Source organism: Teleopsis dalmanni, chromosome 1, assembly GCF_002237135.1.
Source record: "Teleopsis dalmanni isolate 2A chromosome 1, ASM223713v2, whole genome shotgun sequence".
Lineage (NCBI taxonomy): Eukaryota > Metazoa > Arthropoda > Insecta > Diptera > Diopsidae > Teleopsis > Teleopsis dalmanni.
The window spans coordinates 2,152,520-2,266,307 of NC_051846.1; the positions used below are offsets into that span (position 1 = coordinate 2,152,520).

The 113,788-nt window shown below is 30.3% G+C and overlaps 7 protein-coding genes and 1 long non-coding RNA gene across 13 annotated transcripts; 3 read left to right on the forward strand and 5 right to left on the reverse strand.

Annotated features, from left to right (window-relative positions):
- Window positions 1-506: 506 nt before the first annotated feature.
- LOC119668391 lies at window positions 507-1,436 on the reverse strand. Its single transcript, XM_038077878.1, has 3 exons — window positions 1,061-1,436; window positions 846-983; window positions 507-779 (listed from the first exon to the last, which is right to left on the reverse strand). The coding sequence occupies exons 1-3, from the start codon at window positions 1,238-1,240 to the stop codon at window positions 696-698; spliced, it is 402 nt and encodes a 133-aa protein (XP_037933806.1). The 5' UTR covers window positions 1,241-1,436; the 3' UTR covers window positions 507-695.
- LOC119668390 (histidine triad nucleotide-binding protein 3-like) lies at window positions 1,431-2,675 on the reverse strand. Its single transcript, XM_038077877.1, has 3 exons — window positions 2,346-2,675; window positions 2,085-2,278; window positions 1,431-1,552 (listed from the first exon to the last, which is right to left on the reverse strand). The coding sequence occupies exons 1-3, from the start codon at window positions 2,626-2,628 to the stop codon at window positions 1,514-1,516; spliced, it is 516 nt and encodes a 171-aa protein (XP_037933805.1). The 5' UTR covers window positions 2,629-2,675; the 3' UTR covers window positions 1,431-1,513.
- A 1,199-nt stretch (window positions 2,676-3,874) lies between these two features.
- On the forward strand, window positions 3,875-8,732 carry LOC119682874 (vacuolar protein sorting-associated protein 8 homolog). Its single transcript, XM_038096407.1, has 5 exons — window positions 3,875-4,291; window positions 4,355-4,591; window positions 4,658-5,722; window positions 5,783-6,634; window positions 6,704-8,732. Exons 1-5 carry the CDS (start codon window positions 4,190-4,192, stop codon window positions 8,204-8,206), a joined length of 3,759 nt encoding a protein of 1,252 aa, XP_037952335.1. The 5' UTR covers window positions 3,875-4,189; the 3' UTR covers window positions 8,207-8,732.
- Window positions 8,733-8,838: 106 nt separating this feature from the next.
- On the reverse strand, window positions 8,839-12,438 carry LOC119672196 (regulator of MON1-CCZ1 complex). Its single transcript, XM_038083190.1, has 7 exons — window positions 12,292-12,438; window positions 11,647-12,121; window positions 11,202-11,591; window positions 9,873-10,131; window positions 9,403-9,802; window positions 9,133-9,337; window positions 8,839-9,068 (listed from the first exon to the last, which is right to left on the reverse strand). The coding sequence occupies exons 1-7, from the start codon at window positions 12,391-12,393 to the stop codon at window positions 8,992-8,994; spliced, it is 1,908 nt and encodes a 635-aa protein (XP_037939118.1). The 5' UTR covers window positions 12,394-12,438; the 3' UTR covers window positions 8,839-8,991.
- Window positions 12,439-13,813: 1,375 nt separating this feature from the next.
- On the forward strand, window positions 13,814-15,707 carry LOC119672817 (zinc finger protein 26). Its single transcript, XM_038083959.1, has 2 exons — window positions 13,814-14,470; window positions 14,528-15,707. The coding sequence occupies exons 1-2, from the start codon at window positions 13,838-13,840 to the stop codon at window positions 15,584-15,586; spliced, it is 1,692 nt and encodes a 563-aa protein (XP_037939887.1). The 5' UTR covers window positions 13,814-13,837; the 3' UTR covers window positions 15,587-15,707.
- A 3,108-nt stretch (window positions 15,708-18,815) lies between these two features.
- LOC119668966 lies at window positions 18,816-89,773 on the reverse strand. 2 transcript variants are annotated; one of them, XM_038078669.1, is made up of 5 exons: window positions 89,089-89,773; window positions 39,152-39,254; window positions 31,080-31,102; window positions 19,426-19,760; window positions 18,816-19,317 (listed from the first exon to the last, which is right to left on the reverse strand). In XM_038078669.1, exons 1-5 carry the CDS (start codon window positions 89,630-89,632, stop codon window positions 19,030-19,032), a joined length of 1,293 nt encoding a protein of 430 aa, XP_037934597.1. In that variant the 5' UTR covers window positions 89,633-89,773; the 3' UTR covers window positions 18,816-19,029. The 2 variants fall into 2 exon arrangements, with proteins under 2 accessions (XP_037934597.1, XP_037934596.1); XM_038078668.1 differs by having other exon boundaries at window positions 18,817-19,320.
- On the reverse strand, window positions 34,526-35,754 carry LOC119668967 (putative nuclease HARBI1). 2 transcript variants are annotated; one of them, XM_038078671.1, is made up of 3 exons: window positions 35,621-35,754; window positions 35,140-35,548; window positions 34,526-35,081 (listed from the first exon to the last, which is right to left on the reverse strand). In XM_038078671.1, exons 1-3 carry the CDS (start codon window positions 35,731-35,733, stop codon window positions 34,578-34,580), a joined length of 1,026 nt encoding a protein of 341 aa, XP_037934599.1. In that variant the 5' UTR covers window positions 35,734-35,754; the 3' UTR covers window positions 34,526-34,577. The 2 variants fall into 2 exon arrangements, with proteins under 2 accessions (XP_037934599.1, XP_037934598.1); XM_038078670.1 differs by having other exon boundaries at window positions 34,527-35,081; window positions 35,140-35,566.
- On the forward strand, window positions 73,864-75,541 carry LOC119668968. Of its 4 annotated transcripts, XR_005251548.1 has the most exons (7): window positions 73,864-74,065; window positions 74,136-74,170; window positions 74,246-74,477; window positions 74,534-74,681; window positions 74,741-74,814; window positions 74,874-74,933; window positions 75,347-75,541. It is a non-coding gene; the product is annotated as an uncharacterized LOC119668968 (long non-coding RNA). The 4 variants fall into 4 exon arrangements; XR_005251546.1 differs by having other exon boundaries at window positions 74,534-74,814; XR_005251547.1 differs by lacking the exon at window positions 74,874-74,933.
- Window positions 89,774-113,788: the final 24,015 nt, after the last annotated feature.

Genomic DNA, 113,788 nt, shown 5'->3' on the forward strand with positions numbered 1-113,788 from the left:
ATATAATAGTATTATAAAAAAATAATTACATTAATAGTTATAAAATAATTAATAAACAATTAATAATTATAATAATAATTAATAATTATAGAAAAAAATAAAAATTAACTATAAAAAATAATTATATTGATAATTATAAAAAAATAATAATAATTATAAAAAAATAATAATAATTATAAAAAAAAAATAATTCTGTCAGTAAAGTAAATGAAAGTATAATTTAAGCGTATAAGTATTAAAAACAGATTTTTTTGCAAATAATAAACGAAAATATAATTTAATAAAATCACAGGTACTTAATTAATTTTTACAAAATGTAAAAAATTCATAAATAAATTATAAATACTAGAAAATAATAATATTTGATTAAAACTAAATAAATAATAAATGGCACACTTTTTTGAGAAATTTTATATTAAAAACATCAAGCCTTTTAGACATTTTTAAGAAAATTTATAAAATAATTATGGCAACACATTTTTTTTACGAAATTTAATTAAATTTAAAAATAATAATTATTTTACTCATAAGTAATATTGTTTAACTATGCACTTGTGTTGCCATTATTAATGAAAAGTTAAATTCCTCCATTTAATTTAAATCCAACCAAATTTTCTAAACAGTTGCATAGTTCTCCATTGTAACTCATATAGTATCTCCATACCATCTATTTTACGAAGTAAACTCATTTTATGCTACCTGCGGTTTGTATTCCCAGTACGTTGGATTACACAACCCTTAAATGAATTCAAGCGCACATCAATTTCGCCTTCTTCCAACTATAAAAAAAATTATATAGAAAACATAAATAATTAAATTAATTTACATTAATTATTGTGCATTACTTCATCAAAAGCATATATGTCCTGATAGCACGAGTATGAAACACAACGACGTACACAGGCTATCTTATCAACTCCCTCTAGATTTTCGCATGTAATATGTTGCTCACATTTAACTTCTAAATCGTGATATATAATTTCCTTATAAAAATATAAAAATTTAAATTCACATATAAATATTTTAATATATCTTATGAAAAATCAATAATTTTGTTTACGTTTTTACTTGTCTCCTTGTAAGCATATTCCGGAAAGTGAAAAGTTGCCGCTTTTGGCAGCGGTTTCCCGTTTACGTCCAATTCTACATTTATTCCAGCATTTATTAATCTAATTTGTATAATTAAAAAATAAATAAAATTTCTGCTAATGACTTCCGAAAGTGATTGTTTGCGCGACATGCTTTGAGCAGTAATAAGTGAAAGTCTTTAGGGGTGGGTGGTGGTGAACCAACTGATGTCAAAGTAACAAAAAAAACATCTGTGCAAATGGTTGACGTTTATAACATAGTACATAAAACAAATGCTGATTGTTTTAAAAGTTCTAGTCAATTTATTTAAAATAAAGCTTCTTTATATGTATTACATATATGTATATCTCGTTGAATTTTCTAATTACACATAATTAAATATCCCTGAACCTTAAATTTAAATGAAAAATAATTGGAAGTGGTTTTAAGCTTTTTCATTAATAGCACGAATTTGTTCTTCTACCTGAAAGAAAGAAAAATTTATATAGATTAAGAATTTAAATAAATAAATATAAAGTATTAATTTAATAACAATTTTCAAAATATCCATATTTTTATGTACATATATATATATTTACTTATCGCATATACAAGTATATAAAAAAAATATATCAAAAATAGTAATTTCAATTGAATTGAGCACAGTAACTTTTAACTTTAATTACATTTAATTAATCATTTAATATTAGACACTTCTGTTTAGAAAAGTTTGTTTCAATTGCGAACCAATGGACTATGAAGCAAAACCTTAGTAGCAGTCCAGTAAATTTTAATAAGATATACTATTTTAATTCAATTTATTAATTACTGGAAAATTTTGATATATATCTGGCGAAGAGTAGAATATTCAGTTTAACTGCTATCAAACCAAACAAAGTACATCTTATCGCACTTCAAATAAAAGGCATTAGTTACATAATAATATACAAAATCAACAGTAATAATAATAAAACAATTGTCACAAGATGAACTTAAATATATTTATTTGCACTTACAGTTTTAAACCAAAATGTTCCTGATTTGAAAACCAAACGATTGATAAAACTCATTGTTGACTTGGGTGCTATGCCGTGCATATGCAAGTGTTTAACACTGATAGCTGGTGGCTGATGAAAACCGAATATGGCATCATTGTTGTCAATACCACGGCTAGTGTAATATTGCTTTAGGCCAGTTTCCATTCTTCGAACTAAAGGTCATACATAACATAATAATTAATTTGTTTACGTGTACAAATCTTATGTTCATTAACTTACTCATATCTATGTCATTTTTAGTTAATACCTTAACACTTTCTATATGTCGTTTGGTTACAGCTAGGAAGTGGTATTTTGAAGTAGGTCTTATATCCTCAAATATAACAAATTCTGATGTTTCCTTAACTATGTTTGTTTCGGGTTTCTTTCCCGCAATAATATCACAGAATATACAACTTTCAGTCATTTCGACTTTGTCGTTACAATCCCAGAAGGGTAACGTAGAAAATATAATTACAACCAGCGCTATGACAGTTAATAATAGATACTGTATTGTACTCATTTGACAGTGATTAGATTGTTAAATATAAAAAAATCTTTATTTGAAATGTTTTGAATGGAATGTTGACAGAGTTATTTATCAATTATATAGATGTAACAGTTTTCAGTATGAAGATGTTAGTGAGTGTGATGAAGATGTTTATGAAATATTGTAATACGGGGATGATTTTGCGGAATCATTTCATTATGTAAATAATTGCGAAATAATTGCAAAAACTAGGGGAACTTTTTCACCCAAGATTCAATTTTTGAATCTTATGATAGCCTCTATCATATCTATCAGGCCGTTTGCGAGTTCGAAAAAATTGATGGTTAATTGAGGGAAATAGTAAATTATGTCGGTGTGGCAGCGAGTGTTGGTATTTGCTAGAATTTCGAATAGGGTAAAGCAGAAAAAAATTAGGTAAATTAGTTGCAACCATTGTGAAAATTTCATAAGATGCTTAATAAATAAATCTGAAAACTTTTAACAGAAAAATAATAAATAAGTGCAATAAATAAATTAATAAATATTTACATAAGTACAGTTCAAAAAATCCCTAGAAAATTTCTATTTACTTTACATCACCTTACACGAACTTTCACACTGCCTAAGTAATCACGTTTTATATTAATAAAACTCAAGAAAAAATATACATATAACGCTCATGATTATATCTAGATATTTTGACTGAGTAATAACGTAATACCATATTTCACTATTAAAGACAATTTACCATTAATAACAGTTACAGTTTTTTCTGCATATTCACATATGCTCCAAATTTATCTTTTGCATAATTTGCATTTGAAATGTCCCTTAATTTCAGCCTTCATTTCAACGAAGTTAAGGGTATTTCGTTTGAAATTTGTATGGAAAAAACAAGTTAATTTCGCTGAAACGAAGATGAAATTAAGATTTTTTCGAAATTAATGTGTGTCTGAATATAATATAAATGAACTGAGCTCATTTATATAAAATCACTTTGTATCGTAAATTATTCTCATTAGTGGTTATAATGAGCAAAACCGCTTAAATGAGACAGAGTGAATGTGCTATAATTCAATTCATGTGATTTTAAAAGACATAAAGGAGATATTAAGGAGACATATTATAGTTTACGCTGTAGTTTGAACGTAATATTAGGAAAAAGTACACATCTACTAATCTATAGTAATGCTTTGGAAAAAAAGCGATGTTTTACTTTAAAAGCGATGTTTATAAATTTGTTTATATTTTACATATACTAAATTAAGACATTAAAATAAAATTCCATGTAGTTTATATTTATTATGTTTATTAATAAATACGTATGTTGCGCGTATAAAACGTTGCACAAATTGCAAATGTAGACTTTTATTTGTTTTGGTTTAACAGCTGTTTGTGTTCGACACAAAAGTTTTTTGGAGTCATTGATAAATAGGGTATAAGCAGAGTAGAGTGAATTAAGAGGGTGGGCGTGCAAATTTAATTGATAAGCAAAAAAAGTTTTTTTATAAAAGCAAAAACATATTAAGACCAGCAGAAAATTAAAGCTAATGTCAGCTTGAAGACTTAATTTGCTTTATTAAACGAAGTAAAAATGAATGAATTGAAAGCACCGTCGTTGCAATCATTGCTGGAGTCCGACCATGGATCCGCAGATAGTTTGTTGGCAGAATCATTGCAATTGGACATAGAAGATGTAAACAAACATATTTATCTAAATTTTACATTCAATATTTAATAGAGTTAATAAATTAAATAGCTGGATGAGGTCGAGTTTTCAATACCGCCAACGGGGGCGTTATCGACTTTAGATTCTATATTGAGTGAATTTGAAGCAGACTCAGATATTGCATCACAACTAAGTTTACCAATACCCACTCCAACACCTTCGATAGCGGAAGATGGTTGCGTACGTGGAGATGGCTCTGGTGGTATCGGTTCTATTATGCGCTATGCCATGATGCAAGGCGTATCAGCACAAATTTCTTCTGCTGCTGTATGTTTATAAATATCTCTAATGCAAATTTTTTAATTTTGTGTAATAATTTTGTTATTATTATAGGATCGTGTTAGTGCGGGTTTAGCATCATCATGTGCTGTATCTGCGCTTATTGCTGTCGGTACTTCACATGGACACATACTTACATTTGATGTCACGCAAACATTGCGTTGGGCGCATCAAGATAAAAATGGACAAGGTGCTGTTGGTGCACTTGCATTTAATCCAGATTGTACAAGACTACTTGCTGGCTATGCGCGCGGGCTTGTGGTAATGTTTGATACACAATCCGGTGATGCTTTGCGAAACGTTTACGATGCTATAACGCCCAACACAGGAGTATTACATGTGAAATGGACATCTCGATCTGCACTTGCCGTGTGCGCTGATTCAGGTGGTTCAGTATGGTCATTGAGTTTCACACGTAAGCTCGGCATACGTGGTTGCTCTTCTCGTTGTTTATTTAGTGGTGCACGTGGCGAAGTTTGTGCAGTGGAACCTTTGATAATAAATGCTAGTAGTCATCATGACTTAGATCAGTACTGTATAGTGGCCTTAGCAACCCTTTCCAAATATTTTATAGTTACAATACGTCCACGGCTAAAAGTCATTAAGTATCATGCACTGCAGGGGCCAGCAGATTGTTTACCACTACTAGCGTGGCAAATGGTATTAATACAAGCAGCAGACACAACACGTACAGTGGATCCGGTAATTGTTGTCGGTCGAGGCAATCAATTATTCTTTCATCAACTATTCATGACAAATGGACGAATAACACTTTTATATTTAAGACATGTACAAATGCAAGCGAATCTTTTATCAGCACATTGGTTGGGCCCAAAATGTGTTGGTTGCATAGATACGTCTGAGATATTGCATTTAATCGATGTACGTTCAAGTAGAGAACTGGAGTGTATTGATATGGCCAATGCTGGACTGGTCTATGGTTCGGCACAATTCAAAGGCTTAGCGACGGGTGGTAATGTGTCGCCAGCTTTAGCTTTAGCGGGCACACATGCATGCTACAATTCGATTTCAGCACGAGGCACACAATTGTATATATTAGGTTCACGTTCATTACATTTAATTGGTGTGCGCACTTGGACGGAACGCATAAATTATCTAGTAAATTAATTTTTGTTTTGATTGAAGTAATTTCTAGATAAGTAATATTTTTTATTTCAGGTGAAAAATCAGCGCTGGCAGGAAGCTTGTGATCTCGCTTTGGATGGCTATCGAGCGGCAGCAGATCGTCCTAAACGCAAAGCACAAGCAAAGGAACGTATAATTGCGCTATTTCAAGAGTACATAGCGACATCAGCAAGAGCGCCTGATTATTGTTTGGGTGCAATTGTAAAATGTCTTATAACGATTGGCCAAATGGATTTGTTGTGTTCAGAGCTATGGGAGCGACTTGAAAACACGAGTCTGTTCTTGCAACACATAACGGAGCATATTGAGCAGGAACACATACGCAGCATAAGTCCAGTAATTTCGCAGGCTTTAGTTGATTACTGGCAACAGTTGTCACCGGCTAAATTGGAAGAAATCATTTTAAAATTGGATTGGATGTGCTTAGATTTGAATCAAGTGCTGAAGGCTGTAAAAAGGCATAAGTTGTACCGCGCACAGATCTATCTGAACACGAAGGCTTTGAATGATTACACGATTTCGTTAACCGAGCTTATACCGCTTATTGATGCAGAACAACCTGATTTGGGTAATTGTCTGTTAGTCTATATATCAAGTTGTTTAGCGGGCAGAGGCTATCCAAGCGGCGAAATTGACATAGAATCGGTACAAAATGTTAAGCATGACGTGTTACGCTGCCTGACCTCATTGCACTCTGCGAATAGTGAACAGGAAGAGCTGCCATACCCATATCTGCGTGCTTTGCTTAAATTTGATACACGTGAAACACTAAACGTAATTTCATTGGCATTTCAAGAGAAGGAGTTCAGTGGAGAATTGGGCTTTTCACAGCGCAAACGTATTATAAATATTTTATTGGAAATCATGACGCCAGAAAACGCGACTGTAAGTAAATTTAGTTATTTGAATAATTATTGTTATTTAATGACTTAAAATAATGTTGTATGTTTATAGTGGGCTGAAATCGGTTGCCTGTTGAATTTTATTGCTCAACAGATATCACAACAATGTTTGCCATGTGATACACAACTGCTGCAAAAAGTACTGAATTACCTCGCGGAAGATGAAATAGCTAATGAGAGCGCAAGACAGCACTCTGAGCGTGAAACTGCTTGGCATGAACTACTTGTGAATAATTGTTTAGAGAATATAAGCAATGATGAGGAGCAATTGGTTTTAGCTAATAAAGCGCGCTGCTACTATGTGGAAGAGTACCTGCTAGAGAAACTACGACGTTTTGACACCATACTGGAATGCTATCTGAATAACAGTTTGCGGCATGAAACTATGTTTGTCTATATGGAACGTCATGTAAAAACGCCAGAACGTAAGATTTATACTCAATTCAAGACGCATTTGAAGAGTTTGCTTAACATTAACGCCAAAGAAGTAGCACGTATTGTGCATTTCCACTTTATGGATGAGCTGAGTGACCTTTTAAGTGTAGCAAGTGATGATGAAAAATCACTATTTATATTTTTAGAAAATTTACATAGAAGACGAGCAAATATTTCACAAGAGCAATGTGAACAACTTTTAGAATTATTATGTAAAAATAAGCCAGACCAAGTTACTGAATTTCTGGAAACTACGGAAAATTACAGCACGGAAACTGCACTCAATATTGTAAATAGATATGAACTCAAAATGGCAGCACTCTACCTTTACGAAAAACAACAGAACTATCAACAAGCTTTCGATATTTCCATGGAATTATTCGCTTGTGCCAATAGTGCAGATGTCGAGGCAAGAGCGCAGGATGTGTGCAGTTTATGTGAAAGAGCGTCAGCACATTTAGGTTTGAAAGAACGCGAAAAGTATTGGTTCACATTGATACAAGTAGTACTACCGCGTGAAGATCTCAAATCTATAACAAAATCGATGCTTCATCAAGCATCACAATTTGTAGATTTAACGAATTTAGTGCAATTGGTCATGAACACACATAATGTATCCGGAAACTTTGGCGATATTAAGATATTACTAATGAGTATGCTTATGAATTCTCGTTTGGAAACTGAAGCGCTGGGAAATGCGCTCAAAGTGATTGGTCACGATTTACATACAAAATTCGCAAAACGACGTAAGGAGGCATGTCGTGGCCTTTGGGTCACAATGATGCGTTGCGTATTTTGCAATCAGCGTTTGTATAATCAAACTAATATTCTAATATTGGGTGCTTGTGGTCATGCGATGCACGAACAATGTGCAGACGACTTTGAACAAAAGATTTTGTCGAATAAAAATGAATTAAACAACGTGTCAAACGATGATGTTGACGATGATCCGTATAAATGCCCTCGCTGTCAAATTACAATAAAACCAAATGTGCTATGCAATCCCGTAACGTTATCCAAACCAAGTCAAAATATGTCAAATGTAAAAAATAATGAAGATATGATGCGAAAGAATGAAATAGGTGTTTTGAAACTCAAAGCGCCACCCAAAAAATTTTGAGGCACGTCCAATTGAACCGTTTTACAGCCAGTTTTATAGTTTACTTGAAGAATACACTGCTAAATGTTCCACACCATAGGAAATATATTTTTTCGGTTAAAGTAAAATATATAACGTGCGAAGGAACTTAACTTTTATAAACTATTTCATGATTAATATAACAATAGTCAGTTAACCAGCTAAGAGTTAGATCAATACCACATTCACACTGTTATTATCAGCATTAAAAACAAAAAATAAAATAATTTTATATAATTTTCTACACGATGCAAAATACAATTTTGCGGTACTACTTCAAATGGTGCGAAAAACGTAACATAAAAGTTCTTAAAATCTTTAATTACAATAGCTAGCAAATATATATTTATTACTATTTCATTAGCATGTAAATATTTGATATTTCTATTTCAAATTAACTGCAACAAGCAAGCACTAATTAAAAAGCTGCAGTCTACCACCTGTCAATTTCTGTTTTAAGCAACAATTCCAATTTTTCTATTATATTTTATTTTTTATATTAAATACAGTATCCATTAGTAGATTTATATCTTTATAAAAAATTTATTAGTAACTTAATAAATAAGCTTATTAAAAGTATATATATTATTTATATTAATTTAATAGAGTTTCATAGATCGTATCTGTTAAACTTATAGTTTGTGATCAAATAATTTATGTCTAATATTTTTTCTGAGAATTATGTATGTATATATATACAAATAAAATTATATATAATAAAACATTAACTTTAATTTAACCAATTCGAAGCTATCAAACTATAACTACTACGTATTCCTGTTTTCCGCAGTCTCAGAAACAAATTGTTCGTTATAATACTGCACAAATTCTGAACACTGCTCAGCTATGGAGAGAGAGCACAAAAAAAATTATACAAATATTATTATATAATAAATATAATTATTTACTTGGTAAGAAGTCGGGACTTCCACGCACTTGCGTATTTCGTTTTTGAAAGTACTGAAAGATGCTGTAGAAGACAGTAGGTTGTTTGGTTTTTTGCGCGGCTTCCAAATATTTTCGCGCTGAGATAGTAGTTCCAGGATTAGCTTGTTTCGCTATTCTAAGCGCATCAAGCACTTTACCTTCTCCAAGTAGCACTTCTATTATAATCTAATGTATAAGATATTTTTATAGCAACAATATGAGCATTAATAAATAACTAATCAGGTACAAACCTCAGTAGCTTTAATTTTCGACAGCATATCCAAGGCAACTTGAAATATTGCATTGTCCACATTGGAATGAGAAAGTAGAAAACAGCCGATTTCCTTTGATTCCTGCAGCAACGAATAGCTGACGAGACGTCGCAGTGTATCAAAGTCTTGCTTGCGTATCAATTCCATTATAATCATTTTACTGATATCTTCCTGTGCAGCGATGTTATGTGCAATCAATGATTGCAAGTAAATCATGAGTATAGTTTCGGTTTGTGGACGTTCTGCGATTGGTTGGAATACATTTGTATACATATCAATTTGTTCGATTAAAACTTTTGGTGGTGCAGGTGGTTTTGGTATTGCTTTAATATTTGATGGTTGAGCAGTTTGGCTTTGTAGTTCCAAATGAACCCACTGACTGTGAAATAAAAGTGTGTGAATTAAATGGTTAGGTGTATGTAATTGCATTTCTTGTAGTATTAACTTACGCATAGACTTTGTTTATTTTGTTGAAAATAGTTTCAAGCACTGGTAGTAAAGTGCCACTATACTCTTCGTCGACAAGTTCTTTAATAACTTTAAGTAAAATTTGTTTACCATTACTGCGCTGTAGTAAGAACTCTGTCAACCTGATGCGATCGGTTATCAAGATACAAAGTGGATCCAGGCAGAGATTCAAAAACCACATACAACCCAGTTCAGCGTCAATCACAATATTCGGTTGAAAAAGCACCCAATTTATGGAATCTGTAACGACACACATTATAAGTAATATATGGCAGTGTAATAATTCAGTTCCGATGTAGTTAGTATGTATTTTGTTAGAACTATTCTATCCCTAATTAAAGCCAACAATTTATCGCTTAGTTGAACTTAAGTTATGTTAGGTTGAAGTGGCGATCTTGTTCCCAAAGTTCATTTGATACAAATAATGGCTCGTTGTGATACCATAGATTAACGTTAATTAAAGGACGACAGTGCTCAGCGTACGAACAATGCTGAAAGGTACGACTCTCCCATTGGAACCCAATGGGAACTCGTCAACCACGACAAACAAGTCCCGTTCACGACCCTCTAAAGGAACTTTACTTTAATTACGTGTAATTATACGCAGACCAGACCAGAACGACCGCAGTGTTAGCGTACGAACAACGCTGGAAGGTACGACTCTCCCATTAGGTTCCAATGGCAACTCGGATTTTACAAACAGATGCCAGCGGGTTACAACAACAGCAAAAACTCTCCCATTCAAGTGAAATTGAAACAACCTAACACGTCTCTAATATTGCAGTATGACAGCTCTGTTAGATTGGTTAGAAATGATGGACACTGACACATGAGATGAAGTACAGTTTCTTCCTTATCCATATATCCACAATACCGACAAAAGTTATTATAGGATAGATTCAATCTCATACGTAGTACTAAGCAGGAAACGTATTAATCGAAGCAGCTGCATAGTTCGTTTCTTCTCTAGTGTAGACTAGGTCGATCTTGAGATTGAATAGGAGGGTTCATCTGTCCAAGTTCTTTTAACTAAACTCAGGTATTTTTAGTGCAACTTAAGTAGTATATAAAGTTACAGATCTTTTATGTTTATGTCTCTATCTGACTTTAAAAATTTGAAGACATGTTTATTCTATCTTCTAGCTAAAATATGACATTAAGTCAGAAAGTATATATACAGAGAAAAGATAGCGAAAACGAGAGTTTTAGATTGATAATACGCAATATGATGGTAGAACTCTTACTTAATACATAATTTAATGTAAAAATTACTATATGATAATATTATTATATTAAAATAACCAACTCACATAATTCACACTGCAAAATTTTTCCTTCTAATGAGAGACTAGGAAGTTTGAGACCAAATGGATGTATCGATCTAGCAGGCGTAATAGGTGTATGGTAAGTAATTTCATTTATGACATTTCCACTTAAAGCGATATCAAACAGTAATGATGTTGCGGAAGCCTGATGATGCACTACAATTAAATTGTCGACAGTATTTATAGCAAAACATCCAATGCAACCCAAACGTAATATGTGACATTTTCTTGGTGCTAATCCAGGTCCATTTAGTAAATATACTTCCACTTCCATCATGCTCGTACTACTAGCATTTAATATCAAGACAGCTAGCATGCCATACACTTGGGCAAGTGTCACTTGACTTACTTCCACTTCTCGGTTAACGTTTCCAACTGCAGTATACAATCAATTATTTATTTAATATTACATACCTAACAGTACACTTACGGTCTAATTTTGGTAATTTAGTTATTGTTTTCTTTTTCAACAATACTGGCATTAATGTGTTATTTTCAGCGGAGCAAATTAACGCTATATTTGCTTCTGAACACCAAGCAAACCATTTGATTGACATACTTAATGCTTTTACAGAACGCATTTGCCGCTTTTCCACTACAATATTAAAGATCTCAATGCCTCCATTAGATATAATCACGATGTCACGGTTATGAACCCAAACAAAACCAAAAATAATTGATTTAGTTTGATGCACTATGACTTCTTGTAACATTGGTTGTCCGGCTTGAAAACATATAAATTCCACAGCATTTTCAAGTCTTTGTACTGCAAGCACTTCGTTGTCTGGTGAAAATTTTATGAAACGTATGGTACCACGATCAGTCATACAAAACGATATAACAGCATCTTCGGTTGGGCCTTTGACTACAACACCAGTAGCTCCTCCACTACGCACAGCGAAAATCTATGTGGAATATATGTTTTAATATTAACAATAAAGATTATATGTACATATAATGATTTATACTGATACGATATCTTTAGCATCTATGTACTGATACGACTTTGCACTTTAATCCTTTCAAGAACATATATTGCTTTAAGTGGCAATTTATCAATAAAAGCTACCGTTACCTGTTTATTAGAATCATCAAAAAAAACATTAGTTAATTGATTTACGGAATCGAAACGTATTGGATTTTTGGATAACTCAATATAATGAAGAGAATTATCCATTATTAAATGAAAATAATTTGTTATTATTTGATTTGCTAATATTGTTTTGGTTGAAAACAGCTGATTCAGCTGTCACAATGTAATGTCAGTGTTAGGGTTGCCATTTTATAAAAACAGAGTTGCTCGTGCACGATAGAGTTGAAGAAGTAGTTAAAGTCTTTGAAATGTAACATTACTTATTTATATATTATTTTATGCATAATATATAAAATAATATAATAAATAACATATAGTTATTTATTTATACACATCATGTTTGTATTAGAAATTCATATGTTCAAATCCTGTGCCATAATTATGTCGTTTATATCCGAAATCATATAACATAAATATTGTTAGCTATTATGGTAAATATCAATGGCAAATCATGAATAGCGGGGCATGACCAATTTCCGCAAAACAAAGACTTTGGCGTTGGTTAGACATAAATATGGTTCGTAAAAGTTTCGTAAGAGAATAGGAATTAATGAAATACGATTGCCAGTATATGTGATAAGGGTTTGCGTAGGTAATTGATAAGCTATATAATATACCTACAGTTTATAAAAATTTCACGCATTCTAACTGCCAGTATCTTATCACCCAAATTTGTAAAAGTAGAAAAATATTAAACAATAGGAAATTATGTTGTTCATGAGAACAAAAAATTTGAAAATAAAATAAAAATGCAAGGTATACATTCATTTCAATGTAATGAAGTTTAGGAACTATTTTAAAAGAAATGTTTAATATTATTCTTTTTAATTTACATTATAACAAGCAAGTCCATGGAAACTTAAGCCAAATGAAGAATGTCATGAATAAGATTATGACACTCGGTAAAGTAACTGGGAGTTAGGGATAATAAAAAATCATTTAATTGAATGTTATTAGAGGTTTTATAGATATCGGAGTTGGAAAAATGTCCCCCTTCAGGTCTGCGCTTTAGTAACTTTGATTTACATAATCTAAGGCTTTATTAGCTTAACGCTAGTACGAATACCATTGCTACAGGAAATGATCATAAAACTCAATAAAAAATGTTCTAAAAAAAAGAGAAAACTGTATTAGCACTTTTATTTTTATTTTTTTCGCAAAATGGTTGTTAGTAGTAGACATTACTGTAAAAGTGAAAGTATTGTTTAATAAGAATACTTACAAAAACTATCAATAATTATATTTAAAGTATTTATTACAGAATTTTATATAAATAATTTATTATACATAATGGTCAATACATTAAATATTATGTTTCATATATTCTCTGAAGTTTTGGTAAACAGTCAACGTTCTGAATCCACTTAAACACATAAAAAATATCTGCAGCAATATTTTTAGCCTCTACTGTGCGAAGCTGTGTTTCATAGTCAATTTTGTTTCTTCAATAATGTAAACAAATTTTTGCTTCTTATTGAAAATAATAATTAATAATTAGTAAATTCTGATTTAATTTCTTAAATAAAATATGCGGGAACACGACACAAACAAGCATTGTCGTGCGTGCCTGCAAAATTTAATGGATGACACATGTGTATACAATTTGTTGGAGACACCGAATCTTCTCAAGCATTACATCGTCTGCACGTCATTAACCGTAGAAAAAGAGGATGAATACCCGAAAGTGATTTGCTCTGACTGCTATACAAAAATCACTGAGTTTTATGAATTTAAAACGATGTGTGTGGGTTCCTTGCACAACTTTAAGGATATTGTAGCCAAAAGCATATTTGATGATGAGACACCAGTGCTTGAAACTGAAGTGCAAACTAAATTAGAAATTACAGTTCAAGAACCAGACTGTGCGCGTTTGCTATTAGAAAGTCAGAATAAAGAGGATAGTCTTTGTAAAAAATCTAAGCAAACGAAGAGAAAAAAGGAGCGCCAAACCAAATTAAAACGAAACCAAAATGTTGCTGCAGCAGCTCAAAGTGGCAACGTAACTGTGGAGAAACAACTGTCATCAAAGCCAATTGAGTGTAATACCACAATAATTAGCGACAATGAATGTAATGCAGAGTTCCTTGATGAGAGTGATGTGGACATTGACTTGAGCGTTGTGCAAGAAGCTGCTGGTGAAACGCAAAGCAATGAAAGTTGTGTAAGTAATTTTTTCATACTATCGCATAAGGTAATAAATTTGTCTTCCTCTTTTTAGTGTAGCCCTACTGATGAAAAATGCGGCATTAAACGTACAAAAACTGCAGCTAGCAAGCAGTGTAAGTCGCAGATATTCCAGTGTGACATTTGTCCTACACGTTTCTTCGTCGAACATCGTTTGGTTGCGCATAAACGTAGTCATGATGGCTTAGTTCCTTATCCTTGTCCTCGTGAAGGTTGTGATAAATCATTCAATCGTTGGTACTGCCTATCGGAGCACCTAAAAGAGCATGAAGGCATAAATCGTTGGTTTACTTGCGAAGTGGAGGGATGCAGTAAAGTTTACAAACACAAACCCACTTTAGCTATGCACATGCGAAGACACCATCAACGTGGCCCTGAGCTGAAGTCTCACGTTTGCGAAATATGTGGTAAAGTTTTTAAAGCGTCTGCCATACTAAACGACCATCGTTACACACACATCGACAAATCACAGTTGCCTTACGCATGTGAACAACCCAATTGTTTACGTCGCTTTTCCAACAAAGAGAAACTGAAAGTGCACCTTATGCGACATGCTGGAATCAAAAACTTTGTTTGCTCCTTCTGTGGCATGCGGAAAACAACGCGCAATGAACTGAAAATACATATCAATTATCATACGCTGGAACGTACTTGGCCGTGTCGCTTCTGTACGCATGTGTGCAACAGTGCTGGCAACTTGAAGATGCACATACGTACGGTACACGAACGTGCTAAGGATTATGCTTGCCGTTATTGCGAACGCACTTTCGCCAAACCTGATACGCGTAAATATCATGAAATGACGCATACCGGCGAAAAGCCAAATGAGTGTGAGCAATGCGGACGACGCTTCACTCAGCCAGCTGCATTGCGTACGCATCGGAAGATACATCAAAAGCAACAAAAGCAATTCACTGAAGAATTAAGCGCCACTGTTGATGCAATCAGCATTCCACCTGTGATAACACACGACCAAAGTCTTAGTGACATATTGACAACAGAACAAGAAGTGCTAATGGCACAAGCACTGCCGGTGCAAGTTTGTGGAAGCAGAAATGATGGGGCTTTAGAAGACCTTTTTACGGGTAGTTAGATATAGTGATAAGTTAGTTTATAAGTTATAATCTATTTAGTATTTAGTTATGTTAAAAAATTGTGTTAGAATAATAAGTTTTTGAAATACTATATAAAGATCGTTGTGGTATATTTATAGTAGTTAAATAACAACATTAGTAAAACTGGTTTACAAATCATAAATTTGTTTTTATATTCATTTATCACTGCTTCACTGCTTAATCTTTGTTTCATTTATGCAGCGAGTATTACGAAATAGTTAAAACGTGAATCTTCAGTCCAAGCAACGTAACGAAAAATATAACAGTATGCTTTTTAGAATTATGTTCATCGAAAGCACTCTTAAGGGTTACCTTTGAGTACTGGTGCAATATACAGAAGGCCATCCCTTGCGATCCAAGGGGTCACCTCCGTGGAGGAGGGTCTAACCATGTTTACCGACGGTTTAAAAACTAGGAGTGGCGTAGGAAGTGCAGTATTCTCAGAATGGTTGAATATATCCTCTTACTACAGGCTTCCAGAACACTGCAGTGTTTATCAGAAAGAAATCATTGCTAGAAGGGAAGCTATAGCTTGTTTAGAAGTAGATGATATACTTGATAGGAATATATACCTACTACCGGATGTTTAAGCTGCTTTAAAGTTCTTGAGTTCACTTCACTTTACATCTAGGACAGTCTTTGATTGCTATACATCTTTAAATAATATGTCGACGTTCCGAAGGAACACTTAAGAGCTATTCTTGAGTACTACTATAATATTCTGAAGGTAAGTCGTCAGTCAAAGAAATAGAACCAATTGCATATTGATGCTATATTATGTATTTAAAAATTAGCTCCACCAAAAAAAACACCTTTAAGGGCTTTTCTTGACTACTGGTATAATATACAGAAGATGATTCTTCTTTAATCAATAATTATAAAAATTATAAAAAATAATTATAAAAAAATAATTATAAAAAAATAATTATAAAAAAATAATATAAAACAATAATAATTATGAAATTTATATAAATTATTATTTAAGGGGATAAAATTCTGGTTAAGAGTTATTTTTACGGATATTAAATAATTTGTTGAATTAATATATAATTATTACATTTTGTTATTTATTATAAATAAATTAATAATGTTGTAATAATTATAAAGTTTATATAAATTATTATTTAAGGGGATAAAATTGTGGTTAAGAGTTACTTTTACGGATAATAAATAATTTATTGAATTAATATATAATTATCAAATTTTGTTATTCATTATAAATAAATTAATAATTTTGTAATAATTATAAAATTTTTATATATTATTATTTAAGGGGATAAAATTTTGGTTAAGAGTTACTTTTACGGATAATAAATAATTTTTTGAATTAATATATAATTAATAAATTTTGTTATATATTATAAATAAGTTAATAATTTTCTAATGATTATAAGGTTTATATAAATAATTAATTAAGGGTTAAGAATTTTTTTTACGGATTATAAATACTTTATTGAAATATTATATAAATATTATAATAAATAATTATAAATAATATTTATTTTAAAATAAATATTATATATTTATTTATTTATTACGTGTTTTATAATTGTTTTCTACCGAAAGGACTTTTAATGGCTTTGCTTGTCTATGGATATAAAACTCAAGAGGTGATTCCTCAGTTAAAGAAGAAAAAAATGTATGATATGATATATCTGTCTGGAAACTTTTTCGGATAAAAAGTCGGTTTACACAAAACTTTTTTCTTTGTGGATTATTGTGGGTTTCTTTATTATATTTAATATTTATTTTTTAATAGTTTTAATAATGTTTTTAAAATTTTTTTTTGACTTTCTTCAAAATTTAAAAATTATTTTTAAAGAAGTTACTAATATTAAAACAAATTTTTTTTTAATTTTTGATAAATAATATAATTTTATTTATTTTCTTTAAGACTACATTTTGCTGATCAAATAAAAAAAAAACAAATGCAATAAAAAAATTAGACAAATTAAAATGTACATAATTAGTAGTTTATATATACAAATAAAATTAAATTAATGAATAAATACACGCAATATAATTTTGTTAATTAAATGAGCTTATAAGACAATAAAAAAAAACGGATTTAAGTTTTTATTGATAGAAAACCTTAGTTAAAAATACTTTTGCAGATATTAAAGTTATTAATTAATTATAAAATCACATTAATTAAAAATAATTAATAAAAAAAATTTACATAAACATTATTTATTGTGTATAATTTATTGTTTGAATGCTTAAGGGCGTACTTGCTTGTATATTTATCGTATGTATGTAATTTATCTACTGTTTTGCTGATTTCAATTAATTTTATATAATCTTTTATTTTTGCAGATATATCTTATGTTCATAATTATTTAAAAAATTTGAAAAAAAAAATAAAATAAAATATCTTAACAAAGTATCTTTGCATAATTTCTATTTTAAAGTGATATTTCGTGAGTGGTTGATTGGCTGTGTACTTTAATTTAATTTATTAATTTTTTATTTATTTAACGTATCTTCATTGTTGCAGTGTATATAATAAGTAAATAATATTGTATATAAAGTATAATCAGTTAAATAGATAATATCATATTTGTATACATATACATATATAATAATTTATACGTCAGTGTAAATAATATTTTATTTTAAATGCACTATACATAAATACTCAATGTAATTTCAATGTATACATATATCGTTAAGAAGAAAGGCTGCTTTAAATTAGGGGATTCCTCTTTTTATATGTACATACGAAAATCGAGGAAGGACAATGACACATACACATATAATCTTTGTTCTTGTAAATAAATGTTTAATTGTATCATTTGTAAATTATATAAATAAATATATATTAGATATATATATGTATATATTAGAATTGTTTCTGTTTTTTTTTAAATATTACTACATTTACACGCACGCACACATACGTTCATTGTACACATGTATGTGTGTATTGTATATTTTATATATATTTAGGCTAAATATCACCAACGATTTGATCGTTTCTTAACAATCTTAACAATCTTAAGAGTTAATTAAGTTTTTATATATATATTATTATATATGCTCTTTTAAATATATTTTAAAATTATTTTATATCATTTTTTAAAAATCATATTTCTATGTTTTACATATAAATCATTTTAACTGCATTTTATTTTTGCTTCATTAAATAAATTTTAGCATTGCTTATATACTTAATTTCTATTACAGATAAACTATATTCTCCAATAGATACAACTAAGTTAAAAATATAATTTTTTTTTAATTTACATCAAAGCCTACAATAAATTTAAGCTCGTTCAATTCGTTCGATTCACATTTGAAACTTGATTTTTTGTTTTGTTTTTTTTTTTTAATTAATAATTAAATTAATTACAGCACTTAATTAAATTCACAATTAAATTAAATTAATTTTTTAAAATTTCATAAATTTACATCTTTGCATTTAAACGTAATCTGAGGGAACAGTTGTCGTGCTTGTCTCATTTATGGCTGCCAGTCGTGGCATACGTCGTTGAGTAGCTAACGCCGTCTCACTAGAACCTGTATCCCTACCTCCGCTGTCCCAGTTGGGTAACGGCTGTGACATGACAGTGAGACCCACAATTTCATAGGCGCGCTCATTGCCACCGCCGCCTGGCATAGCGGTCACTGAAAGATCCGAATAGTAGGCACTGCTCGGAGCCGATGAGACCACCATGGGAATGTCTTGTTCATGTTGCTGATAATGATACTTCTGTGAGAAAACCAACAAAACAGAAATTTCATCAAGGTGATGTTATAAAAAGCAATAAAAAAATAAATAATAAAAATAAATAAATATTTTTTTTTATATACTCACATCTTCACATTGGCTGTATGCCGTATTTTGATATGAAGGATTTGCGGAGCGCACCGATTCTCGATCCAATTCAGCATATAACGCTTCGCTAACACCAACGGGACTATAAGCGTCATCCATATGTGTGTAATGATTTTCCGCTGGTGATGATGATGGTGGTCCAATTTGATCTGGGCCCACAGAAGAACGTCGACTACCACCCAACCAAGTCCAAACACCCGAGTTACTTGTCGGACGACGTATACTATCCGAAGGATGCTTTACTGAAAGCGTTGAACGTCCGTTTTGACTGCCGTTGCGATTGTTGCGACACCACCAAGGCTGTGGACGACCACCTGTGAAGAAATTTATATATATTATTAAAAAAATATAAATTTAATATAATGATTTGTTTCTATATAATTATTATTTTTTGTTTTAATGATTGCGCGAATTTAAATAAAATAATTGAATTATAAAACCGATTCGTGACTTCAAATTGCATGAACTCAATTTTTTTCTATTGAAAAATCTTTAAATCGCATGTGTGACAAAGTCAACGGTCAATTCCAAAAATGGTAGATTTATGAATGGAATACTAAATTTGAAGGCAAACAATTACTGGGCACCTAACGACAGTGGATACCGAATCATATGAGTAATAAAAATACTTTTGATTTATTTAAGAACATTTTTTAAAGCCATAAACTTGCTTAAAGTGAATGTGTTTAAAATTATTGCAAACAAAAAAAAAAAAAAAAAAATCAAATAGAATTACATATAAATTAAACAACATTTATAATAAATAACTAATAATAAAATACAGGGTTGTTCATATTGTCGATAATTTTCTCAACTGTCTCAAATTGTTTTTTATAACATTTTCTTTGGAGGTGTGAAGTACCACACCATATAAATATTCCCCACAACACACCTTACGGTATTGGATCCGTTTTAAGCAATATTCGATGACTTACTGGTACGCAGCTGGCAAATAGGTAGGTAGGCGAAGAAGAAGCATAGTTAAATCCTTATCAATTAACTTAGAGAATCCTTACGATTCCATATGTCTCGTAATTTTGAGTAGAAAGTTAGACGTTTTATAGTCAATCTTATAGTTAAAGTTTGGTCGGGAACACAGATAAATGTAATTTTGATATAACTAACATCATTGATTAAATTGAAGACAAGGTGAAAAATATTAGTTTTGGATAATCTTGGAGAATGACAACAACAAGTGTTCTGGATTCTACTCTTCGAGCGCCGGTAAGCACTATTTATAAGAGTGTCGATAGAGTAGGTACAGCACCGTTATTATTTTATTATATTATATTATATATTATTTTATATTCTTTTAATTTGTTATTGTATAACTAGCAATAGTTTGGCTATAACTAAATGTTGCTGGTTGTTCTCAATGCGTAGAGAGAATAAGGATAAGAATAAAAAAGCATAAGAATAAGCAGAAACATGGTCATTTCCATAATTCCACAAAAAGGGTCTAGTTGTGACAAAGGGTATGATATTGGTAGTTGAAAGATATCATTTAAATGAGATATCATAGGTCCGGGAACTTTTCGCAAAACAAAGTCAAAGCTGGACATTTTGTGTGGCTTGTGCCACTGTTTATTTTAGTTGTTAGTTTGGATGATTTTAATATGTTCAGCAGTTGTTAAACGATTTATATTGTAAAATGGTAAATCCTAAACTTAATAAATTATGACTGAAGTGATACTTCTATTTGACATACAAATGTCACTGGAACAGGTCAATAAAATCAGGACTACAAAATCGTAAACGTTTATAGAATAATAAAGGGTTGGCCATATGAGGTGAAGACTTTTTGAAGAGTATATCGCGCAAGCTCGAATATATGGCCTTAGCTGGAATGACTTTATGTGCTCGATTTTTGAAATTTGCGATCATTGTTGCCTTTCTGGCGGCCTTCATCTTTGACTGTCAGCAGTCACATAGGGAAATGTCTGGAGGTGTCAAATCGAGGGAATGCAGAGGCCAATCAAAACCATAATTTTTTGATATCAAGCAACCTGGGAACAATAGTTTCAATAAATCGATTATGATACGAGCTGTATGAAGTGAAGATTTTAAATTATTATTGAAACTAGAAGTACTGCATACGATTTTTATAAACAATTGTCATCAAAAACTCGGCTTTCATAGCCCGATAACGTACCTAACTGACGGTTGTTACTTTGCTACTAACATTTTCGAAAAAGTATTGGTCTGACGATCATTTCAGCACGAAATCCGCACGAAACTGTAATTTTCAGATTGTAAAGAGGAGATTTTGTAACAATAATTAGTTTGAGGGCTTTCTTTTAACCAACAAATTTATTTGTATATGATTCTGCTTAACAAAAAATATGTCTGATCACTTATAATGATTGTTTGCCAAAAATTCTAGGCCTAGGCCCTTATCGCGTTCGACTAGTGTGTACTGTTTAATAGCAAAATGTTTCCTAAGGTTGATATTTCACACACGTACTGTCATTAGTAATTCTGAGTGTCTTTGTCAAAGTTACAGAATTGTCACATGGTATCACCTAATATAGCTTACCCTGTATGAAAAAAAGTTTCAATTTAAACTTTTTTTATATCACGCTACAAAAAAGTGTGTAGCATGCGATAAAATAATAATTTCAATAGTTAATTACTATGATATGTGAGCCTTTAACCTTTTTGGTAAAACATATATTAACCTTTAGTTTTACGCATTTAAAAGTTTATAGTTTAAATGTTATATACGCAAAACGATTTGTTAATTTAATGATAAACTCATATGTGAACGTTGTCTCCAAAAGGTCACCAAAAACACCAGAAAGACCATTTTCACAGCATTTCGAACAAGTTTTCCGCTAATCACTGATATTAAAATATTAAAAAATTAAAAAATTAAATAAAAATGCCATACATTCGAGCAGCGTTGAGTTGCAAAACGACACGCCAAATGTGGAGGTTTTTTAATAATTTTTATTTTTTACTGCAATTTTTGAAAAAATTATTTATTTATTTGCCGCTGACATGCGCTTTCAGACGCTGCCAGTTGCGATTTTTGTTCCGAAGTATTTGTTTATTGCTTGTGATTGTGTTTTAAAAATTTTATATTTTACTAATTTTATGTCTTCGAATTGTTAATGCAAAAATTTAAATACAAATTTAAGAGTGCATTCGAGATTGGCCGTCACCGATAAGATGCTGTAAAATCTGTAAACGGAGTTGGCGGCAGCACGTGAAGTTGCAGTAGCCGCGACGGCACAACAGAAAATCGTTAAAATAACAATAAAAACTGATTAAATGTTCAGATAGATTTCTGAAGTGAATATAATATTTTTATTATTTAACGTTAATTTCAATTACAGCTCCATGGATTTAAATGCTGTGTATTTAAAAAATATTAAATAGAATTTTATGAACGAAGTCGGTTGAAGACAAGTCATTGAAGCAAAATAATTTATGACCGAAGCAAATTGATATATTGTATTTAATAGATACACAGATAATCGATATAAGGCAGTGAACTATAATGACATTAGGACGTTAACAGACTTAAAAAAAAAATAATAAATTAAATATATAATAAGTAAGGCAGAATAATAAGGAAGATCTCAACATCTGCCTAGTTTCTATTTACTGCTATAGTAAAAACCATGGTTAAAAATACGTCCAAAATAATATTTTATAATAAACCTCAGTTCTCAAACTAGTCCTTACTTCAAACCCCAAACTATCTTTCTGTACAAATATCGAACATTTTAATAACTATTAACCTTTTTTATGAGGCACAATATATTCTTCAGAGAGTCTTCAAGTTGGCATACGCTTTCTTGAAAACACATCTCTAGCATGTTTAATCTAATCTAAACAGCATTCTGCATAACAAAAGACGCGCTATTCTGAAATCTACAAGGTAGCCGTTAGCCTGAAACCTCAGCTAAGACATGGTGATTAATCGTGGACCAGGAGCTTAAAGACGCACAGTACTTCGGGAACTAAATCACGAGAGAAGCATGCAAAAGAGTAAGATTTAGAGGAAACGTGAGATTCAATGCTCCACTAGGACAAAAGGACAGCAGTAAGTATGTTTATCTATGTTGCATTTGTGCGAAATAACGAGAAGTCAAATATAAAAAACTTCAAATCGTATTCATCATAGCTGCGCCAAATCGTCTGAAGTGAACCTTGAAACTCCTAATGTGGACTCTGGCCTGACTGTTATCTGTCAGCTATTCTACCACAAGATTAATATATTTTTTACGAATAAAAAAAAACTTACAAAAAAGTTAAAAAAAAAGTTATTACGACAGACTTACCAACACCGCGTTATTAAATCTTAGAATGGTTACAGGCTTCCCGGGGAGGTATGCAGATCTGAGGTCAATTATTGCTTAGTCTGATGAAGTGATAAACAATAATCCAGTCGAGGCGTAAAGAGGGGTTATAAAAATACCTCGAGTTAAGAAAGAGTAAAAGTGCTCAAGTGCACTAGCTCAAATAGAAATAAATAATAGACGAATAAAGTACCAATAAGTATTAAACTAATGCAACCTAAGTACTGGTAGCAGTTAACTTACGAGGGCGGTTTAATAAGTCAGTGCAACAGTGCTGCCGTCAAATGTAATCAACCAGTGGGCAACTTTTTAATTTTGAGCAAGCCACGTCGTTCACTTGGTGTTTGATACCCGTTCAAAGCAGACAACCTCGAGAATTTTTACGAAAATGGAAAAAAAATGAATTTCATGTGCTGATTAAGCATTGTGGCCAAAAGCCACAAATCCTCTAAAGTGTCTATACGATTTCATCGGTAAATTTATTCCGTATGAGAAAAGAGAATACATAAAATAATATTCATTTTTTTTGGTCACTATTTGGTATTCACTAGAACGCATATATCCAGTTTCGAGTCTCCTTTCTTTTGAGAGTCTATGCAATTTTGGCGGTACATTCATTTTGTTAGAGAATCGAAGTGGAGTTAGAGTCGAAATGCAACTCAACTACTTTGTCACTGTCTGGTATTAGCGGAAGGCATATATCTCTTCTAGGATCTCACTTCCTTAAGTGTCGCTATAGGCTTTTGACGGTATATTTGATTCGTGTTAGAAAATAGTGTGGTGTTCGTTCCACACTATGGTATTCTTCTTCAAGTGTCTATATGATTTCGTAGGTAAATTAATTTGCTCCGAAGAAACGGAATAAAAGTGAAATATTACACATCTATTTTGTCCCTAACTGGTATTTGCTAATTATTGTATATTCAATTTGCTTTCTTTAAGTGTCTTTACAATTTTGATGATTAGAATGAAATGTTACTCATCTATGTATCTATGTGGTGGATGGCATCAAATACCATCCACCGTCACTATTTGGTATTGACCTGAAGGCATATATCTCTTTTAAAGGGTTAGTTATTTCAGTCTCTATACGACTTCGGTGGCATATTCTTTTGGCAGAAAAAAGGCGGTACTATTGAAATATCATTCAACTACTCCGCAACTAACTAGTAGACGCTTAAAGGCATACACCCTCTCTAGGGTTTAGCTTCTTTAAGTCTCTATACGATTTTGGTAGCATATTCATTTGTCAGAAAAAGGGAAGTAAGATTAAAATATCATTCAACTACTCCGTCACTAACTATTATTCGTTTAAAGGCATATACCCTTTCTAGGGTCTCCTTTCTATAAGTGTCTATATGATTTTGTCGGCATATTCATTAAAGGTATAGTTCACTTTATTATACTGACACGGTGCTTTGCTAGTTTAAAGTGGAGATATATTTGTCAACTGATATATAAAGCAGCTAGCGTATTCTAAAGTTATGGTATCAGAATAGGCTGACTTCATATAGCTCAAGTGAGCTAAATCTCTTCGCAGACGGTCTATTACTGTGTTTTTTATTAACTAGCTTGGCAAGAATTTATTTCTTCATAATATTAAATTTTAAAATTTTTTTATTTGGTGATTACCAATTTTATTGCTCGTACAAAGTGTTGGCGAACTTTACACTGTAAAAAATTAATTTGTTTGCTGTGTGTGTTACTCAGGTTAAAACCGTTGAAGACAAATTTTAAGTAATAAATCAAATTGTATACAAATTAAAATGTTTCGGTAGGAGCATTCATAGAATCTCGACCAGCAGTATTTTTTCAATTCTACGTTAAATTTCAAGAATTTGGGGAAAAGTAAAAGGGGCACATATGCCAAGCCGCTCCTACTGCAAAAATGCTTATAGCAAACATTTGAGGTAGAATGTGTCATTGTTTTTTAAGGAATTAAAAAGAAAAATCATAAAATTAAGAAAAAAAAAACGAGAAGTAGAAAAGTAACATAAAAAACTTCAAAATAATTTAAAGAAAAATAGCAGAAAATTGCAGAAATACTTTTCCACACATGAATTGCATTTAACAAGCAACAACAGTAACGGCAACTGCAACTGCAACTGCAATGAAAAGCTATATAACCAAAAAAATAAAAAAAAGAAAAATAAAATAAAAAATAACAAGTAGAAGAAAAATGCAAGTAAATATTGTAGGTAATTCAAATTATTATAGAAAGACAAGTGAGCAAGGAAACCAATTGCAATTCCTTGCCAAATTGCAGCAATGCAGCAAATGCAAGTCGCAGCTCCATAGAACAGCACCACACAGCACTACATAGCACCACACAGCACTATATAGCAGAGCATAGCAGCACACGGCACCGCATAGCAGAATATAGTAGAGCATAGCACAGCGTATAGCAAATGCAGTGGGTCGGTCGTCTACTGCTTATATGCAAAATGCAAGTGCATAAAGCATTTGCAACTGCACCGCATCTTCCATGGGCAATTTAATTAAATTGTTGCTGGCAATATTGCTGCTTATGGTCTCGTACAACAATTGTTGCTTGTTGCATTGTACAACAATTTTATGCGAATGCAAAAAATAAATTTATACTTAAATTTTTTTTTTCCTTTTCTCTTTCCTTACCCACTGTTTTGTCTTATTTTGTGCGAATTCGTATCTGAAATCGTTTGCCATGCAAATAAATGCATTCGCCAGCGCAATGCATTACGCGCTCCCCTATTTACGCCGTTGCAACATTAGCTGCAATTGCCAATTGTTGCAAGCAGGCACACATGGAGTGGTTGCAATTGCAGTTTAAAATCTTTTGTTTTTATTTTCTTTTCCTTCTCAGATATGTGTTATATATATTCTTTTTTTTTTTTTTTGGAAGTAAGGTAGTGCGGCGGCTATAGCGTTTATATTTTTCATACTCAACTGCTTGCTACCTTATGGCTTATTTGCTACTCGTACTTTCGTTGCTCTGGCAGAGCAGCAAATTATGTTGCTGTTGCTGTTGATGTTGTTGCTGCTGTTGTTGTTGGTTATGTTGGAGATGTTGCTCCTGAAAATAATTGCTAATATTTGTCGTTGTTGATGTCGTTTGCGTTACTGCATCTTTCCGGATTTTTGTGTTTATGCTTCATTTAACTTATGAGCTGATTTGTATGCGTTTGCTCATGTGTGCAACATTTCATTGCAGGCAAAAAATGTTCCTATGGTTTTACCTCTCGAAATTAGCAGCTCGTCTGGATTGCTGCTCCAAACCGCGTTGCATATCTTATGCCAGCGAGTGTAAAATTAGTATAAAAATAAAATCCTCTTTTTTTTTGCTTAAATGAATTATGCAGACGCGCATATAAAAAATTTGTCAAGCATTTATTTTAAAATTATAATTTTTTTTTATTTTTTTTTACTTTTGGAATTATTTTGATTTTGTGTAAATCTGTTCGTTCCCACCAGCGTCTGTACGCCCACACGCAAGACTTCGACTTCAACTTATTTTGCTTAGGTTTCCGCAGTAAATCGGCAAATTTTTAATTCCAATAAAAATCAAAAAAAAAATGGACAAAAATGTTAAACTCCAAATTATAAAATTTTATCGTTTAATTTAAATCAATTAATTTAAATGCAAATTAAATTTGCTTAGCGTATTGCTCTTGTCATTGTGTTTGTTGTTGTGACCGTGCTGCTAACACTTAGTATGTCGCGTCTACAGTAATTTGATAGTTGATAGTTTTATGACTTCGACTTAATCAGAATTTCTGACCTAATTTGTAGTTTTTAAGATTAAAAATAGAAAAATATCTTTTTTCATACAGCAACTAGTCTCAAGTTATAACTGGAGTAAGTTGCAGCTAAATGAGTTCAAAAGAGATAAAATTTTTTAAATATCTCTTAGGTACCAGCTGTGGAAAATACATGTAACTATCGTAAATATTTCAATCAGTCACACAGACATTGATTATGAATATGTAAAAGTTTTGTATGGAAATTTTATCTTCAAATTATTTTAAAATATTTGGTGCAGTTTACTAGCACTTTATGTTTTGAAATTACATATCATTTGATATTTTTATCATTTTTATTTCATATTTTCAGTCATTTCTATATCGTGCTTTTAAAGCCGTTAGTAACTAATGCTAGTAACTTTATTTACTGACAATTCATTTTTTCACTTGCATTTAATTCGTTTTTTTTATGTTTATGTCGTGTTTTTAGTGTAGCTAATTAGCACTTTCTTTTTTGTATCACATTCCATCGCATTTTTTTTCATATTAACATCAACTTTTCAGTGCAGTTAGCAGACACTTTATTTTTTTGAATGCATTGAATATTTTTTAACTTTAATTTACTGTTTTTAGCGCAGTTCAGCAGAGCAGTATCATTTAAAATTTATTATTATTTTGTATTTTTAGTGCAGTTAGCTAAGTTAGGTAAGGTTATACCGGCAATCACAATAGGGTAGGGCTATTGGAGTATTAGGGCTATTGGCCCATTAAGTTTCCATACATGGAGAAAACTTAGGGTGTGAAACCACCAAGAACCTAGAAGCTTAAAATGCTGTTGTATAGTAAGCTAAATTAGCAAATTATGCTTTTAAATTCACTTTATTGAATATTTTTCAATTTTTATTTTGTATTTTTAACTTACAATTTAGTTTCAACTTGCATTTACTTCGTTTTTTAATGACGTGTTTTTTAGTGCGGCTAACTAGCACTTTACATTTTTTTATTATATGCTATTGGATTATTTATAACATCTTTTCATATTTTTTTTCATAATTTGTATATCGTGTTTTATTTTTTAAAACTTTTTCTCCTATTTTTAGACTAATTAACTGGAAATTTTTTTAAATTGCATTTTATTTGATTTTTTACTTATATATATCACATACTTGTATTTTAGTCTAACTAATAAAAATTTTATTTCTTAATAAGCTTTCTGTTATTTTTTTTTCATTTTTTTCCGTGTTCTTAGTGCAACTAGCAAGCATTTAAATTGCATTCCATTGCAATCCTTTTTATTTTTATTACGTTTTCTTAGTGCATCTAACTACCACATAATTTTCTAAATCACATTTCAATGATTTTTTTTTCAGTTTTCATTTTAATTTTTTAAGTGCAGTTAGATAGCAATTTAAGCTTTATATTGTATTTCAGTGGTACATAAAAATATTTACTCATAAATATGTCCACTTTACGAAGACTCTCAATAACCATTTTAATTACTTTATTAAATGATGACTGCTATTTGCTTTAGTTAGGAAATACCTAAAAGAAAGCAAAAGGACAGCAGATATTTTGCTACATAGGTAGTACTTGGGTTTAACTTCTTAAATTTAAGCAAGATCTATATTATTGATGCAATTTATTATAAATTTGTTGTAGTGATATTGGGTAGAGCCAGTATCATCATCACCTTTTGCGGTAGTCTATGTTATATGTCTTTTGTTAACAATTAAAGAAATTATAGATTTTTACTATATATAAAAATATACTAAAATAGAAAGAAGTAGTGAAAGATAGTCAATATATGACCGAAATAGATAGAAGAGTAGAAAAAGTTGTTGCTAAAAAAAAGGAAAAAAAGTAAAGAAAATGATGGAGAATAATGGATGTAGATAAAAGCAAATCAAAAAGTAAAAAGTACCGAAAAAGAAAAAGAGAGATGTGAGTAAAATATATTATAGAAGAGTAAAAAGAAAAAGAAGTAGTGAAAGGATACAAAGAAAATAATAAAGAACTAAATAGAGCGTAGAAGAGAATATTAAAAGAATAAAAATTATAATATGAGGTAAATAAATTATTGAAGAGGTGGACAAAAGCACGTTTTACTTTTAGAGAAAAAATGAATAAAGCAAGAGAAGGAAGGATATCTACAAAATACAAAAATCATCGAAGCTAACATTGTATTTCACTTTATATATACTTTATGTTGGGGCTGATTCTATTTTTACGACCTTTTTATTAAGATTTTAAAAATCAATCCAATGTTGTGTTCGGTTTAAGACAGATAAAATCTTAAATGCATTGTTTATTTTAAATGGACTCATATCAAAAGTAAAAATGTCACACAGTTTTTTAGACAAAAGTGCATGGCATTAATATTGAATATCTAAAATACGATACAATAATAACCATGCAGCTCTAATCCTGAATTAAGAAAATTGATTTGAATAACAGAAGCAAAATCATACTTATACGTGTATATATGAGTAAACACAATTAAACTAAACTATATAGACATATGGGTTAGATTAGATTAATCTGGCTAACTGTAAGCCACGAGTAGATCGATTGGTTCCTGGCTATACCAAATAGACAGACTATTAATATTTTGAAGCAGTTATTCCTACGGATTTAATTAAAGACTGCTTACATCTTTATTCCTGACACATGGCCACCAACTATTATTTTAAAGATTTTTTAAAGCCTCTTTTTGTACTAGACTTTAGTGAGATTAAAACCTAAATTTTGGGTGCCGTAGTTCATATGTAGTGTGCCATATGAGCGCATATATTGAGATATAGGAAAGCAGAAAAAGTTGCTAAAAATATCTGTCTTTACTGAAATTCGTTACTAATTGGGTGTGTCCGAGAAATCAGAATAGTGCCAATTATATTACTCCTCGCTGCTTAATCTATACATTTAATAGATTGAATGTATAATGTATGTGTATAAACAATTATGTTAAATGTACATATATTTTTTCACACATGTACAAAAAAAAATAACAACAAATTTGCAGTAACAACGATGTTGTTTTGTTCATTTATAGCTGTTCATTTACATATATCTACGATAATTATTTAAGTTGATAGTGAGAAACAGTAAGCTATTAATTGCATCTGATTTATTTCAAATATTGTAAGCTTATTATTTATTATTTATAATGTAACCATTTGTGTGAAGTTATTTCAGTAAGTAATGACAATTATATTAATGTCTGATTTAATTAACTTATTAATTAATGTTAAGGATATTTAATTTAATGCTTTAAACCTTCAAAATACGAGTGGCCTATTTTGATTTGAATGAAGTTTTTAATAAACTATTAAAAATTAGTTAATAAAAATTTTAAAAAATTAAAATTCGACAATAAGTTCTTTTAACCTTAACTGCAAAATCACAATTAATAAAGACGATAATTATTACTTAAGATTGTAATATATTTTTTTGCAGTAGTAAAGAATTTTAATAAAGTTTACAATTTTATTAATTCAAGGTAACTTTATATTAATTCACTTTATAGTTATATATCATATTTGCTTTTTTTAATTTTTAATGGAACTTATTATGTTGAGATCATAAAAATTGTAATATATTATAAACTTACCATTGCCATTTGCTGATTTAATTCTGCAAAGATAAAATTTTTTTAAATTTATTAATGAAAAGAACATATTTTTGCATATTTCACAGATTAAAAACAAAAGACTTAAGCGACAAACTTTTCGGACTTGAGATTGGTTACGAACGTCAGTGTTGGAATCAATTTGCACGATAAAAAATAACAAATTACAGTAAAATTGTTGAGATATGTGGGTATGTATCTAGGTATATGGTTTTAAAAAAATAAAATATAATATTTGTGACATTTCATTATCGAAGCAATAAAATTGCATTTAACTCACTTGCAGTGTCAGTACAGCAAATTCTACAGCAAATAAAACGAAAACTGCAATTGCAACTGCAAACGAGAACAACGGCAGCAACAATTATTTTGTTTACAACATAATATTCCGATTAGATTAGAAAAAGTATTAGTGAGGCTTAGAAAAAAAATCGTATTATACAAATACTGTATTAATTCGTATAAAGGAGATAAATAAAAAGTCGGAAAAAAATCATATAAAAGATTAGCAGCAAGAACTGGATTAGAACCACTTTTTGCGGTGCACTTCGGAATGCATCCGCCAGTGAGCAGGAAAAATGTCGCAGCTGCTATTATGCCAATGGGTTGGGATGTGCGCTATTTATTGCTTCGATTGCTGAGATGTTGCAAAGTGGAATTGCATTAAATGCAATAGCTGGCAATTGTTATATCAATGGTAATAGCGATTGCCACAAAGCACCAATACCAGTGCTTCGCGCAACACGTACTCTTATGAGGCAGAACTCGCATTATTAGTGGAACCAATGTCAGTGGAATAGCGAAATACGTATAAAATGAAATGAAGTTCAATGAGATTCTTATCTTTTGGACAGGAAAGGCAACGTGAGTGATTTAATTATATTGAACAAGTGTACAAAAGAGGTAGTTTGTTCAAAGACATGTTTATGGTATCTGGTAAACCATAAAAGTGTCTATAACTGCAGCAATGTTGCTGCTTTCGAAAGGCTAACAATTGCTGAACTTTATGCTTTTCCTGTGTGAATATAAAAATCATAAAATGAAACTCTTTCGCAATGGGAATCACACACTTTTGGTATTTGGAACAATAAATCAGAATAAGTTCGTAGGTAGATATGTAGAACTAATTGTAAATAATATAAAGCTTTATTGTAATAATATTTAATTGAATTTTAAGTAATATAAGTTATTTTTATTTGGCAGTATAAATAAGTAAAATAAGTCAAGTAGTTTAATTTTCTGTTCATCCTTCAAACTATTAGATTTCAGTGTTATAAGAAAAAATAATATTTTCCAATAACAACTTTTGATTTTTAATTAATTATTAAATAATAAAAGTAAGAAGCTAATTCATAATAAAACTTAATTAAGTCAAGTACTTTTGTCTTCTGTTCATCCTTTAAACTATTAGGTTTCAGTATTATAAGAAACAATAATATTTTCCAATAACAATTTTTGATTTTTAATTAATTATTAAATAATAAAAGTAATAAGCTAATTGTTAATAAAACTTAATTAAGTCACGTACTTTTGTCTTCTGTTCATCCTTTAAACTATTAGGTTTCAGTGTTATAAGAAACAATAATATTTTCCAATAACAATTTTTGATTTTTAATTAATTATTAAATAATAAAAGTAATAAGCTAGTTCATAATAAAACTTAATTAAGTCAAGTACTTTTGTCTTCCTTTCATACTTCAAACTTATTAAGTTTTTAGATTGGAATTATATATATATAATTTATATATTAATAAAAATAAAATAAAATAAAATAAAATTTGAACTAGTTTCATAATAAATTATTTCTTAATTATTATTTTTATAAACGATCACTCAATATATATATCAATATACATATATATATATAATCAAGTTTCCAAAAACAAATTGCTTTGTAGCACATGAAATAATCTTGTGCTCTCTGATATTATCTAGTCCAAGTTTTTGTGTTCGAATTTTATATTGTCTTATAATCATTAACAAATTGTTTTTTAACGATTTTTCTTCGTACTTTACTTCTTTTGCAATAGGAAATATTTAGTAACAATTAGACACGCCTTTGCTATGTATTAGCTTTTTATTATCAACTTATTAAAAACCATAAAAATATCATGATTTTTTAGAGTAGCTCAAATTACCCTGCCAGTTCTGGCAAGAGTACTAAAATTAGTTAATAATGATTTTTAAATATTGTAAACATCTTAACATTACCAAAGAAAAAAAACTTTAAATTATCAAATTGAAATTTCATTCCAAATTACAGAAAAAAAAACCTTGGGTTAGTTAATAAAGACAACATAAATTAAGTTTTCAATTTTACATAAAAGACAACAAAACATAAAATTTTTATTAACTTCTTCGTTATTAAAAATAATTATCTTACTTATTTTTAATTAAAAAATTGTAAAATGTTTAATCAAAATATAAGGAAGCACAAGAATTATTTATGGTTTTTCTGTAGCTCCTATCATCAAATCAATTACTTGTCCTCCATAGAAAAACGTAAGAATAGTTAAAATATAGTTAAAACTACAAAAAACAGTCTAATATAGTATAAACTGATGCGAATAAATATGAACACTCTATATATTGAAGTTTTTATCATTAGGATCAAATAAGAGGTCTCTGCAAGTGCTTCTGGAACGTAGGATTAGTTTCAAATAGCACCTTAGAATAAAAACAAATAATAGCAAAAGGCCGGATACTGATAAGAATCTAGGAACTCAAAGCAAAAACATAGGACAACTTTATTTTATGAAAATAACTCGTTAATCTTAGTTGGTGAACAATAGGTTTAAGGCAGAAAATAAGAGAATGGACAACAAACGGGGTACTGAATCCTAGAGAGCAGAATTTTGCTAGTAATACTTCATATTAATTCACGACCCCGAAAAAATAGTCCGCCTTTGGATTGAAAAACAAAATGTCAGCTGTTAAGGTTATCCCAAATTCGGGAGAGGATAAAAACTACCCAACCCGTAGTCTCCACTTGCCTTAGATTAAGACCTGGATAGTGATGGAGAATATGATTAGAGATCTCACCCGTTTTGAAACAGAGACGACATTCTGTCTCTTCAGACAGTACCATCTAATTAAGATAATCTGGCATGCTCTAGAATTCGAATCCGCATAAAAAAATTCGATTTCAATTTAAATTCACATTTTGGTGCTCTGCTTTTTTCATTTCATTTGCGATTTCACAAATGAAATCGAATGAATTTGCTTGCTCTAGAAACCGAATCCGCATAAAAACATGTGATTAAAACCACATATCGAAATAGTTGTGAATTTAAAAGTAGTGAAAATAACATGTAAGTATAATTACATTTTTTTTGAATTAAATCAGTTTCAAGTTATGTAAATAAAGAAAATAATAATTTTGATAATTTTTTTTTTAATTTTAAGCTCCAATAAATAAAATAAAATATTTTAAGAATTTATTCATTTTTTTGTTTTAATAAAAATTTTCCTTAAATACTACTAACGCAAGCTATTAGCAATGTCATCTCTTATTGTATTTGCTTCTCTACTAGCCGATATTTCACTTAGTTCCTCTTCATCTTTATTAGCAAAGTGAACGTCTTCGACATCCTGTACCTTGTAGTATCTACAAATATTATGTAGCGCACAGCATACATTAATAATTTTGGAAACTTTTTCGGGCTGGTATTGAAGAAGTCGGGCTAGACACCTGAAGCGGCTTTTCAACACGCCAATTGCTCGTTCAATAACATTGCGTGCAGATGCGTGTTTCACGTTAAATTTATGCTCCTGCGTTCCAGGCTGCGGATCTCTGTATGGCGTTAGCAAAAATGGCTGAAGGGAGTAGCCAGCATCTCCTAAAAGCCAACTTCCACGTTCACCGCTCTCATAGCACTGGCAGAAGTAGTCGTGCGCCTTGCTTACGCACCATATTAGTGAATCGTGGCTAGAACCAGCGCGCCTAGCATTCACTGCTCTAATCGTCATTTTGTAGTCGCAAATCTGTACAAAAGAGTAGCATATTGAAAAGAAATTTCAAAAAGAACTTGAAAGTCCTTACTATCATGGCGTTAATGCTGAAATAGCCTTTCCTATTATAAAAAAGGTGGTGGTCACGATGAGGCTTTGTCATTCTTATATGTGTTCCGTCCACACAACCTACCACACCCGGAATCCCGAATTTTTGCATAAAGTGGCGCTTAGACGCACTCCGCTCAGCGTCCGACATTTCTAATTTTATCCATGATGGGCAGATGCGCCTTTCCAAAATTGCGATAACATTTGTCAAAATTTTTCCAACAGTGCTCCTACCCAACGCTATTTGCTTGTCGATGCCTACCGCTTTTTGAAAGCCCCCTTCCGCTAAAAAACGCAATGTGCAGGCCAACTGAATAGAACTTGGTATGGATGATAACTTAACGTGCGGTGTTACGACTTTTACCAGCATGCAAAAAGCATCTTTGTTCACCCTGTAATAATTTATAAAGCTAAAAGTATTCGTTATTTTTCGTTGTTTCATCCAGTATGAATTAGCCACTTACGTCGACTCATTCAAATCTAACGGATTGCTGCAATCTCTTAAAATCCGTCTTTTTATTTTTTCATTTGTGTGACTATTATTTTCAGCTGCCACCAATGCTAACATTCCGAACATTTTATAAAAACTGTTTTTTTTTTATTTTACTTATTAAAATTTAAAAATTTCACTTAAGAGCATTGAATATTTTACAAAACGTCAACAAATAGATGTTTAAATTCATTTTATTCATTTTGAGTTCATTTTGAAACCGCATGAAAATATTCGATTTCTGGAACACCCAAAACGGGTTCATTCCGTTTCAAATTGAATTTCGATTTGAAATGAAGTCGAAATTCAGAGCATGCCTGAATAATGCAAACCATGATGACCCGTAAAATTACCCACCGACAACCTCAGTACAGTATTACGTCCGTAGTTCAACGGACGCACCAGTTATTTAGACTGACAGATTACCTTGCGTGAATGGCAACTTCTTTCAGCTACAAATCATTTCCATATCAGAGGTCCTGCTGTGGGCCAACTAATACCACTATTACTAAAAAAGAATAATAAAGAACAGCGTGTTTCATCTAGTTCTTGTTCGAAGGAAGCTAGTACTGATTTATACATGTTTATTAAGCAGAAATTCTTGAAATTTTAACATCCATTAAGTTTCATTAAGTTTCAAAATACGGACGAAATGTTAAGATCACCATGGTAGCCAAGTTGCACTTAAAGGACTAATAAACTCAATTATATTATCAAAATTGGTCTATGCAAGCAAATGTGGGTTAAATTATAGCAGTAGACGCAATGACTTCATTTTCCAGTAACGAAATACTAGATGAACTCGCAAGGCCTTGTTTTAATACTGTATCTTGCGGATGGCAACTATTTCTGGGCCTGCTTAAAAATATTGTGAGACGATTGGATAGAATATAAAACATTTAATTGATGTTAAAATTAGATTTAAATCAGTGAAAATCTTATAGTTTTCGTTATGATTTTATGTACAGGAACTAATTTACTAATTTGCTGTAATTACTGCTCATACCACTTACGACAAACTGATCCTCTAATATCTTCTTTATTTTGAAAATATCATTGAAAATTTTCCACGGTTTTGTGCAGTTTTCTTAAGACTTATGTATAACGTGTTCGAGCCTGACGTTCATATACATTTTCTTCATTTCTTCAAAATCGATCGAAGATTTTTTTAAAAGTTCCGTAGTCGGGTTCAAAATATAATAGACGGTGTTTATAGATAGAGTACCAATACCTATTTATCGTTTTATTAGCCCTTTAGTGATTACTAGTTTCAGTTGGCTAAAGTTTTAAACAATGGGTTTTATTGCTCTCTAACTGCAGAAAAAAAGAAGGTGTATATAAAAGGAGTTGCAAAAATACATGACCTATTGTTATAAATTTTACTGCCAAAGTATTTCAAACTGTTTCAAATTATGTAGCTTAAGTCATTGCTAGTATGAAGTCAACTAAAGCAGAGTAAATTTAAAAAAATACAAGTGACATGTTGACGCTTAATAAAATCCAAATAGATAGTGAAATACAAAAGTAACAGATGAGACACTATTTTTGAATACCAGATTGACTCAAAAAACTATTGTTAGTATTAAGCTAAAGATCAAAAGGAAACATGATGAAATCAATTATCACTTCACGTCTCTTTGATCAGGTTTGTTGCTGGCACCACGAGTAATCGAAAATTATTCTTAGTTAATCTGTATGTTTCAACTGTATATTTAAGCAATATAACCATTCAAATTTTTTGCAGTTACAGGAAGAGAAAATGGATTATTTGTTATTTTACCCACAAACTTAATTTTTATTAAATAAACCTGAACTTATAAATTATAGATTGATCATTAGATATAATAATAAAGATCTGATCGTGCAGTGGTAGTTAATTATTATTGTTAGGGGAAGTGGCACTGCTACCATCGGGTCTATTGTGCCCTTTCTGGTCTTAGAGTAGGTCTTAAAGCCCTGTTGCGTCAATCAAAAGTAGTATAGAGCCTACCTACTTTACAGATTTTTATTGCCTCTTCCGTAAGAATATACATTCCTAGGAACCTATTTGGCATGTGCACTAGCGCAGGGCATTCTAACAGTGCAGTTATTTATGTTATTTCTTACAAAGTGTTTTGAAAGTCATTAAAACTTTAAATAAGTGAATTATACGTAATGTTGAAATTCCCCTCCTCCAAGCAAATCTCAACAACTTGTGGTGTCAACTTTCCGTCATTCAATCTACAAATTGCATAACTGAAAGTGATTGAAGCTCGCGTGTGCAGTTTAAACGCTGCATTTTGGTATGCAAATTCGAAGTGCGGTTATCTGTGTTAATTAAATTTATGCAAAAATTGTTAATAAATGACAAGTTTATTCATGCAAACATTTAACCATACAAGACAGGTTCACTGGCTCTTCAGGCACCCGTAGCTCGAACCACCCAACAAATTCAACCTGGTAATTAAAATCAATTTTAGTTAATAGCGCGCTTAAACTATTTAATTTTAATATTTATATCAAATATGTCGGCAAGTACGGCAAGAGTATTTAAAAAAGTATTAAAAAATAAATTACATTTTTTTTCTTACAAAATTTCACGCTTTTTCATGTAATTTACACGGCGCGATTCGTTAACGAAAAATCCCACGCTTTTGCTTCAAATTTTTAAAAATTTGCATGCGATTGCGAGTTTTTGCTCTGGTGTGGCGAATATACGTGAATTACGTAAAGTATCTTACGTTTCTGTTACTCGGGGTTTTTTCAGCCTTAAATGATTGATTAGAATAAATTTTATGTGTTGTAAATTTTTAACTTATGCTGTGGCTAATTTGTTACAAATAATTTCGTTTTCTCACGCTTCATTTCCTATCAACTAAAAACTGAAACAAAATTTTGATAATTTAATTAAAATGGAGTTTCTACTGCCTTTTTGAGATAGTATTTTAGGCCTAAACATAATACAATTAAATACTAATTAACATGCCGTAACAAAAGATATTATTTAACGGTGTTTTTGATAAGTTCCGCACACGTTTTCGTTTAGAGTTTTGGAGATTTTGATTGAGAGAATGGATTGTTCTCTGTTAAAAGTCAACCTCAATGTCAATCATTAGCACCTTTCAATTGCTTTGGAAAATAGCCAAAAATTGTAACAATAAAAAAATTTACGCTTTGTTAAATTAAAAACTCAGACGCCGCTGTAAATTGAAAATACCAACAACAATAAAAATTCGGAAAAAAATTGACCAAAAATTGCTGTAGGGTCTGAGCTGAACTCTTGAAATGCAGTCGTGCGTTTTAGTCATTAATTTTCATTCATTAGCTAAACATCAAAGCATTAAGTTTATTAAGCAAAATTATTAACAAAAAGCAAATTTAAGCTGCAAATACCGCAAGAAAACACTTTTCAAATTTTAAAGTTTGATCGCTGAAGTCTGTATTTTGGGTTTCTTTTTTAAATCATGACCCAATTTATTTAAATTTTTTTCTTCTTCAATTGTTTCGGGGTTATACATTTACTCACCTTCTACACCTTAGAACTATGACCATTATAATAGCACCTATAAGAGCTGATATGATTGAAACTATGATTAAAGTAAACGCCCAGCCAAGCTCACCAGCGGGATCTGTAAGCAAAAGTTGAAAATGTTGAAAAAGTGAGTAAAGGGTTAACAAATATTTAAATAATACTATAATATATATAAAGTTAAATAAATATTTAAATATTTTAAGTAAATATCGGGTGTTTTTTTAACTGCATGAGAACTATCGATATCGATAACTGTGGTTTGACAGTTGAGAATGTCAAACTGTCTTAACATTTCAGTTCAGTAAGGTTTGGCAATTCATCGTGTATCGTTTAACGCTAGAACAATGCTTTGAAATTATGGATATTTACTTTAAAAAAAAGTAAATCAGTTTGATAAGTTCACAGAGCATTACTTCTTGAGTGATGAAGGTCAATTCCGGTCAAATGGCCACGTCAATAAGTGAAATTGCCGTAAGTATATGGAACCGTTAACGAATCACCATTATATCCATTAAAATTGACTGTTTAGTTCGGCATCATCGGAGCTGCGAATAGCAGGCGCTATCCAGCCAAGCTGATTGCATTTTTGTTCCCAAAAATTTAGTTCCAACGAGACGGCGCGTTTAACAATCGATTTATTGCGAAATCAATTTGATAACAACTTTATTTCCAGTAGTGATCCTGTTAAACGGCCCTCTCGAAAGTGCGATTTAATACCTCTCTATTAATTTTTATGGGGCTATGTTAAGTCATTGGTTTATGCCAATAGCCGACAAACCAGCTACTCTTGATGCATTTGAAGCCAATGTTCATGCCAGCATTGAAGCTATACGGCCATATTTATTGCAAAAAATAGTCAAGGATCGAACTAATCGATTATCGGATACACAGATCGTCAAATAAATGAATTATCGAATAAGAAGATTATGGAATAAGTAGTTTATCGAATAAGAAGATTATCGAATATGTAGGTTATAGTATAAGAAGATTATTATATAAGTAGATTATCGAATAAGTACATTCAATTCAAGTATCGAATATGAAGGTTATAGTACAAGTAGATTATTGTATAAGTAGTTTATCGAATAAGTACATTCCATTCGAGTACTCCCATTATTTCAATCAGGTTAGTGAAAAAAATGATTTCTTTGATATTGAAAACTCATTGCATCTAGTTTTGAAAAGAGTTATATTTAGAGTTGTATTTATTTGTTTTAATTATTCTCTTAAAACTTTTGTTTAAAACGTTTTCTTATATACCTACTCGATATATATGTATATACCTTTAAGAAAAACACTCAAAATAGTAGAGATTTATCATAGCCAAGCTACAATTTATCCAGACAAAAAATTTTCTGGGTCAAGTTCGAAGTATCAAAACTCTTGGCAGTGCCACAGACCACAGGTCAGTCGGTATAAATATCCAAAAATTGGGTGTTTGTTTCAATCAGACAACAGGAGCTGCAAAAAGGAAGAGGAAAAGAAATAACTGAAGATTTTGATTGTAAGTGGCAAGATGAAGATATTTTACAATGGAAGTTTACGAACTAATAAATCTGGCGTATATTTCAAACATAGTTCTTCAATACAGAATTTACCTATAATAATGATTTATAATATATAATAATGATGAGTGGTATGAAAATGGTGAATAAGCGTTACTTGAATAGTAGAGAAAGCTCTGTTGCAACTAAAAGTAACAGAACTTATGAACATATTATTAACTTTAATTACTCAAAATGCATTCCATTTAACTTTCCATTTTATTTGAGATTGAAAATATCTGTTATATTTAAGTATAGTTGTGATTAGAGGAAGAATATTATTCATACAAGTCTTTGGATGTTTCAGACATAAAAGGAAAGTATTTAGTTTATAAACTCTATTTTCACAATTCAGTGAAAAACTCAAATGTTTCGCCTATTCCACTATAAAAATGAATAGATAAAAATTAATTGTTTATTTTATCGCTGAAAATATTTATAACGAAATATTTCAAACGTTAGCCTCGTGTAGTGAAATTCGTTAATCCCGGAAAATACCTATAAAGTCTCTTGCTATACCGAAACTCGAAAAGAGCTCGAAACGTGTACTACTATTTTACGTTGTTAAAATTTATGAGTGTCCTCTTATCACAAAGTGCCCATCTAAGTCACAAAAATGCCAAAAGGTTAAATGCGACCTCTGCAAAAATACACAAACTAAAACAACAAAAACAACAATAACAAGAACAGCAATAATAATAACAACAACAACAACCACAAAAAGAAGAAGGACAGCAACAAGAACTCATCAAAGCAATAAACATTTCAACTCGTTGAGCTGTTATCCTTTTTTTACACTCGTAAAGAAAAAAAGTGTTTAAGTCGGCAAAGTTGAAAAAGGTAATAAATACGATAGAGAGCAAGGCGAAAAGGTATACACTGCAAAAAAAAATAGAAAAAAAAGAAAATGCTACTAAAACATTGTAGGAATAACAGAATATAACGAAAGCCTGGCAGTAAAACGAATTTGACCTCGTTTTTTAGGACATTTTCATTAAAATTTAGTCGTTTTGCAGAAGACATTGAATTACTGAAATATTTATGCGCCATCGGTAAAGCGGCTGGTGGTGGTGGTGGAAGAGTAGGGGAGAGGTTACTATCTAGATAGTGCGATAATATTAATACGGATTCTGTATGTTGAGTTGGATTAAACGTTCTGTTCATTTTAATTGCCGTGAAAATGCAGAAGTTAAGCTTTAATGAGAAAAAAGGGGTAAATAATTTTGAATAATTAATAAAATAAATAGCATAAGAAAGGAGCGGAAAAAAAATCGTTCTCTATAATTTTAAGAAAACGTCTAAAGATTTCAGAGTAGTGACAGTGAAAAGGAAGTCCGATAGCATCTCAAACGGAAGTTGATGGCATTACCCGAAAAAGAGGCGCATAAGCTGCCATTTTAATAATTAAAGATACTCGTAGATGCCTCAAAGCTCGCACAGTCGGGGTTACTCATATGTATGCTCGGTTATGGGAAATGTGAGAGGTCACATTTTGCCATATCATCCACAAAATCTACATACCGACTAACTCTAAAACAATCAAGGAAAGGGCCACATTACATACCACGTACATTATCCATAATAAAGTGTTCAGTAATTAAATATTTTGAGCAGTCATTGAACAAATTAAATTGTCTACTTTACAATGAATTTGTGGAAAGTAAATTACAGCTTACGAGCCGAGCGGTACGGTAAGCGGTAGGCATAATTGTTGTAACGTACCATTTGAGTTGTTGTAAAATGTAATAAAATAATTATAATAAAAATTACATTGTTTTTTTTTTTTCTTCTACTTATGAATGGCAGGTCTCTGCTGTTTTATGTAGCGGCGGGCGAAACAATAACTTGACTAATGGTTTTTTAAATAGACAAACTCATAAATTATGCCTCGCAAAACAAAAACAAAAACAAAATATAAAAATATAAAATGTAATAATACTTAAAGGTGCCGCATGTTTCAAAAGTGTTTTAGACTTTTCATTCACATTTTGTATCTCACCTTTTTTTAATTTTTTTTGTTTTTTTTTTTATAATTCTTTTAGCATAATTTATTAAACCCTAAATTTTATTTATGTTGCCTTTTAGTTCATGGCAGCAACGGGTACCTCTTATTTTTTATGGTGCCATCATAAAACGGTCTCGGATAGATTTTAATAACAAAAGCTTGTTCACACATAAAAATGTCTATTTTTCACTTCGCTTCAGTTTATGACCCCCGTCTCCAGATTTATCTGCAATAATTTTGTGTTCAACATGACAATTTCTGTCTGCCGTTCATTCATATGAGCCCAGATTTTATTGTTATTTTTATTCGTTCTTATTGCGATTTAGATTGCGGTGCAACAAGTGCAAAATGAGCTTTAGATACTTAGGAATCTAGATATAAGTAATTTGTATCTTATATGTTTAGTTCAAACATATTTAGGTATATTAAAAAAGTGGATATTTGAACAATGAAAACTTTGCACAGCTTGGGCTCGCTTGGTTTAAAGACAAGGGTAGTCATTCCTTATACATTGTAAGCGCAAAAAAATATATTTTCCAGTATGGATATTCTATATTTTAGTATTTAATTTTAATAATATTTATTTTGACTTGTAAAAAATTTGCAGATACGAAAAGTTTAGTAATGACTTTTCGTATTACTTTAGTTATTTTCGTTTAGTTATGATTGCAGTCACAGTTATTAATTGTTGTTGTTTTTAATGTAAAATTATAACAGCTAACAATCCTTTTCATTTTAATGACTGTGACTGCAATCACAGTCCCTAAAAGGCCCCTAAAAGTTGCCCGCGTTTCTTACCACAGTTGAATGACAAGCTGATCTTGAAAATCGATTAAAATGTTAGTTTATTGAATATCAAATATATATATATTTGTTTTAGCTTATATATGTTGTTTAATAATATTTATTAAAAATCCCAGTTTATTTAAAAAATATTCTAAATTTATGCCTAAAATGGCAATTTGGATCAGTGTACATTAACAGGTTCAAAGCCTGGCATTAAGTCTGACATTTGTATAACTATATAACTTAAATAAAAAAAAAATGAATGTTTTTAAAAACTACTCGGCAATACTGATGACTACTCGGCAATACTCTATAAATTTGTATAATCAGAAAAAAAACTCAATTAATTAAAATAAAATAAAAAATGAAATTTTGTTGTTGTAATTCACTACTATTCAAAAACCCTTCCATTAGTAGTATAGTTTTCTTTTGTCATAATTGACTTTAAAAATAAAATTTGTTGTTTTGATTATTATTATATCTTTCATATATACTATTCTGAATGAAAGGTACTATAGTAACGTCAAGATTTATACGATGAAGAGTAAGGGTCGTAGATAACCCTATTATTATGACATATTAAACTAGAAAATAAAGTTATGACTTTAGAATTTAGAATATCGACCAAAAAACTTTTTCTATCTCTTCATTTAATTCATCCCGAAGATTTTTTGGTAATCCTTTTTGCGCATGTTGGTTTTAGGCCTCCAATCTTGTCTACCCGAGGTTCTCATTCAAGTGCAGTATATGAAAAAGCATTTATTGGTTTTAGTTGTGTGGGCCTTATATCAAAGTTCGTAACTCAAAAATTATTTCTGGAGAGCTTTTAAATAATTTTAATTAATTGATAAATCTAATTAAACACATGATTTGTCTGGCGTATAAGCAACGTCTTTATCTGGGGAATGATTACTGGATTACTCAAATAGGGTTTGGTGTACAAGACCTCATAAATAATGAATATAGATAAGTACCAATATGGTTCCTGGATCTATTTTGGTACTTCAGCTCATGAAGCCCCTTTTATAACTATCGATTGCACAACATATCCATATTTTCGCTTATCTTTTCAGTTGCTGTTCAGACTTATTTTAATTATTTTCGTTGTTTATAGTCTGTGGCTAACATATTTCAAGAATTCAACACTAATTTGTGAATGAATTTTAGGTATTAAGCCAATCGTTCACTCCCCAATCGCTTAGGTAATTTTCTCCATTCATTCATGAGGTGATTTTAGTGGGTTCAATTCTCATACTGTGGTTTTCGATGCCTTCCACCTACTAGAAAAATCAGTGTGTCTATGTCAGAGAAAGAAAGAATGCACCACAAAAATAGTATTATTAAGATATTAAATAAAAATAACATTCAATTTAAGTAAAGACTTAAAGCTTTATAAGGGTAAGAAATCATATAGCTACAACACAACATTTTGAAATTGTTGAAATTATTAGACCTAGTCTAGTAATAAAAATAATAGCTGATAGAACACCGTATACACTTAGACTGAGAATAGAAGAAAACACTGAGAGTAGAAGATTGGCGTTAGACAGAAAGCGATGGGCAGAAGTGTGTGGAAAAGTATTGCTTATATTAATACTCATCGATTTATACTGAGACTGAGCATAGAAAAGAACACTGAGATTAGATGATTTGGCGTTAGACAGAAAGCGATTGGTAGAAATGTTTGGAAATTCTGGTTTATTTTGTAGTGATGTAAAGAGAATAGGAGTAGGTGTTAATAATTTTATGGCTGAAGGTTCTTTCTTAAACATCAAACTTTATATCTCTTAATACTGAAAATATGCAGTTTTTTCTGATTTTTTTTTGAATTTCCTGAATCACGAAATCATATCGTAAACATATGGAGGAAAAATATCCTGTGGGTAGCCATACCATATTTTTGTATATACATTTTGATAATGCTATTTGTATCTACTTATGCATATATAAAATAGTAAAATATATCTATTCAATATCAAATTAAGTTTTGAAATCTACGACGAATCTTGTAAACATTCTCTTTGTAGTTCAAATAATTAATCTTTTTAAATTATATTACATTTCATTTCCTCTTCACTGTTAATTCGGAAATATCCTTTGACTACATTTGTAAAGTACTTAACTGTTGATATACCCATCAGCAATAAAAAAGAAAATCGCAAAGCATTTTCTGTTTGAATAAATTCTCATAAAAAAAAAAAGTGAAAAAACAAAGTCCAAAGTAACACTTGGAAAATTTATTGCTTTTTAATTAAATAAAAGATTACTGAAGTGTTAAGAGTATGAAAGAAAAAAAAGTATAAAATAAAATTAAATAAAATAAAAACCACCAATTTTATTATATGTGCGCCTTTTAAAATGCAGTAGAAAACATTTAAGTTAGAATAGCAGCAAATGGAAAAAAGAGGAGTAAAAACTGCAAAGCGAATATGTGCCAATGGAATGCAACACTGCCAATTCGTAATGAAAAGTGCCAGTTAAATTTCAATTTTATGCTCCAAATATTTCAATTTTTTTATTTCTTTTTAATACAAAAAGAATTTTAAACAGTTTTTAGTGCAGATAAAGTATTTATATAAACTCATACTAAATTATGTAAATGAAAAAGAAAAAAGATGAAAAAAAAGTACATAAAAAATACACTGCAAAAAGTGTTATAAAAGGAAATGTTCGTATATTGAAATATTGAAATTTAGCAACACTCACAATGGTCTATGCTCTGCTTTCAGTGCAGTTTGATTGGCAAGGACTTTTCATTCAGTCTTCTCTATTTTATGTTACGCACTTAACCTTCGAAGTGAAATGCTCGAATTCTATAGAGTTTGGCTTTTTGTTGGAACTCTCTGAACTATGCCACGTTACGAAAAAGTTACCTTCATGCTTTAACGCATTTTTTAATGTTAGCTCGTTATTTCTTAAAATTTTATGTTCCAGCAACTTTTTACTTTTTACTTTTTACTCTGCAAACTGGCATCTTGATTAGCTTTTCTTTTTTAATTAATAACACCTTGTCGAGCACTTACCTAGGCTGGGTTCGGTTCAGTACGTCGGTGTGCTTGCGATTTGCACTTCTCAGTCAGAGGAAAATTCCTCCCACCTACGCTCGTCTATCTGCGCGTTTAACTTTTAAGCTATAAAAATTATATTCATGACAGTCGGTCGCAATAAAATGTGGTTTGCTTGTTTCCTGCTCGTATAAACCAGAATTGCGTCGGTTCACCTAAATTTATATCAAACTATTATATCTTGCATTATCTGAGATGTAACCAAAAAGAATGCAAAGCTTCAATCAAATGAATGTAAATATTTTTACTTATGTGGTTTTATGCTTTCCTTTCTTTCCTCCTAAATTGTAAAATGCATTTGCTGTATGCTCTGTTCTCTGTTCTGTTCGCAATGTGCAGTGTGCACTACGATGATGCACTCAAGCGTGTGCATGCTGCATTACACCCACAAAAAATTATAGTAGTTTTTTTTATAAGAATAAAACATTTTTATATACTTTTAACTAAATTAAGTTACTTTATTTAGTACTATTCTAATACAATTTCAGACGGTAATTTTGGCTCCTTTCAAGTTAAAGGACATTCCATCCTTCAATCAGACAGTTCAGTTATAATATAAGTAAATAGAGTCACTCTCTGTTAAATCACTGAATTATATCAATTTCATGACAAAGTTGGTACAGCTCGTGGTTACAAAGAGCGAGCACTGCCGCCAAAACGTACTTATTATGAACAAAATATCAAAAAAGTAAAAATAGTTTTTAAAGAGACTATTGTAAGTCTGCAAGAGTTATTGAAGAGGAAACTAGAAAGCTAAAAACCAGAGTTTATTGAGTTTTAAATAAAGATTTGGTTGAATGAATGGTCTATGCGCCACACACTCATAAGAATGACGAAAAAGCTAGAGGGTTCAGTATTGTATAGATATGTTCAAATTCTTCTGAAGGAATATGCATACCAGGTATTGTAACTGTAGGTGTTTTAATAGTAGTTCCTATAAGACCTAAAAGAAGGAAAAAGAGAAAAATTATGTTTTCAGAACAGTAAAATCAAGACAATACTAATTTTTTTTATTTAATGAATTTAAAGTTCTCAGTAATGTTAACACAGAAGCATCGATGATAAACGCATAATTTCAATTGGTAGTTTTATACGTATAGAAATTGTGGGCACACAATTCGAGGAGTTTAACCGGAATTTCGAAAGACAGACCGTTTGGACTTGTTACACGATAATGCACAATCATCATCATGGTACGCATAATTTTTACACAAAGAAAGAAGTTATTATCATCCATTGTATTCATCCAATATGATCCCATGTTATTTTAGTCTTTTAGATAGTTTTTTTTGTTGCGCACAATAGTACACAATCGCATAAAGCTACTATGATACTGGCGTTACCTGTAGATATGATTGTGATCTATAATTTACACTATTTACTTGATTTACTTCGGTAAGATTCTGTGTATGCCTCAAACTGATTTGAAGAACAAAGAAAATATTGTCGATACCACCTCGGGTATGTAAAAGGTTTAATACTGAATGCAAATCGGGCCAACAAATTACACAATTACAAGAACAAAGCTGTAGTAATTCGATAATTCTTGACGAAAAAGTTATTATTGTTAATAATTTTTGTAAGGTGAGAATTTTTGCTAGTACTCAAACCAAAGTTGTCGATGGAAGAAAACCATAACATTACCCTTCGGTCATCAAAAAGGCTTAATAATACAGGCAAATCAAGCTTACGAATATATATAATTATTATCATACAAAGCTATTACAGTATGAGTAATGGACTAAAAAGCAATATTGTTAACGATTATTTGCCTTATTTACCTATTTTAGGTCGGTGAGGCTTCTGAATATTCCTCAAATCAACTTGGTTAAAATGTTTTATACAAAGGGAAATTCTATACGATGACTATATACAATGATCGCAAGAATTCGACAAAAGTTTTCAACACTGCGTTGAGGTGGAAGGAGACTAGCCTTACCGGATCTAGAGTATACAAGGATATATAACCTTATCAAAAGTATAGCTTCATAACATTTATTAATACATACTTATTACTGAAGATATCTCTTTAATATGTCGTACAAACAATTTCCTTTGAGTGTACACCTATATAAGCACACATGTGTACCGAGATTATTTATTGTGCTATTATGCGTCATAAATCCTTTTGCTTTTTCCTATGCACTTTATTTTTTTAAATTTCCAACGTTTGGCGCTAAAAATGTTCAAAAGTCTTAAATTTGCACTATTTTTATATAAGTGGAGTGCTTGGGGAAAGTAGCTAAAGTTAATCCGCATACTGATTTTAGGTATGCAGGAAGACATTTGCAGCGTCTTGTGTATGGGTTGCTTAAGTAGTTCTTCCATTCCAAGAGGTAATGTTGCGTCAATAGCGAAGTGTTAGTAATTCTTTTAAAAAAATTCTTTCCAAATAGCATGAAATGTTAAAGGTAAAGTACAACAACAAATTAGAAGTGGCTGGAGAAATGAGTTTGTGTAGGTATAAGAAGTGGAACTTAGTTTAAATTGAAATAAAAATAAAGTGACTTGACATTTTTAAGTTAAAATAATATTTATTTTTTAAGGGATTTATATTCACACTTCTAAAATTTACACTATATGTACCAAAATTTTAGAGTTCTGCTTAAAAAAATATATAAACATCTAGTTTCTAGTTATTTATAGGTTTCAAGCTATGAATAATGGTATCCCTATAATATATTATTATATTACATACATATAGGGCGTATTAGGATTGACCCTAAGTAATTCCATTTTTTCTCAACAGATCACTTAAGTGTACTTTTTTTGTTGTTTTAGTTGCTTTGTCTATATACAGAATATTTTCTGGTAGAATCTAGTAAGATCTGTGAAAGATTCTTTTCTTCAAAAACGAAAAAAGTGCTATGAGAACGAGTTTTTGTAGCTTTTAAATATCTACCGGATCTATTCGAAATAAAAGTTTAGCCAATATCTCAAAAATAACTTAACCAAATAGCTTTGGTGGTATACTAATTTTTAGTCCAAAACTCGATTACGCGTTGTAAAATGCAATTTTAATTTTTCTTGCAGTGTGTCATTGAAATGGTTCTTATTCTGTAATCAATTTCAAGCACTCTTATAGAATGGTATTTTCTGTAAACCCATAAATTAACTTTTCCTTCCCTTCAAAGCATAATTTTTTTGCAATTTTTTACAATACGTTGCCTCAACCAAAATTATAGAAGGTTTACAGAGGTACGGTCTTTCAGTCTCTGCTGTTCATAAGCCTATCTATCACTATTCTTATTATTGCAGATAGTATTACTAACTAGTACTTAGTCTTTTCTTGTGGACTTTTGGGAAAACCCAATTATGAAATATATTTATTCAAAAGCATTGCAGGTTCAAGTGGCGTTTAGTTTCTAGATGATTTATTTATGTTGTGAAATATTTAACTATAACGGTTAAGTGTTTTATAGTAATTTTTTTCTTGGCTCACTACAACACTTCCGACAATAATAATTTCAATATTATAACAATTTTCATAATAGTATAAAATTGAAATAAAAGTTCGAAAAACCTCTTCATTTACTTCAATGTACACTTATTTGTTTACTTTCCTCGTATCGAGAAAATATCTAATCACACAGCTTCGTTCAATGCTGTAATTCTAAGGTAACGCGCAATCCACGCCAAGATTTATGTTCTCTGATTACAGCAAATTTCGTTTGCTTTCCATGGAGCGTTGCTTTATTATGGAATAACCACATAGAGTAATGCATCATACACAACAATGACAGCATCAGTGTGTAACCCTGCCATTTTCCAAGCAAGTGAAGTGTAGTATTATCACATCATCATCATCATAATCAACATCATAGCCATCGTCATCCCCATTCTTATTCTCATCCACGGTTATGGCACAACCACAACCGCATCGTCATCTTTCTACAGAGGCGCAGCTTAACAATTGCAGTGTTGTCGTCGTCGTCGTAGTCGTCGTCGTCAACTCCGGCGTCGTCGTCAATTGCATTGCAAAATCATTTCCCAGTAATCCAACTTTGTATCTTTAAGCTTTCAAGATGTTGCAGTTGTTGTTCTAGCTGTTGTTGCTATTGTTGTTGTTGGAGTATTGTATAGCGTTGTTTTTGTTGGGTTTAAGTTACTTTTAGATTTGACATTTTTTTCCGTAGTTGCGATTTTCTTCGATAAATTCAACGGAATACATCAGAATCGCACAGCTGTCATGTTTGACTTTGTTACTTCTTGGCTGAATTGCATCTATGTTGGATTTTCTATAGTTGTTGTTGCTGCAGTTGTTGTTGTGGTTGTTGTAGTTGCTTGTTTGTTTGTTGTTTTGTTGTTGATTGTTTGTTGGTTGTCTTCTGTGTCTTAGGTTAGGAGGAATTGTTCTTTGTCATACGTTTTCTTTGTTATTTTCCTATGACAGCAGGAGCTCTAATACTGGCAACAACATTTCTCTTTAATTTTATTGTTGCAATTGTTGTTGCTTGTCAGTCCGCTAGTCTGCTATTCTGTTGGATTGTTGGTAAGTTGGTGTAATGCAAAATTAGCCCACGATTTTAAAGATCAGCAGCGCTAAGCGATAAAACTTTTTCTTATGCATTTTATGCATTCAAATTGCTGGCGGCGAACGTCATTCGCCTTTTGCCTGGAACTCGCGTCTTGGATTTTGCAGTTTTCATCTCGTTTGGCTGTCAGAAGATAAATGGCTTTGCTATCAGCAACTGGAGTAATAGTTCCTCAATGATGATTGATTAGCGGTAATTTTATTTGAGAGTTGCCAATGTTTCTATTTCACATTTTTATTAGTTAAATTTGTAAAAATTTTCGTTTTCTCATGGGCGGTCAGAGTTGGGAGGAATTCATAAAAAGCTACAAAGTGCCGTAAATAGATTTTTTTATATGAGATACAAGATACGATAATGTTAGGTTTTGCTCTTTTGCTTGTTTTCCTACACAATAAAGTTGTATAAAATTTTGTTTGAAAGTTTGGCAAGTTTAAGGAGTGTAAATCAAGATTGACTAGTGCCAACAACGTTCGGATTTTGTTAGCTTTTTTCTTTGCAAATATTTAATTTATATTATTTAAAAAAAAACTTATAAACGAGATAGAAAAATAAAAATTAATACATTTTATTATAGGTGAAATAGTTAACAGGTAATTTAATTTGATATTTGCAATATATTTTAGCTAACTGTAAATCATGGAGTTATCGAAATAATATCGCAAATATAATTTTTATGAAAAAATATATATGTTAAAAATAGTTTGCATTTTTGTTTTCAAATAGACGATTTCTTGAAAGAAACAAAAACAACTACATAAAATTTGTTTAAACTAAAAAAGGAAAATATAATAAAATTTATTTGAAGCACCAGAGTTACATTTATTCACTTCCCTGTTGGCTTATTTATTATTATGTTGAAGCTATTTGTGTCAGTGCACTTGACTACTTTTACTCTCTATTAACTGCGAGTATCTTCAAAACCCTTCTTTACGGCTTGACTGGATTATTATTTATCACTTCATCACACTAAGCAATAATTGACCTCAGATCTGCATACCTACCCGAGGAGATTGTAACCATTCTGAGATACGATAACGCGGTATTGGTAAGTAATAAGATTTGATTTCGAAGAAGAAATAGCTGCATTTCTAGGAAAGGATCTTACATCGGTGAATGTCATTCCGCGCTTTTGTTGCAACAGCTATAAATGGCAAAAGGAACATCAATTTGTAGTAGTATTACTTGATTACCTGCCATGAGGTCTTGAACCCACGGTGTTCTCATATAACGCGCATATAACGATAATGCGCCGACAAACACCGATGGTAAATCGAAATCTCGAGATTTCATTTAACCTCGATGAGAGGATTTCACTTTGACGAATATCATTCCACACTTTTGTAGTAACAGCGATAAATAGCGGCACATGAGTTCGTAATTGTTTTAATTGATTACTCGTCGTAAGGGCGTAACACCCCGGTGTTCTCAACAACGTATTAAGATAATCCAATGATAAATGTTTCAATGAAAAAAATTTAACGGGTATCAATTGCAGTTATATATTTCATGCCTTATTTTGCAGAAGCGGGGACTATATAGATCCGTACTGTTCTTTGGGTCACAGTTAAAAAAATTAATCTCACATTATGTGAAAAGAAAACTTCAGAATTTCATGTTCCTTGTGATTATGTTGAGAGAATTGGGTATTTTATAATCAGCTGAACGTATCAATAAACGCAAAAATTTGGTTGATATTTATTCAGGGCAGTTGTGAAGTGAGTTGGAGAATTGCTGGTGGCCTATTAGAAAAAGGGAGACGGAGAGAATCGTCAGCAACGAAAGCTAGCGATTGTTACTTAATCGTAGGTTGGAAATTCATATCAGTGCTATATTGTTCCTTATTTTAAAGGGCACAAGAGTTTGGTACCAAGAAAAGGAAATAGAAGAAGAGATGTGTATGTAGCTTTTAACTAAACTACAACTGTTCGTTTGGGATTGGATTCAATACTTATTCTGTAACTATTCTAAGCATACAATTTATTAAAAATATTTTTTAAAAGTATATCGTGCACTCTTCAGTGAAAATATTGCTGAGGCTATTGGTTTAGGAACAATCTAAGCTTCAGAAAAATTTAAACGTAAATTGTTCTCTTTGTTCTTCACTGTATGGAATACTTTCAAAATGATCGAAGAATGTAAATATTTTAGCAAAAATGGAATTTGTCATGAAAGTGTTCAACAAATTCCGCAAAACACTTTCAAATATTTTTATTGGCTGTTAGAGCAATTTAAGAAAAATACGTGTTGTATGCAGCGCTGTCATTAACTTTGATAATTTACTAAAAGCTCACACAAATGCCAACTAAATTCATTGAATTGCCAATTACTTTGAAATAAAAATAAACTCAATTCTTTTTAGAAATAAATAAACTTTAACAATTTCAAACAAAACGCAAGTCTAAGAAACAAGATTTGTGCTATTTCAAAAGATATTGCATTGTTTCTGAGTTCTTTGGAGTCCTTGAGGTGTTCGGTATTCATTGGCTTGTTAAGATTTTTGCAAAGAGTTTGTCACCTCAGCATCGTAAATTAGCTTAATCAGCTGCAAATTATGGTTCGAGATAAAAGCAATGCAGCTAAATGAGGCATATCTCAGCCACAGCCACCTGCCCGCCACTCAATGAGAAAAAAATGTTGCTAATGTTGGACGTGTCGCAAGTCTCTGTGTTCGGAGTGTAAAACAAAATATTTTTGCATGTAACATTTGCTTTATCGAAACGAAAAATCTCTGCGAAATGAAAAGTGCAACTTTTAGTTTTGTGACAATTTTTATCTTAAATCTTTGGTTGCAACAGACTGTTTTTTTTTTTTTTGTTTTGAATAAAATATTTGTGCAACTTTATTAAATTTAATGTTGCCAAAATTGTTATAGAATTGAATAGTTAACGTATGTTTATTCCGACTTTTATAATTCGATTTGAAATTCATGATTTCGCTGACGTCTGTATTGGTATTTTAATTGTTGTCACATTAACTTTTTAAGCAACATTTTGAAGTGTTGCTGACATTTGTAAACATTTTTCAGAGTTCTGTTAAGTAACATTAAATCTAAGTAACATGCATGTTACTTTACTTTATGTTACGTTGTATTACGAGTGTAGGAGGAATAAGTATTGCTATGAAATAGTAAATAAATGTTTATTTTTATAGTAAATAAACAATTTGCTTAATAACATAATTTTCTCATTAGTATAACATAGACTTATTTTAAAAATATTATACATAAAGTAAATAAAATTTGTAAAATATATAACCTGGTTATATTTTGGCGAATTAAAAATATTATTAAAAAATAATATAAAAATTATATGAAGAAAAACTATATTATGAATCAGAAGAAATGAATGTACAAAATAATATTATTTTTGCAATGACTATAAGTGTGGATATACAATTAGCGAATGTTAAGCCGAAGAAGGTTCTACTATTATATCAGATATTCTCTATTTCGGCATATTTTCATATTTTTCATGGAAGTAACAAAACAGGTTCTAATAAATCAAAAGAAGATCTATTGCGATGCCACTTTATTTCTCTACTTTAAAAAATTAACCTTATAATTATTCATACCTATTACTTATGAGATAATCGAGAACGACTTTGAATGAACCAGATATGTATTATGACGATATTCAATTTCCACTAAAAGAATTTTCATTTCACACTTTGTACTAACGAAACTTACTTAAAATAATTACCTAAAGATTTTTCGTCTACATTTCAAACAACCGAGACTTACCTTAATGAATCATTTAAAAATCTTTACTTCTATATATATAAAGACTTACTTTAGTGAATCAGAATAATCTATCACGGTGTCACTTAATTTTTACTGTGAGACATTCCCTACTACTTATGAAACCCAAACAGACTATGATAAATTTGAAATGATAACTACAATAAATAACTATAGTGTATATGAAGTGTATTATGAATTATAATCTTTGTATTATTCAATAAACCTTCGAGGCTGACATTAATAAACAAGAACACGATTTCTTGTGATACCATTTGGTCTCAATTACAGTCATCAACATCATCATTGTCATCGTCGTCATTATAATCATCATCATCATCATCATCGTCGTCATTATCATCAACATCATCATCATAATTATCATTAAACTTGCTATTAACTTGCTATTTCATTTCAAATTTGTAAAATTACTTAGAACGTCTCAGACACAATATTTAATTATACACCAAAGTAATAAATTTGTTGCTAAATTTAGTAGTGCACATCTCTGAAGTAAAGTTCATTATTTTTCAAAAAATGTCAACAAATAATTTACAAATTTCTGTGTAATCAAATAATTTACACAACTTTCTCCAACGTCTCATGAGTTTCATTTGGGCTTGAAAAATATTCCCTGGCGTATAAAAATTTTATAGTTCGAAGAGTCAGTCAGAAAGTATTTTGTTAAATGATACAGTTATCATGACTAATTGTTTCGTATTAAATGACAAATAATTTACCCAACAAAAAAATATAAAAAATATTTAATGAACAAAAACTCAGAAAGCAAAATATCGCCGGCACTTTTAAGATGCAACAGTACGAGTAATTTTGCTCTCGAAAATTTTGACGTATAAATTTTAAAAAATATTTTTACTGAAAAGGCAACAATTTTATTACACTAATGATACCACAAATTGTCCACTTAATTATAGCAACTGCAAGCCAGCAAAGATGCAAAAACTTACAGAAGACTATAATGCAGAAGCGTTATTGCAGTGCATTTGCAGCTGCAACAGTTGCAACTTCCTCGTAACAACAAGTAAAAATCAAATAAAAAAGACAGAGGAAGACATTTTTGAAATGTTTCAAAATGTTTGCAGGATTCAACCAAAATTCATACTAAAGAATAAATAAAGTCTCTGCTGAATTATAATACGTTCAGCAACATCAAGAGTATCAGTAGAGAATCATTGGCCGCAACATTGTTTGCGCATGAAACAGCGTCATTAACATTATCATCGTGTTCATTATCAGCAACATTTTTGCGAACAGAAAAAAAGCTACAGCGCCATAAATTACCGCTTCCCGAGTGCAATGGCAACAATCTGTCAACGCGCAATGCAGCCGGTGGCGGTTGCGTATTATAAGCCCTGAACGCCTCGCAACATACACGCAGCAAAACGGTTTTGCAGAGCACATAATTTTCAGGTCTTTTTTCCACAGTTTTTTGCTCAATGCAATTGTATCTTACGTTTGTTCTTTTTTATGGTTATTTGCAATGCGTACATTTTTGGCATTTTTTGGTGGCTAAGATATATGGCGCCCTAGGGGGTCCGAAATGTTAAATTTGTGAATTATTGCGAAATTGTTTTTACTCCTGAGACTTTTCTGCAATTGAGTTTAATATTTTTATATTTAATTGCATAGAAGCTTTATCTGCGCATTTGTGCTATCAAGAAACTGCACACACCTTGAAACAAACCGCTTCAAATATATGTATATGTATGCTATATGTTGGCTATATGATGAACAGATGTTAATTACAGTGATCTTAATTACATTCCGATGTAGCTGTTAACGTTCTGAATAGTGCTTTGAAGAGGCACTCTGTTATATATAAAGTGTTTATGTGTTTCTTAAGTTCAACAACTAAGTTATGTAATAGAAAAAAATATGTAAGCTTCTCTTAGTTTAGTTAGTGAATTAACTAATGGATCCATTAGTTCATTAGTCTATTATATTTCCAGTTATAAACGTGTAAAGTAAGTACCCATAAAACCACTGCAAAACGTTATATAAATTAACTCCATAATCACATTGTAAATTATATATTAACTACTCGTGTTATTAAATAGAATGTCAACTTCAAATTCCTTTCAAAATACATGAAAACACTCTTAACAGATAGTATTAAAAAGTCATTAGTCAATAAGTGCCATTAATTTCATTGATGAAATGCGCAAATGCTGCAATTATTTTTATTACACAGTTTTTGTCAAAGACAAGTTTATAAACTATTTTATTTATTAACATTGTAAAAAATGTGTAAAAATGTCAACGTAAATTTTTTATTTTTACTTCAAAGAAAATTTACTGCCACTCGTAATAGCCAAAAGCGAAATGGCCGCAAATATTGGCGTATATATGTAAACACCTACAAGAGTCGTTTTATTACATCAAAAGACACGGCAAAGACTTATCTAGCATCTACTAAAGCAAATATCTAAACTGGCAGCACTTTCAAATTCATACAAATTATGATAAAAGATCAAATAGATAAAATTATCCTCATATTAGTGAATAGTGAAATCTGGGTATAAACAAAGATTTATGTTATGTACTTTTTATTGACATTCCGGCTTTAGATTTTTAAGCATAAACCATCAAATATTTTTATAATGAAACAGTATTGATATCATTTCTCAATAAAAGAAACAATGTACTTGAGGACTTCAAAGAATTAAAAAGTTGAGAATGACTACAACAATGTTATTAAAAGTCAATGTTTTCTATAAGAAGAACTTCATAACTTTTTATTTGACATTCACTTAGTATAAGGGTTTGTTTATATACTGTCTTAATAATATTCAAAACTTAGAATATAAAAAAATATTTTTTAAATATACTGTTACTGTTTTTTCTTTAAGTTGGTAGCACTGCTCTATGTGACTATCTGAATCACAGTATCATCAGTATGTAATCAGTTACTCATTGTTCTTACACACCTGTTCTAGTAATTATAAAGCATGGATTGTACTTTCAGTGACATCCGTTAAAAAAATTATCTTCCATAAAATTATATGTTTAGCGTAAAGTTTGACATTTTATAATACGAATCGCTTAACAACCACTCAGCCTTCTATAAAACTGGTGCCTATTTTTTCATCTAGTCTTCTTTAGTAAAGCGGCTCATATTTTAATTGATGCATATGTCAAAAAACAAAACTATTACATTTAGAGTAGTGAAGATCCACAATTGATGTATTTAGAGTATTGAAAGTCTATTAAGTAAGTAACAATGGAAAAAATCGAATAGTTAAATATCTCAATAAACAACTAAATTGAATAGAACTGCTATTACTATTTAAAAAGCAGTTGAATTGCTACAATAAAACATTGTCAAAACTACAACTGTAAATATTTATTCCGAAATAAGATGGTTCAGTAATCTGGCATACATATTCGACGGTTATCTCAGCTCAACAGTACAGAGATGAACGATAGAATTAAGGAACAACATGTTCGCACACAAAGTTCATTTGGCTAATATAGGATATTAAAAAATCGCACAGATTTTCTTCAGTGAAAAATACAGAAATCTCAGTATTTATAGGTATCATTACTTGACACTGTCTTATAAACCGACATGGCTTAATAGGGAATACTATATCCTATGACTACTGCAATGAGTTGCGGTAATAGAAAGGAAGAGGAAACCAGGTAATCCATGTAATAATAAAAAAAATTCTTAGTGTTAGGATCTAATTAGTTGGTGAACGTCTAATGTGTTTTCACCTTATTTTAATAAAAGGTACTGAAGTTCGTTATATTCACACAATGCTTTAACTAGAGATAAATGATTAGTGGAATTATGTGATATCGCAGTCGGCCAATTAGGCCTTAGTATGTCGGTTCCAACTCAGAAAGTCGTTCTACTTACCAACTGTTAAAAGACTATTGGATTTACAATGGTGTTATATTTGTTTATTTCGTCTGGAGGTGGATTGTTGAGTACTTATTCGATATGAGTGGCACACAAACAGTTAATTCTGATCACTAGAGCCAATTGATATACGATGTACGATTTGAACAGGACTATACTACAATTTACAAAATACGATTTATTTAGTATTTGTTGCGAGAGAAATTTTTTTAAATATGTGATTTTCCGTTTTCAATATAGCAATATAATATCATTTGTTTTGGTTTTGTTGCGTGAAAAGTTTTCCGGATATCTTATTTTAACGTTTAAGTGATATGAATCAGCCATCAAGATCATACAATTTTTCACCGCTAGACTCTTTTTTTGTAGAGTTACACTCAAACTTCGAACGCCTCAAAATAAACGCTCTGCATTTATTGGTGAGCTATTGTCAACTAGAGGCACTATGCTCCACTAGAAGAGAAGCACAGCAATTAGAAGCGTTGAAGCGTTGTCAGGTCTGTGTCGTCAAGTCATCAAAAATTATTTCAACAGGATTTATTACTACAAGAGGTTCCGTGGAGAATGATTCAAAAATATATATTTTACTCAATGACAATTTTCAAACAATATATTTAAAATAATTGTTTATACTTTCTACTTACTTTCACAACCACAAATTTGGTAATCATGTCTGTAATTCTATCAGAACGGGTTCTATCAGAATGGTTATGGGAGCTGGCCATTTTGTGAAACCTGTTTCCATTAATATATAATTTATTTACTAATTTGTAATAGGTAAACAGTATCATATTATAATTCGAATACTTCAAAAAATGGGTTATATATTTCGAAATTGGAGATGCATATAACTCTCAAATGATTTCAATATCATAAACAGGGATTTTCTTAATAGTCATCGAACATATAGAAACGATTTCAATAACTCAATATTGCACAATTCAACTCTTTTCCCAAAAAGACTCCAAAAAAGAAAAAAGTTTCAAAATTGTAACCGAACAAAATCGAGAAATTTTAGAGAAAACACCCACGTGGAAATTCAGGGAACTCATGACCTCTCCAGAGTAATTTATGTGAAACGACACGCGTGCAAACATTTCAAACTCAAAACAAATAAACAAAATTAAATAGTAAAAAAATAAAATTTAGTAGAACAAACAAACAAACAAGAAAAACAAACAAGAGCACCGGCACAGCTAAATTTATAAAAACATTAAAAAATTACAACAAAAAAAAAAATAAATAAATTTAAATAGACAAATGAAAACGCAGGAAAATATTTGGAAAATTATATCGTAAAACGGAAATTAAAATAATTTTATTAAGATACAAATGCACACACACACTAACAACAACAACAAATATCACATCCCTAGGGAGTTGATAAAACTATAATGACAATTTGATGGCTTATCTAAATAGATTCGGCTGCCTAAGACGTAAGCCGTAAGGGCTGGAGTAAGGAAGGTAGGTAAGAGCGAATGGTGCCTCTGTCAAATGCCGAGCAGTCGAGTGTGTCAGATAATTTTCATGTTACCTGTACCTGGCACTGTCTCTAGCTTTGTTTGCTCAACTTGAACCGCAGCCGTCTTTGGTGAGAGTGACAACTTTTTTTGGGTCTTGTTTGCTTTGGCGATAACCTTTCGGTTTTATTAGCACTGCCAGTGACTTTATTAGACTCAACGACGCAAAAGTTTGCCCTTTCAGATAATTATACTCAGATATAATACATGAGTAAGGATATGTGAATATGTGACATTGGAAATGTATACAAATCTATTTATTGTTATCTGAATTTCTAATCAGTATAGGAGGTCATATTTACAGCAATCAATTCACTTTTTTTTAACATTAATTTTTAGTTCACAGTTGTTTGTGTAATTTTTCTTCTGTTTTAGGAAACACTCGTACTTCGGTCTACTGCCTCGAATATTTTTATTTCACTGGTTCCACTTTTATTGCTGAATTTCATCATTGGAAAATTTGTTTAAATGTCATAAAATTTGTGTAGCTTCTAAATTTTATTACTTATCGTTAGAAATTCTTTCAAACTTCATTTCACTTCAATTCCTCTCCAGCACTTGCTGTGGGTAGGAATGTTATTCTTATTATCCGTAAATAACCAGAATTGCTCAAAGATTGTTTTATTTGTTTGTTTGCTTTCCAATTTTATGTTGTGTAAATTTGTTTATTAATGATTGTAATGTTTTGATAAGATTTTATGGGATTTCTGGTATTATTTTTTGACTTATTCTACTAAATTTTTATAGTTTTATTGCTGCACAAACTACATATTAACACTTCTGTACATTTATTAATATTAGTTTTAGAAGCAATAAACTAAATGAGGACCTTATAAACAAGAAGTGTGTCAAGAAAGTATTGGCAGACCTTTTGAAATTGTTGTGGATTCACCACAAACGGTGGTTTCGAAAGTAAACGCAAATAAACTAAACTAATGATTAAGACTGCGATAAAATTTTTAGTTTAATATATTATTAAGATCTTGCTATAGGCTCTAGATTTGCTTCTCTTGCAGAGCGAGAATGCCAGAAATCTCTCAATGCGTGGTCTAGGGTTTTTAGTGTCTTATTCATATATTTATTTGGACATGGGGATAGCTTAAGTAATTGTAAAGCAACGAAATTTGCAAAAGTAAAAACGCTGCCCTCCTAAATTTACAAATTTACATTCCTGGTACTTGTATTCCTCTTACAATCGCTAAATAGGCAACTAAACATAAATACCTAGAAAGTACAGGTAAATGAAGAACCTTGTCAAAATAAATTGTACTAAATTCGTACCAGTCAGATGATGAAGCGGACTATTGTACTACTATATTACTACTTCTATATTGTGTGTACCATACCATAGTAACATATACTATACACAATAAAATAAAATAAAATATAGTAGTACAAAATATAGTAGTACTAGATATTGTGGTATTCTAGTAATAATAATACTAGTATCAGTGAAGTGAATTTGCGGCGTTAGTCTGCTTTGCTAAGTGTGCTAAGTTCATTTCTCTCCTACAGATATTACCTTGCAACGGCTAAACTGGCAAATCAAACATAAATATTTAGGATTGGCAAGAAAAGTCTGAGTAGAAGAAAATTTCTGTTAAATAACAGGACTCAGTTAGTTCAAATTAGACAAAAGCAGAACCAAGTTAGTACTATGATATGAATGCTGGCATATTACTGCGTATGTGGAATATATGCAACAAGACTTGGTTTATCTTCGTAGGATTTTCGTCAGGGTTCTAGCTTAGTGAATAAAGAAGAAATTCTGATCTATACCTCAAATGCCAGTGCACATTATTGGAAGATTCGGAGTCTATGGGGCTTCTTTTTTAACTGATTTCACAGAGCTATCATCACATAAAATTAGGAACATAGCCAACTTGTTATCTTCCCTGTTTCTTAAATGATAAAGATTTAAAGGGATGCTGTTCATGTACAAAATGTTTGAAACTTTTACTTTTTAAGTGGGACTTCAGTTCTGGTGCACAGCCGTTGCCTTATTTGTGGTATGACAACTGGCAATTATTTGTACTGAAATGAATTCTGGCGAACAAAGCTTCAATCTAACTTAAGTTAATCTAAGATTCTGCTGTTGGGTGTGAAATATAATATCATTGAAGCAAAGACTTGATGTTATATAGCAAATTCGCTCTAAATAAAAAATTCCTCTATGAAAACTGTATGAGAACGCCGTTAAGAACTGAAGTACAAGTAGCAATAAAATTGTTAAAGGCTGGAAATGTTTTCTCTGACAATGGATGTGCTAACTTTTTAAAAACTGACTCCGAATTATCAATAGAAACTTGGCTACTAGTATTGCAAAAAATTTGAAACGAAGTAGCTTTATTAGAAATAGGACGAGAAATTATATATGTTATGATTTCTAAGAAAGTTGATTTGACGAAGTGTCAGAAAAGTTGTGAAGGAAAGATTTTGTTACATTCAGATAAAGAAGGAATTCTAGTTAAGTTTCCTAAGAATGTTGGTTTGATGGAATACATTGTATTGGATCACATAACAGACTCAATTCAACAATAGCTGTGTTTGGACCTGAACAACGAGTTTGGACCTGGACACCTACTAATTGGTACTATAAATTATGCCTTGTACGAATGTTTTTATTGTTTTGAAAAAACGATAGACATTGTCACTTTACATACGAGTGGTAATCGTATATTCCAATTAATTACTGATTAAAACAGCTGATAAATGAAGTAATCCCCAAATGATTTTAAAAATAGAAGTGGAAACAATTAAGTACTATTGGCAGAGGTAGGAAGTTTTAGTTATAGTTAACTAAAGTGGACGTGAAAAAAGTTTTATGTATAGAATAGTCATAATAATAGAGCTTGCTAATAATTTTAAGTAATTGGAATAATTTAAGTAATGAAATCTATTTTATATGTCAATAATTCTATTGGGTTGCTTGAATGAATCGTAATATAGAAAAACCACTATTTAGTTGACGTCCAGGGAAAGTAATTATAGACAGCTAGAAAGTAGCAACATTGTACTTTTAAAATAGATGTTCGTCGAATAGAGTTCCTAATGTATCTTCTAGATACAAATATTTTTTATGGATTTAAAGCTCGTATAATTTTGTTTGAATAAATATGCCTTTTTAACAGATGTTAGCTTTGGCTGGGTTTATACCATAAATATAGAAATTTTTTATGACAAAATAAAAAATGAACGCTATGTAAACTTTCGTTACGGTATGTGTTAATAATATGTATCTTCCGAAAATAAAATTCAAATATTAAAAAAGATGAAAATATAAGACGTGAAATCTATTTAACAGAAAATGTGTGACAAACTATTAAATGCTTCGGCGACAGTATTACAAATTTAATAATAATTTAATATGAAAAAAAAACAAGATACTTTGTGAAAATATGCTTTTGAATCTTTGCCGACTGCTATTGTATAGTGTCAAAATTTCTAAAATATTTTGTTATGTAAATTTATATATTATTAAGTTAGCATTTTATATACACACACAAAAAAAAAGAAATTTTGAAAAATCAAAAAATAAAATCGACGAAAAATACAATATTTTCCAAACTAATTAAGTTTTTATGTGTAACATTTGTTGTGTATCTTATTGAGGCATTTAATGGGCCAAAGCGATTAGGTAAATGTGTAGAGTGGGTTAAATATTTAGTAATTAAAAAAAGTCATTAAGTATTTAAGAAAAATATTTTGGAAAATTTAAAAAATTCAAAGTATTCATTCAAGTGGATGACTCAATTATGATTGTGAGTCGTGAGTCAATTTTGGGTTGTGTGTTTCTTTGTATATAAGTATCGTTTTTATTATAATTTTTATTATTGTTAGTTTTTTCTTTGTTTATAATTTATACCCAGAAAATGTAACAATAAAACAGCTAAGCACTATTTGCCATACACCACCAAAAGGGCACCCTAATTTTTGTTAGTCAGAGGAAGATATATTTCATGCCACTTTCAATTTGTGGTAAATTAAGTTATTAAAATCTTACCGCTTCTCTCCTCATTGTTTCAAGGCATTAAACCCTCTTACTGTATATTGCAGTTCTTATCTACAGATAACTCAAACCTACAATTATAAGCACTATAAACGTGCTCACCTGCTCGACTGACCACCAAAATTTGCTACCACACAATAATTCACTTCGTTGCGTTCTGCTTTGTTTTGTTCCTTTTTGGGAGGTTTTTTTTGGTATGCTTTATTTTTAGTGCTGCTACCGAGCACTAACATTAGAAAAACCAAAGGAAAACAATATGTATTTGTATAATGACACCTCAACTGCTGGCGGCATTTGAAACGTCCGTGTGTCCAGCTCGGTCCCTTTTGCTGGTTGCTCGTATTGTATTTGTTGTTGTTATTGTTCCGAGCATATCCGTTGCCTTGCCTTGCCTGGCAGTGATAAAAGTGTTTACTCAGTGTGTGTGTCATTTAATTAGCTTAATTAGACATTAAAACTCATTTTGATTTGTTGTGCTATCATTTCGAATGAATGAAGTTATTACGATAAATACTATAATGTAGTGAACGATGTTGCCCGGGGTTCGGAAAATGTTTACCAACAAACTGTCAAGTTGGATGACAAGTATCGCCATAAAAGATTTGAGTTATGTTGTTGGGCATATTAAATAACAGTTGTGTTATAAGTAATATATTGTTGTAAGTATATCGCAATGATGTATATCTCATGTGAAACTTCAAACTTCAAATTTCCTAATACATAAACAAAATTTACTGACTAATTTTGAAATGAACAGTAAAAAAAAACTATATTCCATGGTATATAAATTTTATATTCATTAACTAATTTTAAAAGTGACATCATAATAAATGTGAAGTTTAATGGTTTGTATTAAAATTTTATTTATTACCAACGAATTAGTTATTATTATTTAATATTATTGTATTTTAATATCGTTATATTATTTATTGCATTTAATTATTTATATGCAAAAGTTCAAAAATTAAGATTGTTAACATTAAAAATTTGGTGATGATGAATATTTAAAGAAACAACAATAATATTAACTAATTAAGTTGGAGAAAAGTATGAAAAAACTGAAGGTAATCATCAAAAATGTACATAAATCTTGATGTCTCAAATGAATATATTTTCCGGAAAAATATATAGTTTTGTAATACAAATCAAGAAATGGTTTAAGTAAAAGGTTAATTAAATTTTTGCACTCAAGTTGATTCAGAAATTGTGGACCATAGTAATGGATCTATTACAATGGTCTAAATAAAAATTGACAATTAGCTTAATGTCAACACTTTTAAAATGAGCATGCAGAAATTATATAAAATGATACCAATATATACTTAAATTTTATATTGTATATAATATTGATATTTTAAAAATTTTTAGCATTTATTTTGTATAGTACCTGGTTTAAGAGATATAGAAAACTGAATTCTAGAACAATATTGATTAAGTATATATTATAATAAATGTTCTAACCAATTGAAACAATAGGAAGAAACATGAACATTTACTTTGGGAGCACTATTAATGGAAGGAATTACGGCTTGAGTTTCTTCTATGAAATTTTGAAACATAGAAAAAAAATAATAGTGTGTCATACATTTGCTTTGCTTACAAAAAATTGCTGCGCTTCTGTAAAATTATTAACCGTATTTTTCATCAATATTGTACATACTCCGTTTCTATGAATTCTTATCCCAAATTTAAGTTTCTTCAAAGACGAGGTAAAAATAACGAAGCTATTTGCTCGATTTCCAATTATCCCAATATATCGACAGGTCTAATATAAATGACATTTTATTTTTCAATTACATTGAGATAATGATTATTACATATATAACGTAGTTGGTACATTTGAAGGAAGAATTTTGGTTCCCTCATCCTATATAACTGACTAAAGTTGAATTTCTGACTGACTAGGTTTTGTTATTATTGAAAATTATTAGGATATTATTGGATAAGAAAATTATTTGATTGTACGCCCTTTATTTAGATTGATTTCAAAAATCACTTAATATTGCCAACATCTGCATTTACCGGATACAGAGAATAAGTTATATGTAGTGTGTACTGACTGAATAATATACTACTATATACTGAATTTTAACCAGAACTCATTTCTTGCGATTGCCCAGCTTTTATTATAACATTGTTATGATCACAGAAACCATGGACTAACAAACTCCAAAACAGGGTTATGCACAATAGCTTTAGTTTGATCATAGTGCATATCGCCCTCTAATAGAATTATACCAATTACTACACAAAACACTAGATTAGATTTCGAAAGGGTTGGGAACTATTTTACCACGTCACTGCATCCTTTGAGAATTATTGTGATAAACCCACAATGGCGTTAAAAACGCCATTTTGTCCTTTGGATAGATATCCTCAAATTCTGTTATAAGTGGATAGGTGGTAGATAAGTACTGAAGCCTGAGTCTGGCGAGACTATCACAGTGAGAAAGAATGTGTTCTAATATTTCCTCTTCTTCCTGACAAAGTCTGCAGCAGTCGCCCCTTGTAATACCTAGTTCGATAGATGTTTCTGGACTCCCTGTGAGAAGTCGGATGCTATTTCTGTTTAGTACACAAAAGAAACAATATCAAGGTTCGCTAATCCGAATAATTGGGTCTATTCAAATTAATTTAAAACGCAATGAATACATTTAGTAACTTGAGTTTAAAGCATTATGAGAAGCAGTTATGTTAGAAACAGGTAATTGGTCTACTTAGGCAATAATCAAAGTTTTAGTTACCATAATTTTGGTCCGTGTCAAAGTAAAATAAATATGTGTACAATAACATACATACATATATCTATCATATTTGTATATAAAATATATCGGATTACAATTCAGTAGCTGTCGAAAGCATACACAAAATATCTGATCTGACAGATCCGGTTGTGTTGGAGTACCAATTTTTTTTTATTGCTTCACATGAATAAAAATGTTGAAAAATTATTTTTAATGGTGTTAAAAAAATATTTTTATAAATTTCAACAAATTGCTAAACTTATCAATGATAAAAAACTAAATTTAAATATTCGTTAAAAGCAGAGCTAATTGAAGCGTAAAAACTGTTTGCAGTATAAATTTTGCATATTCAAATTATAATTCTGAAGCCTTTTTCGAAATAATAATAATTTGTATCTTTATTGTTATGTTAATAAAGAAATTAATTTGAACGACAGCAGAGGAATTCAAAATCTAACCTAAACGAAAAGATGGGGAGTGAGGAATAAATACGATATTAAAAATATAAATAATAATACTTAAAAGTTCTGCGATGCTCTCTGCTCCATAATTAAGACGTTAACCAATCATATTATGTCCATTATGCAAATGAGCCTGAGAACTCGCTTCACGACTTTGGCGTAAATTTATACTTTGCATTTTTAATTATTAGTTTTTTCTTCGTTGGTTTCTTTTTTCGAATTTTATTTAATTTAACATTTTTCTTTTGAGTGGGGAATTTTTTTGAACAAATTCTTAAATTCGTCGGAATTTATTATCTGGCATAGGCTTAGCCACCACTGGCAACTACAAATGACACCTCATTTCGGCTCGAGACAAGTGGAGGCACATTTACATGAGCGTTGATTACATTTACAAAAGGTTTAAAATAATTTCGGTTTGCCTCTTCTCTCCTACTTGCATCTCCACATATTGGTTTCTATTCCATACTTTTTGGATTTTGGGTCTTCGGTTGATTTTTATCTGCGCTTGTAATGCTTAATTTATGTGGCAACTCTATAATGCCGCACTGTCATTTTTTTCTTAAACATATTATTTATGCATGAATTTTTTTATTTGAGGTTGAATTAAAATTAATAAATGATTTTTTTTTTCAACTTCGTTTTATTAATAAATTTTTTGTTTTGTATTAATAATTTGTTTATTTTGTGTGTAAGTGTACGTGCGTACGATGTGTCTTTATGCCGCGTTAATTAATTTTGCTAAAAAATGTTTATATATTAAAAATATTACGCCCCTTTTCTCGAGTCAACCACACCAACAGCGTGCGTTAGGTTGGAACCAAGTTTTCTCCTGAGGTCACCTGCCATATGGCAGAGCAAAGACTGGCGTACTCGTGCGGTGCTAGCCTAAGTTACCGTACTAATTGTTTTTAGTAATAAATCAACATTTTTTCTACTTCTATTCTCTGTTGGGATGTGGTGGGAATTATGAAGACGTTCTTACGTATAGAATACTAGTGGTATGCAATGACTTTGGCAAGAGTTTAAAGAAATTGTTAAAGTGTAATTAATTATTAAAGTAATTAAAAATCAAAATTAATGCTTTAATTAAAATAAAAAGTTGAAGGAAAAAAAAAGTGAGACATGCATGAACTTCGAAAAAATGACAGTTTTATGGCATATTTTAAAAACTCTATTACAAAATCAGAGGTCAATGTAAGTTTATTACGTGGTGATGACTGTACGGATGGTTACGACATAAAAATATTATTTTTTTAATACATAAAAGGCCCTATAAAACGAACTTTCTTATAAATGGATATCTCCTTTAACAGTGAAATGGTGCTAGTATTCAGTAGACATTATTCAAAAAAAAAAAGAAAATTTCTTAAAACAGTTCTCAATCCAAAAGAATTGTTGACCTGATCGGTGTCCGATTGAGAGCGCTTTTAGTTTGTATAAATAAAAGTCGATACCGCATGAATTAGCGATACTCTTTTATTTGCTTCACAAATTTAGAAGAACAACTCCAAAGAAAACGTTTTTCAACAACAGTCAAGTCAATGACGATGTCACAAACGGAGTCCGAGACTATGTTTAAAAAGGCGGTTCCAACCGTGTTTCTTGAATAGGAACTATCAGTGGTATATATAATCATATATAAAAAGTTGCTCTAACATATTAATGTATCTCAATTTGGAAACTGCATTGCTGTAAGTACTTAATATCAAAGACGGACTTCTTAAAAGGAGGAGTTCAGAAAAATACTTTTCTCTACTTTTGAATATACCACGTATCTATTAATATTAAATTTACAATTTATTATTTGATTATAAATGTTATTTTATTATATTATTTTTTGAGCATACCTCGTATCTATTAATGTTAAATTTACCATATCTTTTTTGATTATAAATATTATTTTATGACCACCCAGTTGATCTCAGTATTTAAATTTAATTAAATTAAAATTATTTTTAATTATGTGAATTAAATCATTATTTATTTATTTTATAATTCTACATTAAATATTAGAGCAAACAGGTACTGAAAAATAATGTATCTTTTTTTGGTAAGAATGTTTTTGTACTTAAAAGGATTATGCCAGTTTTAAATTTACATGCATTTAAAGGAGGATAAAATTTTATATATATTACAATTACAATTTTTAATTACTTTTACTCACTTAATCGTAATAAAAATGTAATTCAAGGAATTAACCTAGTTTTCACGAGAAATATTTTTGAGAATTCAACAGCATTTAAAGTTAATGCAACATTGTGGTCGGAAGGATTACAGTAACATTTGCACAAATGATGCCATTTACAATGTGGGAAGGCAGAGTATCTGCACCAGATATCAACTGCAGGCTTAACAATAATTTTAAACCCAAATAAGTTAAGTTTTTGGGTAAATTAATTGTCACACATCATCACTGCCACTAAATTGATAAGAGGCAGAAGCAGGCGATGCTGAAAATGAAAAAAACTCACTCTTAATACGAAAGCCTGGCTTCATTAATGTGTGAAGTGTTACAACGAACGTGTGGTCGTTCGTTGAGGAAGAGCAGGAAAATGATGAAGGCCATTAAGCTTTAGCCACAGCCTCCGCCTCAAAGTTTCAGCTACAGATGCAATGAAATATGTGCGTATGAATAAAATGGGATTTAACAAAAACTTCAACAAAAAGGAAAAAATATTAATTTATATATGAAAGAAATTTTAAAAAGTGAAAAAGCAACGTATATGTTAATAGCATACGATACTATACGTAAATGTATGAATCCCAGATAAGGTGCAAATTTATCGCATTTACTGCAGTTATGCATTTTATGGACCGATATAGGGGAATACGTATAAAAAGCACCACAAGCCTATAAAGAAAGTATTTACATTTTATTGTTGTTAACCAAAAAAAAAAAAAACTGTCTTGGTCTTATTTTCATCAATTTTTTTTGTGGTTAAAATTATAATAAATAATGGCGTAAAGATTTTCGGTGAACTCTCGACTGTGGTGGCGTGGTGTTGGCATATGCAAAAATTATTAATTTTTTATGCTGAGGATTGTAATCAACTTTGTAATCTGACACTTTTGGTCATGATCCGGTACAGTTTATGGGTCACTTTAATAAAATGCGCTTTCATTGTTTTCTTTATTGACATTTTTGCGCCCTTTTACGATGTGAAAGAAGACCTATTAATTTTAAAATCGCATATTTAACAGATTTTTCTCGTACGGTATTTCCTTTTCATGTGAGTTTCATATTTAAATTTATAAGGTATTTATTTCTCATGTCATTTCACATTTATATGCAAATATTTAGTTAAATACATATTACAAATGTTTTAATTTCCATTTATAAAGCATAATAAATACACAAATTTTATCTATCAATTTTAAAATGTTTGTTTTTTTTCTGTTTTTTGAGGTTTTATCGAATTTGTGTTGTATTTTCGCTGTCAGGCACATGAAATCGATATCAGCACAAATTAATCTTAACAATCCATTAATACTTCATTATTAATGTATAAATTTTTGAACGCACAACAAATTCGAACCAGTTTATCATAAATTGAGAAATTTAGATACAATATTCATGTATCTATCATCAGGTTTTCGAATTGCATAAATTAGTAGTTAAGAAGATTTCCAAAAAGCTACACAAATTAATTACAAAGCAAACATTTCAGCCACTATTTACTTAAAACTGCGATGAAACAGAATTTGTTATTAACTTAAATAAGACTATTGAAGACTATTGAATATAAATAATACATATTATCAAAAGGGATAAAAACAATTTTTTTTTAATAATTTTAGCAAATTTTTCAAAAATTGCAGTACGTTTAAGCTATTGTACTTAAACCGACCATTTTGACACAATATGACTCTATTATGCAGACATTCATATAGCGAATGGTCCCATGAGTATTAGCTATATCTGATTATGATCATTAAGTCATGTTATGCAGGTAGTTAAATCACAATACCCAATTTTAAAGTGTTATTACTATTTTGTTAGTTCTTAGTTAAGCCCAAATTTAATGACGTTTTCAATTGGTAAATCTAGGAAATTTTTTTAATCGAGTTGTTCTTTTAATGCACTCGAGAGTAATTTATAACACTCCAGATATTGTGCCAGAGGAGCAAGATTACTCTGAAATTAACAGCTGTTTTCATATGATTTGACAGATAAAGTGTGATTTGATTTCACATATGCATTTATAAAAAATTTAAATGTCTACTAACACTACTAAAAAAATGTTAAATTATACGGCGTTTACATTGGCCGAAAATGGCTCATTTTGGTCAAAAATCGAAAATGAGTATCGAATGGTTCATTCTTGCATATAAAATTTCAAGCACAAAATGAGCAATTTTCTCACATTCTGTATGAATGACGTTCGAATGCATTCCACATACGTTCCAAATGCAAAGGAATCCATTGAACATACCCTAAATGAAAATGACAGTTTGAAAAAGCTGTTTTTAACATATTTACAAAAAAAGGTAAACAAATGTTTGGTGGTTGCATTTTCTTGAAAACGATGCACTGCTTTTTAGAACTTTTACTTCCCAAAAAGTAATTAATCGAAGTTAAAAATATGTTTTAAGTTTCTAATGTAGGGTTTGAAGGCATATTTAACCTTCATGCAACATTTTTTTGGCACAGGCCAAAAATCAAATCAACATGCAAGTTGAAAAATAGCTGTTGAAATGAGAACAAATGAAATAGAACGAATGTAAACACTTTCAAATGGCTCATTCAAAATGAGCCATTTTCGGCCAATGTAAACGCCGTATTACTCTAAAAATGTATGTTTGGGAAACAAAATCTGACAGATTCAGAGTAAATCTAGACTAAATCCTCTCAGAAGTTCAATATTGATCATAATTTTAGTTGTGTTTTAAAATGTTGACTATATTGTGGACCCTGTTATTACTTAAAAACAGAATATAATTGAAATAGAATTTCAAATACTATTCGATTGAACAAATTTTCAAGTATTTTAATTTTAAAATCAAATAATTGCGCACAGCGAGTTTCTTAGAAATGAAACATTGATCATGTGAGCTATCTGAGAACATCTTTGAACAGTTCTATCCTTTTTGAACATTTTAAGTATTTTATCCAAATGTTCAAGCTACTTTATCCAAATGTTCAGAATACGGGAATATCAAACTACTTGAACATTTTAAAGCATTAGTTTATAATGAAACATAATATATGTTTAAGATATAAAATTAATAATACTGTTAAGTATATTAATCTAACATTTTTGTTAGTTCTTTCATAAAAAACTAATAAGTTAATTAATTAAAAATTTAATTAATTGTTCAACACATAAATATTCTTTAATAAAAGCACATCAAATTTATTTCCAGAACAAAAATTCGTTAGCATCGAACTTTGAAACTGTAAAAGACAATATAAACTATATTATCTTAACAGTAGTTTATTCACTGTCCAATTTCATACGATTTATGTTATTATATAGTGCTGCATATATAATATATACGTCAACAACTATTGCCAAACTTCCTCAGGGTTTGAAAAATAATTAAGATGTTTTTATACAAGCTTCATTTAGAAAACTCTGATGGATTCTTATAAGATTATATGCCTTCCGTATATTTTCTGTATTTTATATAAATTTATAAAGAGGCGATTAGAGTTCGTAAATAAAAATACCAAACAAAAAATATAAAGCAGAAGATTCTAAAAGACTATCTAAGCAACGTTTTGAAAAATAAGTTGCATTAACAAAATAAATATTTTAATAAATAACATTTAATTATTATTATATTGAGGCTAATTGAATCAGTGCATTGGAGCACTTTTACTCTCTACTAACTGTGAGGTTTCTTCATAACGCTTCATCAGGACTAAGCCATAATTGACCTCAGATCTGCATACCTAACCGAGGAACCTGTAACCATTCTGAAAATCGATAACGCGGTGTTGGTAAGTTTGTCAGTTTTCGTAAATAATTTCAGGGCTCTATCCTATATGTATTTTTTGATCGGATTAATCTTGAAGTCAATGAGGATGTCATTCGTCCTTTTCAGAGTCTTTTCAGAGCCTGGCTTTGTGCAATTTCTAGCTGGCGAATAGTAGTGTTTGAGGCTGTGCTGTTTGAGTGATAGTCCAATTATTTGGTTACACAACAGCTTCCGGTTCTTAGTATGGAGACTTTCATTTTTGAAGAGTGGTTGGAGGTGATGAACATTTTCTATATTTATACTTAATGTAAATAACATTTTGAAAACATGTAAATAACATTTTATAAAAAAATGCAAATAACATTACCAATATTAATATGATCTTAATAAACTTCTGATCTAGTACGTTGTTTAAAAGTTCAAAAAATTATATATTGGATTAAGATATATTGTAATTCAGTTAAAAAAAATTTTGTTTGGAGTAAGTTCTAAAAATTTCAGTTCGATAAATTTGTAAGAAAAATATATATATATGTTTATTTTAACAAAAATTGGCAATAGGGATGTATACAGACCCTTTAATACACGCTTTAGAATGTTGTTTGTAAATAAATAATGGAACTTGTTTGTATATATTATATAAAAATATGTGAATCTATTAAGGTCACAGTTAAACGTAACGCTTAGTAGTAAGTGGACTTAAATTCTTTCAAAATTAATTGAAATAATAATATTAATTAATATTTTTCGTATTTATAGAGGAAAAAAGTCTTGGCAACGTTGGTGTGTATATGGTAAGTCTGAAACCAAAATTTATGTTAATTTTAAATAATTTTCTGAAATAATTTTTTTTTTTACTTAAATGACAGTGTATGTTAGGTATTTAAATATAGAAAAATGACAATTGTGTAAATCACTGATAATTCTTTTGAGAGACAACTACCAAACTTTTATTAAAAAATACCCTTTACTTGTAATGAAAATTTTCAAAATTATGTATATGAGTTATTTGTGGAAGATCCCATTTTGACCTGGTGCGGTGTGAGTTGTTGTTTGTACTTGGAGGAAACGGTTATGTTAAAGATTACAGGAAATTCACTGGTAACTAAAAGATGTTTAACAAATTATTATATACATGACTTTATATCATATTTTAGAAAAAGAGGCCAACGCGAGATGCTATTGAAATTTGAGTTTTAGGTAACTCAAATTATTTCAGATGGTTTTTGGATCAGTAGTTACTAGGAAATTTAGAACTACCAGCAGCGCCAGCTATTTTTTTATTTCTGATGGTTTTTTGGATGAGTATTTACTGGGAAAACTACATTTAGCATCCGAAATTATTTGTCTTGTTTTTGTTTAAGGAAAACAAGTCTTGAATTTTTGACTCCATTGTCGCTGACAAAACCGATTACGATTTGTACCAACTGGTGACAAGGTAAAAACGTTAACCACATTTTATTATTATTTAATTGATTTTACTTAATTTTCAAAAAGAATGTGAGCAAACATGTGATGCCTTATTGTTGCTAGTGAAAACTGTATAGATACTTTTCAGTATGTATTATAATTGATAGTAATATAATTCTTACTTTAATTTATTTTTATAGTTTTCTTCTTTGATCTCAGATAAGAGATTTTTTTTCTGTTAGTCCTTCTCTATCAAGAATTTACTTTCATTATTGCATATTTATAGGCACATAAAATTATTTTAATATCAAGAATTTCGAGAAAAAAAAAATATGTGTAGATATAATATATACTGATATATCTGATATATTAATGAAATATTTTTGTCTCATCTTAAATTTTTAATTGCTTCCGATATTTTATAAACTAAGTAAATTGTAATAGGAGAGAGACGGACATGGTGTTTCGAACAAGACCAGAGCGGTTAATTTTTAAATTTTTTCTTGTTTTTAGAATTATATATATTTTAGTATATATAACAATAATTTTTTTAATTCTAGCTGCGATTTGTCGGAAATCAAGTAGTCGTCACTAAACAGCATGATTGGAGGAAAATAGCTGACGTGATATTCCAAGTACAAGTACATTTTTCTCGGATATTATTTTACGTATTTAGCAAGCAATTATTATAAATGTTAAGATATATTTTAAATTGTATGCGTTATTTTAATTAATTTTTTAAAGTAAAAACTAAACAGAGTATTTAGAAAAATTCAAATAAATCACTGCTCGACTAAGCCGAAAAATAAAATTTAAGTAAAATTAACTGTTGTTTTATTTTACGGAATACGAAAATAAAATTGGGAATAAAATATATGACATGAGAGTAGCTTTCATTAGTTTCGGGAAATAGGGATTTTAAAGCGGAAATTAATTTACACAGTTTTGATTAGAGCAACAGAAGAAATTCAAAAAGAAATAGGGGTTGGAAAGAGCATATTTTTAGTTGACAAAATAACAGTATTTTTTGATAGAAAGTTAGATGGTTCTACCCAATCCGATGTTACGTCCAACAATTCAAGGGCAACGGATAGCGAATTAAGGGGTACACATTAATTATTACCAAGTTTAGTAAGAGTTTGATTTTAATTGATAGCAGAGGTTCTATGTATCACCTACAAGAACAAAACCACATACTAGCATACAACTAACTTGTGACAAATAATCGTTATCTTAATAAAATTTGTGCATACAAATAAACTGCTATGGTGCATAAGATAACATCGTTTTTGTCACAAATTTGTTATTTTGTTTTGTGTATTTGCTATAGTGTATAAGACAACAACGTTGTTGTTGCAAATTGGTTATTTTAATTGTGCATATGGCAATACAACATGTTTTGTGTTTATTTTTTGCATTTATAATTATGTACTTCTTTTAAATTAGACTGATTTAATTGCTTATATAGTAAGCAATAAAAGGAAAAAAGTGGAAAAAAGACTAAAACCAACATATTCTGGTAACATATTTATAATAGGTTAATAAATGCTCTATTATGTTTGAATATTTTTGCAGAAAATTTGTACACAAACATTTACAATATATAAAATGACCGCTGTTAACTAAACTTTTTAGTTATTAGAATTAGATTAATTTCAATGAATTAGAATTTAATAGATTTATAATTAACACATCATAGCTGTCTGCCTGATCGGTCAATAAATTTTCCATTTCACATTTAATCGCAACTCATTAAAATATCATTTAATTTTTCATCTTACAGTGCCAAAATGAAAAATAATCTAAAAATATTTCGTGGGGAGAGGAAATTTGAAATTTTGTTGCTGTCGCATGTCAGTTCTGTTGGCAGCTGTCCCACAGATCTGTCGCTTGAATGCGAAATTCCAAAAAATGTTCAATTTCAAAATGTGCCTAAAATAATTTTAGGAAAAACTATAAGCGTTCGCACGAGACCACTCATCTATTTAATGAGCTGCCGGAATACTATATATTTAGTATAGGTGGTGCGTAGTAGTCGTATCTACAGATACTATAAGTAAACCGTCGATATACGCAAATTTGTTGCACGAAACTATTTACTTTAGAAAATTGATTCTTAATTGCGTACAAAAAGAAAATGTGCAATGGATGCTTCTTCCATGGCATGGGTATTTGGTTATATCTTCTTTTTTTACGAGTGCTTCATAGTCGAGACACTTTTTACGCATAGCAATTAAGCAGTGCGTTCGCCATGGGATACAGTTACAGTGCAGCACTAACTAGAACTTCCTTTGATGTGCACGTCGTTATGATCTTGTCAGATGAAACAGCGTTGCCGCTCGTCCGGAGTTTTATTGCATTTTTTCCCCTTCAAATTTCCCCCGTTGCATTTGCTTTGATCTTGGGTTTATTTAAAATTGGTATCAAATCAAAATATGACGGCAAATTGCTGGTAATTAGTTTTAAAATAGCAACACAGATGCGTTATTAAATGGCAAAGAATCTTTAACTAAAATTGAATGAAAATTTAATTAAAGCATTTCCCATTGCTACATTTTGCTATTGTTATTGTTATTCCTAAACTGGAGAGCTTGGAATTTGTGTGGTCCGCCGGCATGCCAATGTGTTGATGCTGAATATTAAAAATTTAATAAATACAAATTGAGTAGAAAATATGCGCAACTATTTATATTGACTTCAATATGCATATAAGAGAATGATTATGAATATTTATCACTTCACAAAAAATGGAAAGAAAAAATTAAATTGAATGAATTGCGCCAGATATCGCACGCATTCACTTCTTAAACGCATAAATTGTTGAGCAAGTAAACAGAAAAGTTTATTCCAAACAAAAATCGTGAAAAATATGATCTTTTGGAATGGAGCCTCAAACCTCGTATCATTGCTTGTGCCACCGCTGCTGCTTCAGATTCCAGAACTCCGGCATTTTTGCCCGTAAGTTCTTTTGTTTATAAAATATGCCATTTTAGTTGCCCACAAAACGATTGAGGGAAACACTCGCAGTCGTACTTGCCCTGGTAGAGGAGTATGTGGAATTCCAAGTATCTCTGTGAGTTACGAAATGCGCAATGTGCGTATTTTGTAAATAAAATTTAATGTTCTTCCGCTGCCATACAAATTAACTAAAACAATTTCTTCATAAACAAGAATTGTTTACTTTTCAAATATTTATTTTTCGTGAAACCAAACTTTTGCCTGCATTCTAATTAACTAAAAAACAATCGTAAAGAGTGAAATAAAATACGCCAGAAAAATAATTACTTACCGAAGTAAATCCAAAACAATGGGCAGAGGGAATGGCATTTCAGAAAAATTTTTCCTAATTTCCATTTGACATTTAAATATTTTGAAATGTACTTGGCTGGGTTGCTTAGTTGCTTGGCTCCTGCACGAAAAGTTTGACAATTTTTAATGCATATAAAATTTTTTTTTAAATTTAAAATTTTTCGTTTTCTCACAACTGTCGGTTTGTTTTACATGATGAAGAAACAGGGAGGTATCCTTCAAACTTGGGATAAAAAACTTTTTTTCTTCGAAAATTAAATTTGTTAGCTGCTGGTTCTACCACCTTCTTATCCAGTGCTTTTGGTATTTCTAATATCAAAGGTTGTGTGTACTATATGCTGCATTAATATTTATAACTTATATACTTGAAAGTTTTACAAATACCTTTTACAAATACCTTCTTTAAATTAATAAAATTCTAAAAAATTAATTAATATTGTACTTGCCTTAAAGGGTACGAAGACAGTGTGAACAAATAAAATCTATATAAATAAATTAACTAAATAAATTCAATACGAAAATGCAACTAAACTATACCTAGCTAAATCTGAGGGAATCGTAGACGTACTCGCAGGTAGGTCTAATCCCAAGTACTCATTCCCTCCGAAAAAGGGTCTCTACGTAGTGATCCCTGGCCTTGCATCCTTTCTATTTCTAAAATTCCTGACTGCGCAATCACTTCAATATTCTATCCAAGACTATCAACATTACAAAGACTATCACAACCCAAAATGGTTTTAGGGATTTACAACCGAAAACGCTTCATGGCTTGCATAGTACAAGCAAAGAATAACCTAAAAATTACTACGGGATTACTATTCGGTCACTGTAGATTGAATAATCATCTAACAAAGTTAGGAATCCAATCCAACTCAGACTGCAGATACTATAGGAAACAGAGAGAAACCGCATACGATGTGCTAGGAGAGTGCCCGGCACTAATGCACAAGCGGAAGAAATACCTGGAAGGGTATTTCATGAAACATTAGGATTTAAGACTAGAAATAGAAAATACAGACTCTATACCGTCTTTCTTTAAAGAAATCGGACTTGAAGAAACACTCTTACCCGACTAAGGGGCACAATATATCTTTTAGGTTGCAGTGTACTATTCTATCGCTTTGTCATAAAAATAATAGTAATAAATCTAACTACATTATTCATCATTAAAGAATAAGGTGCAATTGTGCTTGACATACTATCTACAGATTGTAAAATGATAATGATACTGATACATCAATAAGAAAATTAAAGGACTTTAAGAACAGTCTAAAAAAGATCTGTATGCGAATATATACTACATATCTTGATATTTCATTGTTCATGAGGTCGTATCTGGTAAGGGTAGATGGATAAGATGTGGATATGTAAAGCTTCTAATTCTGATCATATCAATATGAAAAAGTCTGCATACTCATATAATAAATAAATAAAGATAACCAGCCAAGTGGAATATATAAGACCAAAGTCGAACTATTTGAAATAGTGATTAAAAAGATTTACAAAGAATTTGCATTTCTTGATTTAAGCACATTGGTGATAAGAGGGAAAGGTAACTGCTTAACATGCATATAAATCTTTCGAAGTAATATTTGATACATGTACGTCATTTCATTTCTTAGGAAATCATTGACTAGCTAAAAGTTAAATTTACTTAAGGAATATGGAAAATAACAATTTGAAGAATGAAGGATGAAGAAAGAAGGTTCTTCAACCAAAAAATTAAAGATAAAAGGCATGTAGCAATAGTAAAAAAAAAAAATTGAAACATTTTGCTTTGATTTCAAACATCGGGTGTTGAAGAATAGCTAGGATCTTATATTCTAAATTAGAGAAAGTGGAATTTATTTACTACTTTTTATATCAGCAAATGTTTATGTTCATCGTTTCGGTCTAGTAAAGTTAACGATAGTTTAGTTTAGTTCATCTTATACTGTACGTTTAAAAGAGTATCAAAATGGGCAATTTTTCTGTCCTACTGCAAGTGTTGATGTTCTAACCTAACGTAACCTAATCTAACTTCTAGACAGACTTATAGAATTATTTTACTGAGTAAAGGATGATAGTGTTATATGAAATTTAAAATTGAAATCTTCGCTAAAAGTTGAAGTAGTAACTTATCTTATTGTCTAACTAAATCATACTTTTAAAAATATGTACAATATTAATATATTGGACTTAATATTATGATAATATGACTGTAGAATATAAATGAAATGTACAAAATCTTTTTATCTCATTAATTTTAGTAAAAATCTATTTTGTGTAACTTCATCGTTTAACGTAAATTATACGCTGATTTATTTTTGAAAGCATGAAGATACATTATAGTGGAATAAGAAAAATTTAATGTATTTCTTTCAAATTATCACCCAGTATAGACATGCTCGTCTTCACCTCATGAACTGGAGGCCAATTTGTAAAATTTATTTTTATTACACAATATTTTTTATTATACAATATAAGTTGATTTCATTCTTTTTTTTTGAAACGAGTACTTTGCAGATGTTTTATTTTGTTTTTGCTTTTTGTATAAAATATTTGCAAAGTTTTTACACATTTCACATTTCGACGCCATAATTTCAGGCAATAAAAGTGAACATCATTCAAAGTCAATAATCCTTTTGCGTTTTCCTTATTTGCAACAAGAGGCACATTTCTGTTATTCTCTGTTTTTTGCTCGCATTCTATAAGGTAAAATGTGAACTCGTATTGTATCTAGATACACAAATGTGCTGTTAAAGCCTTTTTATGTTTCTGTGTATACATTTGCGTCTGTCCTTAGAATATGGCCATTATGACCAATTTGTATTTTGCATTTTTTTCCAATTCTGCGTTTCTTTTTTTGTAATTCTAAAAATGAAACCTGGTGTTTGCTGCCACTTTGAATACCACAACAACAACATTGACAGCAACAACAGCAACAGCAACAACAGAGGCTAATATACAACAAAAAGCCATTTCAGTTATTGCCACACAAATGTGCTGTTAAGAAAAAAAATCATTTGAGAACTTAATTTACCATAAAGCTCAATTTTGAAAAAATATGTTATATGCTCATAACACATTCGTTGCGGGTTGTATACGATGTGTCTAGCAGAATAGCGCAGGGAGCCAATAAACACACTCAGGTAGAGACAGTCGAGATAGGCGGCAGGAACACAGGCCACTGCGTTTTTGTGAATTGGTGGACTCATAACTAAGACATTTTGCGGCATATTTCTTTCGAGTACAATGAAAACACAACCAACCAACATTCAAACGCACTAATGCTTCCAAACCGAACCATATATGGACAGACAGTTAAACAAATGTATGCGGTTGTTACCTTACTAAGGGTACTTTAGCGTTTAGAATTTCGTATTCCCCCCCTACGTTTTTGTTGTTGTTGTTGCTGTTGGTGTTGTTTAAGTTTAAAATCCAAAAGTTCACTTAACAATTTTGGATTTACGTATTTTGATTTGATTCTCGGAATAAATGGTCATAAAGAAGTGTTAGCTGGAATTATTGTTAAGTGGCAGTAAGCTCAGTTTATTGCAATATTTAAATATTAAAGGAAAATTTTAGCATTTTCGTTAGGTTTTTGTTAACAAGTTAAGTTTTGTGTTGGCTTAAAGCTAATAAAAATTGCTTAATTTAATATTTATGTTCATATTTTATATGCAATTTTATTATGTATTTTATGGATTTTTTTCTGAACACTGAGTCATGTGTTCAACTGTAAAGTAAATTAAACGAATTTGCTGAGATTTGATTTTGTAATTTGCAAATTTAAGTAGATTAACCGTTTACATAGTTAATTGCTCACATTGCCTGCATGTTTTAAATCGCATGCTATAGAAATGTTTACGAATGTCATTAGGCTGTTAAAATTCACACCACCTCAATCACGTGCATGTGTATGAATAGAAAATATGTGGACTCATTTATAAAATGTCGAATATGTCAGAAAAGAAATAAACTAAAAATCTAATTGCTTGCCAACAATAATTATAGTTAGTGTTATACTGTAATAATCTAAATAGATTTCAGTATTAAGATATATATTTTATTACATGTTGTTGATATATTAAAAAAAGAAAGTTGCTAGGTAGATACTGAACAAGAATTCGAAAGAATAAAAAAAAAAAATACGTCATAAATAAACGATATGAGATCATACATTATAGTTTAAAACTTGCAAATGATCTATGCTTTTTAACATTTTTATATAAATTACAATATAATAATCATTCAGTCATTAGTAATAGTCAACAGATTCGTGGTTTACACAGTGATAATTCAATTGATATAATATAAGGTAGATTGCTTCGAAAGTCACACAGAACAAAGTAGTTCATTGTAGTTGTCACCAAGAGATGCTAAACTGAATCTAAATAGTACTCATCTATTATAGATCATTATCATCCCATACTGTTATTACTGTTCCTATTATATTCATATCGTCAGCATTAGCATACCATTATTATAACATTATTGTTAATATTACTTTGGTCGTCATCGTCATTCTCATTAACACTATCATCATTATCTCTGTAATTATCTTCATTATCGCTGTCAACATATTGTTTGTTGATATCACTATCGTTATTATTATCAACATCATTATCATTACCATCAACGTCAGCATCGTCATCATTATTGTTTTGTACGTGCCATTGTCAATAAGTAACTTACGAACCAACTTGCAAATGAAATTGTGTGAATGTGCTATAAGAAGGTTTAAAATTAAGTTACCAGATCAGAGTCAGATAAATTCATATAACAAAACCTTAGTATTAATACTTATTGCAGAGTTTCTGATTATTGCAATGTGTACCAGGCAGTAATTAATGTATATAAGTATCAATATGAGATATTAGTTTTCAAGAAGTAGATTACACATATATAAAAGTTTACTTCTCTCCTGACACGAGTACTGGTAAACTGAAAACTTTATATGCACTTTATAAAATAGCATTTGAAGCACAGATATACGTGTAATATCGATGAATTTGTAACTCGGTAAGTTCTTAATGTTAACATGATAAAATATATATTCAACGTATTAAACCTACTATATCAACAATGGGAAAACACGATTTATTATATCGTAGGAACTGTATAACAATACAATACAATCAAAGAAATATTATATAGCTCGCGAAGCAAGGCATCTATTATATTTTTATATAATATGTACATAATATATATATAATATATTTATATCTATTAAAATCTACATAAGTCGTTTTTTTGAATATTCTGAAATCTACAAGAACTGTGGTCAAAAACGATTAATGTTAAGCATCTTCTTTTGAGCTGTACACGTCTTTGTAAGATCGTGTTAAAGCCACTAAGACCAACTTGATGTTTATATATATAAGATGAAGATTCGTAAAGTATATGTTATACTAAATAGTTTAGCGGTGTGCAAAATCATTGGAGTGTAGGGTGTAAAACACTGATACCACCTTAGTGGTAAAATATTTAGGTTATATACCTATGCTTCATAGTCGGTTTGGGAATTTTGTTTTCATTTGAAACCTAATTTTTTATCTGTGGGCCAACGTGTCACACCCCAGTAAACGTCTCAGCTGACGGCTAAACTCTGCTATCAACTGAGTTTAGTAGTGCAATACAGAATACACTATTTTGGGCTCTCATATTAGAGTGCTATAGTGAGAATAGCAGAGGAACAATTAGTGCTGAATAGAATTTAATACACTCACATTTTTACAGAAAGGTTATCAGAAATTTACATACTCCACAGGCTGTATGCTTTTGTAATAGGATATATTAGAAGCCAGTTTTTAGAAATTCGAAACAATGGCCCACGATGACCTCCATAGACTTACAGAAAGTTCTGTAGTAATTTTAAGCATTTCATTTCTGACTATTGTGACAAAAATCAATCTAGAATCAGCATGGAACAAAATGCGTTTCGCTTCTGCGTTTGGTACATGTTTTCATCAACTGCCGGTTTTCAGTCTAATTCTTAGAAGAGGCGCTAAGCTCTTTAAGGAATTAAAGAAACTGTTAAGAAAAAGACTTACTAGGATTACAGAGTAACGAAAAGCACGTTATTGGTCTAAGGAAATCTTGGTAATTGCAGATAACAGACTATATATACCAAAATTTTTTTTTTTGTTTATTCAGAAAATGTATATATGAAATATATTATAAATATTTATTTAAAATATTTTTCTCTGCTAAACTCATTATTGTTGTATTTCCATATCAATTGTGTTGTGACTAATTTGCATCATATTTTAGCTTTTCACTAATGGACATGGGCACAACTTGTGTTAATGGTACCAATGTATTAATCAAGGCAATGTAACAAATAAATTGAGTTGTTGGGCACGCTTGGAACTACTCTAGTAGTAACCATTCATTATCTGATGTTGATAAACTCCCTTTAACACCAATTCTAATCATTTCTAGGTAAAATGCTGGCATTCTAATAGTGATATGCTTCCATAAAAAAAAACAGGTTGAAATTGTAGCGAAAATAAAGCAATTATGTTGGGTTCCATGCCACGACATATACGCCACTTTCAGCGCTAATTATACCCTGGGCAGCGGCAGTCATTTGTTATTTTACTTTGATGACGATTTCAAGCGAATTTCGTAGTTTTAAAAATACTTTTTTGCCTTTTGTTTTGAAATAATTTTTGGTTTTAACAATTCACATACCAAATGGAATAGTGTCAACTATATTATTTCAGAAAAACGACAGCCACAACAACAGCAAAGTCAATTCTAGCGTCTCCGCTGGGACGTCCTGCTGGCATATGTGGCACTACCAAAACAGCTATCAGACATCAGCAAACAAATTTAAAGCGAAACAAGGCGTTGTTTGACTGAACTGTCGTGCTCGTGTTGAAACAATATTAGAACTAATGTCTTAATTTTCGTTGGAAATATTTGTAGATTGCGCATTCAGACTCTGCGAGTTGGGGTAAACCACAGCATAGGTATTATAACCAGAAACTATGTAGTTATTTTAAAGGTAAATAAAATATTTGCACCGTTTGAGCAGGTATTTTGTATGCGAAAACAAATGTTTCCTTTATGTTTTTGTGTTAAAATGTTCAACAAATATGCTGTCCGATTATACAAGGGTCATATGTTAGATTTGTTCGTATTTAAATAGAAATATTGTGTACCCATGTCACTGAATAAGTTAAATATGTGTAACATATATGTAGAAAGGTAACCATTCTCAACTGTCTTAACAGTTCTGACAATAGAATTAATTGTTACATTTTTTTGTTTACCTATGATAATATATACTCGCACTTTTTTCTATAAGTGGGAATTTCTTAAAAATAGCAACATTTAATCTTTAATTCTGATTTATTTTGCAGAAATATCAGTGTGGATTTCCGATTACCGCGTAGATTAGACTGATATCGGACAAGTTTCATTAGTCAAGCTTCTGTCAATTTATAAAAGTCATTGTTCATTGTTCATTATCATGCTTTCTAAGTCTCTAATAAGACTATAATAAATCCGTAACACCGATGAATTTTCCAGAATTGTCGGTTTAAGTCTCAGTACGTGCTTACTAAGTCAAGCTTCTGTAAATTTATGACAGTATCTGTTGTTGTTGATGTAGTTGTGGTCTAATCAAATGCCATACTTTCCGACGATAAATTTCAGTCTTTTATATATATTTCCTTTTGAATCAAGATTCTGGGATTATATAAGTATTTATTGTGCTTGGTGCAGATGTGGTTTAATCGGCCATCATACTTTCTGGATCTCTGATAAGAAATTTTAGCTGATCTTGATTGAAGCAGAAGGAAGATTGATGGTTTCATGACATACACCCAACTATGAACTATATGAACAAGCAAACCATGAAATCATATAGATATTTTTCAAACTTAAGAAGATATTCAATGAAATAATATTATTCAGCGCATTGTGTTATCATCTCCTACACTAGACACTAGGTTAGACAATTTATTGGTCTGAACAGACATATTGAAATATGAATTTTGTGAGCCATCGATGCAACCGAATTTAGCTCCCATCAAACTATTCTGTCAAAAATATTTGTCAGTCAAATATTTGACAGTTTTGGGTGTTATACAAATTTTAGATCAACCATATCTGCATTTTAACAGTAGTAGCAATCAATAGTTTATGATGGATCGATTATGATGGTCAGTTTTAATTGAATAATATTTTTAGAATAGTTCTAAGCCTGGCACTTGCAGTCCAAACAAATTATATACGGACTATAAAATAATTAAATAAAATTCGATTATTTCCAAAGACCACTGATGAAGAGCACTTGGCAATACTCGAAACAGCGTTGTATGGTCAGCCAAACTTCAATAAAATTAAAATAAATTTTTGTGTTTGTCCTTTGTTTCTTTCTTTGTTATTCAAAACCCCTCTTATAATATTTTTATTTATGATAAAATTGAAGAGAGAATAGCATAATTTCTTTTTGAATTAGTCTAAGATGTCTTATTATCTTATTAATGTATTATTTTTTTATATTAAATTTAAAAATTTGACGATAAAAGTTTGAGATATCTGCATTCATATGCATAGGTTTTAAATTCATATTGAAGAATTTTTCTTAATATTAAATAAATAAAAAAATTGAATGAGGAATATATAATATAATTAAAGATATGTGCACGCATTCAGATATATATCCGAAAAATTGCGTGAATAAAGTAAATATCTGCAAGAGAATAAATTCTTCCAAGTTACAAGCAAAAGGCAAAAAAGTTGTCTTCCTAAGTTGTACTCTTGGTCTTGTTAGGTTAATATTTTAATATCTATTTTGTTGTATATTTTATATTTACATCACAATTTTCATGATTAATTACATTTAAGCATATAATGGACAAGTGCTACAACTCAAAAATTACATGCAAATTGCTGCACACAAAAGCAGATACAATTTTATTTATTAATTTTCCTTAGACATGCACGAGATGACTGGTTCTGGTCGTTCAGACATGCGAAAATGGATTCAAAAATGCTGTAATAAAATGTATTAAATTATTTATTTAATAATATTTTAAACATTATTACATCTCATTCTTCTTTTATAAAATAAAACTACACAAATTCATAATATGCAAAAGACAATTTTATGTGAGAAAAATAATCTTAATAGTACAAGTGGTAAGATGAATGCTTACTTAAGCAAATCTATAAACCATCGAATATATCTTGAGAGGTCAGAAATGATTTCACATTGTATTAATCCAAATAATACATTAATACATTCTTACATTAACATATTTTTATCATATATACTAAGACGGAAATATAGTGAGAAATACATCATTTGGGAAGGAACAATTTCTTTTCATTCATCTATTCAGAAGGCAAGCTATACTGAGATATCTTGTCAAGGCTATCACAATGACAATTGCCTTAAATTTCAGCGGCTTCGCTGGTTTGGTGATGTCGTGCTAATGGAAGAAAGTGTTCCGGCTAGAAAGGTATTTGATTCGGTACCCGCTGATGAAAAACACGGTAGAGGACGTCCGCATCTTCGGTGGAAGAACCAGATACCACCAACTACCGACACCAAGCAGCTAATCGGGCTGGCTAGCGGATGCTACTCAACGTAACCAAGGACGACGCACGTTTGTAATGGTCAACTAAGTAAAGAAGTACATGAACTCTAACACGACACTGCGAGTTGAGTTCTTATCTACTAAAACTAATAATTTGTAGATAGAAGGTATGAAGTTTGTGCTTTTTGTAAGAAGACAATGGAATCATGAAACATACAGAGTGCGTTGTACATTGATACATAAACGAAAGAAACTGTTGAGGGTCCATCCAACATCAGATGCTGAGTAAAAGCTTACATTATCTCAATGTATAAAGAAAACTTAATTCTATTAAATCCGTAGCTAAACAAAATTAGGGTTGAAATAAGAAACTTGTTTTCTATCCGATTAAAAAAAAAATTATATGATCCTGATCTAAGTCAGGATCAGTACCAATTATCGTCAGATAATCAAAACTCATGAGCATTCTTAAAAAGTATTTGATCACCATGCCGAATTAACTATATTTAATAAGACTTTATTCATACTCCTAAAACTCTTATCCTCGCTTACACAGTTTTACGACTTGAAGCTAGGCTTCGCTGGCTGGTTGTATTTACCTCCAATAATGTAATATTAATTTGATTTACTATTCTTGTTAAAATTAATAATAAATATATTTATACAAAAAATTTTCTGATAACCTTTAGTTTTTATACATGATATCTTCTTTAAAAAATACCGTTGCAACTAAAGTAACAGTGTTTTGTATCTTACTTCCTCTTAAACGAAAATTAAATTTAACAAAGTAAATAAAACAAATTAATTGGATTTCCTGACTTAATTTATTTCTCAGACAATTTTTTAAATAATTAAAAATAGTTTATGTCTGATCGTTATCTGCCATCTTATCCACACAACCTTAAAAATGACTTATCGAGCAAGTTAACATCAACGCTTAACCTAATTGATCTAGGAAGATACTCGAATAAGCGCTAAATAAAATTGGAAAATACAAAGCATTTAGTGCGGTTGTATGCGAGGAGATAACAAGACCTACACAAATCGAACGAAATTCATTTGGTCCAGATTAAGTGCTGCAAATATGCTCCTCACGCATCATGGAAAAATATGATAAATCGCCAACTTTAATTGATATGATAAATTATGCCAGCGATCGTTTTAGCTGATCAAACGATTTCTGTACAACAACAACAACCACAAGAAATTAACCATGTGTCGATTTGCAATAGCGAATTTTTAATTTAAAAGTGAAATCCTACAGGTTAGCGCTGCCAAACAAAGTTTCAGTTTACTTTAACGCAAATAATTATGAAAAGTTTTCAATAATAATTTTTTTTGCTCTGCTATAAAAATTTATAAGATAGAATATTTTTTGCGGTTAGTAATTTTTTAATCAAGGTGAAGGTGCATCAACCCAACCCAAATCAGCCCACTTATTATTAAAAACTTACCCATCGAACCGTCCAGTGAGTAGGCATTGCGCTGCCATGCCCACGTACATAAATCACAGGTGGTAAGTCCGTCCGCGGCGACACTCTCATCAAGAAAAGGCGGTCGCGGCGGTGGGGGCACAAAACGTCCATTCCACAAACCATTCTCGCTAGCATCGAACGCAAGCGGTGATTCAAACGTATCCTCTTCGATAGCATTCGACCACCAATCATCATCATTTTCAGGCAGGTAATTGTTTAGAGGATTAGAACTGCTACTCACTGTTGCACCACCATCACCACCACTAGCACCAGCACCAGCACCAACACCGGCACCAGCACCGAATGCATCATCATTTATGGTTGCTGTGGCTGCATAATCTTGCAACGACGTTCTATCGAATGGCGATAGTAATTGATTGCCATATATTGGCGCTTCGGTTGGTGAGGTATGATGAAAATTTGCCAATGAATCTAAGCGTGAGTTGGGGAACACTGAACGCACCGTTGTTGTAGCACCAAGAAATATATCCGCTCCAATCGGACCGGGCAGGCGGGGATACATTTTCTATTGTGCTTAGCAATAAAATTAGCTGTCTTGTGTTAGTTTTTGCCAGGCTTTTATTGGTGTCTTCGTTGATGATTGGAAATAGCCTGCCGCATGAGCATTGATTCCGTCTTCGTAAGCTGCAAGCGGTTGATCAAATCTGCAAATATATAAAATAATCATATCAATATTGAATTTTTGAAAATGCTTATTCATATAAATATATATTTTAATTCTTTTTATGTTTTTTTGTCTTCGAGCTGTTACAAAAAAGTTCTTGTTTGAAATAATTGGCAAATGCCTTTACTTTGTGCAACCGGTTCGATACCTTTGGCGAGGTAAGAGGACCGATCAATGTGATATGATTAGAGCCATGTTCAAGAGGAAATTCAATAAAAAATTGGTGCAATCATATTTATGCGCATTATGGTTAACAAGTCGAGCTGCAATCGATTGGCTTGGCCACATACTTAAGTGACTGCATAATTTGAGATTCCTTCAAACCTGCTCAGAAATGTGTGACTTGATCACTTTTTTCGCGTTATAATTCCACTTTTTCTTTAAACATTTTTTTTACTCGCATTTTTTATTTCCAAACGATTGATGACTTGATCGAATTGTTTTTATCTTTTCATTTTTTCAAATTTTTTACTTAATATTTTCTTGATTTTTTCTTATAACGAATCAATCACAATGATTATGATAAATGGTTTGGTTTTATATATTTTTTTGTATTTATCGTTGCGGGTTTATAAATCATTTTGCTTCGCTCAATGAGGCTATTTTGCGGATATGCTGCGTGGAAAATCAAGTAAAAAGCAGGCAAAAGTTTAAACATTTCATCTCCGAACAAAAAATCGAAAGAAGTCTGTGAAGTTTATTGATCCGTACGAGTTTATGAGCTGACATAGTTTATTTACAGTATCTTTTTGAATTATATAAATATCACTGTGTGTATTCTCTTTTGCCTTGATTAAGGTGTGAAAGTTTTCACTTTTTTTAAATATTTTTTTACTTTAACATACTTTATTGAAATTATTTATAATTTTGCTGGTATTGTGTATTGTGCTGGTAATTATGACCGCAAAATAACCTAATGAACTTCGTGAAGCAAAAAGTATCTCATGTTAACTAAAAATTTTTACAACTTCAAGTAAAGCCATTTTGGTTAAAAGTAAATTACTGACAATTGTGCATATGAAAAGCAATATTTAAGTGAAGAGATTTTAATTTTAAATTCTTAAAACAAAAAGAGAAATACATACAATATATAGGCCAAACTGTTTAATGCATAAAGTAATCAATAATAATTTTCGAATAAACGTTTTTACTATTGAAATCAAGCAACTTATTAAAATGAAAGTTGTAAGCAGGCTTAATAATAATGTAAATACGTTTATTGTAATAAAAAGCATAGAGCTAATTTCACAGACGAAACTTAAGTCTGAAAAACTGACTTAAATACGAATTAAGTTAGTAAAAACGTATGCCTTAATTTGATGACTTAAGCATGACTTAAGTCAGTACTGAGAGTTAATATTAATTTAATATATTTTTATATTATTTATGATATTTAAAATATCTCAAACTGATAAAAACAAATAAAAATTAGTATTTAAAACTCAATGTAATAGTAATTAATTGACTTAATTTAAATCAATTTAATATATTAATTACTTCAAATATATTTATTTCGGAACAAATATTTTTAAGTAATTAAAGTGTCATTTCTTAATTGCATTGACACTGTTTAAACATTTCAATTAAAATATTTATTTAATACTCTAACAGAAAAAGTTTAGGAAAAATAATTAAAAAGATTTATTGCAAATAAAAACGATTTATTCGTGTAAAATTTAATAAAATTTATTTCTTGGTTTGGTGATTGTTGCCAGTGTTGTAAAATAAAACCAAATGCAAGAATCTCTCATTTGAGAAGGTTCTATGTGGATTAGTTCAAGGTGGCTTCAAAACTTTCAAATAAAAAAATTTTTGTAAGTCGTGTTAGGAGACGACCATACGTCATGACTTTTATTAACTAAAGTGCCATTTCGACTTGAAATTACGATCATTGAAACGCCTACAATATCAAACATTTAATACATTAAAGTCATATTAAATTCAGTGCATAATAATTAAGTACATATAGATAGAAAAATAGACATATGTACAATAAATTATAAGCATTTATCTATGTGTGTAAATAATCAGCTGGAAATATTTTTATATATTCTTATGTAATGATCAGTTTTACAATTCCTCTAGAATTTATATTCATTTTAACTGCACAAAATAACACAAAATAAATTCGTGATATAATTCTGACTTAGAAACCACTGCAATTGTTGTAATGATTGTATATAAAAATCAGTTAAAATATAATTTATGAGTTTAAATTTAAAATTCATAATTAAGCGACGCATTTACATTGGTCGAGAAATAAATTTTTGACCCGTAAAAATTATTTTTTGACATTGTCAAATCGTTATTTTAAAATCATATATAGAATATCATCGTGATTTATATTTAAATAAACTTATATATTTGAAAAATGTTATTCTTGAAATTGGCAGTGTATTCAAAAAAAAAAAAAAAATTAGCAAATAAATGCTTTACACAATTTACCCTTCCTAAGTAATATGAAAACAAAACTGACCTATCGGGTCATACTACACAATAGGAAAATAGGTTGGTTTAAAACTATATGGACTTTTTAATAAAACTTAAGAAGTCTTTTAATTAAAGACCTTGTAGTTGACTAAGACCCTCTTGAACGTGTGTAGTGGTCTTTCTGGTATCTGCGTTTAAAAGGATAATTTAAAACTATCTTGACCCTTTCATAAAATTTAATATAATTTTAAATATGGATTTTATAGTCGAATAAGACTCTTTACAACATCTGAGGACAACGATTGATTTAAAACTATCTGGAACCTTTTAATAAAGTTTAAGATGATTTTAAATAGAAATCTTATATTTCTTAGAACGTCAAGACTCATTTTCTTAAATGACTGATATTACACAGTAATTTTCAGAAATCTCAAGTCGACAAGTGATTAAAATTGAGTTACTATACCTAGTCTCTAAAAATTAACTTAAGAAATAAGTTTATTATGAGTGATATTTAATGGATTTTAAATAAAAGAAAAATTAATAAATAAATAGTTGCAGTTTTCTCACAAAGCAGAGTGTCTGCTTTGATATACTTATCTGCCCTGTAGTTGCTCGAGATGTCTCTGTAGGTTGGTGCCTATGTGATTAAGATACTGATCCACGCAGCTAGCTCGTTAAGAGGAGCCCACCAATTTCGAGTTGTTAAGGGTGTAACTACAGCGCTTATCGTAGACTTGATAGCAGCATGGCTGTGTTAGAAAGTTATGATGTTCACATCAGGGATCTTGTAGCTTAGTACCGATTTTGCAGTGTAGTAAATCACCATTACTGCTGGCTGAAGAATAGTGTGCTTGGTTCGGCAGTTTAAGTGAAATGTTGAAACACAGTTTAAGAGAAAACACCAATGTCTTTCACGTTTTGTGACACTCTAAAATAAGAATGGTGATTTCTTCTGCTTATTTGGCAAAAATAATATTCAATATTCAGAAATATTTAAAGCGTCTTCACCCGCCTTCGTCATTGTCTATGTTTCTGAGTCATGATTTCTCTTATGGTTATAAAATACCAGATGGTGTTTAAGATATTAGAGATATTAAATTGAAGTAATAAAATTCCTTTATATATTTAACTTGATCCATAAGTGCATAAAAAACTATGAGAAAGTTTAAAGCTTAAGGCGGAATTACTATTTAAAAACATTTAAATTAAAATTTAATATGATTTAAATGTTAGGAATTTAACTTGCTGTTTACCACTTGTTACTTGCCATGGAATATAGTACATCCGTCGGACGGACGCCCATGATGGACAAACGCCTGCCTTGGCAAGACTACAACTTGTACGATAACAGCAGAATAAATTGAATAAATTTATGAATAGCGGACCACCAATGATGTACGTTTTAATGGCAAAACAAAAATACTAAAATAAAAACAAAAGCAAAAATATGAAAAACAAGATAGGAAAAAGGTAGTTACAACAAAGTCCTTCAAAATGGCCATTTTTTATTAAGAGGTAATTTCGAAAAATGGTTGAAGCATCCACTTGAATGTTGTACATACCCGCGTACTTGTAATTCTTAGTGTTATGTGGGCATAATGAAGTACACACTCGCGTAAATATTCCTAGAAAAAATTATGCTTTAAAATTGAAAAAACAAAACAAAAAAAAAAATAAACTAAACTAAACTCATACAAAATTCAAAAAAAGTTACATGAAAAGTCGTGAGGAAAAAAATTATGCGCCACTTGATATAAAAACAAAACTAACAACAACAACAATAATAACAACAACAAATAAGCAACAGACCAACAACACTTAAAAAAATTGTGTATTAATAGCTTTATATGGGCATAGAGCTCATACACCTGTTTGTGTTAGTGTATGTGTTTGTTTCTGGGAGTATAAGTGTATATATAACTTTTATGGAGTATCTTGTTATTTTTCCTACTCATTAAAAAACACAAAAGGAAAAAAAGGAGCATAAAGAAAAGTAAAACAACTAAAACAAATTACAAAAGTACTTGCACTTTACCATGTTTTTAGCAGTGTTTTTATTGTAGCTGCCGTTTTTCTTGTTACTTGTTTTTGGTCTGGCCGCTGTGTATTGCACGTGTAGTTGTTGTTTTTATTGTAATTCTATGTTGCCAAAGTCTACAACAACAATTTTGTTTGCTGCTTAATAAAGTTATTATAATTTAAGCGTTATGATTATGCGCCATGTGGTTGTATTTATACTGCACTAACAACAACAACAAAAACGACAACAACATGAATAACAACAACAACAAAAACAGCAATAATAACAAATCAGCAACTACTAAAAACCACCAGCGGCAGCATAGCAACCAGGAGTGGCATTGTTGGTTCCTGTGTTTGGATTTAAGTGATTATGTCTGTCTGCCTGTGCTGGTTTGTATGCATGTGTAAGCGCGCGACTGACTTTTAAATGTGTGTGGGGGGTAATCTTTGATTTAATTTTTTCCCCACTTTTTTTATTATTCTTTTGTTTTTGTAAAGCATGCATACCCCATAGGCGTCCTTTCAGTTGCCACTTTTGCTCTCACTTTTTTCTTATTTTCTCTTGGGTGGCGCACTGCGCAATTTTAATCATTTTTCATACATCGTCATTACGATTTTTGTGCAAACTATAAAAAAACACAGATCAACTAAGTTTCTCATATACGAGTAGCTTTGTCTGTACTTCAACAAATCTAAGTATTTTACAATGGCATGAAGTGTAGCGCATTGTGAAGTCGTTGATTGATCTGCTGTACCATTTCGTTCCTTGTAGCTTTTACTACGCTTTGCTAAGTGGCAACTTTAGAGAATTAAGTGGATTGAGATCGCAAGTGCGTGCGTTGCCCAGTTGCAAAAAATAATCGTGCCCGCCGAAAGTTGAACGTTTCAAGCTATTTTGAGAACTTCACAATTTATTTATGATTTTGTTGGATCCGAGCTAATAAGATACAAATGATAATCCCTCATAATTCGTGAATTTTTTATGGTTTTTTAGAAATTTGTAGCTACCGTTTGCATGAACGATATATCAACTATGACACAATGTCAGTAATTAGGTTAAGTTGGAGTGGATTCCCTGTGCCCAAAGCCCATTTAAGCTCAAATAATGGCCCGCTGTAAAGCAATGGATTAGCGTTGTTCATACGCAGATCCTATGGATTCCCAAAAGTACTGCGGTTCTCAGTGTACGAATAACCCTAAAGGGCAAGGCTACTCCATGCAAGTAAAAGTGTACTAACCGAATGAGTTTATGAAGTTAACCAAGTTTTTAACTTTGCAAGGTGACAGCTTCATCAGGTGGGAAAGCAAAGTGGCCCAAAGATTTTGAACATTCTTCTACCTAATGAGGTTAGGTGGCATATGAGGTGAAGTATACAGTTTTCTCATTTTCCGCGGAGCCACTACCTCGACAAAAGTATAGTACAGTATTTATAGGGTGGGCCCAGTCTTGTGTTTCTTGTATGTAGTGACCCTTCGGTATCGGTACTGTAGTTCTGATATTGTAGTTACTCCTTAGGTGAAGCACCTAAATGGTACGTCTTTTATTCAGTTTGAACCAGGTCAGTATTGAGATCTTACAGGAAATGTTAATAGTAGTGAGGATTAAATATAACTCTTCTAAATATAATTTTTACGTAGCAGGATGATTCAAATTTAAAATGGGAAAATGTCAGCTCATTTGTGTAACTATATGTTATGCACACAAGACTCCTAATAAATTTTCGGCGATTTCAAGTCAATAAATGGATGAAATTGATTGACTATACCAACCCCCTAACTAATTTGCAGAAACAATTTTTATTTAATTGATACTTAATGTAATTTACCTAAAAGAAATTAATTAATGAAATATTTATTAATTTATTTATTCTTTATAATAAAGAGCACCCTTCAAAGAATCAAAGTGATTGTTGCTATAATATTCCAATTAAATATATTTTATTTAAAGAGGGTGAAAAATAAAATATATGAGTAAGATGCATTTACTTAAAAAATGTGTATAAAACATCCATCCATAAATTTCGATCTTTAATCACAACACTCTCACTCTCACTAACTTCGCCAATACTATATGTAAATAAAAAATTTTTAGTTCATATAACAAATTTCGCTTTTTAATAATCGATTTCATGCTAGATTTTTTATAGTAATCTTTTTTAAAACTCTTTATACTGATTTTGAGACAAAAAGACTTGAGAGTATTTGCATTATTGCAACACGTTCGTGATCACGTTTTATTTTCATTTTCATTTTTATGCAGAATTTTTGTACCTTTTGCCGTTGGTTTCATTGATCCGATTTCCTCTCTTTTTATCCCACTGCATTATGTGATCTTCAATATTTTTTTGTTTTATTTTAAAAGTGATTTTTTGTGCATTGGAAGATTGTGTCAGAATGTTGCAACTACGCTGTTCTGCTGTAATTGCAATGGTTCTGAATACTCTAATCTACCTTAACCTTAACCTAAACTCCAATTTCAATTGTAATTTTAATGACTTTTATGATGAAACAGATCCTATCGCTACACTTCGTATCGCCTTGCCATACAACTTTGCCAATTGAATTGCTGATTTCGTTTGCTTAAGAATATCGTCGCTCATTGTCTTTAGATTGGGAGTTTTCTTCATAGCCTCAAGCTATGCTGAGCAGCTTAATACTTTTAGCATCGAGTCTCAAGAGACTTTGTCTTGAAGTTTGATTTTGGTTAAAGTTTTAGTTTGATTTTCAGTTTTTTATTTTAAGATTATTTCACTTTTATTTAGATAAGAAAATTTCATTTTTATTTACTCTAAGTCTTTTTTTGTTTATATTATTTTTATACTGTTTTTGACGTTTTCAGTGTTGAAAACTGCTGCAATTGCAACAGATGCGCTCTGTGTGAAATTGACCACCTTTGAGCGTAGCGAATGGTTAAAGGCGCATCTTTAACGATGGCGGTTGATTATGTCCTTTGTAGGTCGTTTCAAATAAGTATTATTAAAGAGTATAGTAGTATGAAGCAGTATTTATAGTTGTTACGTCTAAGGCACATTTTGTAAAAATTTTAAAATATTTACTAAATGGTTTTTGTTGAGACTTGTTTAAATTTTTTAATTATATTATTTATATTTTTTAAGTGAGATAGCTTTGTTTTTTTTTTTCAAATTGTAAATATTTAGATTAATATCTATTGTAACGAGATACTGGACTATAGAACATCATCGAAGTCTTCTATCTTCGGTGAACGAACCAGGTGATTAACAATTTGGGGGCGTTGGTATTATCAACTGTCGACAGTTAGCAACTGATCGGGCTGGCTTGCGGAAGCTACTAGACGTGGCTAAGGTTGACACATGTCTGTAATGGCCAACTAAGTAGGTAAGTAAGTAAGTAATATGAATATTGTAAACAATTTTATTTGAAATAAATTGCATAATAATTAATGATATAAAATATTTTCGTTTTAGAAAACTGTAATATTTTTTAAATTATTTTCTATAAAAAATACCTTTCATGAGCAATTGAAGTGACTTTAAGATTAATTGTCAAATATTTTAAAATTTGTGTGACTGATTTCCTTCTTTCGTAATATTCATAACAGAGCAATTTATTACAATTAAGAAATGATCAATGCAATCACGGTGATTAATTATTGAAATCACAATCACAGATACATAAATTATTAATCAAAAAGTGTAAAAAATTTAGGATTGCATAATCAATCTTTGCAACTACGCTGTGCCACAGTGCAGAGATACATAAATAACAGATACAAATGTAAACTCCTACAAAATATTTGGCTCACGTAATGAATAATAACTTAATTAACACTTGATTTTTGCTCAATCAAATGCAATTGTAGCAACACCGCAACGAATCTGCAACTTCATAAATTGCTTATAATTTTAATATAAAAATTTTTGGCAATTTTTCCACAATGTTTTTTTGCCATTGCAGATACAATTTCGACGATTATTCATAGTTCCCAGCGCATTAGTCAAATAGACACTTGGCACAGCAATTGAAATAAATTTCGTATATTTACTGAAGCTCCGAAAAAATCTGTTAAAATCGCCAATCAAATCGAAAATGACATTTATGCTTAGTTTGCGCAATCTATCTATGCAACAGTTAGATACATTTTATATGGATACAAAAATTTATGTTTGCTGACGGACAGATAGTGGGACAAATGACTGGACAGAGAGGACGGACAGAGACAAACAGAAAGTGAAATGAGAAAATAAACGGAAAAATAACAATAATCACACCTGAGGGCAAAGTTACGTCATGTTGTAAGTTGCTAGTTGCAATTTGATCAAAGCGCACAGTAATCAGTAACAACAGCTAGCGAGCTTATGCATAGCTTATGCATTCGTAGTGAACTCCTTTCCCCTACCTAATTTCAGATTACTTCACAGGCGCACAATCAATTTAGGCATGCGCAGCCAATTGACTCTTCATTTGAGGCGCAACAAATGATTTGTGTTGCAACAATCGTTGCAACAATTGCAATTACTGCAAAATCTTTTTTTTGCTTCCTGCTTCTCCCAACTGCAACATCACAGGGAGCACAGAGCCTGCAATAATCTACTTCAGCGCAGACTGCTGAAGACCTCCACAATCGCTATCGAAAGGCATTAAAATGCTATCGATAGCAGCGTTGAAATCGCATGAAAAGCGATTTTTCTTTAAGGTTTGCTTTAATTTTTATTAGATTTTTTACATATGTATTTTTTGCTTTTTTAGTTTAGTTTTTAGTTTTTGTTTGTTTGCACGATTTTCATGTAATTTTCTGTAAATCCGCAGTTTCGAGACAATTTCTACAGTTTGCTTACCTTTGCCTCTGCAGTTTAGTGTCATGATAAGAAAATTGTCGAAACACACAACGCCATCTTGTCGAATTTTTTCAAACTATCCGTTTCTGTGTTTCTCTACTGCGAAACGACGAGAATTCCATTTAAGTTTTTTATTTTTGTTTAAAGGATTTGTTGTTGTTTTTATAGTTTTTGTCAAATTTGTTGAAAATTGTTTTTAACAAAAAACGTAACAAATTCAGTTATAACAAAAAACCAAAAAAAAAAATAATAAGAAAAAAAACTGCGAATTGTTTAAGCGTGTTTAAGGTTCTTGTAGAATGTTGATCGGTGATCATGATTTAAGATAACTTTAAGAACAATTTTAAATAAATTTTCAATTGCAATTTAAGTATTTTCTTTCAGATACGACAAAAAACTATACTTAATAACGTGACTGAAATAACACATGCGAAGGCAGTGACCCGGTGCGGTCTCCGTGTTGTTCAGTTAAACTCTTTTTATAATTATTTAATTCAATATATTTAATGTACAATAAAATATTTAATATAATAGTAATATAACTTAAATTATGAATTACCGATGACGTTCTTAAAATTAAGCTAATATACCATAAAAAATATTTATTACCAATTAAAATATTTATCTGCTATGAGAAGAAATCTTTCCCAAATTTTACAACTGTTGTGATAGTCTGGCAGTATATAGTAACTAGTATGTAAAAATTCATCATATTACGATGCCGTTGAAAACAACATTTTAATGTTATCTCTGTCAAATTTTTATTTACTCTCAATTTATGAAACTATTTTGTCAAAAAGTGGCGAATATGAAAATATTACAACAAGATACATATATATGCTAGAGTTGAGCCACACTGTTGACTTATAGTCACCAATACACAAAGTTGATAGTAGTGTATATATGATTATCCTACTTGTCAAAATATGTTCTGTGTATTATGAGAATATAAAAGAAGATAAAGAAAAGAAACTGAGGGTTACTCAAAAAATTGTGTATAAAATTTTCTGGATTTTTAAATAATGGTGCGTAATAATTTCCCCATCCGGTCGTTACTCACCACGATCTTCATTGGTGAATATGGTTGGTTACTATATATGTATATGTATTTATTTATGACTCTTATGTTAATATTATTACTATTGTAATGTTAACAAAATAACAAAAGAAAAGCATAGAATATATTATATCTCATTAAACGGATCCAACTTATTAATATCATGACATATGATGACACAGCAGATAACCAGCCAACAACAATAATTTTCTACTACTAAAGAGAACACCTAAAGAGAAACCTTAGGCTAGCTCTGCTGAAGAGAAAAACCCTACCTTACCTAAAGGGATGCACCAGTTATTTAATTATGATCTAAATTTGGTTCTACTGAGGATAGACACACTACCTAAGATGAACGAACCCACCAGCTATTTAGTAAGAATCTTACTTCTCTTTTACAGAGGACGCATCAGCCATTTAGTCAAAAGTTTGGTTCTTTTCTACAAAAGCGGGGCATCATCCGCAGTGAAACGAATGCAACAGCTGTTTAGTTGGAATCTCAGCTCCGTTCTACTGAAGAAGAACACCCTTCCGTACGTGAAGGAAAGCACCAGCTATTTGTCTGAACTTCCGTTCCGTTCTACTGAAGAGTGCATCATGCTGAACACAACGCCTATTTAGCTAGAACCTTAGTCCAGTTCTACTGAGGTCTCCCCTCTTACCTCCTCTTCAACCTTACCGTAGTTGAACGCATCAGCTATTTACCTTGAACCTCATCTCCAGCCAGTTTCTGAGAAGGGACACCCTACTTTAATTTACTTTGCCTGACTATTTGACTATTTCCTGAAATGTTATGTGAGTAGCGATTTCTTTCAGAGACAAATTTTTTTTTTATTAGCGACTTTGTTTTGAACAAACGTATATTACAATAAGACTCCATTCTACAGAGTTGAGTGACTGATGCAATCTTTATAAGATTCTCTGTGGGCTCATCAGGTACCTAGCAAAGCATTACTCTGTTTTTGCTAGCCACTAGCCAGTTATTATAGTACGTCATAGTTGTGTACGTCATAGAATTGTGTTTTATATAATAATTTTGGACTGAATGGATATCAGGAAGATATTTCTATATATAATATTTAATAGTAGGTTATTATGTTATATAGGTATAAATAGATACGATATAATTGCATTTTATAAATCTAGGCAGGTGTATTTTTGTACTTCGTTTCAATGAAACTAAAAAACCTTTTAATAGGGGTACTTATATTTATTAAAAGCTTTTCAAAATTAATGTTTATTAAAGGAAACTATATTCCAGATTTCCAGCTGTGTTAAGTTTGTTTCTGTTTATTTTAAAAATTATTTTAAATTTTCTATTTAATTAAAGTTGAAATTTATTCAATTAAAACTGACAGTTTGCGATAACACTTTTTGCGCTAAAATGGAATTAAGAAGAAAAGCTTTAGAACAGATAAAGAAGAAGAGTACCGAATACCAAAAAGAGAAACTACAATGAAAAACATATAAAGTGCACTTGGCAGCTTGTTTATTTGCTAAATGACAGTGCAAATAAAAGGTCAAAAAGAAGTTGAAAAGGATACAACAAAACTGTCACAGAATACAAAGTTTCACTTAAAAAATTAGCAACAATGAAACAGGACAATGTGAAGACACAAAAAAAAACTTACAAAGAAGCTGCATAGAAAAGTATAAAAACTTAAAAAAAAAAAAAGAAAATATATGGAATTTTGCCAAAATGCATGCAAGCTGCAAATTTGGAATGGAAAAATTAGAGCTGAAATAACAGAATGAAAAAATCAGAAAAATCCTTAAATGAGGATAATGTTAAGGAAGCGGAAAATTTAACAATGGCATACGCAGGACATATGGCAACTACTCGTGTGGTAAAAATTTTAAGAGCGGTGGGTGTGCTTAACTTGGCATAACTCTTAGATAAACATTCGCAGGAACAATGGAACGAAGTGAAAGACCAAAAAAAAAAACGAAAACAAAAGGATATCGCTAGAGCGAGACGACAGACATGACAGACACATAAATAGACAAAGCGGAAGTGTGCAATAAAATTAAAAGTAGTAAATCTGTTTCCGTTTCTGATTAGCCGCAATAAAAGCAAAACGTTTTACGTTAATACGTGCGATAAGAAGAAGAATGAGAGTAAAAAGTTGCATGCTAGAAATAATTTAAGAAAATAATTGCATGAAGTCAGTCAAGCCAGTTTGCATGAGTAACGTTCGGGAAAAATGAAACCAAACCAATTGGCATATTTTACTAGAAAATTATTTTTACTAAAATATTTTTATTTTTATTGATATTTAAAAGTTATTTTTAAAAATAATATTTCTTATTTGCTAGTAGAATATCAGAATTATAAAAATATAAAAGCATTTCATGCCGCACTCATAATTCAGTATTTGTTGATTTTAATATGCAATTTGCATATCATATTCCTCTGAAACCAAACAAACCTTGTTTCCAGAAACAAACGCTATTCACCTCCAATTCTTTTATGGACTTGAAGTAGTGAAAGTGTTTTCCGGTTGTGTCTATAAAAATAAAAATTTACACATAACAAGTAAACTACTTGGCAAATTTTTTCATAAAATATTAAATCATTTATTTTTGTGATTGCCGGCGGTTATGTAAAATATTTGTAAATCATAGTTAATGTCTTTATTACATGCAGTATCCATTAAGGAGTCTTGTGTGTGTTTCTAAATTGCATTGAAATGAAAATACACCACGTAAATAAATAAAAATCTGAAAAATTGTTTCTGAAAATGTTATGACTTCGCTCAGCAGTCAATGGAAGCAAATTGTTTTCATTTTTGATTTGCAGACAAAATTGTAAGAAGCCGACACAGAAATAGACAAATACCCAGTCCACTCTGCCAGACTTAAGGACCGACAAACACCTAACGTGGTAGAAAAATATTTACACTGATGAATTATGGTAAATTGCTGAGAGTCACGATATTTTCCTTTACCGTCTATTTATGATTTTAAAAATTATAAGTGATAATGTGCATAAGTAATTTCTTTCCATAAAATTTTTTTTATCTTCTGCATAAATCAGACTAAGTACCGCATAAGTTACCTATATGTATATAAAAACATTTACTACTGACAATTTCTTTAATGTTGGTAACAAATTTATTTTATTTCAACATAAAAATTTTAATTTTTCCTCAAAGTCTTAATATTTTGAAATGCGGAAAATGGCATAAGTTTTCACACTAAGTTTCGTATTTAACAAAATTATTTGAATCGATGTCAACTGTCGGAATCTGATATATTAAGTAACTGACTTCTAAATCGTTGGCATGCATCTATTCTCTAGAGAATAATGAATAATGGACCATAAGATGTTGTCATACATACATACGAATTGAAACTGAAATGGACCTTCTGCATAATTTCTACTGAAAAGGAACCTTAATCTCAATCAATTTGTCATAAATTATCAATCGATTCAAAAATGTTTAAATTTTTACAATAAAATTGAAGTCAAGGAAGTATTCATTATTTGTCATAATATATTACAGACTATAAGAAATCAAAAATGTGATTATCGTATTAATAATAGAACTTCACATAGATTAAAAACTTTTTAATGTATATGACCGTTATTATACGTGAGTTGAATTTTTTTTATTTTAAAAAAAATTAATTTTTTGTATAATATTTTTTATAATTTGCTTCAACTAGAAATGTTGTTCAAGATGTTCAGATCTGACCATATTAAGATTAATTCAGGATATCGGTTCATGCTACTTATAATACTGCATGAGTGCATTGTCATTCAATAAATACTCTTAATTAAGTTGATTTAGGCAGGGATAATATGAAAAAATTGAGTTCACATATACAGAGAAGACCTGCCTGAAAAAACCATTTTAAAAGTAAAAGAGATAAAGATGAATAGATATAGGTTAGTTTTAAAATTTAGAATATGTGGGTATATAGTAAGAATACAGATTTTAATAGAAGAATAAGCTTCACAAACTCTGCACGTCACATAACATTGTTGTGTTTAAAGGAATACTACTATTAGGAATAATACATAATACATTTACACAAAGTATAGTATTTCACAAAAGTTTTTAACCTTTGAGATTACAGATATTTTTTTAGTTTCAATTTAACAGTTCTTTTAGCTTTAATGGATTTACAATTATGATCGTGATTAGAGTCAAAGTTTATCCATCCCAGAATATATTTTGCTCTTACAGAGATTCTAAACCGTTACTTTTGGAAATCACAGAAGTAAAGTGATAAATAAAAGGTGGGATTCAGTAGCAGCATGCCATATAGTATATAGTATATCGATGTGTCGTTTGTATAATTAGATTAGGAATTGGTAACTCATCACGTTAACGCCATTTCGTTTAGGCCACTGATATTGGGAGTTTCCGCAGAGATGCTACGCCTTGTTTTTAACAGTCAAGAAGTAGACGAAAAGAAGGTATTTTATTTGAGAGTTTTTGATTTCTGCTATTACAAGGACCATTATTTTGAAAGAAGTAGTAACTTCATAGTTTGTCGATCTTCTTATGGGTGAATACAAAAGGTGTGTTAAACTACATAAACTCAACAGGATGGCATTAGTCGCTCTTATTGGGTATTCCTGGGATGGACGTAGTTTCAAAGCGACGGCAACAGCTAATTATACCAATTGGATAGATATATGAGTAGAGTAGACTATGTAGAGCGTAGAGTTGATATGTAGAGTGCCATGTGCTCGTCAAATTCAAAATTCTTGTTGTTTTAAATGCAAATTATAAAATTGAGAGTGAGAAAAACAATAATATGTCCCTTCAAATTTGGTCATAAGAGCTGATTCTATCTGTGCCTCGTCACTTGGGCAAAGCCCAAGAGAATTTGTGCCTTGTAAGAGAAAATTATTACAATTTCTGTGACACTCGTCAAATGCATTTACCATGTCTTTTCGTTAGAGCCCAAAAGAGCCAATTTTGTTGAGACTATGACACTCTGCATAACTTGGCCTCACGTTCTCTGACCACAATAGGTCCTTTATAGCAAACTTGCTTATTTAATATTGAAGTTAAATCATTTAGCTGAGCTGCTGGGTTAGGTTGAAGTGGCGGCATTGTGTCTAAAGCCCTCTTGCAGCTTAATTGTTAAAAATAAAGTTTAATTAAACAACATAATTATTGTTTAAATTAGATATAAGGTTTTATAAATATATATACTTTTTTAATTATGTATACCGGAAAAAGTTTGAAATAAATTAAAGCATTTTAGTGCTTCATTTTATTGTTTTGAAGGGAATTACTGTAAAGTAAGCCATAAAAAATGATACGCTAGTGATGATTTTCGTACGCTTCCACGAGTTAATAATTTACATGACTAAAATGTGTTTTACTGCAGTTCCCTGGTAATTTCCGACACATTGTTCTTCTTCATTATCAATGGCAGGCAGAAAGGCAGGCAGGCAGAAAGGTAGGCAGGCACTACAGTTACACAAAACATGTTCATATCAATTTTAATAAAATTAAATGTGAAATTTATGCACTTCACAAGTTTATGCATTTGTTGATATTCAAATTTAATTTGCAGGCTTGACTAAAATGGACAGCAGCGAACTTACATGAGCACATATGGGTAGGAAACCTGGAGGCATGCAAGCCACTCTGCAGAAACTGACACACGTTTGGGGTATCGCATGTCGCTCGGGCTTCAGATGAGTCAGGTGTGCACTGTAAAGTCCAAAAATTTACAAATTTGTCAGGTCTTATACACGTCAGTGCACAGTACATACAAACAAACAAATGCTTTTACGTAAATGAGTGCCAGTGAAAATGTTGATATGCATGTACGAAAGTGTTTTTAATAAATTAGTGATCACAACATGTTTACATTTTTGCGTTAATTATACTGGGAAAATGTAATATTAAAAAAAAATAAATAAATTGTAGCAAACAAGTTAAAACACAAAACAATATAATAAAAAAAAAAACAAAAATTGACGCTTAACAAGAGATAATGTCGTTTTAATTAAAGAAATTTGAGTAACTTAAAATATCAGCAACTGATAAGGATTTTGCCAAAAGGAGTGTATCTCACAACCAGACAATGTAGCGGCTTTAACGGGTATCTGAACGTCAGTGTAAAAGGTATTAATTGGTAGCGTGTTTTTTTGAGCGTGGACTGTGAAACGCTTGTAATATGTAATGCGCTTAAAAACAATTAATTTGAATGAAATTTTAAATGAAAATAGTTAATCAAAAAGTAATGAGTATGAAAAATGTTAATAACGGGAAATGATGTTATCATTAATGGCCAAATTATGTGCACAAACTTATCATTATATACTCGTACACTATTAAAATATTTCTACTTAAACATAATAGTCTTAAAGATTCTTTAAAACATGAAATTATATTGAAATTAATCAAAATCATTTCGGTTTGTCGGTTTGTATATATATTTTTTGGTGTAGTATGTTCAGAGCCAAAAGCAATATAACACAAATTACATTGGCACCGAAATCAGCTACAATTTTGGGTTATAGCGTTTCATATTTGTTATTAATAACCCATCAAACGAGCTGAAGATTGAGTTCATTATAACAGTCAATATTGAGCTCATCGATAAGTTAATGGCATTGTTGTTGTTCAAAGTGATTCGACAAAAAGGTGTAAACTTTAGCAGACAATTTTCAATAAAAATTGTAACAAGTTGGCTACTGCACTTTACTGAAGCAACAAAGAGTTACTTCACTTTAAGTGTAATTGGCCACAATTTACAAAACAGACGAAAAAAAATAATAAAAAATATATAACAAAAAATAAAAAAAAAAGTTTTAAATCATTTTTTAGATCACGTTTTAAGGTAATTTTTTTTTTAATTTTAATTTTTCACATAAAAAATATTTATTTTGAAATTTTTATACGAAAATTGCCAGTTTTTATTGTAAGCCATATATATTATTAACAAATCGTTAATAAAATTAATTTTAAAATATATATAAAACAAATTTTCGTATTAAATTTTCAGATACCAAACCTTTTTATATTGAACTTTTTTATAATTACTGCATTTAATTATATATTATTAACAAGTGTTTTATACAAAAATTTTATGTATACATAAAATAATATTTTATCTTAAATTTTTTATTTTTCTATATGATATATTAATAATTTTTACATAAAGTCAATTTCGCGGTAAATAAATCTTTTACAAATTAATTTTAAAAGGTATATTAAATTATTTTTTTGGGTCAAAAATGATTTTTAAATATTGAATATTTTTATATTGAAATTTTTTGTGTGATATATGAGCAGCTTTTATTGAAAACCAATTATATAATTAATAAATCATTTATAATAAGATTTTATAATATATTTGAAATAATATTTTATATAAAATTTTTACAATAAAAATTTTTATGTTCAATTTTTTTTGTGAAGTAGTTTTTATTAAAAGCCAATTATATTATTAATAAATCAATAATAATAAATTTTAAAATATATTTGAAATAATATTTTATACTAAATTTTCACATTAAATATATTTATATTGAAAATTTTGTATGAAATGTAGCCAGATTTTATTAAAAACTCAATTACATTATTAATAAATATTTTATAAAAAATATTTGTATATTATTTAAATATATTTTAAATAATATTTTATTTCAAATTTTTGAAATGGACATTTTTGTATTGAAATACAAATACAGCTTTCACGAAAATCCAATTTCGTTATTGATAAATCTATTATAAATACATTTTGAATGATATATAAAATATGTTTTTTCGTTAAAAACTTTTATATAGAGAATTATTTATATAGAAATTTTTTATCTGACATGTTGGGAGCATTTATTGAAAGCCACTTATATTATTAATAAATATTTTATAAGAATGTATATTATAATAAAAAATATATTATTGTGTTTATTAAGAATTGTTAATATTAATATAGCTTTTATTGGGAGTCAATTATGTTATTAACAAATTTCTTATAAAAAGATATAAAAATATATTTTAAGTAACAATTTTCGTTGCATTTTTATATCAAAAATTGTTCATATCGCAATATATGCTTAAGATTTTAATAATAAAGCTATTTTATTTTTTATTTATTCTTAATTTAATTTTAAAACTTTTTATTGTTTTTATATTAAAACTTTGTGATTTCGTGATTAAAAAAATCTTTCATAAAATTAAGTATTTTGATGAATAAAATATTATTATATATTTTGAATGTTAACATTTAAATAAATTGTATTTAATTTAGAAATAATTTTCTAATTTTTCTTATGTAAATAAAGCTTTTGATAAAAGCCAATTATGTTATTAACAAATTTCTTTAAAAAACAAATTAAAATAACACAAAAATTATTTATTTTATATTAAATCACATATATTTTTTTTTGGAAAAGCTGAAATATTGGCAGCTTTTATTAAAAGCCAATTCAATTATTAATAAATACATAATTAAAAAAAAGTGTTAAATAAATTCAAAATAATATTTTATGTTAAATTTTTCCATCAAAAATCTTTACACCGTAATTTTTTATATGAAATATATTTAACAATATATTAATAAATTATAATTATTTATTTTCTTTAATTTTATTTTAATTTTTTTTCATTTTAATATTAAAATTATCTAAAATATCGGCAGCTTTTACAAAAATCTAATTTCGTGGTTAATAAATCTTTTAAAAATAATTTTTCTCTAATAAAATTCACAAGCTTTTAAATATTTAAAAAATTCTAAATTCCGAAAGTCTAATGAATATATAACAAGTTTATTGTCTCGCTATCAATTTTAATCTTCTATATTTAATGACTACTAACACTGAATGCTGACTTTATTTAGTTAAAGGTCATAAATTCTAAACATTTAACCCTTTAATGTACTTCTCAGAATTAATGGCTTCCAATGAAATATACACTTAAATTCCATATCAAATGTTTCAATATAGTGTGACTGACTGAACGTCTCCCTGACTCCTGGCACACAAGTTCATTAACTACTAGCAGACGTAGTCGTTTAACTCACCAACCAACGAAAGGTGACAATCTGATAATATGTCAATAAGGCAATACAATCATTGAGTGTTGGTGAATGTGTCTGACCGTATAGACCACTCAGTCAGACTCATAGATAGAGATACAGTAGAATTTGAAGGAAAAAGAAGTAGTAGAAGTAGCGAAATAGTAAAGATGATGATGACAAGTTACGACCTTATCAAGTTAATCTTTGTCTCGATGACAAAGAGACACTCATTATCAGCGACACACAATGCCAGTACGCAACCAGCGCCAGTCAAAGCAGTCAGCCAACATTGGTGAGAGGTTGGTAAAGTATCTTTAATTAGTGACAAATGAAATTTCACGAGTTTCTCATGCAACATGTGACAAAAGAAAATTGACAATATTTATCATTTGTTATAACCTTTGAAGTGTGCAAGTGACTAAAAATAAAAATTTATAGTAGTGGCTAATGTTATCTTGGAGAAAGTATCAGAAAAACCGCACAGCATATACAGCACCGTGGAGTTACGAGGAAGTTTGTAAAAATTACGAAATACTGAGAAATTTCATTAAATGAAATTAATTATGAAAATGAAGAGATGGGCGTTAAGGTATAAAGCAAAAAATTATTAATTATTTCTGGTAAGTTGTATGACTAAGTATAAAGTTAACTAAGTACTGACCAAGGAATTGGAAAATGGGTGACCTACTCTAAGTTTAAAAAGACGATTCGTTCTTTTTGCCTTTAATTAAACATTTTCATGCTAAATTCACAGTGATTTTCTAATGTCAAAGGAAACAGAGCATACAGTAAAAGTAAAGAAATAGAAGGTTTTGGAAGCATAAGAGGCATTAAATCAATATAAACCGCTACTAAAATAGTGATTAAAATTAGTTCTTATCATTAACATCATTAACTGCAATTGTATATGGTAAATGAAAATAAAAGGAAATTAAATTAAATTGCAATTGATACTTTTTGATACTAAAAAACAGTTTCTTTATCGATTGCATTATTTTGTTTAAAACTACTTTATATAATAATGGATATTTCTGAATCACTAATTCTGAATCATTTTAGAAATAGACACATAGAGTCTCATAACATAAGCATCTTAAGCAAACCTATTTTTGAGCACAACTGTCAGGTTTTAAATATTCAAATATTAACTATAATATGTTAATAATTCAGTTTTTGAAGATATTAGAATACCTAAATTATACTTACTTTATCCGCAAATCTATGTCATTCAATATAAAATCTCATAGATATAGATTTTTTGGTTTTAGATGTAGATTCTATGGGTAATAGTTGTATTCATACTATAAGCTTGTTCCACGATCTTAGTAAAATCTTTTTAACATAATCAGCATTTCCACTTGTAAATAATTATTTAATATTAAAAAATTATTATTTAAATCTGTATGAATTAAATATATAGTACAGTTGTAGTGTTGAAATAGGTGGTCCACTTGCATTGTATCTTTAACAGCTTTTGTTTCTTTTTTTTACAGAGAAAACCTACCGCAAACAAAATCCTTAACTTTAGTGGCAATGACTCAGTAACTTTTCCTCACCTCTTAGCTTTATGTATATATGAATAGTATTTATTTAATAATTTTTATAACACCACAACGACATTCCACTTCATTTACATATCTACACATCTTAACAATTCATTGAATTGAATGGCATATGGTAGGTTTGTGTGCATACGTAGTAGATACATTTACGGGAACGCATGCGAAAGTCTCTGCAACCACTTTAATTATCATGTTAGTTAGTCATAAAAAATATGCAAAGCCCCCGAATGGGTGACTCAGCCTCTTTTAGCATTATTTTTACGACGGTGTGAATTTAACAGAATTTTTAAATCGCCATAAAATTTGTGGTTATTTGAATTTGCTCAACTTATTTAATCTGTTGATAAAAATGATTTTTATTTGTAGTTTTATTCTCATTTGCGCATTTAGTAGACACTTAAATAATAACTAATTTTGGTGCAAAAGTTTTGTTGGTTTAAGCTCTTAAAATCTGAAATAATTGTTGACATAAAAAATTATGAATCTGAAAATTTTATAAGACTTACTTAAGTTTTATTGCTAACATATGTTGCAGAAATGTGTCATTGAACGGAAATCTTTATAAAGTCTATATTTATTGTATTATTTTATGTTTGTTTATTCAACAGATTAACATCTTTTTATTTAAGAATTTCTAATGACATTTTTGAACCCAAAACCAAGTACTACTATTTGCATTGCATCAAATATATTCCCATTTTATTAGATATTATTTTTTATTAAACCATAAGAAAAGTCCATAAAACTAAAAACTAGTCTCTAAAATATCCAACTTGCGAAATTCTTTGTACATTTTATTTCATTTGTTAGGTATTTGGACTATAAAATAGATAATTATCTATCTATCTAGTACAGGTGATTACACTTAAGCTGAAGCGATGTAGATGTAGTATACCCATCACGTCTAAAAGAGAAAATTTGGAAAAGGAAACCATTAAATACATTTTTTTGTTAGCTGGAATCCACCATACTGGCATAGTTTTTAACACCTTTTATGGTTATTTCCATGGCTTTAAAGTTCTATCAACATTAATACCCGAAAAAAAACCTATTCGATACTTTAGTAATGGTCGCTGGTATTGAGTGTTTTGCGCACTTTTCCCAAATCCAATTTCATTTACGATAACATAAACTTCAGTTTATGCCAATAATAATTGCTTTCTCTTCCCAAACACTGGGTAGGTACGATACGAATTGCCCCGAGTTGCAGGTTGCTGCTTCCAAGCCATGAGTTAACATTACAACACCTACAGGAGTCGTAAGTGTTAGTCAAGGTGTTGATTTGTGTTATAGATACTTAATATATATATTTTTTGTATTTATTTATATTTCTTGTGCAGTAATTTTCGTATTTATTTTTATGTTAGCAAATTTTAAAGTGTGTAAATTCGGTTTGGCTTACCCTTTTCGTTATTCAATAACGCGTACTGCATACCATACCATACCATACGATACCATACCGAGAGGCCGGCTGGGTTGGGTGAGCTCTACTGTGAGCGCGAGTATGAGTGGCGAGTGCCCGTAGAGGAACAAATTTATGTTTCGCATGCCTACCATGACCGTAATGGAAATTATAATGTTGATTGGTTTTTGTATGAATTGCCTCTTGTGTGCCCAGAATACTCGTACAGCATAAAACGTAATGAATACGTTAGCACTGCAGAGAAGAGGTCCTTAGGGATTTTTCCTCACAATTGAGTACTCGTAATACACTGGGCACGTTTAGACAAATACACAAATAGGTCATATATAAGTGTGCATATTTAAGTATATTTCAGTATTTGTCTGAGAATTCAAGCATTTCCAACACTGCATATAAATAACTTATGGCAATAATTTTTATATTGTTGTTTATAATTAAAATTCCATATAACGTTAGTATACAAATATAACAGTTAAAAAAATAATATTATTAGTTAAATGATTAAAGTAAACAATTATAGGTGATGAGTGACGCAAGTGTTGTATTATTTATACAAGTGTTAGAAGAACTTCACTTATTGGTGGGTTAGGTTAGATTAGGTTTAAGTGGCAACCTTGTGCAATAAAATTCACTAATAAACAAATAAATGCTTCTTGAGATATGCTATTTCAGTAAAACCACCTAAAAGATAGAATTTCGAAACATTTAGTTCACGAATAACATACTTTTGGAAGGCGCGTTTCTTTCCCATCCAAGTAGAAGAAATCCAATCTGAGAAGCCGATTGCTTTAACTATATTCCTAATTTTAAAGACTGACAGCTCTGTCAGTTTAGTTAGGTATAGGGATAGAAAATTTTAGCATTGACACATAAGGTCAAGTACAGTTCCTACCTCAAAAGCAGAGCCACACCTCCTACAAAAGACGTTAAAGTGTCTAAAGACTAAGTTTCAATACATACCTTTTTAATAAGCAGTGAACTATTAGCTGCAATAAGGAAGTTGTATGTTAGTTCCTATTAGATTGGAAAATTGTCCAATTTCGACCAGATAATTCTTTTGATTTCAATTTTGATATACGTAAGCTTTCTTTGTCTACATCAGGTATATACCATATGAATATTTTTTCAAGAGTAAGATTATATGAGTTGAACATCGATAAGACCAGACAACGAACTTGAAGAAGCTCGGCAATTTCGAATGTGTTACATTTATGGCAGAAACCATTTGGCTAGAGACCCAATTTGTTGTATAGTGGATTGCCTTTACTTCCGCCTTAAAGAGATATAAGTCGAAACTGATATTAAATTTGTTAAAAAAGATTTCACTGTTTACTGTGTCGTTTACTTGAGAGCCGTCAGTGAAAATTACATATGTAAGAAGGTACTATTTTATCTAGCGTCCAGTAATCTTTATTTGGTATCAGAGCACCAACTCCTGAACGAGTTATCGGTATGATCACATATAGTGAATGTAACTAAGTGGCGGCAATTTTGATTTAAGGTGTTAAGTAAGGTTGTTTTTTACTTAATTTGCTGTTTTTTAATAAAGGCTTGATTAAAGGTTTTAGATACTTTACTCCAACAAAGTTACTTGAATATAGATTTGATGGAAGTGGAACGTAGAGCTCTAGTAACTTGCAGTCTGACAATTGTTTTTACTTCATCTAGCAACGTAGCAGATGC

Bases quoted from the DNA above. Each gene is read 5' to 3' on its own strand.
- LOC119682874 (XM_038096407.1), top strand. From the start codon at position 4,190: ATGAATGAATTGAAAGCACCGTCGTTGCAATCATTGCTGGAGTCCGAC. The intron at 4,292-4,354 runs GTAAACAAACAT...TAAATTAAATAG, and splicing joins TGCAATTGGACATAGAAGAT to CTGGATGAGGTCGAGTTTTC. The intron at 5,723-5,782 runs GTAAATTAATTT...TTTTTATTTCAG, and splicing joins CGGAACGCATAAATTATCTA to GTGAAAAATCAGCGCTGGCA.
- LOC119672196 (XM_038083190.1), bottom strand. From the start codon at position 12,393: ATGGATAATTCTCTTCATTATATTGAGTTATCCAAAAATCCAATACGT. The intron at 9,803-9,872 runs GTAAGTTAATAC...TTTATTTCACAG, and splicing joins AAAATAAACAAAGTCTATGC to TCAGTGGGTTCATTTGGAAC. The intron at 9,338-9,402 runs GTTTGTACCTGA...CTTATACATTAG, and splicing joins CGAAAATTAAAGCTACTGAG to ATTATAATAGAAGTGCTACT.
- LOC119672817 (XM_038083959.1), top strand. From the start codon at position 13,838: ATGCGGGAACACGACACAAACAAGCATTGTCGTGCGTGCCTGCAAAAT. The intron at 14,471-14,527 runs GTAAGTAATTTT...TCCTCTTTTTAG, and splicing joins CGCAAAGCAATGAAAGTTGT to TGTAGCCCTACTGATGAAAA.
- LOC119668390 (XM_038077877.1), bottom strand. From the start codon at position 2,628: ATGAGTACAATACAGTATCTATTATTAACTGTCATAGCGCTGGTTGTA. The intron at 2,279-2,345 runs GTAAGTTAATGA...TATGACCTTTAG, and splicing joins TAAAAATGACATAGATATGA to TTCGAAGAATGGAAACTGGC. The intron at 1,553-2,084 runs GTAAGTGCAAAT...TCTTTCTTTCAG, and splicing joins GAACATTTTGGTTTAAAACT to GTAGAAGAACAAATTCGTGC.
- LOC119668966 (XM_038078668.1), bottom strand. From the start codon at position 89,632: ATGTATCCCCGCCTGCCCGGTCCGATTGGAGCGGATATATTTCTTGGT. The intron at 31,103-39,151 runs GTGAGTAAATGT...TTATCTTTGCAG, and splicing joins ATAGTTCTAAGGTGTAGAAG to AATTAAATCAGCAAATGGCA. The intron at 19,321-19,425 runs GTGAGTATATAA...GTTTTCTCACAG, and splicing joins CATACAGCCAATGTGAAGAT to AAGTATCATTATCAGCAACA.
- LOC119668967 (XM_038078670.1), bottom strand. From the start codon at position 35,733: ATGTTCGGAATGTTAGCATTGGTGGCAGCTGAAAATAATAGTCACACA. The intron at 35,567-35,620 runs GTAAGTGGCTAA...GAATACTTTTAG, and splicing joins TTAGATTTGAATGAGTCGAC to CTTTATAAATTATTACAGGG. The intron at 35,082-35,139 runs GTAAGGACTTTC...TCTTTTGTACAG, and splicing joins TCAGCATTAACGCCATGATA to ATTTGCGACTACAAAATGAC.
- LOC119668391 (XM_038077878.1), bottom strand. From the start codon at position 1,240: ATGTCGCGCAAACAATCACTTTCGGAAGTCATTAGCAGAAATTTTATT. The intron at 984-1,060 runs GTAAACAAAATT...TATTTTTATAAG, and splicing joins ACAAGGAGACAAGTAAAAAC to GAAATTATATATCACGATTT. The intron at 780-845 runs GTAATGCACAAT...TTTTTTTTATAG, and splicing joins ACATATATGCTTTTGATGAA to TTGGAAGAAGGCGAAATTGA.